General features: G+C 39.1%; 4 protein-coding genes and 1 long non-coding RNA gene across 5 annotated transcripts; 1 reads left to right on the forward strand and 4 right to left on the reverse strand.

Moving 5' to 3' along the window:
• Positions 1-8,795: 8,795 nt before the first annotated feature.
• Positions 8,796-30,141, reverse strand: tpcn2 (two pore segment channel 2). Its single transcript, XM_063012616.1, has 25 exons — positions 29,915-30,141; positions 23,131-23,186; positions 22,893-22,969; positions 22,511-22,688; positions 22,116-22,232; positions 21,810-21,916; positions 21,629-21,701; positions 20,402-20,501; positions 19,876-19,941; positions 19,713-19,777; positions 19,521-19,627; positions 18,413-18,494; positions 18,242-18,328; positions 18,028-18,147; positions 16,903-16,962; positions 16,528-16,656; positions 15,976-16,025; positions 15,756-15,855; positions 14,130-14,201; positions 13,961-14,031; positions 13,244-13,337; positions 12,493-12,575; positions 12,313-12,394; positions 11,161-11,252; positions 8,796-10,454 (listed from the first exon to the last, which is right to left on the reverse strand). The coding sequence occupies exons 1-25, from the start codon at positions 30,054-30,056 to the stop codon at positions 10,355-10,357; spliced, it is 2,310 nt and encodes a 769-aa protein (XP_062868686.1). The 5' UTR covers positions 30,057-30,141; the 3' UTR covers positions 8,796-10,354.
• Positions 30,142-32,621: 2,480 nt separating this feature from the next.
• nadsyn1 (NAD synthetase 1) lies at positions 32,622-49,463 on the reverse strand. The gene is made up of 21 exons (XM_063013396.1): positions 49,403-49,463; positions 48,012-48,108; positions 47,350-47,466; positions 47,055-47,108; positions 46,802-46,891; positions 46,659-46,710; positions 45,944-46,032; positions 45,199-45,316; positions 43,919-44,050; positions 42,189-42,260; positions 41,966-42,090; positions 40,754-40,802; positions 40,363-40,465; positions 39,331-39,499; positions 39,000-39,135; positions 36,394-36,500; positions 36,183-36,314; positions 35,136-35,205; positions 34,335-34,463; positions 34,002-34,178; positions 32,622-32,845 (listed from the first exon to the last, which is right to left on the reverse strand). The coding sequence occupies exons 1-21, from the start codon at positions 49,461-49,463 to the stop codon at positions 32,807-32,809; spliced, it is 2,118 nt and encodes a 705-aa protein (XP_062869466.1). The 3' UTR covers positions 32,622-32,806.
• A 4,610-nt stretch (positions 49,464-54,073) lies between these two features.
• On the forward strand, positions 54,074-63,190 carry dhcr7 (7-dehydrocholesterol reductase). Its single transcript, XM_063013035.1, has 8 exons — positions 54,074-54,122; positions 55,249-55,359; positions 56,006-56,228; positions 57,521-57,611; positions 57,912-58,125; positions 59,894-60,098; positions 60,357-60,488; positions 61,388-63,190. Exons 2-8 carry the CDS (start codon positions 55,253-55,255, stop codon positions 61,850-61,852), a joined length of 1,437 nt encoding a protein of 478 aa, XP_062869105.1. The 5' UTR covers positions 54,074-54,122; positions 55,249-55,252; the 3' UTR covers positions 61,853-63,190.
• On the reverse strand, positions 55,894-57,468 carry LOC134331566 (uncharacterized). The gene is made up of 2 exons (XR_010015134.1): positions 57,207-57,468; positions 55,894-56,221 (listed from the first exon to the last, which is right to left on the reverse strand). It is a non-coding gene; the product is annotated as an uncharacterized LOC134331566 (long non-coding RNA).
• Positions 63,191-111,216: 48,026 nt separating the features above from the next.
• Positions 111,217-139,661, reverse strand: mmp15b (matrix metallopeptidase 15b). Its single transcript, XM_063012380.1, has 10 exons — positions 139,539-139,661; positions 127,335-127,483; positions 126,305-126,427; positions 125,830-126,137; positions 122,162-122,323; positions 120,396-120,598; positions 115,590-115,728; positions 114,264-114,414; positions 113,312-113,430; positions 111,217-112,231 (listed from the first exon to the last, which is right to left on the reverse strand). The coding sequence occupies exons 1-10, from the start codon at positions 139,659-139,661 to the stop codon at positions 111,714-111,716; spliced, it is 1,995 nt and encodes a 664-aa protein (XP_062868450.1). The 3' UTR covers positions 111,217-111,713.
• Between the last annotated feature and the right edge of the window lie 4,518 nt (positions 139,662-144,179).

A 144,179-nucleotide genomic window follows, 5' to 3' on the forward strand; every position in this document is an offset into this window, starting at 1 on the left:
GCTGAGATTCAAAGTATCATTGATCATTTTGCACAAATTCACGTCCTATTAGGACTTTTTCTCTGTATTAGAAAAAATATTAAGTGTACATGTTGTGCATTTGTACCTTCAGTTAAAGATACACATGCACAACACTAATGGGTCAAAGGATCAAGGTCCTTATTTAATTTCTTTGAATCTGTTAACAGTTGTAGTCTGGTTTTCAGATGAAGCAGTATGAAGCTCAGGTGGTGCAGCAATCTAATACGCTGGGCCTCAGTGGTGCTAGCTGCCTGGTCAGGTGCTCAACAGACAGTCATGTCTGATCTAGGGAAGGTTGGATAGGTTTTCTCCTCTTGCAGTTGCACCAACTACTCTTTGGTCGAGGTGCCAGCACGAGTACTGAAAGTCTGTTCGAAAACCTACACAAACAGCAGAAGAATATGAAAAGAGAAGTGTAGTCACCCAGATGTGCTGAGAAACAGTAAGAATCAGCCAGCGGCTGGTGTAAACATGCGTTTGGCGGCTTCATGTATTGAAGATGTGTGCTAGCCTAGGGCCATTCTCAGCCAGTGAGGATGTCATGCAACAACTAGGGCGTTGAGGTGCCTGAGAATGTGTGTGGGGGGGTAAATACATTAGTATGCATTTTACATGATTGCCTGACACATCTGTAGTGAAGTAGCAGCTGGAGGTGTTTGTTTATTTGTTTTATAGGATTTTAACGTCGTTTTACACTTTGGTTACATTCACGACAGGAACGGTAGTTACTCATTACACAAGCTTCATCAGTTCACAAGGTTATATCGAACACAGTTATGGACAATTTTGTATCTCCAATTTACCTCACTTGCATGTCTTTGGACTGTGGGAGGAAACCGGATCACCCGGAGTACACCCACGCAGACACACTGGAGGTGTTTCGCTGAAAAAGTGGACGTTTTCTGATCACAAGACACTGTGAGGCTACAGTCAGTAATTATATACCCAAAACTGCAGTTTAAAATAATTAACAAATGTACATACCAGATATGTGTACCTAATAAAGTGCTCAGTGAGTGTAGTTCATGGTTCACAGTCAGTTTAGGGCAGGTGAGAAGTTTCTGCTGAGGGAAGGAAGTCCTAATAAGGACATGCAGCTTCGCAGATAAGCAGCTGCAAGGAGCAGGTGAGGCTCAGGAATGTCAACCCATTCACCTGTCAGGTAGGATTTCATAACTGTAGCCTCAAATCATTAACCAACCCAGATACACAGTTCAGTTTAAGTTGCAAACATCTGTCGCCACGGTGGCAGAGAAAGTTTTCCCGGCCGGGGAATCAAACCCCTGTGAGGCTACCATGCTGCCCCATCCCACTCCACTCCTTTGGGAAGTCTTTAGACATGAATTTGTATTGCGTCTGTGGAAATTTGCTCTCACTTACTCAAAAGACCATTTGTGAAGTCAGTGATGTTGGGTCAGAAGGTCTGGCGTGAAATCAACGTCTTAATTTATGCCAAAGATGTTCAAGGCAGAGGTCAGGGCCTGGTGCAGTTCACATGTCTTTATGGTCCACATTAAACTAAACAGAAAAGGGCCTTCCCTAAACTGTTGCCACAAGGTTGGAAATAGAAAACATATTACTCATGTTTGATTATTAATTTCATACACCTGTTTTCAACAGATGAGGCTAAAACACAGGAACTCATTTAGTAAAAAAGGGTGTCCACATACTCAGTATAAAAAAAAAAACTACATTTTTGAACTATAGTACCAGCCATGAATCTGAAGAGGCAGATCTTTTGCTTGTGACATCAACAAATGGAGTGGTAGACAAGGTCTGACTGGCTCTGAATTACACGGGCGAACAGCTGAAGTAGCTGAGGTAGCGATGGGAAACACCTCAAGTCATCAAAACAAAGTACAAAATGAAGATAAGCATGAGACAACCAACCACCATGCAAATAGCCGACATATCACAAGGGCTTCACATCGTCCAGGTTTCTGTCAGCACATGCTAACAGCACATTCCAGTTCGGCGGAGGAAAGCCACATTAATTTAGCTGATAGGCACACTGAGAAACCTGGACGGCCTCATAATTTACTGTGATCATGAACTAACCTTGGTACATAACAGATCTCAGGATCTCGACTCCTGAAGCATTAAGAGTAATGTGATCTGACTTGATGAGTTGGCCTAAAGGTGTCAGACTGAATTGATCAATGCTGAGAAATTTGTTTTGGAATTTTAGACAAAACGCATTAAGACATAAAAAGCTTCATTTACATGAGTAGCGGCTGAGGAACATATGCTGTGATAATCCACTGCTGGCTGGCATAAAGAAGCAATCAGGCTTCAGGCCTGTTAGTATTTCTATGGTTATTATGGTTCTTCCTGTTGAACAAAACGGGAATACCTGGAGAACACAAAACAGATTTGTTAAAGCAAAAAATAAAATTGTTACATTACTTTCTGACACTCACAAAACACTACAGTATATTACTACAGTGGTAGCTTGAAACTCGGCATCAGTTGGTACTGGGAGTGGCGTCGAATTTTAAAGGCATTGAGTTTCAAGGTATTTTCTCTCATAAGGATGTATGGGAAACCTGTTAATGCATTCCATGGTCCTGTGGAACTGCATATATTTCAGGCTACTGTAAAATAATGGGGATGTTTGAGACACTTATACACTGAAAATAACACAAAGATAATATAAAAACACTGAAATACAAATGAAAATCGGTTAAAAGCAATACAAAAATACAAGAAAACCTGCATTTTTTACTTGTTTTGTTTCCTTTTGCTTCTTAATCATGGAGATGCTTGATCTTGGAGTACTGTATTCCGTTCAGTAAAGGCACATTCACATGAGAAGTGACAAAACCGCTTTTGCGTTGACTGTGCCGTTATTTTCTATGAAGTGTCTCGGTGCACAAAGCTTAATGTGACTTACTGTACTGAAACAACGAGCAAGGAATTTCATTAGTGGAGTTTTATGTTTTCATTAAAGCTCTTGCTCGGTCAACTTAAAGCAGATGGATTTGATTTAGTAATCAGAAGCTTTTTATCTTTAATAAATATAAACATACCAGTTACTGAAACTCAGAAACGTAAAGATACAGGTTTTCATTCAAGTTATGCTGAATATAAAATTCACTTCTGTAATTAATCAAAAATTACACCAGGTCTAGATGCCATGTCTGTCATGTCAGTCAACCTAGCAGTTTGATTCTAGGGTGCCTTCACACAATACCAGGTAAATTTTAACCTAAGTATGCATGTGTGAAAGGAGTTTCTAATCTACAGACTACGGACTAATCTAATATTACAGACTGTTCATTCAGAAAATGAAACAAAAATGACAAAGTGAGGCATGAAGACAATATCACATTTTATCAAAAATGAAATGCATGTTGATGCCACCATAGATACAGAAACAACAATTCCCAGATGTTACCAATAATCATCAATAGCTTTAAATAACATGCAATAAAATCTTATTTACAAATCAGTCAAAGTAACAAAAATGGCACCCTTGTAATAACAGTTAGCAAAAGTTGAGACACCCCTGGATTTTCTAAGGAGTACATGAGTTTAGAAGAACAATCATTACTCATTTCATTAAGCAGATGCTTTTCTCCCAATTTAGACAACTTTACTGAATATAATGCAAGCAGTTGAGGGTTAGGGGCCTTGTTCAAGGGCCAAATGGTGGAAACTGGGCACATTCTCTATGGGAAGCAAACTCTTGCAAATATCAATGCACAAATACTGATTACTTGCTGAAATCGACATGAAGTGTGGAATTATATACTGTTGTTTTTGAAATCGTAAATGAGCAAATACATTGAAATTGTGTATTAACGTTTGCAGGAAAATCATATCTAGATCTAAACCTCTGCATCAGGCTGTATAGTCTCCCTTTTTATAAACTTAATGCCTAGTACATCGCTGAAAATAATCTGTACGATAGGGCCGTTGTTTAGCTTTATTGCTAGATTTGCTCATTATTGGGATATTTTTGTTAATAATTTCAGACATACAGTGTATCACAAAAGTGAGTACACCCCTCAAATTTCTGCAAATATTTCATTATATCTTTTCATGGGACAACACTATAGACATGAAACTTGGATATAACTTAGAGTAGTCAGTGTACAGCTTGTATAGCAGTGTAGATTTACTGTCTTCTGAAAATAACTCAACACACAGCCATTAATGTCTAAATAGCTGGCAACATAAGTGAGTACACCCCACAGTGAACATGTCCAAATTGTGCCCAAATGTGTCGTTGTCCCTCCCTGGTGTCATGTGTCAAGGTCCCAGGTGTAAATGGGGAGCAGGGCTGGTAAATTTGGTGTTTTGGGTACAATTCTCTCATACTGGCCACTGGATATTCAACATGGCACCTCATGGCAAAGAACTCTCTGAGGATGTGAGAAATAGAATTGTTGCTCTCCACAAAGATGGCCTGGGCTATAAGAAGATTGCTAACACCCTGAAACTGAGCTACAGCATGGTGGCCAAGGTCATACAGCGGTTTTCCAGGACAGGTTCCACTCGGAACAGGCTTCGCCAGGGTCGACCAAAGAAGTTGAGTCCATGTGTTCGGCGTCATATCCAGAGGTTGGCTTTAAAAAATAGACACATGAGTGCTGCCAGCATTGCTGCAGAGGTTGAAGACGTGGGAGGTCAGCCTGTCAGTGCTCAGACCATACGCCGCACACTGCATCAACTCGGTCTGCATGGTCGTCATCCCAGAAGGAAGCTGACGCACAAGAAAGCCAGCAAACAGTTTGCTGAAGACAAGCAGTCCAAGAACATGGATTACTGGAATGCCCTGTGGTCTGACGAGACCAAGATAAACTTGTTTGGCTCAGATGGTGTCCAGCATGTGTGGCGGCGCCCTGGTGAGAAGTACCAAGACAACTGTATCTTGCCTACAGTCAAGCATGGTGGTGGTAGCATCATGGTCTTGGGCTGCATGAGTGCTGCCGGCACTGGGGAGCTGCAGTTCATTGAGGAAAACATGAATTTCAACATGTACTGTGACATTCTGAAACAGAGCATGATCCCCTCCCTTCGAAAACTGGGCCTCATGGCAGTTTTCCAACACGATAACGACCCCAAACACAACCTCCAAGATGACAACTGCCTTGCTGAGGAAGCTGAAGGTAAAGGTGATGGACTAAACCCAATTGAGCACCTGTGGCGCATCCTCAAGTGGAAGGTGGAGGAGTTCAAGGTGTCTAACATCCACCAGCTCCGTGATGTCATCATGGAGGAGTGGAAGAGGATTCCAGTAGCAACCTGTGCAGCTCTGGTGAATTCCATGCCCAGGAGGGTTAAGGCAGTGCTGGATAATAATGGTGGTCACACAAAATATTGACACTTTGGGCACAATTTGGACATGTTCACTGTGGGGTGTACTCACTTATGTTGCCAGCCATTTAGACATTAATGGCTGTGTGTTGAGTTATTTTCAGAAGACAGTAAATCTACACTGCTATACAAGTTGTACACTGACTACTCTAAGTTATATCCAAGTTTCATGTCTATAGTGTTGTCCCACGAAAAGATATAATGAAATATTTGCAGAAATGTGAGGGGTGTACTCACTTTTGTGATACACTGTATATACAGGTCCTTCTCAAAAAATTAGCATATTGTGATAAAGTTCATTATTTTCCATAATGTAATGATAAAAATTAAACTTTCATATATTTTAGATTCATTGCACACCAACTGAAATATTTCAGGTCTTTTATTGTTTTAATACTGATGATTTTGGCATACAGCTCATGAAAACCCAAAATTCCTATCTCAAAAAATTAGCATATTTCATCCGACCAATAAAAGAAAAGTGTTTTTAATACAAAAAAAGTCAACCTTCAAATAATTATGTTCAGTTATGCACTCAATACTTGGTCGGGAATCCTTTTGCAGAAATGACTGCTTCAATGCGGCGTGGCATGGAGGCAATCAGCCTGTGGCACTGCTGAGGTGTTATGGAGGCCCAGGATGCTTCGATAGCGGCCTTAAGCTCATCCAGAGTGTTGGGTCTTGTGTCTCTCAACTTTCTCTTCACAATATCCCACAGATTCTCTATGGGGTTCAGGTCAGGAGAGTTGGCAGGCCAATTGAGCACAGTAATACCATGGTCAGTAAACCATTCACCAGTGGTTTTGGCACTGTGAGCAGGTGCCAGGTCGTGCTGAAAAATGAAATCTTCATCTCCATAAAGCTTTTCAGCAGATGGAAGCATGAAGTGCTCCAAAATCTCCTGATAGCTAGCTGCATTGACCCTGCCCTTGATAAAACACAGTGGACCAACACCAGCAGCTGACATGGCACCCCAGACCATCACTGACTGTGGGTACTTGACACTGGACTTCAGGCATTTTGGCATTTTCTTCTCCCCAGTCTTCCTCCAGACTCTGGCACCTTGATTTCCGAATGACATGCAAAATTTGCTTTCATCCGAAAACAGTACTTTGGACCACTGAGCAACAGTCCAGTGCTGCTGTTTCTGGTTCAAAAGTGGCTTGACCTGGGGAATGCGGCACCTGTAGCCCATTTCCTGCACACGCCTGTGCACGGTGGCTCTGGATGTTTCTACTCCAGACTCAGTCCACTGCTTCCGCAGGTCCCCCAAGGTCTGGAATCGGCCCTTCTCCACAATCTTCCTCAGGGTCCGGTCACCTCTTCTCGTCGTGCAGCGTTTTCTGCCACACTTTTTCCTTCCCACAGACTTCCCACTGAGGTGCCTTGATACAGCACTCTGGGAACAGCCTATTCGTTCAGAAATTTCTTTCTGTGTCTTACCCTCTTGCTTGAGGGTGTCAATGATGGCCTTCTGGACAGCAGTCAGGTCGGCAGTCTTACCCATGATTGCAGTTTTGAGTAATGAACCAGGCTGGGAGTTTTTAAAAGCCTCAGGAATCTTTTGCAGGTGTTTAGAGTTAATTCGTTGATTTAGATGATTAGGTTAATAGCTCGTTTAGAGAACCTTTTCATGATATGCTAATTTTTTGAGATAGGAATTTTGGGTTTTCATGAGCTGTATGCCAAAATCATCAGTATTAAAACAATAAAAGACCTGAAATATTTCAGTTGGTGTGCAATGAATCTAAAATATATGAAAGTTTAATTTTTATCATTACATTATGGAAAATAATGAACTTTATCACAATATGCTAATTTTTTGAGAAGGACCTGTAGAAGTGTTTACCACCAAAACCAGTTTGAAAGTAGCATTCAAAAGGCTTAAGCAATGTATTTTGTTTACTGTTTTGAGCAACTGCAGTAATACTGACGTTCAGTCCTGATTATAAACCAAGGTTAAACTAAAATACAATGAACAACACACACTAACACACAAAACACCATGTGAGGGTCACTGCGGTGCTCTGAATGATCCACCACCCAAATAATACCTGCTCTGTAGTGGTCCTGGGAGAGTCCTGACTTTCGAAGAACAGCATGAAAGGGGGCTAACAAAGCATGAAGAGAAACAGATGGACTACAGTCAGTAATTGTAGAACTACAAAGTGCTTCTATACCTTGAGTGTAGACAGTGAGTGTAGAAACAAGGAGGTGGTTTTAATGTTATGGCTGATCGGTGTGTACAGCAATTCTGTAAATTTGTATTTACTAAAACATTTCCCCAGAGCATCAGAGTGTCTTTATAAATTTGCCATTTGAGAATATTTGTGGATTTGCTCATTTACTGCATTCTTTAAGGTCTGAGAAGCAAAATAAAAGCTAACTGCTAGTGCAGTGATCCCCAACCACCAGACCTCGGACAGGTCCCGGTTTGTGCTTCATTTATTACCGGGCTGAACAGAAATAATAAATAATTAGAGATGCTACAAAAGCAATGAAAACACTGCTTCAATTTCCAACACACTTTGAGTGTTATTGTTTCCTATCACTTCTAGGTGGGGGTATTTCGTGGCAGCAAAAAAAGCTCAGAGTTTCCACTGATTTTCCATCATTTGTGAGTAGTATTGGTATTATTTTAAATCCTTCCGCCTCCGCCGGTCCGTGGAATTATATCTTATATAAAACCGGTCTGTAGTCCATAAAGGTTGGGGATCGCTGTGCTAGTGTATTAAATAATCGCCAATGATTGTAATTACACAGGGGTTTTATCAGTTAGACCTACTGTAGCTGACTGCACGTTGACAGCTGCTCAGTGTGGCCTACCTGGTGCTATTCTCTGTTCACCAATTACAAAAAAACAGACTGAAGCTTGCAGAGCTACTATCATCTGGCTGATAAAGCCTTCTCAGAAGAGCAGTGACCCTGTGACCCTGACATGGTAGTGGCGTGACAGGAGTGTGGTTCTATCAGGATTGTATCAGGCTCAGCAGTGTTGCTGATAGTTTTAACACGTCAGTGTCACTGAAGGTTTACCAACAATCCACCAACCACCGACATTAAGCCAAAAGCCTCCAGAGATAAGACAGCAACAGTAATAAAGAGCTAGAGAATGACTATCCCAAATTGTGGAAAAGCTCAAACTTTGATGACATGGTAAATATGCAAAAAAACTCCCATAAAAACCACATGCATTGATACATGTGCATTGAATAGGAATTTGAGCACAAACATAAAATCAGATCACACAAATTTTAACTACTGGCGCAAAGAACCAGGTTTGAGGCTAAATAAGTAAGTAATTTAATATTTGAATTCATGATGCTATTCTGTGTTCTAAAAGTAATTACAAGTCCCAAAACATCATTATAATACGGATAGTTGCGGTCCTAAAATCTGATTGGCTGAGCCACGTTCGAAGCCGTTGTAAAATCCCCGATATACGCACACCTATGACCACCTCACATCATTCCATATTAATACGCCACTGAAAAGAAAAAGTGAATGTTATGTTCGCCCTCATGTTGCATAGCAACACTGTTAACGGACTACCTGATTTCGTGGAAGAATGCTTTTTGTAAGTGTTTTTGTAAATAAAAACATTTATAAATTGAACATCGTTGTATTTTATTATATTTTACGGTCTCTCGTGGCTTATTGCTTTAGTAACACACACCTGCAAATGTTATAATTGACATCAGGTGTTTGTGTGTGCATGTTTGTGTTTATAATATGGCATACATTTTCCCCAAACATGGTAGTAGACAGTATTCATGACCAAAAATCATGCAAAAGCCACAAAAAAACAGATTTTATAGCTTGCTTTCAGCTCATTTTGGACATGGTATCAAACAGCTCGTTTTGTAACTTGACAGGAGTTTCTGGAACCTAAGAGAAGTTACAGCAAACTTTACACCTCTATACGTCTCTATAATCAAAAACAGCCAATTTAAATTAATGTGTTCTGGAAAACTTTACTTTTCCTTCAGTAATATAACCATGCTTATGATTTAAAGCTATTTCCTTGAAAAAAAAAAAAAAAGTGAAGCCATAATAAAATGTAAATGTTAATTTATTTAACGCTTAGTACATGCTTGCTTTAATGTTTGGTTTGTAAGCTCTATAATTCCTAACTAAAGTGTCTAATAATAAAAAAAAAACAGCAACAACAACAAACAGTAAATCTGCTTTGCTGGATAGACTTGCATCAGCGTAACACATAATGCCGTATCACTACCATGTCAGTGCTACAGCTGAAAACAGTCCACCACCCCAAAAAAACCTTCCCACAGTGTTTCTGTGTTTGCATAGCAAGACAGATAGCAAGTTCATAATTCTATACTATTATATACATTCTCACTCAATGTCGGTGTATCTAATAAACCATAATTGTGAAAATATAATAATAAACAGGCATCCCAACTAAATCACCAGTGGCTGAGTGGTATTAAAATCCGAACAAGAACTCAGCATGGAAGACTGAATAGTTTCAGTAACAGCGGTCGGGCATCGTGACGTGCTGTCTGTCTGTGATCTGGCAGTTTGATGCCAGCAGTATTTGGCTTGACTAAGTGAGAGGTAGAACCGAAAGAGTGTGGAGAGAGTAAAGTGATAAATAACAGGATATCTTACAGTGTAATTCCCTTATAAAAACATGAAGGCTCTGAAAAGCCTGTGTTTAGCTTGAGCTTCTCGACCAAGCATGGCTAAAGACTTTTAGTCATTTGGCAAACAATATTAAGTTAAAGGATTCTGTTAAAAACAAACCTGAAACCTGATCTGGCACTAGACTAATAAGATGGCTTAAATGGCTCTGTAATAAAAACTAGACAAATAAATAGTAGTAAAAAATGAAAATATGACTTTGACATTGCTTTTTAAAAAGTGCTGGCAAATGTGCAGCAAAAAAAAAAAACAAGACACCTTAAAACCCAGCAGCAAATGGCAGTGTCTTTAGACTGTGAAACATGCCTGACGGTAGTAGTCCTTAACCGCAACAGTCCAAGCATAGTCATTGTAAATGAGACCGAGAGCTGGAGAGCAGGTGGAGATGACGATGATGCTGTAGTTGGTTCAGTACGTCCTCCATCGATGGCTCTTGGATGTGCGCACTGGGGAGGAAGCGGTGCACGCTGGTTAAAGGTGTTTTTTCACAGAATGTGTTATATGTTAAACAGTATGTGATAGATAGGGCCCTAATACATTCACGGAAATATGTGCTCAATTTCACGGAACCTTGTTTTACAAAAATCACAGATTTCACAAATTTATAAAGAAAAGTGCCACAATACATGACAGTAATTAAATTACACTCATTAATTAAATTATAGAACGAATAGAAGCTACAATACACAGCACAGCCCAGTCGTTAATTAGGTCAGGCCTTAGTGACAGAGGATGGGAGATTTTTCCTCTATCTTTTAAATTAAAGATGGCTGCTGACAGCAGGTGAGTGAACTGATGAAAGCGCATGTCTGTGAAAAAGGTAAAGCATATTTAACTTCATTTCATTTTCATCATCTCTTTATCCTGGTCAGAGTCACGATGGGTACGGTTTAACCGGGAAACCCTGGGCACAAGGCAGGGAAACCCTGGACAGGGTGCCAATTCATTGCAGGGTTTCAGCCACCCCCCATACATAGCCAATCATGTCAGGGTAGACACACAGCCATCTGATAGCACAGCTGAGATTTAAACCAGACAGGATTCAGCATTTCCACAGGAAAGGAAATGTCAGTCATTACCCAAATCTTTTCCAGTAAACACGCTAAAACTAAAGCATAAGCACTAAGCAGACCTCACATCCCAGGAACTCACCGGAACATGTGCTGTACAGTGGCCTCTTGGCGTGTTCTTTCCACGTCGGACACACTCAGAGCATAACTTTTATCCCATTTGTAGGTAAAGTTCTAGAGCATAAAACATATTATGCAATGAATTATTACTCAGTATATCCATAAATACTGTCCATAATACAAAGACATGTAGGCTTTCAAAAAGCATATTACAGACTTATCTAACAAACAGATGTTTTATTGTTTGTTTGTTTTTATAACGCCATGTTGTCACATTAATGATATTCATAAATCTGTGTCTTATGCTAGTTTTAATCACCTTGTATCATATATAAGTTGATAGTCTTATATTATTAAGGAACATGAGGATTATTTCTGTTATCTTGTGTGAGAGTTTCTTTTAATGTACAGGGCATATGTAGTCTTTGTCTTTCACTGTTGTACTTTGGGCTTTCGTTCAGGATGTCAAACGGAAGTTTTATAAATGGAATCCACAGCAGTGCTAAACTGTATTAATAGAATAAAAAGACCTAGTTCCTATTTTTATGTCTTATTATTTATTTAGCATTTATTTTTATTTTATTGAGTTTACACAGCTGCTAACTTCCAGTTGTTTCTTTAAAAAATTAAATTCACATACTGATGCTTCTTCACTTATGCTTCTTTGTTTAGCATTAATGAATGTGGTCACAAGTGTCAAGGTATTTCGACGGCTTTTCCAAATTAACCATGTGGCACTCGCTGGCACAGCGGGTTATTTAGCAAGATATTATCGGCTGGCCGGGCACCTACACAGACATGATGGCCAAAAGTAGGTATATCTAAATATGAGCTTCCTGAGCATCCCATGCTAAAAGATAAGATAAATAAGATAAGATAACACTTTATTGATCCCGAAGGAAATTGCAGAAAAAAAACAAAAAGTACAGACAATCATTTTATTCCATGCTCATGCATGTTTTAGGACCGCTTTATTCTGGTCAGGGTGGTGGTGGATCTATTTTTTTCAGGAAACGCAGGGTACAGGGCAGTAACACCACCCCCTTCCTTAGAGTTAGCCAATCATGTCAGTATGCAAATGCCCACATCGATATTAATATGACATTTAAATCAAGACCTTAGAAGGATGCACAGACACCCTGAATAAAGTTCATATCATCCTTTATTGTCTTACCTCCAGAATAAGTGCCACAAACAGGTTGACCCACATGACAGAAGAGGTGAGCCACCAGGACACAAAGTAAACTTTCGACCACCTGAACACAAGCAGGGTTACAGTTATACAAGTTGTGCAGAAACAGATTTAGGGGATGCTGAAGCCAAAATGATAACGATTCTAGAGCTTGGTACTTACTCTGAGGTGTATCTAGTGAAAGCATCCATGAAGACCTGCCAGTTATTCACCACCATTACATTATAGAGCAGCACAAGAGATGACTGAAAGAGGAACGAAGCTTTTAATAAGTGCTAATAACCTTATTGTGTATACAAATATGTTTAATAATAAGTAATATAGAGGGATGTCCAATTCTCACACAATGCACAGTCAACATAGATTTAATGCAGGGCATTTAACAACAAGTAGCTTCTTGAGTGTCCAGCATAAGTAAAAAAATGGGAATTGAGTAAACTCTGGCTACATTGACTGACAATATATGGGCATTTATATCCACACAAAATCAAATCCACAACACAAAGTGTACACAAAGTCAACATTCTGAGCCCACAATACAGGGACTCTATAAAGAACCAGACAGGAATTCTAATCTGACATAATTTACAAGAGAATCAAACTGGTTGTGTTTGGACACAGTCCAGAAATTTAAAAAAAAAGTTCAGTTCTGCAAGTAATCGACAATGAATCATTTGGATCGCATGTAGAGCTGGTAGCCTAGTGGGTAGAGCTTTGGGCTATCTGAAACAGTGCAGCCACTGTTGGGTCCTTGAGCAAGGCCCTTAAACCTCTCGGCTTCAGGGGTGCCGTACGATGGCTGACCCTGCACTCTGACCCCAGCTTCCAAACAAGCAGGCATATGCAAAGAAAAAATTTCGTTGTACTATATGTCTGTATATGTATATATGACATATAAAAGCATTCTACTTACAGCAAAGTCATCAAAGTTGTTGGGCCAGTAGTTTAGTTGTTCAAAAGATCCACACTCCATGGTGACATTAGATGTACTGTTGTCAGAACTTGAACTGGACAGCACATGGAAATGAGCACAGACTTAATGCATACAGTAATGTTGAGAACTTTTACACCATATGTAAAAAGATTAAGATCTTTATCAGGAAAGCAACACCTGAAATAACAGCTTTCTGCATAAAGTGTATACTCTGCATATAATCAATGCTTTAAAATGTTTGGCTTCTTTTCACCAGCCAGCAGTGCATTCTTACAGAGAGCCACATCACATACAGAAAATGCTATGCCTGGCAGCAATTCCCTCAACAGGGTGCCATACCCTCAAGAGGGCGCTACTTGTGTGTTGAATATGATAAGAAATGAGCAGTGGTAGCTCAGCAGTTACAGCAATGGACTAGTAATCAGAAGGTTTCTGGTTTAAGCCCCACCATTGCCAAGTTGCCACTGTTGGGCTCCTTAACCCTCAAAGGTCCTTAATCCTCAAATGCCAGAATAAAAGCATCTTCTAAATGATGAAAATGTAAACGTAAGCAATAAAGAGTTGAGTGGCCGCTCGAGATATTCCCAGTTTTCCACATAAGGTCTAGCACCCTTGATGACTTCAAAGTCCATGCATCACACTCCATATTTCTGCCTTTCCAAAATGTAATATTTAGTATTTCATACTACATTGTACCTTTGGGTTGGAGGATATATAACACCACGGAACAGCCAGATCCCAATAACAGCATACACATAGTACACTACCTAAAACAGGGAGCAGAAGGAAAAAACACATGAAAACTGGAACATAAAAACATCACTGCTGACACTGAAATCTGATTATATTGACAGAGTGCACTCACCACCAAAACCCCAGCAAAAGCCCGCAGATTTTTCACAAGGTCCACAAGAGTGCTAGCCACTAATGCCATCAACTACAGAGAGGGAATAAAAAAAAATACATAACAAACATTATATATGACCAGTCCAGTACCTTAACCACTGAGCTTCCACTACCTGCAACTAGAGTTTTAACTAAGACGAAGAGAACGAAGAAGAAGAGAACTGAGCACATCACTCCAGTTCTAAAATCTCTACACTGGCTTCCAGTTAGTTACAGAATAGAATTTAAAGTGCTGCTACTGGTCTATAAATCACTGAATTTTTGGCCATTACCCTCATTTTACCATATTTCTTTTAGTTTTTCATGCTCTTCTAAATTGTAGTGTATATTTTGCTATATTTTCTTTTAGTTTTCATGTTCTTAATTTTTTATCTCTTGTTTTAATTTCATATTCCCTAAATTGTAGGTTATACTTTACAATAATTTCTTTTAATTTTTCATGTCCTTAATTTTTTTTTTATCTCTCTTGTTTGAATTTCATGTTCTTAATTGTAACTAAATGTTTGCAAGAAGTCTTTCTGAGGTTTTAGATCTCAGGAATGTTTTAATGCTTTTAATTAATTTTTTTTTCCTTATGTAAAGCACTTTGAATTGCCACTGTGTATGAAAGGTGCTATACAAATAAACTTGCCTTACAACAAAAAAAAAACTCTCTGACAAGGTATAAGACTTGAAAGACCGGCTAAAAAGTTGAACCCATACTCGTCTGGGTGGTAGCAGATTGTAAAAGGCTGATGAATTAAAGTTGACAATATACAAAGTTCACCACCAGATGGTGCCAAAACTCCATGTAGAAACCAATAGAGAACAGCGTTAAATCCTGTTCAGTGTTGGTCATACTTCCATCTTTATTCTGTTTGTCTGGACGTGTATATGAGCAGCTATAATGCCCAGGTGCACAGTTGAGTACCGATCACTATTTGGCAAATTCATATGGCAATGAGGGCTCAAACCGTGCCAGTGAGTCGTTCCAGAGTCCAGGAATAATCTCAATTGATTAAATATGTCAAGTTTTACACCGGTGGGATCTGATAAATGCATTATATCACACTCTGACAAAAGTAACTATGCCCAAAAACACACACAAACATAAATAAATTATTTTTATATACAACTGCCCACCATCAAATGAAATGTTTTACCTGGACAACTGAATAATAGCTGGGAAAAGTGAAAAAGCACATAATAATATGCAACATTTAATGTTGCATATTAAGACTGGGGTTTAAACAAACCTGCTAAGATAACACCCTACTAATACTAGCTCAGAATTAATAGTGAACCATAGGAGGAAAAAAATTACACACAAACCATGAAATTTGTCACAAGTCACCTATTCACCAATTTAGAGCAGCCAATTCTCAGAATGGCATTATTTGGAGTATCAGGAGAAAACCTGTGCAAATGTAAGGTGTATACTGTACTTACAGTACTTATCAATAACAGAAAATTCACTCTTTTAATTTATTTACAATTAGAAATGTATTTTCTACTCACAAACCTTTTTAAGGACTTTTAGAAAAGTGCTCATTTAAAAAAGAATAATAAAATTAAACTCAAGTTGGGTTTTTTTTTTGGTCCTGACCTTGATTTCTGGAATGATCCTAAGGAAGCGAAAAACAATCAGCATGTTCACCAGTCGCACCATCTCCCATAAAGGCATGGGTCCCCGCTGAGTCGGCGTCCTGAGAAGAACAATATTCATCATTTCAAAATAAACAATAACAAGTGTTCAGAGTTATTTGAAGCTGTCATTGTTATTATTAGTCATTTACATTTTGTGTAAGTATAAACCATAGACTTACGTTTTCTGACATGGAATCCAGTATGTGATTAAAATTAAAATCTGCAGAACCTATTAAAAAAAGAAAAATTTATGATTTTTATTTTAGTTCTGCGATCGATCCAACTAGTTATTAGCAAAACTAAAGATGTTTAAATTAAACTTTAAGTAAGTTAGATTGAATTTTAGTTTAAGTTGAACTTCCTCTCATTTTTTATTTGGACATTATGGAAAAATTCCTGCAAAATTTCTTCCGCTTAAATGGTCACTAAAATACTCATTTAAAAAAATTCCTTGTAACTCTGGCCGCACAGCGATCTAATGTGCTAGCACACCACTGCAGAGTGTTTGAACTCATGAGTCTGAATATCAAGAGAGCCATCGACCTGGCAGAGCATCCACACAAATGTTTGTGGAAGGGAAGGTCTTTTCACATAACCTGCTACTGTACCCAACGAAAAGGTCACAGTGTGGTGATCTGGCTCTCCATTATCAGATTGGAAATGGTTGTGAATTCACTATCAGGAATTAGAAATGACTTAATGACTGAAATAAATTGCAAAACAATTCCTACCAGCAGAAGGACTGTGAAGAAGCCATCAAAGATGTTGTTTTTGTAAGAGACGTAACCTCTCCAACCAAAGGCAGCAACCTTCAGAACCATCTCTATTAGGTAGTAGAGAATGAAAAGCCAATTGATCACCTGGAAAAAATAAACAGAATAATCAACTATGTGAAAATAAACAGTAAAGCAAAATTAAACCTCCTTTCACATAATCTCTCACAATCCACAGGCCCACCAGGAAAATTATTCCACATAAACACAAGGTCACATATACTGGTCGTTTGAAAATATGCAAAACACTGAATGTACCGATAGTGATTTTTATTCTCTCAAGACAAAGCATAAAACTGAGGTAGATCAATCTATTATGTCAAATACACTTACCTCCATGTAGCAGCCATCCCTCTCAGATGCAGTCTTGTCTGAGTCCATCACCAATATGGTCTGCAGTTAACATAACAAGTCATAAAAGAACTATCCTTCCTCATCAATACATAGGAATTTGTGCCTATGTAGTAAAAAAAAAAAGTGCTGGAAGAGAAGATCTGGCTCACAATTAATGTTCCAATTTAGTTTGGGTTGAATTGTGGTCAGGGGTTTGAAGGCAACTGTAAATTCCTGCCATTCCATATTCTCTATATATGAAAACCAAGGTCCACAATTATACTGGAGCAGAAAAGGGTCATACCCAAACTGTCATTACTTTGATATACCTTAAAACGTTAAAAAACACTGAAACTCAATCATTTGGAAGTGTGTCTGCCAAATAGTGCACTTAGTATTTATTAAATAAATAAGTATTTATTTTAATAAATTAAATCTATATTTTGTCTGTTAGATGCGTCGTTTTGAATATGTTGAAAGGGGATAGAATTGTATACCGGTTGTAGTATTGACCGATAACCACAAGATGTCACTAGAGGCCATTCAGTCATTAATTGTCTAGTTCTACCGTCACAGTATCTGGACAAGGTTGTGGTGTGTCCGATTCACTGGATGAAACACAGGAAGCACCCCGGACAGGTCGCCAGTCCATCACAGGGCAGACGGGCAGACGCACGCACACACACGCACACACACTTAGGGCAATTTTTAGTAGCTCCAATTGCCCTGACTGCATTGGACTTCTAAGGACCCAGAAATCTAAGCACCCAGTAGAAACCCACAGACACAGAAAGAACATGCAAACTCCACAAAGAAAAAACTCTGGTCACCCAGCCGGGGAATTAAACCCAGACCCTTCTTGCTAAGACAATAGCAGTACCCACTGCACTAGAGTCCATTATAAAATCATTCCGGTTTTTCAGAGGTCACATTTGACCAGATGTTTATTTGTTCAAATTACAGACATTACAGATGTTTTGATCCATACCAACTTAGAACTGAGACAGGATACAATCCACACACTGAGGTGTAGCTGATTAGCAATTCAGTACCTTCAGTACCCGACCCCCGGACCCACTGTTTTCATTCATTCAATTTTACTGTAAACACAAAACCGCTACTCACACAAATGCATATCACGTTGGCCAGAGCTACCACATTTCCAACCACAGTGAGGTAGTAATGACTGCCCATCTTCTGGACCCGCTGTAGAAAGAGGGAGCTATATCCAGGCATTGGTGGGTGCTGGTGGACAAAGAACACATCTATTAATTTCTGTAAGCTTATTTGACCAACTGTGGCTGTATGTTTCCATAACATGTCCAGAACAGATCCAAACCTCTTTAATATACTCCTTATCAAGTTCGTCAAACAGCTTCTGAAATTCCTCGCCAGTAATAAAGCCATCTGAGAACCGCTGAGCAGCCTGAGGTACGAGATGTTCAGTTTAACTACAGCTAAAGAAAAGACTGGAGGCTTTAGCAATTTCTTAGCAAACAACTGTGCTCACCTTGATGACATTTTCTTTATAGTATGATTTCATCTGCACTTTTCTCATGACCTGCAGCACCATGTCCACACGTACCCTTTCTCTAAAAACAGGACATGTGGACATGTGAGTTGACAACTTACATTGTTGATGACTGCAACACACTCAAAAAAGTTGGGACAGAGGAATGTTTACCACTGTGTTCCATCACGTTTCCTATTAATATGACTTTTTAATGGTTTGTTACAATTTTGCAAGTTGAATTTTTGCCCATCCTTGCTTGACACAAAGAGAACACGCAAACTCCACGCTCCACCTGGGAATTGAACCCAGGACCTTCTTGCTGTAAGGCAACAGAACCACCATGTCGCCATGCTGAAACTCAATCATTTGGAGGACTGGCTGCATATAGTGCACTTAATAATTATTAAATAAATAAGTATTTATTTTATTAAATTACATTGATATTTTCTTGTATGTAAGACCCGTTGTTTTGAATATGTTCAAAGGGGATAGAATTGTATACCGGTTGTAGTATTGACAGATAACCACAAGATGTCACTAGAGGCCATTCAGTCATTGATTGTCTAGTTCTACCACCGCAGTATGTGGACAAGGTTGTGGTGTGTCTGATTCGCTCCACCTGGGAGTTGAACCCAGGACCTTCTTGCTGTGAGGTGACAGAAACACCATGCCGCCCAGATACAGCAGTCTAGATACACAGCCAAGACCCAGGTTTGAGTCTTCGAAGGTACAACGGGCCGTGTATAACCTTGTTGAGAAGTATGAAATACTTAGGGTGTAGCGTGTATCTCATTCCGTTAAGACTAGAGTCTCCCACTGGCTAGTGCAGAGGAGAGACTGAGGGTTTCATATATGTTCCAGGTGGTGTGTGCTAGTCTGTGGTCCTTCCTAACCATCATTAATGTTGTGCAGAAGCCAGAGGTTGGCAGCACAATGTAAAGGTAGTAAAACTTCCAATTTATAGTGTTCTATCATTTAAACATAATAATTGCACATGCTGATGACATGTTCTTATTTAAATTTTTAAAGTAGTAAATGTAATAAGTATATGTAGTATGTTAAGAAGTTTACATACAAACTTTACATAGAGAAAGGTGGAACTTACACATGATCATCAGAAAAATTGCTGTGATCTAAACCCTGGCAGCACAGCACCTCAAATGCAGCCCAGATACCCAAACGTCTCCTTAGTATGGAGGCCTGCACTGACATCTACAAAAAAGCCAAGAAAGAGGAACATTTTATTTTTAAGGTCCATGAAAATATACTCATGAAAAAAGTGAAATTAGTTCCTCACCAGCAGATAGCCCCGAAACTGGTTGTAAATAATAGCAGTAAGTAAATTCATCAAGATGTAAGTTCCTAATGAAAAGAGGCATTAGTATCTTTCCCTTCCATTTTCAATAAACACTAAATGAAATCTTAGTTATGTAATATTACATAGGTATCATAAAACTTACCACATACGCTGAAAAGTATGAAAAATATCGAATAAGCTCGATTCACAGAGTACGCTGGTACCATCACTGATGACAAAGTAAAAGAAAATAGGTTAGAAGTGGTACATCACCAGGGATTATTCACTTCTGTTATTTTTGTTATTTATTCATTTCTGATTTAGCACACTGGGTGTGAAATATGTTAGTTGTGAATCCTTCATCAATTCTTCATCTTCAGTAGGAGCTTGGGTGCAGTGAGTGCAGTAAGAATCAGTTTCTCTACACCATGTCAGTGCTTCACTACTGACTAGGTCACATACAGGGTTTGTCTTGTTGGTGGCACAAAGGTCAGAGGCAAACTGGGTCAAGTTCAATCAGATCAAACATCTAGAGAAGTGCCAAGCTGTAATTTAAAAAAGTCAAAAGTGTGTGTGTGTGTGTGGAGGGGGGGTGGGAGTGGAGGGGGGGGTTGTTACTTTAAATAAATTCATATTCACATGACATCCAGTAAATGCATTTCTAATATTCGACATGTAATTCAAATTACCGTCTGGATTGTTTGCAGTTGTCAGCAACACTAGCAGAGAGGACAAGGCTGTAGGCAGGTTTGTGAAGTAGGCCTCCCATTCTCCATTCTTATCTTTGTCCTTTTAACAAAAGATGAACCCATATAAAAATACAATATATTTGTGGACATAGTATTGTTTAAAAAAAAAAAAAAAACACTGCAAATTCAATCCTTCAAGCTAAAGCATCTTTCTTATGTGTACATTTACCTGGACATTAACCAGCAATTAAGGGGTTGGAATCAAGATCTAGTATAATTTCCAGGTAAATCAGCCAGTTGAATTCATGTGTAAACAAAAGCCGAGACTACAAGCAAAGAGAAATTCTGAGGACAATAATACGAAAATGGCAGTAATGAAACAGCAGTATGAAACATTGAAATGAACTGTTGGGATAAGCAAGTTTTTCTGACATATGTCTGTAATCACTCTAACACTGCATAATAGATGTACACAAATTGAGTGTTAAAAGTTACCCGTGTAGCAGCACAGTATCCCCGTCTCTGACCAGAGATTTTTTTCACTCGTCCAGGTTTGGTTTGTGGGGAAGCAGTACAAACAAACAGTGCTTCAAATACAAGTGTCTTTAAACTTAAAACCCCCAAACTAGTCCATATGGCACGACATTCAGAATGTATTTTAAATGTAAGTTCTACAGCCTATTTCATAAATAAATAAAAATCACTGTAATTTTATTAATTGCATGCAAGAAGCAGGCAGTTTGAAAATCTGAATGTGTACAGTTTTGTGTTATTTATTTATTAGGATTTTAACGTCATGTTTTATGTCATTGGTTACACAAGAATCACCAATTCAAGTCTTTGATGTCAAACACAGGACAATTTTGTATCTACAATTAACCTGACTTCATGTGTTTCGACTGTGGAGGAAACCAGAGCACCTGGAGGAAAACCACGCAGACAGGGGAGAACATGCAAACTTCACACAGGGAATCGAACCCAGGACCTTCTTGCTGTGAGGCGACAATGCTACCCACCGAGCGACCATGTAGCCCCATACAGTTTTGTGTACCCGTAGCATTCGGACGCATTTATGACATTTGTCAAAGTGGAATGAATTTTCAGATTTCAATCCTGACCATGCCCACTTAGCAAAGCATGGTGAAGGGGTGTACACGAAAAGGTTTAATGCTTTCAGGGAGTACTGGAATGGAAAATGCTCTGGAAGGCCTGATTATTTGTCCTTACCTCAGATTTGGGGAAGATCAGCATACCAATCATGGTAAATAAGCACAGGTGGAGCGCCAGCAGCAGGATCACACTATAAAAAGAAAGCATGAAAACGAAAGTAAATTTCAGGCTGGTCTTGTTATTTGTTTTCAGCAACGGTATTTTGACTCAGTTGAGTTTTGGGAAGTAATGTTCTTACCTTGCAATCTCTGGAAGAGTTCTCTTTATACATTTCAGAGTCTTCTTCATCAAAGAAGAGTTTTGCAAAAGGAAAAACGGCCGAATCAATCTTCTGACTCGAATGGTCTGCAAGTTGAAACGAAAAAAAAAAAAACGACATTAGTAGAGCTGCATGAAGTTACAATGTCCTACTCCAATACACCTGAGTGTTAAACATGCATTTAGAGGAAAGGAACTTCAGAAAGGAAGCAACCAAAAAAAAAACAGGATAAAGCAGTGGCATAAACATGAAATGAAACAAAAAATGAAAATCTGATGAACGCACCTCATTACAGAGCATCGCAACAGATATCATGCAGTCGATCACTGACGCTGCTATTACCACCACATAGCAAATCAGCCATTTATTCATCTGGAACTCCTCCCATCCAATCAGATAACCCTATAAATACAAAAATACATCCAAAACGTAACCGCTAAGTGATGCTAAATACATGTACAGTGCCACAGAATCATGCACATCTGTCACAATCAATGAATCCTCATACAAAATATAACCCTGTAATGTTACTAAAGGAAATACAACACATTTTTTGGGAACTATTTCAATTGCAGTTGGAAAAAGGTTATGCAACACCAATATTACCACTGTAAAAGAGTACTCTGCTACCAAATGTTATTTTTGAACTGTAATCATCATTAATTATTTTGCAACTGTACCTTGACAACAACATCTGTGATGAATATGCAGAGGCACACCAACTCTATAGCCTCGGTCATGCCACATGGTGCCTCCCAGGGTTTAGGCCTGAAGCGAAGGTCTGATGTGTAGGTGATAGAGGAAGGTTTCTCTATGAAGGCCAAAGCCAGCACTACACCGATGGCAAAGCCAAGACCCCTTAATCACACACACACACAAATACATTCTTTTAAGTTTTACAATAATCACTGATTAAAAATCTTTATTAAGGTCATGATACACATTCTGTCAAAAAAAAAAAAAAAAACATAAATAACTGTATTCCTTATGTATGTATTTATTAACTGCAACCTCTGCTGATCTGTCTGGTCGAGGTACCTGCACTCTCTTTTGCTTGCTTACCACTGACATATCCTGGAGTAGTACCATCGGTAAAGGCGCAAAGACTGGGAATCCACCTTGTGGTTAATGGACCGATACTGAAAAGCAAAATACAATACAATGACACGAAAAATAATATATATGTATAAATAGATGAATATATAACACATAATATATTTGAAGCACTAGTCTGTATGACCTAAAGTTGGGTTTCAACATGATGAAACCATTTGAAACTCAGTAACATATATGTAATTACCTGGATGGCATCCTCAATGAATACAACTGCTTGCTGGATATACAAGTCTTCATCACCTTATCGAGAAAAAACAAGCAAAATTCATAAGAAAAAACATTAAGGAACAATTTAAAAACAGAATTGATACCACAAATAGCTTCCACAAACAAAATCTAGTTTCAGTTTTCTTACAAGTCATAGAAACATCAATATTGCACAATTAAACCCAAAAGTCACTTATTAATACAGGCTGGTTACAAAACTCAGCTAGACTAATAGTTTTTTTTTTTATTTCACTTTTAGAAATACCAATATGTGTCAAGTAAAGGGGTTTTCAGCTAAATTACAATAGCCTACTACCGATTTTCCTGCCAATGTTTTATTAAGGCAATTCTGATCATGTGTGTTTCTGTTGTTTTGATAAACCATGACGTTAACATTTCACTCGGCAAGTTTATTTGTATAGCACCTTTTATACAATGCCAATTCAGAGTGCTTCACACAAACCTGTGATATTTAAAAACATTTAAAAAATAAAGCTTTGACAATCTGAGATCTAGTATCTCAGAAATGCATTTGTATTTTGGTAATATGACACAGCACTAATAAATTGGACTAGCATCTAAGAAATGTGCCGTCCGGCTATTTTTAATATCACCAAGAGGTAGTAAGTAAGTAGTAGTAGTAGTATAATGCAGACATTGTAAGAAGTTGTAAGAATTCCACCTCCAATCTTTCATATTTGAGCGGTCTGTGGATGAGAAAGGCACAACTTACACTTTATGCCAGCTAATGATAAAGAAATACTGACCCCAAATTTTGCAAGAAATCAGCCAATTCCTATCTATAACTCTCATAAAAAGAACATTTCCACACACACTGTGTAGCTAAATTAGTTGAAAGAGATCTAATGTCAGTTACATCATGCATTTACTCAATTTGACAGGCTTTAATAATTCTGTATCATATTCTGTAACTAAAGACTTAGTCATTCTGTAACAATCATACTGATGGTAAAATCATACACTACGTAGCCAAAATGTTTGTTGACGCCCCTCCTAACACAGGCTTGATGCTGTTCCAGCATGAATGTAGCCGTGTGCACAAAGCAAGGTCCTTGAAGGTATGGTTAAATAAGTGTGGTGTAAAGAAACTCTAGTGGCCTGCACTTTCCTGACCTCACCACCATTAAAACTTTCAGTTTGAACTGCAAGCTCAGTTGCAAACTAGTTCTTCTTAGCCAACACCAGTACCTCCCCTTACAAATGCTTTTTTGACTGAATGGGGCACAACCTTCCACAGACTCAATATAAAGTCTTATATAAAGCCTTCCCAGAAAAAGGAAAGCTGTTGAAGTCATAACAGGGAATAGGATTACTCTATATTAAAGTACTGTATATGGTTTTGCAATAGCATGTCAAAGAGGCTTATGATCAGGTGTCCACATACTTTTGGCCATATGAGTCATGACATCTCAACCCTTAACTACTCAGACAAAAGGCACCAAACCTGATTGAAACTGAAACTGAGTTTAACACACTGACAAAAAGTGTGACTAAAAGGTAGATGCTAGAAATGAAAGGATTTTAATGTATGGAGGACAATAACCTATCAAAAAAACAAAATATTTACTCATAGACATACACTCAAAAACAGGGAAATCTCTGATAACTACACACTGAAACTTCCCTGCCCTTAGAAAACATGTATCATATATGGACAAAGGTATTGGGACACCCCTTTTTGAATTCATGTGTTCTTTACTTTGAAACCTTGTGAGAAATGGCTTAACATCACAACAGCAGTCACTCTATTTTAATCCCTTTTCTTCTTGAAATGGGGTTTCCAACAAGATCCAAATCCAAATATTTATTGCAGCCCTAGCAAACGCAGTATTTCATTACACATGAACACGCCCGAGTGTTACTGAACATGATTTAAGAGTCTAATGATGGATTAATGATGGAATGTTTTTACGTCACTTTACAGTATAAGAGTAGCTCAGCCAGGCTGAATCATTAGGTCATTGCACAATCAGCTGTTCTGTCTGTTACGCAACATATAAAGTCACAGTAACATTTTCACTTCTGAGACATGAGGCCTTATGCACTGTAATAATAATAAATCCTTTATGGCTCTCTTTGTGAATCGTTCTGTTCACTTATTTTTCTCTTTTCTACGTTTAAACACTGTCTAATGTCTGTGTTATAACCAGAAATTGAGTTTTTAAATACCGTGTCCACTCACTGTCCACTCTATTAGACACTCCTACCTAGTTGGTCCACCTTGTAGATGTAAAATCATCTATTGCTGCTGTTTGAGTTGGTCATCTTCTAGACCTTCATCAGTGGTCACAGGACGCTGCACACAAGGAGCTGTTGGCTGGTTATTTTTGGTTGGTGGACTATTCTGTCCAGCAGTGACAGTGAGGTGTTTAAAAACTCAATCAGCGCTACTGTGTCTTATCCACTCATACCAGCACAACACACACTAACATACCACCACCATGTCAGTGTCACTGCAGTGCTGAGAATGACCCACCACCCAAATAATACCTACTCTGGTGGTCCTGGGAGATTCCTGACCATCGAAGAACAGCATGAAAGGGGGATAACAAAGCAAGAGAAACAGACGGACTACAGTCAGTAATTGTAGAACTACAAAGTGCTCCTATATGGTAAGTGGAGCTGATAAAATGGGACAGTGAGTGTAGAAACAAGGAGGTGGTTTTTATGACTAATAAATGACTAGTGATTTAATGAATAAACCTTCCAGGTTGCAAAAAACTAAAGTTATACAGCTCTGGCAAACGTTTCTACAAAGATTAACAATTCTTTAAAAGCAAACCATTTTTTAAAATGACCAGTGCTAGAGGAAGCCACAGATCTGTTTTTAAATGTCACAGTAAATGTTCTATTGTTGTTTTATGGATCACTGCAGCTGTTTGTAAGAAAATATTATGTATTCTTTTAATAGAACATTTTTAATTCAACCCAGTTTTCGCCTTTATAAGCTTTTTGCCTACAGGCAACTAAAATTGCATGGTAATTAAATCCAGTACTGTTCCTGAGTCTTTGCTTCACACTTCATTACAGATCATAACATCAAAATCAAGCCCACCATTATTTGTATCTTATCTTGAGTTGAATGTGAGCCAAGAAAAGGTCAAATTGCAAGTGCAGTGGGCTTAAAAAACCACAAGTAACAAGCCCTCCGCTAGAAAAGTTACTTTGACGCATGCAATGAAAACTGTCAAAACAACTTACCTAAGCGAGTGTGGCTCCCCCTGCAAGAACACAAATGTACCTCTGCGTGGTGTGACCTAGTCTGAATGTTCAAAATGCACGACCAGAGTCTCAGTGTCGCTGCTACAAGGTTCATAACAGCCAAGTGCTAATTTTGACTGGGATCCGGCACTAATTCTGTTTGGAGACACCACTAAGTCACCTTACGTGGACGCTTCAATACTCTCTCCCACTCTTACTGGTTTAATAAAGCTGTCACCAGTGTCAAAGCAAGGTCATCAAGTCTGCATACTTATAAGTTTACTGGTGGTTTTAACAGACAGACCGCATGCTACACATGGCTTACTGAGTGTGTTAGTGCTGATGAAATACTTGTGTGTAGAAGAGGGGTTTACTGGACATTTCTCAATGCAACATATACTGGTACCTGTTTTTCACCATGCATATTCAACGTCTTAAGTAAGAATGTCAGTTAACCTCAGAAAGTACCTGCGAAATGCAGAAGCAAGCACCTCTCACCATCATTTCGGGGGGAAATTGTCTCAGTAAAGCCATGGTGTCTTATGACACAGGAGGATGATTTACTCCCTAGAAACACTTTAGTGACATGAATAAGGATATGGAGGATTTGTTAGATCCTCCACTGCTTGGTAGACACAATGTCATTTATGGCCATCATGGCAGAACTGTTTTTTGGGATAGTTTGGATTTTTTTTTTCCAGACCTTTGGCAAAAACCCACAATTTCATGTACTTTCTAAGGTTCCTTCTAGGTTCAGTCCATACCCGTATTAATATGAGCATAGAGAAGTCACCAACTGTATTGAATCATAATTACCAACAGGGAACTAGAAGGCCATGCCACAGACTAACATGACATTAAAGAACTCTATATCACTAAACAAATAACCTTTGTATATTTTCACCCAGCAGAAAACTCACAATTAACACATAAAACTACAATGTACACCGACCAGGCATAACATTATGACCACTGACAGGTGAAGTGAATAACACTGATTATCTCTTCATCACGGCACCTGTTAGTGGGTGGGATATATTAGGCAGCAAGTAAACATTTTATCCTCAAAGTTGATGTGTTAAATGGGCAAGCGTAAGGATTTAGTTTGACAAGGGCCAAATTGTGACGGTTAGATGACTGGATCAGAGCATCTCCAAAACTGCAGCTCTTGTGGGGTGTTCCTGGTATGCAGTGGTCAGTATTAGAGATGCATGAGTACCGATACTGGTATCGGGTATTTGCCCGATACCGCGCTCATTAACTTGTACTCGTACTCGCAAACGAGGCTCCGATACTAAACATCCGATACCGTGTGCCTAGTGCACGTTGCTGCGTTATGCCTGGTTCACACTACACGATCTTTGCCCTGATTTTCGCTCGGCGACTGGTCGGTGCTAGATTTGCCGGCTCGGGAGCAACTCTGCGTTCACTCGGCGATCAAAACTCGGCTCTCAATCGCTAAGTGTGAACTATCCAACAACTCGATCCGACCGGGTTGAGTTTTCTAGCACGTCAGATATCTGATCTGGTATCTGATGCGACTGGCAGTGAGTGACATGTCGAACAGCCAATGAGAACGCAGGATACGGTGTGAGGGGAAACGCAGGAGAGGAGTGTAAACAGGTGGGACAGTGGGATAATATAGTTTAATACACCGGCACACACACGTCTCACAGTATTTCTGACCTGATCGTTCTCTACAAAACATAACAACAAAACACCAACATTGCAAAAATATTTATTAACCTCCAACTAACTACAGAACAATCCATTTTATTCGTGTTGCCAAATCCACTCAGATTTATTTTTCCTCCTTGATTTCATCACATCAGCGCACAAACACTTTGATCGCTACATGTTGACGTGGTATCATTAAACTTCTCGTCACTTCTCACATGCGTTTTTTTTTTTTTTTAAATGGTATTCTAAATAGGTATTGGTATCGGTATCGGCAAGTACAAAAATACATGTACTTGTACTCGGTTGGGAAAAAATGGTATTGATGCATCCCTAGTCAGTATCTATCAAAAGTGATCCAAGGAAGGAACAGTGGTAAACCGGCGACAGGGTCATGGGCGACCAAGGCACACTGAAGCAAGTGGGGAGCGAAGGCTGGCCCGTGTGGTCCAATCCAACAGACGAGCTACTGTAGCTCAGATTGCTGAAGAAGTTAATGCTGGTTCTGATAGAAAGGTGTTAGAATACACAGTGCATGCGTGTGTGTGTGTGTGTGTGTGTATGTTTGTGGTACAGTAGCCTAGTACTGTATGCAAACTGTGGATAATAATAAAGTACTGATTAACCGATAGGAACCGATAACTGACAGTCATTGTTTAATTAATGCAGTCAGTAAAACAAGTCATTCTAATCCAAAATGAAAGAAAAACTTTTTAAATGCATTTATATTATTTAAACCATTAACGATGGAACTATTAAACTGTATTGTTAAAAGTGAAGTGGTTAATATTTAATTGTTCTTAAAAATACGAACACGATGTGTGATCTAAGCATGTGTATCCTAGAACTGAGACTAGAACATTTGGAAAAACACAGAGCAAGACTGGCTTGTTTGAGTCATTATATAGAAATTCCTCCATGAGTCTTTTTTTTTTTTTCCTTTCAGCTGTTCCCATATTCAGGAATCATTCTGGTCTGTGTATCTGACTTGGCACAGTTTTTTACACAGGATCCTCTTTCTGACTTACATCTAGGCTTGGGACTGGCAATGAGAGTGCATGGACAAGTGCACATCCCAATGGCTTAGCTGTATGGTCATTCCCTCAGACATAGCTAATCATGTCTGTGTAGATGCCTAACCAGCTGATAGCACTGCTGAGATTCCAACCCCGGATCTCAGCTGTAGAGGGCTAGCAAGATTTACCGCTGCGAAACATGAGCACCTGCCTCCAAGAGGCACTGACAATGCCTAAATCTTTCCTGGTCACAAATACAAACATGGCAGACTAGCTTGCTGAACTACAAGTTTGAATGATACTGTGGTTTGGGGAAATCAGCCCTGTAGTACTTGTGTTTTTCTGAACAATTTTTTGTCCTTATTTTAAGGGCTTTTATTTTCTGTGACCCCACCACAACCTCCTCATCCCATGAGCCATTTTCAGAACAGTACTGTGCAAAGCGGCTTTTAACTGAGACAAGATACATTCCCTGCGAGTGTTGGTTAAGGACCTTGCTCAGGGGTCCAACAGCGACAGTTTAGTGCTGGTGGGGCTTAAGTATTTATGGTCCAGTACCTTAACCGTTGAGCCACCTCTGTTCAAGTCATGTATCTTGTTTTTTTATGAACCTGGGATGACTTGTACATGAATTTAATAGAGCAATGATGGCATGCTTAGCCTTATCTTATTTAAAATACTTATTGGGTTTGGTGAATCAGCAGAGAAAGATAAAAGAAAATAAAAAATACAATACAGTAAAACCCTGAGTGATCACATCCCAGGTGACCCAACGTGTGCTCCTGACCCCACATAAACCTACATACTGCAGCTTTAGCCTTGTAAACTGAGTAGAAGCAGACTTACTTTGCTCAACACGCACTGAGTCCTCAGCTACATTAGAGAGTGATCTGGTCCTCGGTGAATCCGGTTCTGATTGACTATCATGTCGAGATCCATAATCCACCGACTCCCTACTTTTGTCCGATATCAGCGGTTCCGATTCCATTCGGTCCTAATTAAAACTTTGGTCAACCTCAACAACTCACTTATATGATGTATTAGGACGAACTATCAGACGCTGTACAGATCCATGTGTGTAGTTTGTGCGGCAGTGAGTATTAAGTGTCTGTTAGACCTCAGGACTGCCTGAAGAGTTCACCGCTACCTACCTACCGCTTTGACCACTGGCTTTCCGCTAACGACAACAAGAAGGCTGTTTCTAAGCAGCTCCGCCCATGTTCTCGTCTCACGTGTTAAAGTTAATACGCTTTTATGTTTACTTTCAGTTTTTGGTTAATAATGGACCCGAGTTTCTCATCAGCTAATTTTGGGGGGAAAACTTGTCGCTCGTTGAAGTCTCGTGACTGAATGTCATTAGCGCGAGCAGTTTCTAACGCGAGCCAATATCACAGCTGGCGCTGCGCCTTAGATTACAAATTATCGCGATAAAAAACGTGAACAGTTGTTTACCTCACAGGTAACGTCCACATTACAGGTAAAATGCAGTGGCCGAAGTATTTACTGCAAAGGTTTACCAGACATCCCAAGTTGCAAAAACTCATTTCAGGGAGGTGTATTAGATAACGCATTCATGTTCACTACATAGTGCACTAGAAAGTATAACTAGATGATGATTTGTGTTCCTTACATAGTGCACTAGAAAGTGTATAACATGATTAATTATGTTCCCTACATAGTGCACTAAATTGTATATCAGATAACGGATTTATGTTCCCTACTTAGTGCACGAGACAGTATATTAGACAATTGATTTATGTGCCCTACACAGTGCACTAGATTGTATATCAGATAACGGAGTTAATACTTGTGTCTGTGTCGCCTGCGTGCGCGCTCTTGGCCGCTCGTTCTAGATTCCGGGATTTTATCTGACTTGCGGGCATCAGGGAGCCGCTCTGTATATGCGGGAGACTCCCGGAACTTCCGGGAGACTTGGGATGTCTGGTTTACTGTGGAGAATCAGACAATTGTAATGTAATATTTTATTATAGACGTCACACAGTAAAGTCAAGAAAACTCCCAAATAAAGCAATCCATATGCTGGCCATAAAGGCAACGTCAAACCTCCATTTAACGGCAGTGTGGTGTATATTAAAACACTTTTTGAAATCACACAGCATACGTTCAAAAACTTGGGGTCAGGGCAGCATGGTGGCTAAGTGGGTAGCACTGTCACCTCACAGCAAGAAAGTCCTGGGTTTGATCCCCGGGGGGGTGGGGCGGTCCGGGTCCTTTCTGTGTGGAGTTTGCATGTTTTCCCCGTGTCTGCGTGGGTTTCCTCCGGGTGCTCCGGTTTCCTCCCACAGTCCAAAGGCATGCAAGTGAGGTGAATTGAAGACACTAAATTGTCCATGACTGTGTTCGATATAACTTTGAGAAGTGATGAACCTTGCGTAATGAGTGACTACCGTACCTGTCATGAATGTAACGAAAATGTGTAAGACATTAAAATCCTAATAAACAAACTAAAACCTGGGGTCAATACCCCACTTAATGTCACCCAAGATGCAAATTGGGGTCCCAGTATGGACAACACAGAAATACATAGCTGATAAACAGACAAATCCAGTTTATGGAATATATTTTTTTTTTAACATGCCATAATGAGCTTATGCGATTTATTTAGTTTATTTAGCCATGAAATACCAACCATTTTAACAGTGCTAATGGGTCACTTTTAATAAAATCACTTATCTAACATTGTGTATAATATGCACATATTCATAGTACTGTTTTAGAAAAATAACCCACAAGATGGGAAGTGAGGCACTTACTGAGTTGCGAAAATCTTGAGACCTTAAAATTGAGTCACTGTGGGTAAAGCTGGCTGAAGTCCATCCTTAACCCCATCCATCAACGGAAAGGGACCCCATAAACCCCTCAGTGACAAGATATATTGAGTGAAGGACCATTCTTAGCACTGCACTAACACTAGCATGATAGTGTGTGTTGTACTAGTATACTGTAGACACAGCACTGTGTATGGTTTTTAAAAACTGTTCATGCTTCCTGGCATGTTTTTTTTAAAGCACAGACCTTTTAGCACTTATTGTAAATGTACAGAGCTATATTTCTTTTTTTATCAGTGGAAAGTTTTGCTTTATCTTTTGCACCACTGTTCGCCCATCATCTACATTAAGATGTTTAATCAGTACTGTAATAATAACAAGATATTGTTTTACACTAGTATCAGTGTATCAGGCGCAGCGGTGTTGTTGGAATTGTAATGTGTATTACCTTAATGTAATTGCAGTTCTGAGCATGGTCCACAACCCAAATAATATCTGGTCATTGGGGGGGTCGAGTGAAGGTCCCTTTTCATTGATTGATGGTATAGTAAAGAGTGAAAGAGCAAGTGTGCAGAGCAACAGCTGGTCTACAGTCAGTAATTGTATACAACAAGGTGCACCCACATGGTAGTTGTAGCTCATAAAATGACCAATAAAGGCAAAGCATTACAAAGATTGTGTACATAGATACCCTGTCCTACAAGATATTGATTGGATGATTGGCTGATACAGTGGATTTAGAAAAAGTTACAAAGTGGTCACTATTAAGAAATTCCAGACACTTCCTGTTTATTTATTAATTTTTTGGTATCTTAAAAATATGAAGTACATGCAGACTACAGTAATACATACTGATAAATTCAGCACAAAGAAATAAAAGCTACTACACTGTACAGGATATTTGCCATAAGTATTGGTATATGCCAAAATGACCAAGTAGACAATGCCATTAGATAGTGTCTGTAGAATCACCCTCCATTAGAGAAACCTGTAAAATAAACAAATACATAAAAAAAAATATGCACTCCTAGTTAAGATGTGTAAACAAGATAGGACTGAAAAAGTATTTGGGTTTAAGGAGCTTAATTACATGCAGAAATCATTTTACATATCCAACCAATGTTGGAATTTAAATATTTAAAGCAAATAACAAATTGGTTTGTTACAATATTTGGCAACCCTGTGTTTGTGGATTCTTCCTTTTCAAACATATAAACACTGAGACTTCTTTAATGCTTGATGAGAATAAATATATAGAGCAAGGACTCCAAGAGTACTTCTAAATACGCTCACACAGCTTTTATCTGAAATATGTATTTTTTATTTTTAACTTTTTTTTTTTTTAGCCAAGAGAATGTGTCCTTTGTGTCATCCCATATTTATACCCTAGTAAAAAATAAAATCCTAATTGACTTCCTATAAATTGGGTGACATGATTGGCTATGTCTGAGGATGGGAGGAAGTGGCCAGGGGATTCCTCATTGCTGCTGCAATTATGGCCTCTGCTAGCTGGTTGAAGGCACTTGCATAGAATGGGAATAGAATTGAGATTAGTGTTGGAGGGTGCGTGCGTTAGGCCGAGCACTTCTCGGTCAGGGTTGGGGTCTGCAACAGTAGAGGAAAGATACAACTGGGTAGTTGAAAATTACAGGACTGGGGGAAAAAAAAAATGCAGGAATAGAATAAAAAAGGAATATATATTGTGGGACTGAGCAAACTTATAACAAAATCTTTTATCACTCTTTACCAAGAGTGCCAATAATTCTGTTCTAAATTATTATGTTCTAAATAAAATATTTACATATAACAATATATATAAAATGGTCTGAAATCCTCGTTTTATTCAATGTTTTAAGATTTTTGGGAACTACAGTAAGCTTATATATTGCTTAAATATTGCATATTTGTAGATATTTGCTTACTTTTGCATATTGACCAAAAAGGATTAAAGGTGCCATAACTTTTGCACATGCCAAAATTTGCTGTTTAATTTTTCCGATAATTCAGCAGATAAGTTTGTTCCCTGTAAAATGTTGAATTATTCCTACTTAAAAAAATTAACAAAAGCATGAAATTTGATCAGCGTTTTCCAAACGTTTGCATTGGAGTTACAGTAAAAGTAGAAAAATACTGATATGCAAAACCTCATGGTCGATGCAACGGAACTGCCAGGACCAGCGTGTGTTGTAGAGAAAAGGACGGAGGTCAAACCGGTTATCATCCGGACCGTAGCTCTCAGCATGGTAAGACGGTGTCACTGTGGTCATCTTGTGCCTGTTGACCGAGTACATCCTGAAGAAGTGCTTCACTTTCACAGCCACCTGATTAGACAGAATCCAACAAGCAAACTGGTAAAGCAAAGTTGTACCACCATCAGTAGTGACACAAATCCAAATCACTCTGCAAAACCCCATCAGTAATTTCATTTAAAGAATGGGAATGATGAAGTCTGAATCAATAATCGGGGCAGATTTGACCTGTGAAGGGGAGAAGCTCTCCTTCCATGAGTGAATGAGCTTGCAGAACATGCTGTACGGGCCGCACTTGGAGAGCTTCCTAAGCTTGCCGATCACAGACAGCTCTGAGTAGGTCATTCCCATATCGGCCTGAAAGACGGAAAGAGACAATGAATTGGTGTCAGCGATGAAGTTACAACATAACAATCTACGCTCAGTGAGCGATTTATTAGGTATACCTGCCTGGTACTTAAGTTCATTAACACCGTCACCCCCTTGTACTGGATTTATTGATCAAAAGGGAAGGGGGGTTGGACCCTTCTGAGCACTGAAATGACACTTGCATGTTAACGGCAATGTGGTGTGTCCTGTTCTGGTACGAGTGTATCAGGTGCAGCAGTGTTGTTGGGATTTTTTAAGTTCTGTTCAAACTCACTCGCCTTTTAACACTTAGGGTACAAATGTTCAGTGTGGGTTAATCTTCCTCTAGTCTTTCATCTGTGCACACTTTTGGATCACAGGACACTGTAGGTGTTTTATTTTTGGTTGGAGAACTATTGTTCTCCCAGCATTGACACTTGAGGTATTTAGACATCCCAACAACAGTGGTAAACTCATATGTCATTGCAGTGCTGAGAATGGTCCACCACACAAACAATATCCGAGAGTCCGTTTTTGATTGATAAATAGGATTTTCAGAGTGCGCTACATTCAGTAAATATATAAACCCATACTTATCCAAATATACTGTAGTATTTTTCTTAGACCCTTATAATTATCTGAATTCTCCTGTGTTTTTCTTTCTTAGTGACTCATCAGTACCTCGTCAGTCTGAGACACCTGGCCGTCAGTCAGTGGCTCGAGTTCTGCAGTGGGAGGAGCAGCCATGATGCTGCAGGACACAGAGGACAAAGAACACAGGACAGGATTTGACCAAGAGAAAATATCACAAACACGCTACAGCTTCCAGTACACTGAGCTGAGTTAGCATTATTGACGCAACAATACCTCTCTGAAAACTGAGCATTAGAAAGCATTATATACTGGCCAAAAGTATGTAGACACCTGACTATGAGTTTGCTGGCAAAATCAATTTAAACTCAAGGTCATTTTTATGAAACAATCTCTCTCAACAAGCTTTACTCTTCTGGGAAGGCTGTTGGTGGGGATTTGCCCATTCAGTCAAAAGAGCGTGTGAAGTCAGGCACTAATGTTGCCAGTGGTAAGGACTGGCTAGCAATCAATGATCAAATTAATTCCAAACTTGTTCAGTTGATGATTTCAGGGCTTTGTGCAGGCCACTGGAGTTTCTCCACACCACAGTCATCAGCATTTATTTATGGACCATGCTCCGTCTTGCTGGAACAGAAAGCCACATTTTCCTCAGTAGATGAAACAAGTTTAGATCAGAAGTCAGGAATACTGACTCGTCATTGTGTGACATTTAAGTCCCAAGGAACACAGCCCTAAACCAGTCCCCTAAACCAGTCCCCTAAACCAAAGGTGGCAGCATCCGGGAGCCACACTCAATTTACTACCATGTATAGCCAATTTTGAAAAGACTTTCAACAGATGTTAATACTCATTAACAGAGCTTCATCTGGATGTTCAGGTGGCGGAGCAGCCTGGGTCTTATTGGTATTACTAAACTGGGTAGTCTGAAATGTCTGAAGGAAAGAGGGTTATTACTACAGTGCCACTGCAAAAGTGACTCTTGTTTTTAGGTCACACATGTTACATGTGCTAGTTTGTGGCCCTTCTTTACCAGCATAAACATCATGAATGAAGTGGTTGAAAGTGCATTTGGGGGGTGGGAAGTACTGGAAAAAAAAACAGAAATGACTATACCTTTGACAGATGTTTACTCACCTCTTAAGAGCGGTAAGATGAAAGTGTTCTGCACAGTAAAGCAGGAAGCGCTTCAGGTCCATCTTACTGACTCCTCCGATAGGGTTAATATCAGCACTGGAGCAGTCATACTTAGTAAAATAGCCAGTCAAACTGAGAAAATAGAGAGTTTTCATTAATCTGCTTTTCATTAAATATGCTTTGCAGCTGATATGAGTTTTACTGTACAAACCTTTCATCCACATTTGCTGAACCAAGTACCAGAAGTCCACCAGGTTTCCCATTAGCCCACAGACAGAGCTGAGCAAAAAGGTAGGCCAAAACCATCCTGACTCGAGCCTGAAAGTAAAAAAAAAAGCAAGCTTCTTTTGTTATTTGGTTACCATTATTAAACGAATTAGTGTGAAATAACGAACACTGCACTGAAACGTGTACAGCTGAGGAGAAAAGTGTACATACATTTGTTTAAGCCCAAACATTAGGACCTCCCTACAAAAAAGTGCAAGGCAATGTCTAGTGATGGTCATGGATGTTTTACATTCTGGGCTGATGGTAGCTACACATAGTCCATGTGCTATGATCAGGTTTAAAGACCTCTAATGCTGTAATGCTGATAAGGTTTAAATCGTTATTTCCAGTCAACGGGGTAAACGTATCTCGAAAACAGGAAAGGGGGCTTACAGACAGCTGTGGTGAGTACCAACTGACAGTGAACCAAGAAGGGTTAAACCACAAGCTGTTAGGTGTTCAAGTGGTGGCCACCTCGTTGACTGGTGATGAGATGAACGAGTTACAACAAACAGTGCATCAAAACCTTCTGTGTGTGGGGCTGCGTAGTTGAAGGCCAGTCATGCCCATGCTAACAGGATGCACTGTAAGACCTTGCAACTTACAGAAGTTGACGGACCTGCTGGTAATGTCCTGGTACCAGATACCACAGGACTCCTATAGATGTCTTGTTGAGTCCATGCTCTAATAAGTCAGAGCTGTTTTGACAGCAGATCAGGCAGGTAGACCTAATGTTTTGGTTCATCGTATGTAATTGCAGTTCTGGATTTTTCAGTAGAGAAATATTAAAATATAAAAAATGTTTACTGTGGTTTTTTAACAATGTTTCCTGTTGCGTTTAAAATATACATACAGCTTATAAAATAATAATTTGATAGTGTAAAATTCTGTTATTTCAAGCTACACCAATTTGGCATGCATTCCTAATTCATCGTCAATGGTAACGATTGACACCTGGTGACACATGGTCCAACTAGTCCTATTCAGAAGTCACGCTACAACACTGAGTATTATAACATGCTCAGAAATCCCAAGATATCTTACCACTGTATGTAAATTTTTTTATTTCAACTGTGTGTAGCTGCACAGTTTGCTTTGTCAGTAAAATAGAAGACACTCAGCCAGGAAACCCAAATCTGAGTGTTAAACGGTTGAGTGTATGCGTGAACATTGTGGTGAGGTTGTGTTACACTGCAAGCAAATCTTCTTAAGAGAAATATATAGTCTGCACAATTTGCGCGGGCTTTTTTAAACCAAAAATAATACATTAAATGTATGTTAAATAATATAGATTTTGACATTAACTTAACAATTAATTAAAGTTTAATTTAGTAAAGTTTTTGCGTTATGGTGGGAAGTAGTTTAATGTCTAAGTAGTTTTTAATTAACTTAAATTCATACACTAAAATATTTGATAAATTCATATCTCAGTGATTCAAGACGGTGCAGAAAAAAAATTATTTTTAACAATAATAATATCTATATAATATTATCCCCATTTTTTAGTTGTGAACAGGCTGGTTGATTGGTTAAAAAATTGGATTCCGACTGTATGTTCATGCATGTGGAAACCGTTGCTTAATTGTTCCAGAATAACCCCCCTTCAGTGGTATGTCAAACTGACCCACTGAATACCTTTGGGATAAATTGAAATGTGAATTACAAACCAGGCCTTCTCATCCAATGTCAGTGTGACAGTATGTATGACAGGTTTCTGATTAAGAATAAGTCTCAAATATGTGATTCTGTACACATTCTCATGAGAGCCATGAGAGGAAGTTAACAAGCGTTAGTCACTCGCTCTTAGGAAAACCTTAATGAATGTTTAATTTAGACTGCATAAGACTGCATTTACGTTTTGCAACTCAATGCCGCCTGCACCATCCTGTTCATCAACTGTCATTTACATTTACATTTGTGGCATTTAACAGATGCTTTTACACTTATCACTGAATACAGTTCAAGCAATTCGAGCAATTGTGGATAAAGGACCTTGCTCAGGGGCCCGACAGTGACAACTTGGCTATGGTGTGGCTTGAACTTGCAACCTTATGATTATTAGTCCAGTACCTTAACGCTCAGCTACCATTGCCCTGTCATGTGCCTCCTTGTGCACATGCACATTAGTAGCCTGCTGCTACTTTTTCCCACCATGGGTGAGGCCTCACACCAATTGCTTAGCTGGCTCCTCAGTCAGTGATGGAGAAAGCATATAGCAGCAGCAGAGAGCAGAAACTCAGTCAACCTTCCCACCCTTAAGCAAGGCCAGTTGTGCTTGTTGGACGTTGAGATTCAAACTCGGATCTGAATCTCAACGTGCTAGCACATTAGACCACTGCACCACCCGAGCACCGTACATACATATAGAGTTGCATTTAGACTTCAGGATTATTTTTCTTTGTTTTAATTTAGTTTTTCTTTGTTTCTTTCTTTTAATAAAATCATAGCCAAGTATAGAAATTCAAATCGAATCATAATCTGAGTGGATCATTACATTCATGTATTCTACCTATGATGTTTACAGTTTCTGGGAGAAAAGCAGATACCAACCTGCACATTCTGCAGAGCCAGGTTTTCCCTGTTGCACCCTCCATTTGCACGAAACTTGGGCCACTTTCCCATCACCACAGAGAAAATTCCCAGAATGCCTTTCACTGCCATGTCAATGTTGATGTTAAGATGATTACTATCAGGAGACAGAAATAAGTAAAAGTAAAACGTTAGGAAACGATCATTCAATTATTTCACGAGTCTAACCAATTATATATGTGGTGTCCTTTTAGAATTTCTTAACCTTTAAATATAATATAAAATGACTTTTAGAGCAGTATTGCTCTAAAGCAAATCCTTTTAGCAAAGTCCTTTAAGTGTTCTGTCTGACCTGCCGATCTGGGCTGCCAGGTCTTTAGCTCGGTCACGGGTACCCTCAGAGGAGTTTTCACTGGCCATATAGCAGGTGGTAAAGAGGCGTCCACAGAGCTCCCGTGGGTCTTCAGGCCTGTATGATGGGTCACTCACCACCCGTTGAACATCCTTCAACACTTGAACATCTGGAAAAGATGCAGGAGTGAGATTAGGAGAAGTGAGATTTAAAAAAAATGTGTTTTTGTAAAACATGTCATTAAAAAAACAAAACACTAGGCAAGGTGCACCGTTATCTGAAAGAAGGTTAGACGGGTAAAGTTACTGAATGCTTCTTTACACCAGCCAGCAGTGGATGGTCACAGACAGCTGTGCCATGTACAGAGATATAGGGTATGCACCGAGTGCTCATTCACCACTCATGATGGTGTCTCAACTAGGCAGCAGGAGTCACTGTTACAGTGGCAATAAGAAGTACACCTATCCAGCTTTTCCTCTCTAAAACACAATCAACTGTGTCTGTGTGGTGCCCAACCAGGCCAGTAGCACTGCTGAGTCCACCACAGCTTTTTTAAAGAATTGTCTACATTTTTTACCTTATTTGCAAGAGTAGAACAATTACATATGCAAATGTATTCGTATAGTGCTTCTGAAATTGACATTGTCTTAAAGCAACTTCATAGATTCTAGGACGAAAAACCCTTATTGAGCAAGCCGAGGGCAAGATTGGCAACAAAAAAACTCCCTACATAAGGAAGGAATCAAACTTAACAGGGAGCCATCCTTCTTGGGTGGCCTAGAGTAAATTTGGAGGAAAACATGAACCAGTGTGTTTTTAAGACCAATTCCAGAGTAAAACAGCACACTGAGTGACAATAGACAATCTAGCAAATACTCTACATATGATAGTGAATACTACTGTACATTAATTTGTGTAATCATTTATCATTTTTTAATCCATCACATGAAAAGTTTTATTACTTGTTGCACTTATTCAGTCACAGACCTCTGCAACTGTGGGTTTGTAAATGCTACCATGTGTAGTACTTACTGCCATCTTTTATCGCCTGGCACACCAGTGTGCACATGGAGTAGACGATGCAGGCAGATGAGGCGCTGTCTACCCCCCCACTGAGAGGAAGCAGGAAACCAGCCTGAAACCACAGACTTCATGAAGCATCCAGCTGAGGCTTATTCATCAAAACGAGACACAGACACACAAACACCAACATACAGAGTGGGAAACAAGTATTAAACCACTGTATGTATTAACGTACTAATGGAATTAAATTGTGAGGGATAATACTTTGCTCTACTTATTTGCTTTGTCTTTGTTTATTCACACATATAAATATGATTTTTAATTGCAGTCAAAGCATAGTATGTGTAAACTTAACAGTGGTTAAATACAGGTTTCTTCTGCTGTAAAACAAAACTCTTACCTGACCACTCCGAGTTAAATAGTCCCACAACCAGCAGGCTGGACCAAGACTATGGAAAAAATACAGGTACTATAAATTGACAGACATAACACATTACACCTAGTAATGCAATGATTATAGATATAATTAGCAACTTAATAAAAAAAATATTCTATAATTCTTATGACAATTCTATACTAAATACAATATACTATCAGCACTGGTGGTGCAGTGGACTATTACGCTAGTCCATCACAACAGAGATCCACATTTAAATCTCAGCAGTGCTATCTGCCAGCCGAGCGTCTACAAAGACATGATCCAGGCATTGTCTGGGATACAAATTGGAGAATGCCATGCTCAGTGTTTCCAGTTTGAACCGGACATGCCACAGGGGCAGACAGGTAAGTCAAGCACAAGCACTCAGTGTCTATGAGGCCAGTTTGTTGCAGCATGTTCAGAATGAGGGCTGGTATTGTCTTGCTGAAATAATCATGGACCTAAAATCCCAATATACACCTTCATATCAATGATAAATTCACATATATGCAGTTTACCTATGCCATGGCTACTGGTGCACCCCCATACCTTGACAAGTTGGCTATTACTTTAATAATAATAAGTACTCCAGATGTTGAAAGATGTTTATTTATTTATATGTTATTTGCAGTCATGCATTGATAAATGTTCCCTTTTGACTGATTGCAAACAAAGTTGGCTTAAGTCTGAGCCTTCGGTATACCCAATCATGATACCCTTACCTGATACCTATTTACCTGCTTATTGTGGAATTATTGTGGACTAGAATATTCTATGAACTTTTTACTCTAATTTTGCCTCTGTCGCAACTTTATGTGTTGCAGGCATTGAATTCAAAGTGTGTTTATATTTCCAAAGCACAATCAATTTGGTCAGCCAAGATATTACAAGTCATTTTGTCAGTCTAATAAGGGTTCAAGTGAACTAATAAATAGTAAAATGTCCCAACATTTCTGGAAACGTGGGTAGAATATAGTACAACTAATGACAATGTATTATGTTTGTACTTTGTATAAAATGTTCTTGGCTTAAGAATCCTGCCTGTTATCAGCAGGTGCCATGTTAAGTGTGTGTTGTTTTGCATAATCGTTAGTTGCAGCCCTAGTTTACCATCTCAGTCTTGAACTCTAGAAGTTGCCATTTTTGCCTTTTTTGACTGAGCACTTGTATCTTAACACATATGATGTAAATTACCTAATCTCCTCCTCGGGAGTGTGAAAGACCCAGTCGACCGGCTGATGTGTGGGTAAGAAGACGTTGTTGCAGTCCGACAATGAGAAATCGACCTTAATTCTCTGATAAGGTTTGTGTTCATACTCCTGCAGAACGACCAACAGTCGGACAAAGAGAAAAAGCAGGGATGAGTTCTGGGACTTAAACATTTGACAAAACTGTGTGAAGTGGGAGGTCATCTCACCATGTGCGGGTGACATCTTTCTCCTCGGTAGCTGCGCACATCCTCTAGATCAAGAGTGGCTGTAAGGACCTCCTGTAAAGTGAATAACAAGTTATTAAGAAATGTCTTCATGAATATTTTCACATAAAATTTTACACTACAATTACTACCTGTTATGACTCAACATCGACCACACTGGGGGCAAGACAGGAATACCCTGGATGGGGTGCCAAAACATCACGGGGTTTTAGCCAGGCGCCCCCCTTAGACAAATCCAATCATGCATAGCAGCGTTTTTCAAACTTTTTTTTTAAGTGACCCACCCACAATCTGTTGTTATGATTTTTACCTTGAGCCAGTCAACATAAACAATGTATCAAAACAAAACACAAAAGAAAATATACTTAATTAATCAAATTGGTGGCAATCTGGTCCCACTGTGGTTTAGAAGATGTTATGTAAAGCCTTCACAAGGGGCGTTCATGTACAAGTTCATTTTGTGTTACGTGCTTGGTAAAATTTGTTTATTTAATTATTATTATTTTTCTAAATTGTATTATTTTTTTGGCTTGCGACCCTTGCCCCAGGGTTTTAAACAAAAAACCTTATGTATAGCACTGCTAAGATTCGAACACAGATCTTTTCAGTGGTGGGCTAGCGTGGTGATCTCTGCGCCACCTGAGCACCTTAATCAAGACCAATTCAAGCAAAGTGCTTGCAAAAGAAGGGAATCAGGAAAAGAGGCTCATCCAGAGCACAGTCCTAGAACTGCTTTTAAGCATCACCCCTAAGTGCAGCAAGTGACGTTTGATGAGAGGCAAAAAATGCTTTGAAGTGTACGTAGATCAAAGAGAACTACATTTTGTCAACCTGCACCTGCCCACTTTGGTTATGGCCAGTTAAGATGTTACAGTAAATGTTCCTTATTTGCAAAAGTAGAAAGACTCAAGTGCACTTTTAAGTTTTATACTGTCATGTCCATCTTTCTGCTTTCGTCTGTCTATAAACTCCATCCTCTATGATCAGTGCTTCAGTTGAACACCACTTCTCAGTCTGCATTGTTGCAGGCTTTAAAAGAAGAGCATCCAAAGTAGGTAAAGCAAACTAATGAGCCCCCTTTAGAATGCCATATTTAGAAATGAGACCCCCATGACCTTCAGACTTCACAGCTATGTGCAAATTACGACTACAAGCGAATAATTGAATATTTAAGGATCTGAATATATTAAAAGGTACACTGGTCAATATTTAACAGTTTTTATCACTGCAAAGTAGGTAGAATAACCCAGGGAATCCAAAATCAAAGCAATCAAATGTTATTCAACCAAGAAAACAGAAGCTGAAAAAAGTCTGGCTGGCATGCTTGCTTTTCTTTTGTTAATACGGTGTATACACGCCCCAGTGTCCTCACAAATAAAAACAAGGCAAGAATTTAGCTGCTCATGATTTGATGGTTGCAGGAAAAACATGATCTGCTGCTGTAATTCAGCTTTTAACCACTAGAGCCAAAATTCTACCCTATGTGGATTTAATTTGTTGACAATTTATTATTTAGCATCGTCTACAGACACATTCCAAAAGCTTGTAGAACGTCCAGAGGAGCAGAAACTGGTATACAGCTCTTATAGCCAAAAAGTGGGAGGAACTCCAATAATGTGAGATCAAAGTTTTGGAATGGGATGTTCAACAAGCTCATTGCAATATGTCCACATACTTTTGGCCATACAGTGTGAGTTTGATACAGCTCTTACCACGTCATCAAGAGAGAACTGGGCTCCTTGGGCTACAATGTCTCCATTGATGGCGATCATAGAGCACCCGTCATAGTACAGTCGATCTCCGTCACAACCTTTCTGATTAGCAAACAGATAGATCCCTCCACTCTGTAACACACATACAGGTTCAAAAACAAACTGTTTGCTATCAATGGCTAAAATGTGATCAAAATGCAACATTTTACTACATCACACAGGAAACTGACATGTCAGTGGGTGTAAAGCTAATACAGGTAATTTCAAGACGTTTTTAGGGCTTAGATGGTGGGTGGCTTTGACATGATGGGTCAGGGCTCCTACAGTATTTACTTACTTATTTATTAGGCCTTTTAACGTCATGTTTTACACACTTTGACTACATTAATGACAATAAAGGTAATAACTGGTTACACAAGATTCATCAGTTCAAGTTTTTAATGTCAAACACAGTCATGGACAACTTTGTATCTCTAATTCATCTCACTTGAATGTCTTTGTACTGTGGAAAGAAAACTGGAGTTCCCGGAGGAAACCCACACAGACATGAGAAGAACATGCAAACTCCACAGAGAAAGGACCCAAACCACTCCACCTAGGAATTCAGCCCAGGACCTTCTTCCTGTGTGGCAACAGTGCTACCCACCGAGCAACCGTGCCGTCCCCAGGGCTCCTACAGAAGGGAGTGGGGTGTATATATAGCACATATAAGCCTTGGCACAGTTTTTACTTCGGATGCCCTTCCTGATTCAGCCCTCTTTTTTTTATCCGGGCTTGGGACCAGCACTGACAGTGCACTGCCAAGTGCTCCACCCAATGTCTTGGCTGTTTCGGCCATCCCCGCCTCCACCAAACACTAGCCAATTATATCCGTTCAGACACCCAGCCAGCTGTAGGCTATAAAGTGGTAATAAAGATAAAAACTGGGGAGATCAGGTGGCACAAAAGATTTAATATGCTAGCCTGCGCTCACAGCATTCACTCTGGCAAGTTGAAGTGCGGTTTTAGGTAGATATGATGTGGATGTTTTATATAATAAAGAGTTTTTAAAACATTTATAATTATTATTATTTATTTGCACTTTTCATGCTAATCAGCGATGTGAAATGCAATCTTTCTACCCAATGGGTGACATGTTGTGGTGCGGCCAAAACCTTACAAACGAAATGATTTCTCGTTCTAGCAGAGCCAGCTAGTGGTGGACAGCAAAACAGCTTCTGGTTATAACTGGGCGCACAAATGCGTCTCAGTACTGTGAGAAAAATGTGTATGTAACTGACCTTTGTGGTGGCTGACTTCACTAAGTTGACCCTGTGGTCAGCCTTGCGTAGCTCGTGGTAGCTGGCAGAGGAATTTGTAAAAATCTCGACACCGTCCAAACCCATGTCAACATGAGGGCTGAAAAACAATCACCACAAAAGCACAGGATGCAGTTTAAGAAGAAAAGTACAGTTTGTTTAGAATGTTGACCTACATTCTGCACATACGCATTTGCAAAAAACATCTGGGCACAATGTAAATGGAATCGTGTCCTTGTTTGATGGTAAGAGTGGAAGATGATGGTCAGCAGCAAGATGGATGAATACATTCATTCATTGTCTTTTTTTTAGCACCGCTTCATCATATTCAGGGTCACTCTGGCTCTGATTCATTGGGCGAAAGGTAGGAAACACCCTGGACAGGTCATCAATCCATCACAGGGTAATGGATACAATAGGTGGAGTAATTAACAACAATGTTCTGATCGTCAAGAATTGGAATTGACTTGACGGCACTTAATAACAAGTTTAACAGTGTAAGTCCCTATGTCTGAATTTACGGTAGACATTACGCATTCACTCCGTTAATAGTCCAAAACACTATCTGTAGTTGGGCACCCAAGTCAAAACCCTACCCACGACCTCAGATTTGTGGCAAGTGGCTAAGCCTTGACACATGCTTGCTCACTAAGAACTACTCTTTGTCTAGATGTTTTTAATAACAGAATAACAGCTGTATGTACAGTTTGGACGTTTGGTGCCGTACCTCCTGGGGTTCCACAGCTCAGCACAGATCTCACTTCCTATACATGTGTCCACAGTTGAGAGAACTGCATCCCCAAACGGTACTGTCACCTGAAAAAAATGTACATTTCAAAACAGGTGCTCAAACTTTTATAAAATATATATTATTTCTTATGTACAGTCAGCTCCAGAAATTTTGCCATATTTAGTAAAGATTTCAAAAGAGCTTCGATGTAAATTAGTCATTTTTGATTTATTTTGCAAAATCACATAATAATTACTAAACATTTTCCAAATATCTATTTATATTTAAAATATCTAAGAGACTACACAACTGTATTTTGTCTTTATGTACAGCGAGGAGGGTGGTAAGAGAGGCAAAAAAGACAGTAGCATTGTGGAGCCACCAAGTCTCCTAAAACAACTATTAATCTTCCTCTATAGTAACAAACTATACAAACATACCAGAAGAAAATCCTTTTTTTACTTAACCAAATAAAGACGCTTCCATTTTATTAAATATTATTAAGATTGTAATGGATTTATATTCTTTACTTTATTAAAGAGGATAAACTATAGGGTAAACAACCACTGATTACAGAAACCCATTGGTTGTCTGTTAACCCTGCATAAAAGCAGAAAAGTCATGATTCTGGCATGTCAGTACTCCAAGGGTTTTTGTGTGTGTTTTTGGCACCAAGGTGTGAATAAAAGACTTTTCCAGTGTTGTCCTTTACCTGTCCAGTCACATCCTGAATCATTCTGGGCAAAAAGTACTCCTCAGTGTGTCTGTAAAAAATATAGCATACTCCTATTATTCACGCTGGTTAATTATGCATGACTGATATTAAATGCACTCTGTTATTTGCACTGTTTGTACCTGGGTTGACTCCAAGGAGAAAACCAACGAAATTCCCTGTTGTTGCCATAATTGGCCAAAAGCATTTTGGGTCTGATCAGTAATATCTTTCTATCATGGGGAGAAAAAAAAGCAAAATCCACAATAAGCTTTATTTGTAAAATCTTACCAGGATTAGCTAACGGTCATGTCACCGATGATCAGAAATATCTGTCACTTAAAAGGAAATACAGTAACTGATTATACTTATTTAGTGACGATACCAAAGACTGACTTGTTCAGGAACAGGACTCTGCAGTTATAGCGAACATTGTGATGCATAACGGGCCTGTGAAAAGAAGAGAAAATACCTAATGAGTCTCAAAACACATGCAGTGTTGGTCATATCTGCTGGTTTTTGTTGCCAGTTTAAAAATGTCAAGACATAAACCATTCCTAAACCATCATGGTCGCGGCTGTGCACAGTGGATCCACCAGGAAACACTGGGCACAGGGCAGGAATACACTGAATCCATGACAGGGCTTCGTCTATCCCATCCCCGTCCACGTCCCATCATTTTAACACTCACATGCCGACATCGCAGATAATGTCCTGGGTCTCTGGTGCCTCCAGCAGCTGCTTGAGCACTTGGAAGCAGTGCAGAAGTGTGTCCGATTCGTAGAAGTGATCTGCACATCCATACCCACTGTAAATGGAAAGGTTGGTTATAATAAGCAGGGTCTTTGATTGTCACTGCTGATTATACACATATACGTATACATGCACAGTGTTTATTTGTAAGAGACCTAATATTGGGTTTCTGACTTGTCCAATAGCAAAGCGTTGCACATAGTGGAACTGTGTATAGCAACATGATGTAGTTTACATTTACATTTTCTGCATTTAGCAGATGCTCTTATCCAGAGCGACTTACAGAAGTGCTTCCATAGTAAACATTTCATTTCTCAAGTTTTAGTAAACAACATTCGAATAACACAAATCTGCTGAAACCTGTTAGAACCAAAGTGTTGGGGTTTTTTTGGAAATGGAAAAAAAAATGTTAGTAAATAAGTACAAGTCAGCTTAGTAAAAAGGTGGGTTTTTAATCGTTTTTTTAGACAGCAAGAGACTCAGATGTTCGGACAGACAGAGGAAGTTCATTCCACCACTTGGGTGCTAGGTGCTAGTTGTTGTGCCTAATTATTATAATGAAGTTATATAATGTATAGCTTTATATTAAAAAACACTTACCAGATTTCCAGTTCTGGTCCCAGTCTGTACTTGGCTCCTTTAGATTTGGCTATTTCTATACCTGTATAAAAACAATGTTTGTTAATATTGACTTGAGCTATTTTCACCTAGATCAGATGCTTCTGACAGCCATTAACAGGCATCCTGCATGCTAATTACATTTAGTAATGAAATTTTAGTTGCTAATGCTGATTACATTTTTGCCCACTCTGTCTGGCAGAAATGATCAAGTTACACCAAACCAAAGCCGTCCTAAAACAGAATCAATGTATGTCTTGACAGTTAGATTCAAGATTTGACACAACAAAACAGCTCCAGAACACAATACTACCACCACTAAGCTTGACCACAGGTACAGTGCTGCTGGGTTTAAAGGACTTAACCCTTTATCTTCAAACATACTTCTGGTAATTGTGACCATATAATTGCTATTTCATTTAACATAATCAGCAACAAACTTCCTTCAGGGAAGTTTGGGTGCTATTTTTTTATTATAATGTTTAGCCTCTGTAAACAGTAACACCTGTGTTTTGGCATCTTCTACTACATGGCAGACCAGGCACGGTGGCTAAGCGGGTAGCACTGTCGCCTTACAGCAAGAAGGTCCTGGGTTCGATCCCCAGGTGTGGCGGTCCGGGTCCTTTCTGTGTGGAGTTTGCATGTTCTCCCCATGTCTGCGTGGGTTTACTCCGGGTGCTCCGGTTTCCTCATACAATCCAAAGACATGCAAGAGGGGTGAATTGGAGATACTAAATTGGCCATGTCTGTGTTCGATGTAACCTTGTGAGCTGATGAACCTTGTGTAATGAGTAACTACAGTTCCTGTCATGAATGTAACCAGTGCAAAACATGACGTTAAAATTCTAATAAACAAACAAACAAACAAACAAACATGTCAGACCACTTTTCTGAGAGTTCTTGGATTACATTTGATCCCAACCTTGGCAAATAGACCACTGTTCCATGTACTTGATAGTTATTGATATTTTTGGTTCATATCCTCATGGAATCTAAAGTTGCACAGATGTAGTTGCCACATCTATGACTTACTTGGAAATCTCAGTGCTTTCCTATTGTAATAATTGTGTTTTAGTATAAATGGTGCAGGTAAAGTCCTCATTATATGGGCACAAATAAGACACCAGCTATATTCAATTGAAATCAATAGCAAGAAATCAGGTCATTCCACAAAGTCAAAAGATAAAACTGTTTAAGCTTAAGCTTTAAGCTTGGTGTTCAGTGACAGAAATATGTTCAGTCACAATAAAGATTAGTTGCAGTAATAATAAAATGTAAAGACTGCGATGCCATACATGTTATTTACAAGAACAAGTGAACGTTTTACTAACTCAAAATGCAGAGCTTACTTTTCAGTATTCTTTGCAAATTACCGTCGAAATCTAAAGCCCACTGATTAAGAGAACAAGTCGCTACTGTGACTTTCCGACCCATCCTGTCGAATATTCAAGTTCATTCAACTAAACTCACACCGTGCAGAACTCACGTTACATGCAGCAATTTCTGCATATAGACTTCCGGTTTGCAGAATTACAGTAAATCTCACCCTGGAGTGTAAAATTACTTTAGTTCATGCTAAATAATTGGCGAAATCTACACACAATCTACCGTAACAAACAATAGTGACATTTTAAACTATTTGCCGTAAGATATAAATAAATCAAAAGACTTTTACCGTAATAATAAAAGTAAATCTACAGACTATTTACCGTAATTACAGAAGTAAATCTACAGACTATTTACCGTAATTACAGAAGTAAATCTACAGACTATTTACCGTAATTACAGAAGTAAAGCTACAGACTATTTACCGTAATTACAGAAGTAAAGCTACAGACTATTTACCGTAATTACAGAAGTAAATCGACAGACTAATTAACGTAATAGATGAAGTAAATCTAAAGACTATTTACTAGCGGTGTGTGAATCAAAGAACGAGCCGAAATTCCCATCACTACTCCTCATGCTCTGCCGTGTTTTGTTGTCGTACCGTCGTACTTGCGGCCTTTATTTAAAAATGATACATCAGAATTGCTTGATATTAACTGAGTAACATCTACAGATGGTGTACTATTATTATGAAGTGGAATTTTTTTGTGAAAACAAGAGAATTCCTTTTAATAACAGTCTAGAGTTAAAATAATAGAACTATAACAATATAAAAGGCCTTTATTTAGAAATGATACATCATAATGGTTTGATATTAACTGAGTGTAAACTACAGATGGTGTACTATCATTATGAAGTGGAATTATTCTGTGGAAACTAGAGAATTCTTTTTAATAACAGTCTAGATTGAAAATAATAGAAATGTGGCAATATAAAGGCCTTTATTTAAAAATGACACATCAGAATTGCTTGATATTAACTGAGTGACATCTACAGATGGTGCACTATCATTATGAAGTGGAATTGTTGTGTGGAAACTAGAGAATTCTTTTTAATAACAGTCTAGATTGAAAATAATAGAAATATAACAATATAAAAGCCTTTATTTAAAAATTATACATCAGAATTGCTTGATATTGACTGAGTGACATCTACAGATGGTGCACTATCATTATGAAGTGGAATTGTTGTGTGGAAACTAGAGAATTCTTTTTAATAACAGTCTAGAGTTAAAATAATACAAATATTACAATATAAAAGTCCTTAATACAGAAATGATACATCAGAATTGCTTGATATTAACTGGGTGACATCTACAGATGGTGTACTATCATTATGAAGTTGAATTGTTCTGTGGAACTAGAGAATTCTTTTTAATAACAGTCTATATTTAAAATAATAGAAAAATAACAATATAAAGGCCTTTAATTAGAAATGATACATCAGAATTTCTTGATATTTACTGAGTGTAATCTACAGGTGGTGTACTATCATTATGAAGATGAATTATTCTGTGGAAACTAGAGAATTCTTTTTAATAACAGTCTAGAGTTAAATTAATAGAAATGTGACAATATAAAGGTCTTAATTTAAAAATTATACATCAGAATTGCTTGATATTAACTGAGTGACATCTACAGATGGTGTTCTGTTATTATGAAGTGGAATTATTGTGTGGAAACTAGAGAATTCTTTTTAATAACAGTCTAGAGTTAAATTAATAGAAATGTGACAATATAAAGGTCTTAATTTAAAAATTATACATCAGAATTGCTTGATATTAACTGAGTGACATCTACAGATGGTGTTCTGTTATTATGAAGTGGAATTATTGTGTGGAAACTAGAGAATTCTTTTTAATAACAGTCTAGAGTTAAAATAATAGACATGTGGCAATACAAAGGCCTTTATTTAGAAATGATACATCAGAATTGCTTGATATAAACTGAGTGTAAACTACAGATGGTGTACTATCATTACAAAGTGAAATTGTTGTGTGGAAACAAGTAGATTCCTTTTAATAACAATAAAAATTAAAGAGCTAAGATTACATTTTAGTTGACTTTAAATTTAAAGTAAAATCATAAAGTCAGGTTATTAGCAACTCTTTTTTTCAAAGCTTGAAATTGTATCCCAAATACAGTTTGCAGGAAGAAATTGGTTTATTTAATTATTCAATTTTTAACTGATATATTTATATATATTTTTTAACTGATATATTTACATATTTTTTAACTGATATATTTATATATTTTTAACTGATATATTTATATATTTTTAACTGTTATATTTATACATATTTTTTATATGTAAAACCAAAGTGTCAACCAAAGTGCTGTACATTAAAATCAAGTATAAATACCACTCAACTATGCATATAACATTTAACAAATCATTAACATACATACAGGTCGTCAGTGACTTTTTTTATCAGTTTTACCAGACGCTATTACCGTAATGTTAAGTATACGCACATCCTTAGAAACAACGTGGGGGCTGATTTGACTGAGCATTTCGAAGTGGAGGCTGGCTTGACCGCAGTGACTACAACCCCTGGCAAAAATTATGGAATCACCACTCTTGGAAGATGTTCTGTCAATTGTTTAATTTTGTAGAAAAAAAATAAATCACAGACATGACACAAAACTATCATTTTTCAAAATGTCAACCTTCTGGCATTAAGAAACAATAAAAAAAAGAAACAAATATAATAGTTGTGGTCAGTCACAATTGCTTTTTTTAGATCAAGTAGAGGAAAAAAATATGGAATCACTCAAATCTGAGGAAAAAATTATGGAATCACTCTGTAATTTGCAGTTTAAAAACAAAACATCTGCAGCAGATTAGATTTGCTAATTATTCTTCAGTTTAAAAAGAGTGCTCACACCTCGGAGAGCTGTTGCACAAAGCAGATTGTCATGAATCATGGTTCCAACACAAGATATGTCAGTTGAAACAAATGAGAGGATTATAAAACTCCTTCAAGAAGATAAATCATTGTGGAATGTCGCAAAAGATGTTGGTTGTTCCAAGTAAGCTGTGTTTAAAATCTGGACCAAGTACAAACAAAATGGGAAGGTTGTAAAAGGGAAGCATACTGGTAGACCAAGTAAGACATCAAAGCATCAAGATAGAAAACAAAGCAATATGTCTTGAAAACAGAAAATGCACAACAAAACAAATGAGAAACAAGTGGCCGGAAAGTGGAGTCAACGTCTGTGACTGAACTGTAAGAAATCACCTAAAAGAAATGGGATTTACATACAGAAAAGCCAAACAAAAGCCACCATTAACACCTAAAAAGAAAAGAACAAGGTTAAAGTAGGCTAAAGAAAAGCAATCGTGGACTGTGGGTGACTGGATAAAAGTGATCTTCAGTGATGAATCGCGAATCTGCATTGGGCAAGGTGATGATGCTGGAACTTTTGTTTGGTGTCTGTCCAATGAAATTTATGAAGATAACTGCCTAAAGAAAACATGTTAATTTCCACAGTTGTTGATGATATGGGCCTGCATGTCGGGTAAAGGCACAGGGGAGATGGTCTTCAATAAATGCCAAAGTCCACATTGAAATTTTGGACGCTTTTCTTATTCCATCAGTTGAAAGGATGTTTGGTGATGATGACTTCATTTTTCAAGATGATAATGCATCTTGCCATAGGGCAAAGGACGTGAAAACTTTCCTTCAAGAAAACATATAATGTCAATGGCATGGCCTGCAAATAGTCCGGATCTCAATCCATTTGAAAATCTCTGGTGGAAATTGAAGAAAATGGTCAATGACAAGGTTCCAACCTGCAAAGCTGATCTGGCAACAGCAATAAGAGACAGTTGAAGGCAGATTGATGAAGAATACTGTTTGTCATTAGTTAACTCCATGCCTCAGAGAGTTTAAACCATTATAAAAGCCAGAGGTGGTGCAACAAAGTAATAATGGTGCAGTGTTTTCTAATGATTCCATAATTTTTTCCTCAGATTTGAGTGATTCCATATTTTTTTCCTCTACTTGATCTAAAAAAAAAGCAATTGTGACTGACCACAACTATTATATTTGTTTCTTTTTTTATTGTTTCTTAATGCCAGAGGGTTGACAGTTTGAGAAATGATAGTTTTGTGGCATGTCTGTGATTTCTTTTTTTTCTACAAAATTAAACAATTGAAAGAACATCTTCCAAGAGTGGTGATTCCATAATTTTTGCCAGGGGTTGTACCTTAATAAACACAGGTAAAGCTACAGACTACCATGTTAAACAGAAGTAAAAGCACCTTAACTTTACTAACAAATGTAAAATAGCAAAATAACATAGTAACCATGCCTTAATAATTTAGTTACTTTTGCTTTCCACCGCGTCTTTAAAAATAAATTACGTTACATTACGCTTTTTAATCAAAATTAGATTCATGTAACTTAAGCCGGTTTATGCAAATGTAAGCGGCAGGCTGATGTTTATGCGTAAATCTAGCGCACAAGCGCAGTGAAACGTTCTCAAGACAACGCGTCGTCTTCTGCCTGATCAGGTGTTTATGGTTTCAGGACTACGCTGTCCAATCAAACAGACAGATTTCTTCTTTACTCTATTGTGATTGGATAAAAAATCTTACGCAATGTGGAAAGGGGTGGAACTAATGCAGAGTCCAATTTTAACCGTACACCGTTAACATCTGCACAGCTGCAGCGTCGACCCTTGGTATCACTACAGCTAGGTAAACTCTATACTGTTATACGTTATATATCTAACATTGTTTTGTAGTCAATTTATTCACTACTTGTAGGTAAATGCTTTACTGTTATATAACATGTAACCATTGTTATAAAGTCCGTTATTCACTACGGATAGGTCATTCACTGCAGCGCTATAAGGACAAAAGTATTAGGACACTTTTCCTAATTATTAAGTTGAGATATTTCAAACATACCCATTCGTATCAGATGTACAAAATCAATTTTGTAAAATAAATATGCCTCCAAATATGTGGCAACAGTTGGGGAAATACCTTTGACGTGGTTTGACAAGTTTGGTGTGGAGAAACTATTGTAAGGTGTCTGGATACTTTTGGCCATATAGTGTATATGTTAAACATCATGTAATACTGTTTATAGTCCGTTATACAGATAGACATTTTTTTTATTACTGTTCTATGTTATATTTCAACTTTTTGAATCAAACTAGAGCACCTAACTTGGCTTAAGTTTGCTGATTTATCCAACTTATAACCAACTCATTATTAAGCCAAGTGGCAGAAGAGCAGCCCAAATCTTGATGCACCCTCCACCATGCATCACAGATTTGGTATTGATGTACACTGTCTTTTCTACTTCAAAGTCAGTTTTGGGTATTTCCCACAAAAAGTTCTAGTTTTGTCTTATCCATCCACAAAACACTGTTTCTAAACCTGAACATCCAGTTGGTATTTTGCAAACTAATAACTTCTGGGAAGCATTTATTTTCTTAATGTTAAGACGGTACATTTTGTCATTAAGTTATACAGGTGTGATAGAGTGCAGTAAGCAATAAACAGTGCAATGTTCAAGGCACATTTGACCAGCACAAATTGTTACTTATAAGTGGCCAATTAAAATATGTGCAAATGTAACACTGATGTCTACTTTTTATTATGTTCAGGTGTTTAATTCTGAATATACTTTTGCAATCTCTTTTATATCTACATTACAGTCATTACTGAATTATATAGAGGTTGTTATCTTTGTGTCTCAAGTCCATTCAGTACCTTGACCTTGATCTCCCACCACCCTTGGGTGTGTTATAAAAATAACCTCTATACAGACACCAGAACTGACTCTGTGTCTCTGTCATTTTCTTTGTTACAGACTCATGGGCTCAGCAGAGGGAGTCAGAAAGCGCCATACAGCTCGGCCCAGCGGCACCGATACCGGGCCGAAAGCACAGAATGGGCAGCTGGGCAATTGGGGGAGAGCATGGTGAGTACATGGTGAATGTTTTGGTAAAAGTGGAAACGAAAAGATGACGTGAGGTAAAATTCTATCCGAAGAAGACAATGTTGTAAAATAATATACACACAGCACATCTAATATTTGAATATATACTCTGTGTCCAAAAGTATGTGGACACCTGAACATGAGCTTTGAACATTTGTTATGTTGCACATAACAAAACCATAGGCATTAATTTGGAGTTGCCTTCCCTTTGTGGCTATAACAGCTTTTTTCAGTAACAATGTAATACAGTGCAATGCTGTTTTAAAGTGATGAACTGTGTATTGATTTGTGTATTGAGCACAGTGATTGAGGTACTGGCCTTCAGATCAGAAGGTTGCTGGTTCAAGCCTTACCCATGACAAGTTGCCAACTGATAGCTCTTAACCCTCAATTGCTTGCACTGTATTCTGTCAAAATGGGAAGTCACTTCTGAAAAAAATCTGAACTGTATCTAACATATTATTGTCAGTCAGGTCAATAGAAATACATTGTTGTGGTGTGAAGTAATGTTGCAACTTTACAAGGTTTAGTTCACAGTTTTATAATAAAAGAACAGCATCAATCATTTACAGTAAACTACAGATTGATTTTTGGACGTTCTAATTTCTCATTCCATCATCTGTACCAGGGAGGTGGACTGGTTTTCACTGGCTGGAGTCGTTCTGCTGCTGTGCACAGCCCCGTTCATAGTCTTCTTCTTCGTCATGGCTTGTGATCAGTACCAGTGCTCTGTCAGCTTGGTTCTGCTGGACATCTACAATGGCAATGCCTCCCCACTGAGTATCTGGAACCAAGCTCCTTCACTCACATGGACTGCTGCCAAGATCTATGCCTCTTGGGTTACCTTTCAGGTAAACATGTACTAATAATACATTTTCACAACAAACACAAAAATTAGACTGGTGCACAAGCAGCCTATCATAAACTAGCCCAACACACAAAGTTTTTAATACAAAGGGTGTAGAGTGCTCCTCTTTGTGCAGTTCTCTGTACAAATTTGGCAGTTTGCCATACCTAAAATGTTATTACAATATTGGTGGGTGGCACGATGACTGCTGGTAGAGGGTGCCACACAGCAGTCTGAGTAGTATGGCATGTTTTCCCTGTGTCTTTAAGGTTTTTTTTTAAGTGCTTTGGTTTTCTCACAAACCCCGAACAAAATGCAGATTGTCTCAAAGTTGGGTTGCCCTGCAATGGACTGGCGCCTCATCCAGGTTGTAATAGTCAATGCAGTGAAAACTTGCTCACAATTATTTGGGATTGGTTTTACTGAGCAAGACAGATGCAAGGCAACCAATAAATCTGGCCAAAAGAAGACTCTTTACATAGAGCACAATTTTGTGAACTAATATGAAGACTACTATTTACATTTTCCTTTACATTTTCATGCTCATTTTTGGCATTTAGCAAATGCTTTTATCCAAAGCGACTTATAGTACTGTGACAGTATATTGTCTAAACAATTGAGGGTTAAGGGGCTTGCTCAAGGGCTCAACAGTGGCAGCCTGGCAGTGGTGGGGCTTGAACCGGTGACCTTTCAATTACTAGTCCAGTACCTAAACTACTAAGCTACAACTGCCTATTCTACTATTATACACCTATCAGCTAAAACATTAGAACCACCCTAACAATGTGTGTTATAATGCCTTTACTCATAACAATTGTGCATGTCATGTTCAGGGACATTCAGTGTTGGGCTGATGCTAGTTACCTGTTGTCCATGTGTTGATCGCAGCAGATATGATTAGGCATAAAGACCTGACTGACTTTCACAAGGGCGAAATCATAACTGCCAAACAACTGGGTTAAATTATCTGAATTTTCTATACCTGGCAGCCGTGGTGAGCACCAACCAACAGTGGTCCGAAAACAGACAAGCTAGGCTAGTCAAAGTGCCCTTGCTAACTCCTGTCCACGAGCACAAAAGCATCTACAATGTGCACACAAGCATCTGAACTGGACATCAGAGCATTCTGAAGTTGAAGGACTGGTTGGTAATATAATCGGATACATCAAGATTCCTCATGTGGAGTCCATGTGTTGCTGTGAGAGCTGTTTGGACATCATTCTAGGAAGATGGAATGTTGTGGCTTATCAGTGCACAGTCATGATTTAGACTTTGGACTTTGTATCTTTTCACTAGGTGGTGCTGTATATGTGCATTCCAGATATTACCCACAAGTTCCTGCCAGGCTACGTCGGAGGGGTTCAAGAGGGAGCACGTACACCAGCAGGTAATGGGTTCCAGTGCCATGCATGACACACTGCGGAAACAAACTGTGATTAGTAAATTATGCAGCTAGATTTTTACTTTACACAAAGCATTTATTTTGAAAATGTATTAATGGAGAAAATGTGTCCCACGTTTTTCAAGGCTTTAGACCTTCCAAAAATCTGTTATTCATTATTAACTTTAGAGTTTCAGTAGAACAGTAAGGAATCAAACCTGGGACACCAAGCATGTTATTGGCTGGGTTTGAAGTATGAAAATAAATTTCTAACATGTTACTTATAACACATTTTGTTTTCTACAGGACTGATTAATAAGTATGAGATCAATGGGCTGCAGTGCTGGATTATTACTCATGTGTTATGGGCTGCCAATGCTTACTACTTTCACTGGTTTTCTCCCACCATCATCTTTGATAACTGGATCCCTCTGCTATGGTGCACCAACATCCTGGGCTACTCTGTGTCCACATTCGCTTTTATCAAGGCCTACTTGTTCCCAACCAATCCGGAGGACTGGTGAGAACTGCTTTTACGATATACTATATATCATATATACAGTGTATCACAAAAGTGAGTACACCCCTCACATTTCTGCAGATATTTAAGTATATCTTTTCATGGGACAACACTGACAAAATGACACTTTGACACAATGAAAAGTAGTCTGTGTGCAGCTTATATAACAGTGTAAATTTATTCTTCCCTCAAAATAACTCAATATACAGCCATTAATGTCTAAACCACCGGCAACAAAAGTGAGTACACCCCTAAGAGACTACACCCCTCAATGTCCAAATTGAGCACTGCTTGTCATTTTCCCTCCAAAATGTCATGTGATTTGTTAGTTTTACTAGGTCTCAGGTGTGCATAGGGAGCAGGTGTGTAGTACAGCTCTCACACTCTCTCATACTGGTCACTGAAAGTTCCAACATGACACCTCATGGCAAAGAACTCTCTGAGGATCTTAAAAGACGAATTGTTGCGCTACATGAAGATGGCCAAGGCTACAAGAAGATTGCCAACACCCTGAAACTGAGCTGCAGCACAGTGGCCAAGATCATCCAGCGTTTTAAAAGAGCAGGGTCCACTCAGAACAGACCTCGCGTTGGTCGTCCAAAGAAGCTGAGTGCACGTGCTCAGCGTCACATCCAACTGGTGTCTCTGAAAGATAGGCGCAGGAGTGCTGTCAGCATTGCTGCAGAGATTGAAAAGGTGGGGGGTCAGCCTGTCAGTGCTCAGACCATACGCCGCACACTACATCAAATTGGTCTGCATGGCTGTCACCCCAGAAGGAAGCCTCTTCTGAGGTCTCTACACAAGAAAGCCCGCAAACAGTTTGCTGAAGACATGTCAACAAAGGACATGGATTACTGGAACCATGTCCTATGGTCTGATGAGACCAAGATTAATTTCTTTGGTTCAGATGGTCTCAAGCATGTGTGGCGGCAATCAGGTGAGGAGTACAAAGATAAGTGTGTCATGCCTACAGTCAAGCATGGAGGTGGGAATGCCATGGTCTGGGGCTGCATGAGTGCAGCAGGTGTTGGGGAGTTACATTTCATTGAGGGACACATGAACTCCAATATGTACTGTGAAATACTGAAGCAGAGCATGATCCCCTCCCTCCGGAAACTAGGTCGCAGGGCAGTGTTCCAGCATGATAATGACCCCAAACACACCTCTAAGACGACCACTGCTTTATTGAAGAGGCTGAGGGTAAAGGTGATGGACTGGCCAAGCATGTCTCCAGACCTAAACCCAATAGAACATCTTTGGGGCATCCTCAAGCGGAAGGTGGAGGAGCACAAAGTCTCGAATATCCGCCAGCTCCGTGATGTCGTCATGGAGGAGTGGAAAAGCATTCCAGTGGCAACCTGTGAAGCTCTGGTAAACTCCATGCCCAGGAGAGTTAAGGCAGTTCTGGGAAATAATGGTAGCCACACAAAATATTGACACTTTAGGAACTTTCACTAAGGGGTGTACTCACTTTTGTTGCCGGTGGTTTAGACATTAATGGCTGTATATTGAGTTATTTTGAGGGAAGAATAAATTTACACTGTTATATAAGCTGCACACAGACTACTTTTCATTGTGTCAAAGTGTCATTTTGTCAGTGTTGTCCCATGAAAAGATATACTTAAATATCTGCAGAAATGTGAGGGGTGTACTCACTTTTGTGATACACTGTATATCACACATACACACACACATATATATATATAGTTTTGTCATTTTTAGTTATTTTTGAAAGAAAACAAATCAATAACAAATCCATGTCATGCAGCAAATTCACAAGAAACATCTTTTATGACTACATGATGGGCATCGAGTTTAATCCACGCATTGGAAAGTGGTTTGACTTCAAGCTGTTCTTTAACGGCCGGCCTGGGATTGTAGCCTGGACTTTAATTAATCTGTCCTACGCTGCCAAACAACAGGAGCTCTACGGTCATGTGACCAACTCCATGATCCTGGTCAATGTGCTGCAGGTAAGTCTTCCTGTCACTAGGTGAAAATGACAAAAATACTCTTTTTTTCCAGCTGCTCCCATATTTAGGTTTGCATATCTGATTTGGCTCTGATTTAAAGATGGACGCCCTTCCGGACACAACCCTACTTATTTTACCCAGGCTTGAGACCAGAACTGACCTCCTCCCACCTCCCATTGGATTCACTGCTGCCCTGACCCAGATAAAATGGTGATTAATGATAAATAAGTCTCATTAATATTTGTTTTTTGTACTTAGGCTATCTACGTGTTGGATTTCTTCTGGAACGAAGCCTGGTACTTGAAGACTATTGATATCTGCCATGATCACTTTGGCTGGTACCTGGGCTGGGGCGACTGTGTCTGGCTGCCTTTCCTTTACACACTACAGGTATTATTTACTTAACACTACTTTATTTAACCTTCACCCTTACATTATGCTAGTGTCTTATAAAAATATGTGCAGATCCTTTGCAGGTGTGTTGCCAGATTCATGTGAATCCCACAGATTTGCTTTTTTATTTGACTTTGACATTTTAAATAAAAGCATCAAGCAATAAAACCTGATAAAAGCATCATTAACTCGCTTTTATTTGGAAGTTTGGTGTTTGACTTATTTCAATCAATACAGTCTGAATGTACACTTTAATGTAAAGGTTTTAATACCCCTGGGCAAACTCCATTTTTTACTAAATTGTAAAATGAGCTTGCATTTCGCAAATTTTACAAATTGTGTTTATGCAAAAAAAAATTTTATTTGCAGAAAGAAATGTAATAAATTTTACAACAGAAAACAAGCATAAAATCTGAAATGTGTCAAAATTCTTGCATGTGCCAAATTTTGTTACTGATTTTCACAGTATGTTTGGTTCAGCAAATCAACAGTTATTGTCATGGGGCCTGTTGTGCCTGGCAACACAGGAGTCAAATGAAGCCTTACACTCTTGAGATTATAGGAAATAAACCTAATTGTCTGGATGCTTAACCAAGGCAGAACAATAATGTGGCTGAAGTGCCTTAATAGAAAATAACTCTTAACAAAATAGCCAAAGAGTTGTATACAGTAGGAGGAGTTTTTTTTTTTTTGCCTTTCTGTTGGAACTTGTTATGAAGTTTTGTAGGCTGTAACACTAGGAAAGTAAGTCTGAAAGGGCCAAAGTATCTAATTAATCAGCTAAAATCTTAAAGCATGGGTCAATAAGACTTCCGTGGCTGAGTACTGGACAGCAAACGAGAGTCAAAAACATTTAGCCAGTTCATCTCATTCTATCATCTGATGTGTTGTTTCAGGGCCTGTACTTGGTCTACAACCCCATTCAGCTCTCCACCCCGAATGCCTGGGCAGTCCTTGTCCTCGGCCTGGTGGGCTACTACATCTTCCGCTCGGCCAACCATCAAAAAGACCTGTTCCGCCGCACCCAGGGCAAGTGCACCATCTGGGGCCGCAAGCCCACCTTTATCGAGTGCTCGTACCGCTCGGCCGACGGTGCCGTTCACAAGAGCAAGCTGCTCACTTCAGGCTTCTGGGGTGCAGCGCGACATCTTAACTACACGGGTGACCTGCTGGGCGCATTGGCGTACTGTGTAGCATGCGGTGCCGGCCACCTCCTGCCTTACTTCTACATTGTGTACATGACGATACTACTGCTGCACCGCTGCATCCGGGATGAGCACCGATGCAGCAACAAGTATGGCGAGGACTGGAAGCGCTACACCGCTGCTGTGCCCTACCGCCTGCTGCCCAGAATCTTTTAGAAACACTAAGAATACATGAATACGGAAAGGAAGGGGAAAGTGTGAATTGGATACCAAGGAGTGAAGATTTATGATTAGTTTGCTCAGGCGCTGTTTTCATTTGGGTCTTTCCACATGGTTGATGACCAGAAGAATTTATTTTAAGATTTTTGATTTCATTATAGGTTTATATAAACGTGTCTACCTCGTTGAACATCATTTTATCTGGCTCTTAAAGATTTTTTGTAGGATGAGATGTATCTAGGAGTTATATCTGACCAATTTGTAATATGGGGGCATTATTATTAACAGGAAGGGCACTTATTGTAAGGCACTTGGAGAAGCATAGTAGTCAGAAAGACCTTTTTATATTTGGTTAACTTCTCCAACATTCTGAAAGCTAATAATAAAATAAACTTAAAAAATGTGGAGAAAAGAAACATAAGGCATAGGAAATCAGCACTTTGCCATTGCAACAGTGACTCCTACTGACTGGTTGAGGTGTCAACATAAGCGGTGAAGAAATACAGAGAAAAATTGTAAAGATGCAGCCTTCAGGATCATGTGTCAAAAGGGGAATGTGCTAGTCCTCAACCACCATTGGTGTTGTGTGTTTTAAAGAAAATCCCCCAAACATCTATCCAGGTTTATCTACTAAAAATATTTTAGCCAGAACAGTTTCTATTGGTGGCAACTTTATGGAATACACTGAGAAGAACCTTACATTGCTCACAGAACAGCTCTAATTCTTTGCAGCACGGATTCCACAGTGCATTGGAAACATTCCTTCAAGATTTAGGTTCATGTTTACATGATCACATCACGTAACTGCTCACAGCTTCAAAGCTGCTTATTACTGTGGTGAATCCCCTGTTCTACCACATCTCAAGGGTGGCATATTATATTCAGATCTAGTGACTGGAAAGGCATTTAGGTATACTAAACACTACAACACTTGGATTCCCGTAAAGCAATGGTCATCACCAATACAGAACATTGCAAGAACATTCCCCACACCATTACCACCACCAGTTTCTGTGACTTTTGTGAATGTTACTTGCAGAACTGCCATTTATTGGATGTCTTTGTTTTTCTTCATGATTTCAGGCACTATGCTGCACCCACATGACTGGCTAATTGGATGCTTACATGACTGAACATAAAGTGGCTGCTAAGTGTAGATTAAAATAGACAACAATAATAGAAGAGAAAACAAGTTTTAAAAGTGATTTTTAAGCAACATGTTTTGTAATATTTGGTTACTACTTACAATTTAGCAGAAAATTGAAATAAAAAATCTCATCAGTGTCTGTGCCTGATAAATAAACAAATCTTGTTTCATTGACAGTGAAAATCCAACCATCTTGCACTCTCATTTAGAAGTAGTGTATCATTTTCTGTGTGTTTGGGGGACATTACTTTGCAGGTAACATCATTTGTGGGATACAGATGAGCTAATTGGGAGGGCACTCGGATGGTGCAATAGTGAATTAAGCAAACCCACTACTGCTAGTATCGAGGGTTTGAATCCTCAGCAGTGCTGGTGGCCGATCACATAGCGTCTACATACAGACATGACTGGCTATGTTCGAGCAGGGTGTTTCAGGCCCCGCAATGGATTCCTATCCTGTCTGGGATGTGTTACTGCATTGTGCCCAGTCATTCTGGGGAAACCAGAGCTACCACACACCCTACCACACACCCTGACTAGGATAAAAAAATAAATAAAAATAATGGTGAGACAAGCTGAAGACAAGCTTAAACAGAAGCCAAAGTACCAACAGCTGCATACGTCAGTGTCACCATGGAGGAAGAAACTGGAAAATACTTTACTATGCTTTTGTTTTGGGTAGCATGGTGTCATAGCTGGTAAAGTGGGTGCTTTGCTGGAATAGCAACTAGGACCTTCTACCTTCAATTAGTAATTGTATGTAAAAACTTTATGTTCTTTCTGTGCATGGGTTTCCTCTCATTTCCCTAAAACATGCCAGTGGCTGCTGTAAATACCCCCTAGTTGTTAGTAAGTAAAGGTGTGACTGTGTTAAGTGGAAATGGACTGTGTTCCAGCAACTTTAATTCATGACAGCTCTGATTGTGGTGGTCTTTGTCAGCATAGAATGACAGTTGTGTGTTTTACCTCTGACCTTGGCAAGAGACTTTTACATACTGTTCCACATACTTTGTGACAGATGGAAGCACAGTGGCTTGGTGGGTAGCACTGCTGCCTCACAATGAGAGAGTCCTGGGTTTGATTCCTAGATGGAGTGTCAGAGTCCTTTCTGTGTGGAGTTTGTATGTTCTCCCCACTTTGCATGACGTTCCTCTGCAAGCTCCAATGTCCTTCCACAGTTCAAAGACATGCAAGTTAGGTGAACTGGAGAGACAACATTTTTATAATGTTATAATACTGTAATAATAATAACACTTCTGATGAGTTCAGTTAAATGAGTTCAGTTGTTCATATGGGGACAAAGAAGTTATGTGTTCAAACCAGGTAGTCGATGAAGATGAACAGCAAAACCCCAAAGATTCCATAGTATAAATATTATATATCTTACAAGTGTATGCACATTTTTGACTTTAACTGTAAATTGTTTACGTCTGACAATGTTACCTCAACATTTTGTCTTAAGACTCTTTTAACACTTCATGCGTTGTATTGGCCGACATTGCCAGTAGGTGGCATAGAAGTAATGCGTTTGAGACGCCACCAGCCTGTCATGCTAAAAGAACCCAAGAACTCGCAACTCTTCAGCTCATCTGTATTTATCTGGAACCGAGAGAAACCAATGAAACATGGAGCAAATAACAATGAAAAACATAGAAAAATGATTTTAAGAGCCACGGGAGCCAACTATGTTAAATATATATATTTATTCCAAGATGAGATACTACCTCAAAGAATAAATTGCAGACATCCCAAGTTGCAAAAACTCATTTCAGGGAGGTACCCCCGGACCTCGACCCCGACCCACCAAGCCCAAAAAAAAAAAAGCTAAAAATCCTCTCGCACACACCAAAGGATATGGATGATAAGAGAACTTTTAGGAGCTGCTAACTGAGCTACTAAGCTAACTGTTCGCGTCACAAACACATTAATGTGTACTACATAGTGCACTAGATAGTGTGAAAGATAATAGATTTATGTTCCCTACATAGTGCACTAGATTGTATATTAGAAAATAATTTATGTTCATTACTTACTGCACTAGATAGTGTACTAGATAATAGACTTATGTTTCTTACATGCTTTAAGTAGCGTATTAGTTAACGGATTTAGGTTCCCTACATAGTGCACTAAATTGTATATAGATAACGGATTTATGTTACCTACATAGTGCACTAGATAATATTTTAGATATGAATTTATGTTCCCTACGTTGTGCACTAGATAGTGAATTAGACAATTGGTTTATGTTCCCTACACAGTGCACTAGATTGTATATCAGATCACGGATTTATGTTCCCTACATAGTGCACTAGATAGTGTATTAGATAACGCATTCATGTTCAATACATAGTGCACTAGAAAGTATAACTAGATGATGATTTGTGTTCCTTACATAGTGCACTAGATAGTGTATTACATAATTAATTATGTTCCCTACATAGTGCACTAAATTGTATATCAGATAACGGATTTATGTTCCCTACATAGTGCACTAGACAGTATATTAGACAATTAATTTATGTTCCCTACACAGTGAGCTAGATTGTATATCAGATAATGGATTTAATACGCGATCGGGGAAAAAAGTCTGTTTCGCCTGCGTGCGCGTTTGTGTCGCTCTTGGCCGCTCGTTCTAGATTCCGGGAGATTTTATCTGACTTGCGGGCATTAGGGAGCCACTATGTATATACGGGAGACTCCAGGAACTTCCGGGAGACTTGGGATGTCTGAAATTGGCTGGTAGCTAGCCGCCAGCTAATTCATTTATTTGAAAAAACAAGCGTGTGTTGGCTACAGATATCATTTACTGGATTTTAGTGTCTCAATTTAAATCGTTAAACTATTAGCAACTTATTTAATAGTAGCTAAACATTATGTTATACCACAGTCTTCAGTTTTATTAGGTAATGGTAGCACATAGCTAACAGGCTAAGTCCCTAAGTGTCAGTCTGAAAGTTTTGAAGAAACTTGTCCAAGATTTAATATAAGGTGTGATTGGCTCAAAGTTATAACTCTAAAGAGTGACAATACTATTAAATCTACATAAGTATCTTCAGCTCTCCATATTTAAATATTACCAATTCCCATGTTCTGTCTGGGTCTCTACTATCACAATACATCCACCCCTTTGAGATGGTAAGGGCTAGCATATGCTTCCTCAGTGGCATGTGAGGTTAGTCAACTGCATATTTACAAGCTGTGACTTTTCCATTGTTACTGTGCATGTCAACAAGCTCAGAGTAAGGTGCTTCTCATCCATCTTCAGCTCTGTGAACTCAGATTGACTGGTACAACATGACTGATTGGGAGACCATGATTTCCTTTCAGCTTTCAGCTTCACGTCACAAATATTTTGTGTCATATTTAGGGCTGAATTGGAATTATGTACATACATGACAGTGGTGCTAACTGTAACACACATACATACACACACCCTTTTCTCCCACTTTACACAAACACACACTCGAGAACACACTCACACAGCTCCCACCCCTCTTCTCACAAATAAACACATGTGGGCTCAGTACAAAGCATGACCGATTGGATCATAAATCAGCCTGCTCACTTTCATGGTGGCTACTCCATATCGGACAATGTGGAAGTACTTTTTGTAGATCATGCAGAGCTCCGACTGACGGACACCATTAAACTAGATATACTGCAAATCACTGGGACTGGTCCTAAATCACAGATGAAACATAGACAATAATGTGAAATAAGACGTTCTGACAACCATGTGAAACCAAGAGGTGTGGTTGCTATCTAACACTGCATTTTCCCCTCTAGTTCTAACCCGTCTCAGATACACAAAAGATTCTGCAGACACTATAATGGAAGTAAGTAGGTTATGGTAATAGAATAGAAATCGATTCAAGTCCTTACTGAAAAAAAATACTTTAGGTGTAACAAATTCACTTCAGTGTACTAAATTAAACGAAATCACTGGATTGTGCTAGATAAAGGAGACAATCAAATAAACAAATGTGTTTTATTAATTGTACATTGTTGATATGAACCAAAGTATAATTGTTTTTTTAACAGTTGTCAAAACGCATACTGCATATCAATACATTTAATCTGAATAACCCAAAATAGAATGTAATGCAATTTGTTTGCTAGATTATTTCACTTTTTTCACACACAATAGGTGTAGCAGAAACACCTGAACGCAATTTTGTTTACAAGTAAAAGTGAAATGCATGTAAATGTAAACAAAGTGTTTACTGAATCAGGATGTAATTATAACCTTGTTTTATTAGCATAGCTGGAACTAGATACCTGGCAGCAGTTGTTTTAGGTCCAAGTGTAAGTAACTTATTAACTGATACACTGCACCAAAGTACACGACAAAGTGTACAGAGGTCATTGTTGTTTTTCTTTCTATTCTTCCTTGTTTTTCATTGGATCTGATTTTTCTACAGCAAACATGATACTAAATGTTTTGTGTGTGAGTGAGTATGGAAAAAAAAGACAGGCACCTTTGCCAGGTTTTGTTTGATAATGACTGAAAAAAAAGATTAGCAAATGCCCTTTCAGCAGGCTATCTGAATGTTTTCCCTTGGGACCAGTGAGTATGAGGAAGCACTACTCAGGTGGGGGTTGTCAGATGGCCTTTGTATGTCAACATTCAAGAGTTTCCCCTCACATGCTCAACCACATTTTTTACAGAATGTATAAGTGACTGATGCGTCATTCTTCCTTTTTTTATCTTTGCTGTCACTTCCATCTTGTCACCAATATTTTTTGTGTGACATCACTGTGGGCGCACTAAGCTCTTCCTCTCTCCCTTGCTTCGCTTTCCTGTTGAGGTGTTAGAAGGTGACGGAAGGAACAAAATAAGACAGACTAAACACCCCTGACAGTGGGACCCTAAAGGTTATTAAATCATGCCATCATGAACCCATAGTCAATGAATCACTACCACAAATACACACTGAAGACATTTCGACATGGGTGGACATCAGAAGGCTGATGAAGCTGAGGTCAGGCGGTAACTAGTGGTATCTGGCAGAAGTTGTAAAGTGTGGGGGGGAAAGTGAAGTACTTGAAGTCTGTGCCTGGTACAGAAAATGACTGTGTTAAAGGTATACTCATGCATGCAGATGCTGTAGAATCTGGTACAAGAACGTTACATTACATTTCTCATTCAATCTTCACTAAACACTTATTCCTGGTCAGGTTTGCAGCGAGTCCCTGTGTGACACCCACCTGAACTGCTACAGCACTGTGCCATCAGCATTTCAATGAAAAGGAGAATAATAAAAGCAGTGGTAGCTCAGTGGTGAAATTACTGGACTAGTGATCAGAAGGTCCCCCACCTAAAGATTGCCACTGTTTGACTCCTGAGCAAGACCTGTAACTCTAAATTACTTGCATTGCACGCTGTCACAAATGTAAATAGCTTTGGATAAAAAAAAGCACTGGTGGTTGATGTCAGCCGCATATAAAACGCTTGTCTGCTAGGTAAATCACCCTGGCTAGTGATTTCTCCGCCCGTGTGTACAGAATTTGTATAAAACTATAAGGTGACTAGTTATGCCCTGGTGTAAAGGAGTCAGAAACATCACATAGAAATGTTAATGACGCACAACGTCAGATTTCCGTTCATTTATTTTGGTCTCCCCCAGAGTATTAACTGCATACAATTCCAAACACGCACCTACACTGCGCATACTATCCTGTACATGAGTTCACACATAATACCTAATGCATCACTGAGCACTGTCAGCTGTCTCTACATTTTTATCCACATGTCTCTGCATGGGTGGGTATATGGAGGTATTTGTGGGTGGATGGAGAGCTCATTTCAGTGTTGCAAGTGGTCACATTTAGGCTATGCTCACATGCTAGGCCCAATTATTCCTGCTTTTTCCATCCCTCCCTCTTTATCACTTCATATCTATCGCTCTTTACCTCTTTCAATACGGAACAGGTGTAGAGGTCCCGGGGGAGGCAGGGCATCCACACATGCCTGCCAGTTGCCCCAGTGACTGACGGACATGTTTGTCCCAGAATGGGAGGGGAGCGTGCAGGGTGTGTGAAGCCGATAGCCAGCTGTCCACACAGAGCTGGCGAGAGAAAACGAAGCCCAAAATCGGGCACTAAGTTGGCAAATGATGTGGGTAGAAAGGTCAGCAAGGCCTGTGCCAGTACACCCCTCGGCCTGGAATAGCAAGTGCTCTGGCATGGTCCTGACACACACTGCTAGGCATATACAAAGAAGCTTTGATGGGTTACTGCTTGGTAGTGTTTCAACTTAATTACTAACCACTACATCTGCAGCAGCCATGCAGTTCGTATGGTTGGTTATTTATGTTTCCTTGTATCGAGAAAATCAAAATCTAAGAAAAAACTTTTTTGATCTATTTGTTAGAACACATTTTTAATTGTCCAAATTAATCTTTTAGGATTGTGATTTTTCATAAAAGGTTTGCCAAAAAATATGCCAAATATGACCAAATGCACAGCATGGCATTTCCAAACCTGCAGACCTAACAACCTACCCACATTTATGTATATTTTTTAAAACAATGATGTCAAACCTTAGTTGCCTAAGCTAATTCCAACAACAGTACTCCCTTCTGATTTCCTACTTAAACTTTAATTGCCTTTACAACATTCCCCATGCATCTAGTGGTGAGATTTGTAACCATTATTCCTACATAAAAAACAGCTAAATACAGTTAGTACTAATGTATTAGTTACTGCTTATCTGAACTATTTCATAGTCGTCTGAATGGTGAGGAAAAGTATAATTATGTGGTTTTGGATGATCATATGTTTTTATCTGATCAGGTCATTTAAGGTAATGCTTACATTTGCAAATGACAAGGAAATAAATTCTAATTAATTCGATTTCAAGTTTTAGATTTCTATGTTTGCATGAAGGTTAAACTCTCTAACCATAGGTCTGTCCTTAAGTACCCAACACGATGTTAGAATATCTGAACTCACTGCAAAGGAATCTCAGCAGAGAACTGGAAGCAAAGCTGCCACTTTTGCTTTATGGGCATGCTAGGCTTGCACCATGCTGTAGACCCTTTGAAGGACAAGCACAGCCTGCCTTTGCCAACAATTTATTTAACGCAGGACAGAAATAAAACATCAGCGTGTCTGCTGATGGTCTGGCGGTCCATCGATCAGCATTGAGTGGGTCTGCCAACCCAGCCAGTGCTGCGTGAGGTCCATTCTTAAACACACTGAATCAGACACGCCACTGCTTGCATACTTTACAGTTTTAACTGGCATTAGTGCCAGGAATATGATTGCCAGCACAGGGTCACAGGGCTTTTCGGAGCCTTCAATAACAATAAAACAATACATTGGTATTTGCCAGGTCTATGTACAGAAAGTTTATTAGTTTGGCATACGTTTGGCATTGTATACCATATTTAGTCATGTATGAGTGCATTTATAGAAGTTTGATAATTGGTTTACCAAGTGTTACAAAAGTAAGGAGTAATGGCAGTTCTGAGGCAGTTCCATCCATGCCTCAATTGCTCAATTTGTGTACATAATTGTAAGTCACGTTGAATAAAAGCATCTGCTAAATGCTGTAAATATTACTGGTTAACAATCTGATTGTTTGTTAATAATACACCTCTCTGGAAGCATCAGCACTTGTTATATTTTCCTGATTTTTTCCTTTAAACTGTCATCAGGTTGTATCATAAAAAGTTCACATGAACACTGTATAATGAATAATTAGTGTAAAGTTAACTGTAAAATAGAAGTAGATATTTAAACCACAGTGAAACCATGACTGTGATTTCAAATAGTTTTTTATTACTGTTTTACAACCATTGGCATGCTCCTATAAAAATATTTAGGTGGTAGCAGACCTTTTCTTTGCTGAGTCAGCTGCAAGCAGGTTGTCTCAGGCCCTCAGACCCTCCAGGGGTATAAACGGACACTCTCAGTTCTTCCTCTTCCTTCTCCTATAGCACAGACTGCCCATCTGCTGCATTGTTTCCCATTACACATCACTTTTTTTCCGCCATATCCTACAAAAATGATACAGCAAGCTTTAAAATGTACAGCTAAAGTCCATTAGTTTCATAGACCTATAAGAGACATCTACAAGATAGCTGAAGGTGTCCATAGGATTCAATGTTTGTATGATGAGAGGTGGATCATCGTACTATGCATTCTGATGCCATCACTTCTGCTGGTAAATGATCCCGAGACCACATGAATTTGAAGAAAACATGATTGACAACCTTCAGTAAACCTTTTTCCATTGTTTTAATGACAAGTTCTGATGTCTGTATGCACACTGTAGGTGCTTTTAATGGTGTATAAGAGTTAGCAAGGGCACTTTGACCTGTGGCCACATAGCCTCACACACAAACCGGCTCAATGTAACGTGTTGACACATTGGCCTCATTACCAGTATTAAAATTATCTGCAATTTGACTTACAGTAGCCCTTCTGTTAGTCGATACCAGATGTCTTAGGCTTTATGTTCTTTGGCATCAAATGAGTCTTGGCCACCTTACCACTTGTCAGCTTGTGTCTCCTTGGTACCGTCATGGTACTTTAACTCAATTATCGGGTCATGATGATTTTGATTTTACCACTGTCGCCTGGGTTCGATCCGCAGGCGGGGCGGTTTGGGTCCTTTCTGTGCGGAGTTTGCATGTTCTCCCCGTGTCTGCGTGGGTTTCCTCCAGGTGCTCTGGTTTCCTCCCACAATCCAAAAACATGCAGTCAGGTTAATTGGAGACACTGAGTTGCCCTGTAGGTGAATGGGTGTGTGATTGTGTGTGTGTGTGTATTTGTGTCTGCCCTGCAATGGACTGGCGCCCCATCCAGGGTATTACTGTGTGCCTTGCGCCCATTGAAAAGTTGGGATAGACTCCAGCACCCCCCTGCGACCCTGATTGAAAAGACAGTGAGTGAGTAAGTGAGTGAGAAGTTTGACAAAATTAGATAACACTGATAGCACAAGTAAAGACAAAGCAGGAGGAGGTAAAGAATACAAAGAAAGTGGTGGCGATTACAGTTCCCACCACAATTATTGAGTAAAACAGGTTATAAGAAATTAATCTCACAGTGCAAAATTAAAAAATCCAACCTTTAATTACAATAAATGTAAACATCCAAACACAAACATGTCTGGAGTTTGCTACACGCTACTGGGACTTTGAACCATGTCCTTTGGCAAAAAACACTCTGGGTTTGGTGTAAAAAGAAGGATGACACTAAAAATGCCTACTATCAGGTACGGTAAAATAGTCTGTGATGTTGTGAGGCTGTTTTTGCTCTGTCAGGGTACAAGGCGTCATGGACTCCATGAAATACCAAACTGGAGCAAATGGATAATTAGTGAAACTTGGACAACCCAAAACATATGATCATATCAACACAAATGGTTTACTGAACACAAAATCAAGCTACTGCTTGACATCTCAGTCCCCTAAATTAAACCCTTAGAAAACATGTAAGGTGAGCTAAAGAGAGGAGTGCATGAGAGAGGACTTAAGGCCCTGGACGATCTGGAGAGTTTCTGTGAAGACGAATGCTCTCAAATTCCCTGATTTGTATTCTCCAACCTTATAAAACGTTATGGGAGAAGACTAAGTGCTTTTTATTGGCAAATTAAGGTTGTACAAAGTATTAAATGTAGGGATGCACATTTTTTAAAGTCTGAGATTAATCGATTTCACCAAAAGATGAGCTTCTTGTTTTACTCGTCTTTGCCAGCCGTGCCAGTAATTGTGGAGGGTCTTTCCAACAATCAAAAAACAATCAAAAGATCGGTCTTTTACAGTCTGCACACTCTGTAGAACAGGGGTGGGCAATTTTATTTTCCAAGGGGCCACATAAGAAACTTGTTACTGTTGTGAAGTATTCTGCTTAATATTAATAAGATTTATTTTTATTGCCTAAACTTTACAGTTCTGATAAGCTGTTACTGCTAAAAGTAAATGTTACAATCAGAAAATGAAAAGCAGGCAGAGTAAAAACATCAACATTATTTTACTATTTAATCAACTTTCTTGAAAACAAATGTGAACAAAATGTGCATTAACTTTACACAAAGTGCTGTTGCTATTTGGATATCACAAAGCTGATCTTAACTGCTCCAGTCCTGGATGTGTAAAAAGTTCTTGTATTTCTCAGCTTTATACCTGACTTTTGAAGTTCATGTCTTGTTAAGAACTCTATCGTGTCTGTCAGTCGCGCTCAGTTCTGTTCGCCAACACGTTGCGGTGAAGCTGGATACACTCGTCTCGCACACACGTAAATCCAAACTTGCGGAAATGTAAAGAAATATGGCATGTGTGATGTACATTTATTTACATCTGATTTTTAATTGATACTGTCCTCATGCGGGCCGGTTGGGGATGGCTCACGGGCCGGATGTGGCCCGCGGGCCGTACAATGCCCAGGTCTGCTGTAGAACATTCTATTAGTTTAATGAGGTTTAAATGATGTATATATAAGAGGTTTATTATCCTGTAATATGAAAACATAATCAGAAAAGAATGTTTGTGCCTCAGGTGTACCTAGTCCTGAATTTATTTTCATATGCTAAAATATGACACTGGAACACAATACTGATGTCACTCCAAAGCTAAAATCACCCAAATCCACCAGAAGTACCCTCATTTTTATTGTTTGTTTGTTTGTTTTTTATTGTTTTTTTATCAAAAGTACTTGTTAAGTCTCTGTTTTAATGGAAAAGTGTGAGCTGAAATGGCTAATTTATACATTTATATGTAATTTATGTATTATAATTTATAGGTTATTTATGAAACGATCAATCAACAACCAGTTATGTTATAAACTTCTGATGAACTCCTAATGAGCAGATGCTAAAACACTGTTCAGATTTGTATCTATGTACACTATATGGCCAAAAGTATGTGGACAGCCATCCTTATTATTGACCATTTGTGCTAGTCACATCCATTACTATTGGAAGAGTTACATGCTTCCAACTTTACAGCAACAGTTAGTGACTAGCCTCGTCATCCAACATCAGTGCCTGACCTCACAAATGCTCTTTTGGTTGAATATTTCCAACCTCTCACAGACATACTGCAAAACCTTGTGGAAAGTCCTGTGGAGTGGGGGCTGTCAAAGCCACAAACGGGAGGATGGGTAGTACTAATGCATAGTTTTGGAATAAATGTGCAGCATAGAGTGTGTATTGGGGTGTTATTCATGTATTAATGAGAAGTGAGAGTGCTGACAGAGAAAGGGGAAGATCTGATGGTCTTCAGACATGCACATGTCTGGCGTTCCCGTTGAAGATTGACCAACAAGTCAGACGTCTGTTTTATTTTCACTATGACGGTGCTTTTATGTATTACACAACATCACAACATATACAGTACATTGTAAACATTCCTGAAGAGTCAGGCATGTGGGTCTGCTTCCAATCACAAGCACCATATATTATAGAGAGAAGCCGCGCTAATGTAGACACTGGGCAATTTATCACACTACACCCAAGAGATAGTTAAATGCCATGGTGACTCATGGGAAATAGGGCCAACCAAGCTGGGACTGGAAGATTGGTGTGGTTAGTGTTTAAGCCATAAATTAGTATTTTTTCAAACTTGTTAAAACTAGAAAAAGGTGTAAAGTGAAACCATATTCCACTTTTTTCCTAATTAATGTGGAATTTGTGATGCTTAAGGGAGAAAATTTAATTTAAAATATCATATGTATGGTCTATAATGAAGAACACCAAAAAAGTAACAAAAAGAATAATAATATTAAAAACATACATATGAACTTGATACATACATAAAATTGAATACAAAACTGATAAAAATCAGCAGTGATTTATCAAGCCTAAAGGTAATTTTAAGACTGCTTATTCTAATGCATAATAATTAGTATTAATTTTTTAGTAATTTATTATCATTCTTAAAAGAGAATATTATTAGATTTTCTATTTCTTTACCACTGTGCTCTTGCAGAAACTTTAAAAAACGCTATTTTGATCCCAGGTGGCGCATCGGGATATTTTGCTAGCACACCAGCGCCGAGATTCTAAACTCCTTGGTTCAAAACTCGGCGTTGCCACCGGTCGGTTGGGCGCCATCTAGCGGGCATAACTGGCAGTGCCTGCAGGGAGGGATGACCGGAATATGTGGGCGGAATCTTCAAACACTGTGTAAGGACCCTGATTGGCGGATGGAGGCGCCTGTGCAGAGTTCATGGGTGGAAAAGGGTTCCATTGGGGGCTGAGCATGGGTCAGAGAAGGCGTGAGCAGCAATATAACCTCCTCAACTGCAAAAAATCTGGATCTCCAGCAGCGGAAGACAAATTGACTATGCTAAAATGGGAGAAAATGCATAAAATATATTTAAAAAAAGCTATTTTGGAATCATCGGGTCCATACAGAATCTTGGTCTTGTTTTAATCTTGCGCAGGGGTGTGGTGGAACTTGGTCTCATGGGTAGATGCTGATGACATCTTTTTTCTGTCTCCAACTTTTGTCCTTTGCGTAAAAGAAGTCTAACCTCCCTGAAGCTCTTGAGTTCTTGAGTAAATGAGTGACTTCTGTAGAGCTGCCAGCAATGGTGTTAATTTAGGGAGGCTTATGAAATTCCAATATTAAAGATATTTTATTGCTTCCAAATGTGTTGGTATCTAAATAACTCAACTTGTTTGTTTATAAGTCATAGTTGTCATAGTTAATGACGGTAATAACAGACGACCCCCTCATGTGTACAGCTGTGATAAACTTGCTCAGAAGAGCATTGCAGAGTGACTTGTAATAAATTTTGAAGTCCAGGAGCTTTTATAGATAATTAGATCAGTAAGAGATTTAAAGCAGGTAATCAAAAAAGTGGATGGGCAGTTTAATTAAATTTTATTGTTTCTAAGTACTGTGTCACTGCACTGGTTAGGTGGTTAGGTTACCTTCATTAAGCTTCTTAAATCCTAATGGAAGAAAACATTTGGACAGTAGGAAAAATAAATAAATAAATAAACACATATATATGCATATACAAATATTTGTTTATATAAATATATATATATATATATATATATATATATATATATATATATATATATATACCTAAATAATTATCAGCATTTCCTCATTCTAATTGGCAATTTGTTTAAAAAACAAAAAAGGTGGCATGTTTTACCACTTTTTATATTTTGTTTAATAATGCACCAATCAGGGACAGGTCTGGACTGCAGACAGGCCAGTCTGGCATTTGACCTCTTAATATGACATTGTCATAATGTGCAAAATGCAGCTTTGCAGAAAAAGTATTGCTAAAATAAGCAGGAACATCTCTGCATCTTGCTGTCCACATACTTTTGCCCATATTTCATTGAATTCATATTTAATAAAAAAATACATATTCTGTATACATCTATTCTGTCCTGACTATTATATACAGGCGAGGTAAAAAACAAAGGTGTAACAGGCCATAGAAATGTGTAAACAGAATTACAGTATCCAGGAAGGATGTCGGTAAGAGGTTCATTCAGACCTATATCTGTCCAAGAAGGAAGACAGGAATGAATACGAAGCAAGGATGATAGGTGTGGAAACGAGGGGAAGGACACGTACTACTCTAGTGCTGGAAGTGCATTCAGGCTGTAAAGCATTCAAAAGGAACGGTGGTTTGTAAGCTGGTGGCAGCCGTCCAAGAAGTTGTGTCCCTCTGCAGGGTTTAGTTTGACCGGCAGCTGGGGACATGGAGACGCAGAAGCATGTTGATCTGTCAATCTCTCATTTGGCAATTTTTGCGCTGATTAGTTTGGTTTGCAGGTGGGGTATGAAGTCCAGTTGCACGTTAGCTATCAATCCCTCTAGACCAGGGTTTTTAAACTTTTTTTCAGGCGACCCATATTTTGTCCATGATTTTTTTACATGACCCAGGCAACACAAACAATGCATCTTACTTTCTCTGTACAATCTGGTCCCACTGTGGTTTACAAGATGTAACATAAAGCCTTCACAATTGGGCGTTCACCAATGAGTTTATTAAATTATTATTATTTTTCTTTGCCACCCATTTTTTTCGGCTTGCGACCCACCTAAGTGTTGCGACCCAGGGTTGAAAAAACCCTGCTGTAGACTGACAGACTCCTGTGCCTCATAAGCATTGATTTGCTCCATGTGGAGGGTTTCCTTTATATCACAGCTTCTCACTGTCCTCTTTGCCAGCTCCTTGGTTGGCATATGCATTCCTCTGAAGCTCTGATGCCGGATCGCTTAATCCGCTCCAGTTTTGCGCTGACTGAGGGTTCTGTCATTTCTGGGAACTTGCCTCGGTTTCTTGGTGGGTTTGGGCCTCATGTGATGCATGTCCTGGGAGAGCAAAATGCCCCAGTAGTGGTGCAACTTCGCAGTTTTCTGGGGTAAGACACACCCGTAAATCCACAACAGGCTGGAACTGGTGGGAGCAGAAAGTGTGCTTACTGCTCCTTTCCAAAAGCTTGGTTTGTCAGGAATGACTGGGAAAGAGTCATATCGCAAGTTCTCGTTCTCATTTCTGCACTATCCCTTTTGTATCCACTTTCTCCAGTGCGGGTTGAGAATGTAATGAGTCTTTAATTTGTTACTTTGTTTATATTAATTTGGCATCTTATTTGCAATTTCCCCCATTAATTAGTGTTTTTACCCACAGTAATATTCTATCTTGATTAAATATCTACAAATGGGTGCTATTTCCTATCTTGCAGGATTCTCTGTGAGGATCGTGCTTCATTCTCTCTTTAGCGAGACGCTTCCAGCCCAGTATTTATCCTTTTATTTCATTGAACAGCACTGCTTCTTCTCTTAATACCCTCCCATATCAGAGTATTTTCCCATCCCTCTATCCCTCTGGTCATTCTTCCTGGGCAATTGGCACTTTGAGCAAGCAAGCAGTGGTCACATGCTAATGAATTTCAATAGGTTCCCATGGTAGTCCGGAAGAGCAGATTGGAGAGGAGGGATGGGGGAAGGGCCTCGGATGCCTGGTCAGTCCACATGCGCTTGCTCCATTAGGCTGATGGGGTTTTTATTAAATCAGCCTGGGTAGTCTATGGATGACTCCTCCTTCACCAGGAAGAGATAGATAGAGACAGCGAGGCAGACTCAATCACATTTGTCCTTATCTCATTTGTAAAGGCAGGGTGGAAGGGTGGAAGAAGCACTATTCTTTATTGACGGGAACAGACAAAGGCTCATAAATTGGCAGGTATAGAATGTAGCTTAATGGGCAGCTCAAGCTGGGGAGGTGATTGGGTAACAAGAGTGGCAATTTGTTGCCATGTGCTTGAGTGAGAGCATGCTATGGTTAACTCACTGCCAAAAGGAATTTCTAAATTGGTTGCATGCTTTCCTAACCCAGAGTACTTGTCAGCAAGGGAGTGTTAAATGGACACGGGGGGGGGGGGGGGGGGGGTAATGGTCAGTCATTCGGGCAGCATGCTTAGCTCTTGTAGTGCTGGAGCTCTATAAAAAGATGTCCAGCTGGGAGAGCTGAACTAATAAAACCCGAGGAACCAAAAGAGACAGAAAGAATGCATGTACTATATATTTAGGCTCTCTTCGTATTATTCCACCGCTCGTGCCAGCTCCCTGACCAGACAGGAGTCGCTGTTGCAGCTGCACGGAAGCAATGCCGCATTTGGCCTTTACTCCTACAGACATGACCAGTCGTCCTTAGTCCCAATCAGGCCAGTGAACTTGTGAATTAGGCTGCTGCACCACACGACAGCCAAATTCATATTTATTACACTTTAGTAGGCTCTTCCTCTAACTGTGGGTAACAATCCTGCCTTGTACCTAGTGCTTCGGCATTGGCTACAGACTCACCGCCACCTTAATCACACTAATGTATTAAGAGAGTTCCACATTTCTTATCACTGTCATTCTGATCAATAGCCACAGGAAAAGTATTTTCTGCTAAGGCAGGTTACTTTTCTACCAAATATTTACAGAACTAGCTAGGCTGTGAATGATTAACATAGCCAGTGATCAAACAAAATGAACATTGGAGGCAAGGCAGAAATACATTCCAAAGGGTGCCAGTCACAAAAATGTGTAGTGGAAGGACACTGTTAAACACTAGTGCTGTGGAAACTAAAGTATTTGCTTATTTAACTTTTTGAAAACATCACAACACTGTTCAGACGCAAACAATAACACCTATTCCCAAATGTAAAGCATGGCGGAGGAAGCATCATGCTTTGTGGCTGCTCAAATGCCTTCTGATCTGTAGAAACTGCAAAATTGTATTAAGTTCCACTGAAGGGTGGAACAGAAGCTTAATCAAGCTTAATAGAGATTAAATGATGCAAGAAGACATTTGCCAAAAGTGTTTATTGAATGAATAAATGTCGTTATGGACAATACTGTGTGTACATGGGCAAAGTCGTGCTGGGACAGGTAAGGGCCTTTCCTAAAGCACATTACTTATTTTATACACCTATTTACAATGGGTATAAATAAAACACCTGGACTTAATAATTAGTATGGGTGCCCATCAACTTTTGGCAATACAATGTATCTAATTTTTAATTGTCATGTGTTGGCTATTCTGATAAATGCAGAAATTAAATAAGACACTTCTTAATTGTCTTCAGTGTGGCAAAGTAAATGATATAAATGATGAATAAACGTTCTACATTTAGATTTTGGAAAAATTTACAGAGAATCATGAAAAACAGTCAGTAATGTTTGACAGGTCACTGGTTCAAGCCACACCACTGCCGGGTTGCCACTGTTGGGACCTTTGTAGACCCATTTGTAGACCCATTTGTAGATATTTAATTAAGATAGAATAATACTGTGGCTAAAAACATTAATTAAAGGATGAAAATGCAAATAAGATGCCAAATTATTAGAAACAAAAGAAAAAATTAAAGACTCGTTACTTTCGCAACCCGCACTGGAGAAAGTGGATACAAAAGGGATAGTGCAGAAATGAGAACGAGATCTTGCGATATGACTATATCCCAGTCGTCCCAGACAAACCAAGCTCTTGGAAATGAGCAGTAAGCTTGCACAATATACTGTCAAAGTACTGTTTAACATCATGTTTTACACACTTTAGTTACATTCATGACAGGACAGGTAGTTACTCGTATTTAATGTCAAACACAGTCATGGACAATTTTGTATCTCCAATTAACCTGACTGCATGTCTTTGGGGAGACACGGGAAGAACATGCAAACTCTACACGGAAAGGACCCAGACCGCTCCACCTGGGAATCAAACCCAAGACCTTCTTACTGTGAGGCAACAGTGCTATTTAATGAGCCACCGTGTTGCCCTGACAGTACTGTAAGTGCTAAATGCTGAGATTGTATATAAATGAACGATTCTTTGTTTTCAATTCCATAATTGTCTTTAAAAATTGATATACTATATTTGACCAACTGTGTATTTCATTTTTGTGCAGTGGCCCTAATGTGGCTCATTGCTGAATAATATGTATTATTTGTGGTTAATTTTGTTATTTCGAACATGTTTTGTTACTAATTTCTAATATCTTAGTTTGGCGGCACAATGGCGAAAAGCAGACACTAGCATAATTCAGAGTTTGAGCAGTGTTGCAGAGTTGCACAGCGCGACTGGAATGTATCATTATCAGCGCAGACAATGGCGGCACGTGTCATTTTCAGAAGGATGCCTGCATCATTCAGCTTCAGTGAATGATGCTGCCATGCTCAATTAAGCCGGGAACAAGCAACAGAACAACAGCAGAGAGGGTTATGAAGAGGCCAGTAATGACAGCCTTGTTGCAAAACAGAGTCTTTCTGGCGTCTGTGGTGTGCAACAAGTACGGGGGGACTCGTCTGAGTCCTGCATTCCTCCTCAGAGGGGTGACAAGGCGGTGATGCTTTACTTAGTTCACTTAGCTCAGAACAAATTATACACAGAACAAACTAAACACAGGAAACAACAGGAGTAAGTGTGAGTGAGTGCATGGTGAGTTAGTGGTGTCCTGAAATGCTTCGGCGTCCAGGGTTTGTTCCTGACCTGCATACAGTAGTTCTGTGTTGGGCAGTGGAGAGTTCTAAATCCACCTGCTGGTATGTTTTTGGGAAGAATGAGGGAAACTAATTACCCTAAGAAAACCCATGCAGATGTAGACGAACAATGCCAATACTGGCGAAGTACCTGGACTTAAGTACCAAACTGAGGTTTAAGTCTTAACTAAAATTACAATGCATTTGTTTCATAACATGACAAATATTGATGCATGATGGGGTGGAGGGGGGGACAAAAAACATGCAACTGTATCTTTGGAGTTGTTCGCTGAACTGTGCCGGGCTCAAATCTCAGCTGTGCTATCGACCAGCCTAGCACCTACACTGACATGATTGGCTATGTCTGGGGGAGGGTGAAGGCCAAAGCCTCCCCATGGATTGGCCCCCTGTCAAGGGTTTTCCTGCCTTGTGCCAAATGTTTCCCGGTGGAATAGGACCTGCTGTGACCCCTGACCAGGATAACGTGCTTAATGAAAAGAAAAGGAAATTAAACTATAAATGTATTATTGGATAATAAGCGTATGTCACCCATGCATTTATGATGTCATAGTGAAAATAAGAAATACAAAGAGAGTGGCAAATGTATTCACATAAAAAAACATTATAAAGGTTTTTTTATTCTTATAAATTATAGAAATATTAACAGGGATATCATTTTATAGAGGTCAGCTGTAATTTGTTATTACTTTAGTTCTAACTTGCCTTCAGCGTCCTTTCCCATCCATTCAATCTCTTTTACATTTGCTCATCACACAAAACACAAAGCCCGACCTTCCTCACTGTCCACAAGGTAGCCCAAAGTTCAAAGCAGTGTACACAACATAAGAGATGAGAAGCTGCTCCGTGTAAATAGCACAGGGCATCGTGGGAAGATACTCCTGGGTTGATAATGGAATGGCGGCAGGATTTTGCAATTTGGCACGCTTTCTGTTCATTTGTCTTTTTATGACAGGTCAGGCAGGGCCTTTGCTTTGAAGGCAGGATCAGACAGAGGTAGACTCCGTGGGTTTGAGTAACGGTGGTAGGATCCATTACGCCGGCCGTGACCTCACAGCCGAAGCATGGCATCTGTGTTATCGCACCATTAGTGAGAGCCGGACTTACGTACAGGCTGTTACTGAGAGAGGGGCAGGGGTCGAACCCTTATCACTCCTGTCTTTACTCATCATGGCCTTGCCCTTGAGTGAGATGAGTAGGAGCGAGTGTGTTTGTATTAGAAAGTCAGACAGGATAAATTACATTTCTGTAACTAATTGAAACTTATTTTGTCCTAAAATATATTTATTTATTTAATAGAATTTTAACGTCATGTTTACACACCTTTACACATTAATGACAGAAACGGTAGTTACTGGTTACACAGGAGTCATAATTTCACAAGTTTAATGTCAAACACAGTCATGGACAATTTTGTATCTCCAATTCACCTCACTTGCATGTCTTTGGACTGTGGGAGGAAACCGAAGCTCCTGGAGGAAACCCACACAGACACAGGGAGAACATGCCAACTCCACACAGAGAGGACCTGGACCTTCTTGTACTAGTGAACTTTGTGTAACCCGTAACTACCGATTCTGTCATGAATGTAACCAAAGTGTGTAATAAATGACATTAAAATCCTAATAGAATAAATAAATAAAAAGTTTATGTGTGTCAGCCACACCCAGTGATAACAGGTGTTATAAACCAATGATTTAAAAAAAACAACTAAATATTATGCTACCAACATTGTGGCAACACTAAATGAATAGGCACAAAATCCTACAAGATCAAGGTCACATGACAAGATCTTATGAAAAGACTGTTCAGAAGAGTGGAGGCCGTTATAGGTGCAAAGGCTGTTATATTATACTGCTGTTGCTTTAAAATCAGATTTGCTGGGATAAACTGGGGTGACACTGGTATAGCTGCAGTAGGTGCTGGGAACTATGTTTGATCCTTGATGCTGGTCATCATGTTTGAAAGTTCCAAGTAATTTGGTTTTCTCCCACCTCTCAAAGCATGCATTAGGTGGACTATCTACTCTTATTTGCTCCTAAGTGTATGCTGTGTACAATGGATTGGTATGCTGCCCAATGTCTGATCCTGCCTTACGCCTAGTGTTTCTGGGTGGTTGAATGAATCAGTGGGGTTGACTAGCATCACATCTTGATAGGTTGTTCATGACTACTGTTCCCTGGATGAATGCATAATAAACAAATTTTTTATAAGGGCTTGACTGATATTGTCCTATTCTTTATTAGGTAGAAAGCTAGGCTAACAGGAAAAGCATGGATATGATTCAGTGTGCTCATCACATTTACTGGATCCTACGTCCATCCTCACATTCATACTCATGCACTCAAGCGTGCAATTTTTTTAATAAAGTCAAAGGCACACCTTTACACCCAAAAGCCCTCTATCAACCTGGCCTACTGCCACACGTGAAGTCACCCAAGACTCTTCCGACAGGAAAGGCAGACCTGATGAGTGGGACCCTCCCCCTGCCCACTTCCCTGCTTTCCTTGGGAGGAATGAAAGAAGAGGTTGCTGGAAACATGAACAGGAAGCCCATTGTTCTGGGTGCTTTGGTGCAGTGCTGATCCTGCTTCACACAGCCCAGTCGCCATCCTGCTAACCAGAGTGCTGATGTAAGCGTGCCAGCATTAACCATGACAAGCGTCATATTCATTCATCACCAGACATCCGGCCTTTAGAGGATCTGCCACACACGTCATGAGAAACGTTATGTGTAGTGTAGGAGATTTGCTCTGCTAACTCCTTAAAGGTTTACAAGAAATGTTGTTAATAATATCTTCAAAATGTGTCCCATATTAAGTCATTCACACCAGCAGTGTCTGTTCACGCCACATTGCCTAAATTACTATTCTTTGACCATCTGTGGTTATTTCTAACTTGAGTGGATCATTGGTTGTACAGATCTATAGTGTATATTTGACACCGTTCTAAAAAAAAACAAAAAAAACCAACAAACATTTTGGACAGTCAAGTATTTGGTCACCACAACTGATTTAAATATGTAGTCCTCAAAAGTTAGCCAACGTTCAGAAATCAGGTGGGGAAAAAGAACATGCTTCCTACTTTTGCAATTATTACGAATGCAATTTGCAGACAATTGTTCCTAAGACATACAAAAATTAACTCCACTTTAATATTTAATATAAGAATTAGGGCTGTTGTTAATTGCATCAATTAACACGATTAACACGTTAACATTTTAATTGTGATTTAAAAAATTAATCGAGAATAAAATTTTTAATTAACCGATTTTTATTGGGCTTTTTGTGCCTCTTTAAACAAATGTCACTGTGGTCATTTGTGCTGCTTTAACACAGCAACATTGTGTTTATACTGTATAACGAAAACACCGGTCTTTTTCCTGTTTGCGGTCGTTACAAATAACTCGAGCTGCTGCTGCTACATATTGTGAAATGTAGGGGTGTTTCAAATAATAATTTTTGTTTTCAAAAAGCGTGAGAAATCATCACTGGACAAAATTACAGTTATTAAATGACGCTTCAATATCATCTTTGATCAGAGCACACCTTTGTCATTTTGGCAAAATAAGCTCAGACTCAGTGTAACTTTATTTTAGAGAAATTTGGATGGAAAGCCCATGAACTGTACATGTCGTTGGAACATTACAAACACTGGTGTTAAATGGATAACAATGGATTGTAGACGCTTTAACATAGTTAACAATGTGGGTCAACATGACGTTATACGTGTTGCATCTAAAAATGGTTCATTTTAGTACCCTGAGTGCCTGTTTTCAGTGGCAGGGTTATAAACATGAAAAGATCCTCACTTTTGCCAGATAATGTCATTTTAAATAACTGGCTGAAAAATGGGTAGCTGTTAACAACTCTATATAGGCATTGGCTGGCTTTCTAAAAATAATTTGGATTTAATAATTTTATCATAATTTGATTTTTTTTTTTATTGGTTAACATTTTCTTGCAATAAAAATGTGCATAAATGTTCAAATTTTACTTAGTTATTTTTGCAGGTGATTAATCATGATTAATTTGGTTCTTTAATCGCGATTAATCTCGATTAAAAATTTTAATCACGTGACAGCCCTAATAAGAAACATTTTTAGACAAATGTGAGACCATTTGTTGAATCAACAGGACAATGATTCCACACCAGACCTCTACTGTACATAGCTATTATTATTTAGAGTCAAGTTGATTCTGTTGATTCCTGGCAACCATATGGATACTGATTCTCCAGAACACCTGGTCATCTGGTTGGGTCTTCAGTCTTCTTAATGGCTAATCCATTGTTACACTGATTGTATCCATCCATCTTGTTCCTGGCTGTCTTTTTCCTCTTTCAACTTCAACGAGTTAAAGTTTTTTTCCCAGTGACTTATTGTGGCTTAATAAATAAAAAGATGATAAAAATGAATGAGGGTGTACTTTCTTTTTCCCATGACTGTACAGGCCCCTCTCAAAAGTGTGGACATTTTTGACTTTTCAAACTGATTAAAAGAAAGAGAATCAAATGCAGCATAGCATTCTACAACACAGCTGAAATGTTTAACAGTAGCCCCTCTGGACCACCCACCAGAGTAGCTTGAATGATCAGATCTCAGAGGTGATTTTGACTCACTTTGTAACTGTATTTAGTGCAGACCACTTTTGATCGGATCACTCAAGACGGATTGGAAAAGGAGCCTTCAGTTCCCCTGCTCTGCTTAGCTCTGCCAAATCCTTGCATGGAGAAATGTGCACCACACTCATGCACATGTACACAAAGTTCTTACTTTAAGCACAAGGTTTCTTACTCTGGTCTGTTCTGAATTATCATTCAATTAATTTCTTCCAGTACTGTGTACAATACTGTAGGCTGCTCAGCCCTGGCATGCCCTCGTTGACCGCTCTGCATCAGGAATTACTTGGAAGTACTGCGCAATTATTTAGGGTTGCCAAGCCGGAAAATCCCTCCACAGTTTAGCTAAAATAGGCCACCAAAAACATAACCTCAGGGGGAATTCTGTGACAGAGGGGGAAGTAAGTGCCCATAGTGGTTCAACAGACTGAACAAAAGACACTGGCGTCATTCACTTAGAGTCGTTTAGTTCAAGGGACGTGGACAAAGAAATCAGTACGAGGAGAGAAAAACAAAGCCTCATCATGGACAGAGGGTTCTTATTGTCCTTAAAGCATTCAGATATTGAATCATCCATGTCTGCTGCTCAAGTACATCTTGGTCTCTAACGCTGTGCATGTTTTGTGGCCAAGTTTTCTATTATATAATAAATACAAACCATGGGCATTAATATGACATGCCTTTCTGGAAAGGCTTCCCACAAGATTTTGGAGTGTCTGTGGGAATTTGTGCATTCATTCAAAAGAGCACTTGTGAAGTCAGTCAGGTTATTAGAGCAAGAAGGCCTGGCTTGCAATTCGGTCGGACTTCTGTGTTTGTCCACAGCAACTATACCATGTCTTTATGAACTTTGTTTTGTGCAGAGGTGCACAGTCCTGCTGGAACAAGAAAAGGCCTTCCCTGAACTGTTGCCACAAAGTTAGAAGCATATTAACTTTTTTATATATCTGATTTTACACATCTTTCAGAAGGGCAAAAATGTCACAGATGTACAGTATCTGTCCTTTGCATTACAACAGAATAGATGTACAATAAAGAAAGCGCTAACTTGAGCATAAGGTTTTATGTAATATTTAACATAACAGTACATTATGTTTTATTAAAAAATAATACTTATAAAACTTTCCTCACGGATGCTGAAAATGTTCCTTAATTTATGTTTTTACAGTTTGTGGTTGCTGACATTCACTGATCAGCCATAACATTAAAACCACCTTTATCAGCTCCACTTACCATATAGAAGCACTTTGTAGTTCTACAATTACTGACTGTAGTCCATCTGTTTCTCTACATACTTTATTAGCCTGCTTTCACTCTGTTCTTCAATGGTCAGGACCCCCACAAGAGGTGGTGGATGATTCTCAGCACTGCAGTGACACTGACATGGTGGTGGTGTGTTAGTGTGTGTTGTGCTGGTATGAGTGGATCAGACACAGCAGCGCTGCTGGAGTTTTTAAATACCGTGTCCACTCACTGTCCACTCTATTAGACACTCCTACCTAGTTGGTCCACATTGTAGATGTAAAGTCAGAGATGATCGCTCATCTATTGCTGCTGTTTGAGTTGGTCATCTTCTAGACCTTCATCAGTGGCCATAGGACGCTGCCCACAGGGCGCTGTTGGCTGGATATTTTTGGTTGGTGGACTATTCTCAGTCCAGCAGGGACAGTGAGGTGTTTATGAACTCCAGCAGCACTGCTGTGTCTGATCCACTCATACCAGCACAACATACACTAACACATTACCACCATGTCAGTGTCACTGCAGTGCTGAGAATGATCCACCTCCCAAATAATACCTGCTCTGTAGTGGTCCTGAGAGAGTCCTAACCATTGAAGAACAGCATGAAAGGGGGCTAACAAAGCATGCAGAGAAACAGATGGACTACAGTCAGTAATTGTACAACTGCAAAGTGCTTCTATATGGTAAGTGAAGCCGATAAAATGGACAATGTGTGTAGAAACAACGATGTTATTTAATGTTATGGCTGATCAGTGTATATGCCCATGCAAACATACTAACTTTCATTATAGTAAGATGGCATGGACATTTTGCAGAGCTAAAAACGGCCAAGTGATTCCAAATTCATGATTTAATGGAAAGCATCAGGATAGCATCAGTTTGACACAGGATGTGGAGCCAGAGTCTTTTGTCTTCTGTCTGTCCTTAGTTTAGCATCTTTAAAAGGTTAAAGATGAGGGCAGCAGCTATGACAAGGTCAATTATGTCCCATTGACTCTGAGACCTAATTAAATTTCCCTGGACGTCACAGGAGCAAATCATAGGTGACAGTTTCAGACAGCTTCGTATGCCAGTCGTGATGATATGTAAATTGACAGAAGACAGAAACCATGAGCTATGACAGAATATAAAAGATGGTACATAGAATGAAAGTGATTGTGACCTTCGAATGAACCGAAGCTCCTTCCCCACTGGCATCTCAGGCTGGCGTCTTATCTGCAACGTGTTGCTGTTAGCTCATTCATGTTGTGTAGAGCAGAATGTGACAGCAAAATTACACTCTGGTTTGCCGTGGTTGCAGTCGAAGCCTTAAAAATGCCTGTGCGTTCCCTCTCATTACGAATGTTAGTCATTTTCAAGATTGGTGGGATTCAGGTCGAATATGAGAGGCTTGGCTTGTGTCTTGTGTCTTGTGTCAGAGGAACTCTTAGATATTATCAAGGATAATTGGAGGAAGCCCACCCTAGAGTTCAGATGACAGTAATAATAAGCGGGGGCAAGGAAGTCCCTATATGTCTGTTGATGCTGAAAAGGATCTTAGTTTCCTCAGTACCAGTATCAGTGTTATATGATTTAGCCGAGATTTAGTATATTAAAAATGAAAACCTAATGACTGAACCTTGTGGGATTCCTTGTCTGACAGTAGCAGTGATGGGTTTTAGACTTCGTACCATATTACAATAGCCAAAAATATATAAAAATACAAAAAATTATACACACAACAACCACATACACCAAGGTGGGAAAGTGTTTGTACAAATATGACCAAGGGTGTGCATGACATGCCTGACTTGTTGCCGAGTTGGCCCAGCATAAGTCACATATAATTTGCCTGAAAGACTGTATGGTACATAGTGCTTGAAAAGCACTGAGCCAAGCACTGAGCCTTGTGGGATTCCTTTAGTGAGTAAAGCAGTGATGGGGATATAAATTGAGACATATAATGAGCAACAAACATATGTACCCAAATAGGGTACATGTCTTTTACCACAACATTAGCATGAGCGTACATTAACTAAAGTGTTCCTGGCACAGATGTGCTACAACTGTTGCCAGCTCTTTGACTTTTACTAATCCAGTTTAATAGACCCCTGAGCTTTACCACCCTGACGTGGTGTTCTCATTAGTGGGCTTAAATCCCAGCTCACTCTGCTTCGGTGTGTATGCCTAACTGCACAAGAGCCACGTGTTCCAAAACTGGCTCTTACTTCCTAGTTCTGGAAAACCAATCCAACTGGTAACTATAATGATGATGAGGGTGATGACGATAATAGGCTATTACAGACAGACTGTGTAATTTACCGTCCCCATCTTGTTACCACCAACAGTGTGTGAGAGAAAGTACATGTGTTAAGATTATACAAATTCAGCACTCATTACTGACACTAGAACCCTGGGGTCACATCAGCTTTTCTTTTTTGCTGAAATATAAACCGGTGCTCCACACAGGAGCACAGATCTCCATGGGAATCTTGACTGGGAAAACGAATCTTCAGAGACAGCCAGCTGTAACTTTAATATTCAAAACGCTTCTACAGATCCGGGTCCCGGAATCATAATCTGCGTGAGGTTACATGGGTGCCAGGTCTGTAAACTCGTCTTAATATTGTCCTGGTGCCCTGTATTTGGTGATATCATCCATATTCACTCTCCACCCACGTCAACCTAAAAAGTTCTCTGCAAAAAGCACACAGCCTATATGGAGTGAGTTAAACATGACCTAACTTCCACTGGGATTTTCCCCCTTCACAATACATTACGCTCAGCACGCATATGCATATGTGCGTTTGGCGTATTATTATTTTTTTCCTCACCATGTGTGTATGATTTGTGTCCCTGCACGAACTCGAAACTTTGTAGTCATTGTTGTAATTAATGTATGACTGTGTCTGCGGATGTCATGTAATATGTATAAATTTGGGCCAGTGATAGCTCAGTGGTTAAGGTACTGGACTAGTAAACAGAAGGTTCCCGGTTCAAGCCCTGCCACCACCAAGTTGCCACTGTTGGGTCCTTGAGCAAGGCCCTTAACCCTCAATTGCTCATTGTGTAAGTCGCTTTGGATAAAAGCGTCTGCTAAATGCTGAAAATGTAAATGTAAATGTAAATATAAATCTTATGCGTCTTTTGACAGCTGTGCATTAAATATAGTGCTGTTTTGCTATGTAATGAAGACAGATGGAACATTTGATGCTACCTCCATGACTACATCCTGTCTGTCTTTGTTGGCACTTATAGTACTTTACCAGGGTGAAAACAGAGAAAAACATTGTAATATAACTCTTTAATAATAAGATGAAAAACAATACAGGTAAAAACAAACTTTTTGGTTGAGAGGGTTAATGAGCTTTGGCCAGTAAACACACTTTTTCAGTTGCATTTTTTAAAACACCCTTTACAAACCTACAACTGGTGACATGGTAGCCTAGTGGGTAGAGCTTTGGGCTATTAATTGGAAGACTGTCGGTTCAAATCCAGGCTCTGCTATGGCTCTGCCCTGTCCCACCTTTTTACAACTCCCCTGCATTTCCCCTTACACCGTATTTTGCGTTTTTCACTGGCTGTTCGACATAGCACTCACTGCCAGTTGGGCAATTCATATCCAGATATTTAACATGGTAGATATATTTCTTTAGTCGCAGAGCGTTGTTGAGTAGTTCACACATAGCGATTCAGAGCCGAGTTCCGATCGCCGAGCAAACGCCGAGTTGCTCCTGAGCTGGCAAATCTAGCGCCGACCAGTCGGCGAGCAAAAATCAGGGCAGAGATCGTGTAGTGTGAACTAGGCATTAGACAAGCTGTGAGCTGAGTAAGCTAATATCAGATGCTGGTTCATAAAAATGACAGACCTGATATCTGATTAGCTACCTGGCCTGCATGCGTACATTAAAATCATATTTAGTATCTAATATTTAAGAATCTTGGTGAATATTGAATAATTGACCAAACAGTTATTGATGTACAGTATATCAGTGCTCTGAAACTAAAAACCAATGTGAGAACTAAAGATACATTACCAAATCAGTCTGGTATCTATGCAGTAATATAACATACATAAAGTTATATATTTATTATAGATTTTAAATATTTGCCTAATTTTATAAGCAATAAGCACACACATGCACGCACACACACCTACACTCACACATCAAAACCCTGACAAATTAATTGCCTGACTGTTCCTGGATAATGGCTGTCTAATGGAAGGTTTTCTAAAGTATCCTCTACATTTACGTGTCTGTATGAGAGTATGCAGTAAACACACTCTATTGTTTCCTGTCCTCACTGTCTCCTAACATCCATTCCTGTCTCTTGTTACCATGAACTGGCTGAATCAGCAGTAAAAAATGCTTTTCAAAGGAACTCGGTTCCAAATCCGCCTTGACAGAATGAGGTTCAGGGTTAACAAGGGCTTTAAGTTTCTGTTGCTGAAGCGTGACTTCTGTGTTTTTATATGACAGACGTGGAAAAAAAAACAAGATAGAGCAAGCCTCAGAGAAGCTCCTACATCTTTGTTTAGATGACATGGCTCAGCAGCACTGACATAACCTGAGGGGCGGTCAGGTCAGCAGATGTGCATATGTATGCGGTCAGGGACGGAGCTAATGCAGCCCCTCCAGGTATTATGGGTCAGATATCACCGTGGATTAACACATAAAAGCTCAAACATGTTCTTCAGGACATTCAAGCAAGCCGAATTTCCATTTTACTGCAACAGTGATGGATTCCTGTGATTACGAGAGAATCTTTTGATGTCAGCACCTGCTGATAATTCTTCCATGCGAAGGAAAGAGCAAAACAGCAACATGTGTCTGCCTGAGGTTCAACAAAGCTGCGTAGTCAGCTGGGAAAACCTGGGATGAGTGTATTATTGTCTTTGGTATCGTGGATATGCATGCTGCAGCTTGCTCTTCATTTTTGCTAACCACGAAAGCTTGAAAAACAAAAAGAGAATGTATGATGCCCCAATACATGAGTTGCTTTTTCAATATAAGGTAAAACTAAAAGCTTTAAAAAGAGTAAATGCCTCACCTACTTCAGAACATGTATATTAACATACTGTACTTCCTCATTAACTCGCTCACAACAAGTGGAAATTTAAAACAGCCAATTCACCTACTGCAGTTTTTGAAAGTTGGGAGGAAACTAGATTACCCAAATAAAACCTACCTGAAAACTGAACAAACAAACGGAGTTTAAAGTTATTAGACACTATATTAGGAACACATACCTTGTTAGCACTCAGGTATACATTTAGAGACTAGAGCTATGAGTCTGTTATTGTATACCCACAAAGTTCATCTTTATGGTATGTGCAGCTTATAAAAGAATCACTGAATGTACATACCAGATAGGTATACCTAATAAAGTGCTAATGAGTGTATTACTGAAAACATTTAGGACAGTGCGTTCAGTAATCAGACATTTTTAAGGCAAAAGTTGGTACATATGGGCATGTTTCCTTCCAAATAAATACATTGTGTGGGGTGTGTGCATGAGCAAACATGTTAAGGCTTCATTCCTAGAGGTTCAGAAGTTCATTCCAACACTATGCAGAAAACAGATAAGACCTTCCATTTCCACTCATTTTGGTACCTACATAAAGAAAGATAACTAAGCTGGATGAGCAGAAAGCTGAGCCCTTGTGATCTGTGTGGTCTGAACACAACACGGGCCACATCTGGGCTATCTGGGGTCAGAACCGACCTGTCTGTGACATACTACAGAGCTCTACGTGGAAACATTACACTGATAGCACTGACTCGCTTGCCTGTTCTTAATAAAGATGGATCATCTAAAGGGTAACGTCTGGCTGGGTAAGACAAAAGCACTTAACGTCCACATGACCACCACAGAAATGCAACAAAGCACTTATACCTCTGCACTGTGATTTTCCCAGCAATCCCCATCACAGTCTTGCTGTATGATTAATATCGCTAAGTATGTCTGTGTTCACACTATGTGGCCAAAAGATGTGGACACCTACCTAATAATTGGGTATAGATGTCTCAGCCACACCTATTGCTGTATTAGGGTATAAAAGTAACTAAATTAAGTGAATTGTATTCTTCCAGCTTTGTGGCAGCACTTCTGGAAAGGTTCTTTCCTTTTACTGCATGTGTGCCTGTGGACAAAGCCAGGTCCATTAAGACACAAAGTAAGACCATTAAGGCCTTCACATCCAACATCAGTGTCTGACCAGATCAAGTGTGAATGGGTACGTTTGTGGTGCGCTTATATTAATAATGCCTGTCTCAGGCACTGCTGACCCACAGCAGTGCTGTTTAAGATTAATAAGCTATTGAACATTAATAAATACAAGACAGGATTTCTTAAAGCATGAATATTGCATGATCGCCCTATATAGCTGGTTTCCTTAGGACACTTTGATCAAAACATCATTTGCATAAAAAGTCACACACTATAAATTTGTTATATAACAACCGGGCATACGTTCACCTACACTGTGCATGACAAGAGTTCATTAGCAAGCTGGATGAAAACAAACAGGTCTATAAAACATGGAGGGAATTCAGTCGGTGGGATATGTGCCGGAAAGAAGGCGTCTCAGGTCTTACTAGTGGAGGTATGTCTGTATGGGTATTTGTTGACTGAAGAGGTGTTTTTGTGTACTTATCTGCATTCCTGAGTGGCACAAACAGCAAACTGACAACCAAATAACACTGTATGCTAGGTGTGACCTTGCTGGTCTGTAAGAATGGCTTTGTGCATGTGTATGTCCACTATTACTAATACATCTGATGTGTTTTTTGTCATTTGTATTTTATAATATTTTAAGATTTTCTTTTTTCCTTTTTCTCCCAAGCTCTGCAGACTAGCACCCGCCCTCTCAGAGACATGTGCATTTGCTGGCTGCTTCTTTACACCAACCAGTAGTGAAGAGCCTACCAAAGTCAGAGGGTCAAGCTTTTCACTGTGGGTTCCCACCAGCGCTTATGCCAACACCTTGACAAAACAGAAGAAGTCCCTATTACAGTGGCAATGATGCTAAACCACATCCAATCTTTCTGTCCTCAGATAGGGCTAGTTGTGTTTGTTGAGAGCCCAGTTAGGCTGGTAGTATTGCTTAGATTTAGACCTAAAAGCTCAAACCCTCTGCAGTGGCAAGCTAGTGCATTAGACCTCAGCAACAACAGAGTGCCTATTATTATTTTTAAAAAACAGGAAATACTTTGCATGCTGACATTATGTAAACTGATGCTCGTGCTATTTAGACGCATTATCAAAGCAGATCTACAGCTAGAATATCTTATGATTTGCGTATATATCAGTGGCGGCTGCTGGTCTTTCAAAAAGGGGAAGCTCATTGTCGGCTTACATCATAAAATTTGTCAATTTATTTATATATGAATGTATAAATTCTCCCCTTTGTTAGTTTTCAAGAAAATGGCCTGAAATGGGTTGCAGTTTGTCATCCGACTTCACTCGCAAAATCCGCGATGGTACTGAAGCTCTCAGCGACAGCTGTCAATCAAAACGGGATTCAGCCTTTCGACTGATCCTCCAATCATCTTGCAGAAGCTCAGCGTCCAGACCCGCCCACAGCCCCATTCACCCCCAGAGACGCTCAGCGCCCATGCAGCCCCATAGAAGCAAAGAGACGCTCAGCGCCCATGCAGCCCCATAGAAGCAAAGAGACGCTCAGCGTCTGCGGGTAAATGCATTGACGCTCCGGGAATGTATGAGATAAGTTAACAAAATCGAGTCGATTTGTGATAAGTAGCTGATTCTGAACGAACTCGTCTTCAAGATGAACGTGTTCTAACGCATTTGTAGTCAATGAAATGTTAACACAACTGTACATATTTGACCATTTAATTTTTGACATTTTAGGGGAAGCTGAGCTTCCCTTGCAGTCTTAGAGAAATCGCCACTGATATACTGTATATATATATATATATATATATATATATATATATATATATATATATACTATATATAGTTAAATAAGGACTTTGTACATTTTATTCGATTGAAAATGTAGAAATGGTTTTTCATTCTATTTTTGCATTTTCCCCTTATCTTTGGTAATATTCAGCCCCATACAAATATGACTTTGTATTGATGTTTAGCACTTGCTATTTTTAATAATGTAAACTCAGGTAATCATTTCTGACTAGTAATACTTAAAAATACTGTACAATTATTTTACTGCATATGAAAATTGGTGCACACCACCAATGTACAGTATGTATGTATTGGTGTCAAGTGAATGTAAAAAAATGTGTATTACTTAAAGCAACACAATGTAGCCAAATTAAACATCCTGAGACAACATACACACCAGCGCAAATACACTCATCCACACACGCTCAGGGACTAAATTAAAGATTTACCTTAAATTTTCGGGCATCAAATGAGGCATTGCGTCCTGCTGGGTTGCTAATGTTGCTGAGGAGACATGATGTATCCTGTCTGTCGGTGTTTACTGTATACTTCAAACGCTGCTATATCTAAAAACATCCGGGTCATTGTGCTTCACAATTAAGCGTTTAATCACCATTTGAATCTTCTTAAGCATGTAAAGCACAAAAGTCCTTAAATGGTTGGTTTACTTCCTTAAGAAATGTTATTTTATAAATATTTAACATATTACTACCAAATAAAAAAAAATAAAAAAAAACGTAACAACGTAAGACGAAACTCGTGTTTGGAAAACACAGGAGTTACAAAAGAATGCTAATGGCTACAAATTAAAAATAATAAAATTTCAATAATTGTACACGAGCTGTTTAGTATAATATCCAAAACGGAGCAGAAGCTGATTTAAATGCTTTAGCCGTTAAATTGGAGGGCTGTGTCTCAACCCACAAGAAGTTTGTGCTTAAAGTAGTAACTTCACATTTGGAAATAAAGTAATTAAGCACACTTTTTAGTTGTTACTGGGGTATTTGGAACACCGTAGATTTGTGCCCTGATTGAGTGAGAGAACGTGTTTCATTTTGGAAAACTTACTTTTACTCTTTGCTGTGAATTTTTTTAAAGATTTTTTTTTACATTTTTTAAAATGTAAAATATTAATATACATTTTACAGTTTCAGTATATTAAAGTCTATGCAATTTTGAAAGGTCTTTTGTTATTTAGGAAAGGACAGAACAAAAACATAAGTAACACAAAACACATGAGGTAAAAAAAGTTGGTGGACAGTTCAAAATGCCAGAGTTTTCAGTAACAATACATTTACATTTACGGCATTTAGCAGACGCCTTTATCCAAAGTGACTTACATTACAGTATACAGTCTGAGCAACTGAGGGTTAAGGGCCTTGCTCAAGGGTCCAACAGCAGCAACCTAGCAGTGGTGGGGCTTGAACCAGCAACCTTTGGATTACTAGTCCTGTGCCTTAACCACTAGGCTACGGCTTGCCCCAATACTTACAATACAGTACAAAAGACAGCGTTGACTAAATGGCCAGCAACAGTTGTGACTAATTACTCTTTAAATAAGAACAACAACAAAGAACAGCAGACCATATAAAAAGCCTGTATGTCACACATATAATGTTTAAAATTAATCTTATCACAGTTCTCACAGTTAATGGTGTGCTGCACACAACACCAACACTGCATATTCTGTCATCAGCTTAATGACAGTATACAATCTCTTAAATCTTTTAAAATTTATTTTATTGTGCTGCTCTTCTTCCCCCTATGTAAATAAAGTACTTATTACTAGATACTAGATATTATACTAGATATTGCTCACATGTTCTATGCAAAGCAGTAGCTTAGCTAGCTTGATCTGGATACAAACAAATAGATCTGAACTGTTTTTGGGCCATGATTTTGTGACAAGCAGTACAGATTATTGATGATTTAGTAGCTATGGGGCCATTTAATTTTTAACATGGTAGGGCTGAACAGCATTTTCATTCAATAAATAAAATGATCATCTAAAACCATTTTGTGTTTACTTGGGTTATCTTTGTATAATGTTAAAAGTAGTTTAATCTGAAACATATCAATGTGACATTTGCAAAAAATAAAAGAAATTGATATGGGAATACTTTTCACAGCACTGTAATTATTACTATTATTTTTTTACAGTAGATTATACATTTTGAATTCTGCAAATTCATAGCGCAAAATATGTGTTTTTGTATGCTAATTTTAGTCATGCGTAAAAGTTCTTGGGTTGTAATTCAATTTATGCAAAAGTGCAAATGGAGGAAATAAGCAGACTACAATCGTACTCACTCATCACAGTCCTCGTCCTGTTTCGGTACAATGATGCCATTCAGGCTTAATGGCTTGTATGGAATGCCTGTTGGGATGAAAATTGGACTAGAATGTGCACATGATGGCTTTGTAATTCAAAGCTAACAAACTAAGTGCCAAGTATTGAACAAAAAAAATCTGAAAATGGCACAGCGGACTGACTGAAACACATGCAATCTTAATCCATGCATGAGTGCTTGTGTATAAACTACATACAACTAACTAAAAAAAGTCCACAAAAGCCCATGTTAGTATACATGGTGTGGAATGGTTGTGAATGGGTATGGCTGAGACAGGAAGGGTGAGGCACATTAGGATGGAACATCAGCTAGCCATGAAATGTCCATGAAAGGGTGGAGTAAGACTGGCCATTTGGTGCACTGGTGGAAAAAAACTATGCTAGATGATCATTTTTTGTTCATACTTCGATGTCTTTATTTCCCATCTGCTCTTTAGCATTTAGTTACAACCAAAGTAAAAAATGTTAATAGGGCTCAAAGGCTTTCTGCAACTCTGTCTGGTCTATTCTTCTAAAAAACTGTGACATGGTGGCCAGATGCTGGGCTTTGTGGTCAGTATTTTTGCTAGCCTTCAACTGTAGAACCAGAATACATCAAGGCTGGGAAAGATCCATGTTATTACCTCAAAGACATGAACAGATGGTTAGAGTTCATAAAGGCAGCCTGAATCCTAAGATTCTGACCAGCTTACTTGACCTCTGACTCCATCAGATTCATATTATGGACATCTAGCTTTCACTTTTCAAACAAATACATCTCTTACAACCCAATCTGTCACACATACAGGCATCATCCACTTTTTTTGCTCAAGCTACGTCTCAAAACAAATTTTTTATGGCATACAAACCATGATGTCAATAACTGTGCTGTAGTTATTTCAATTATGACCTGCTATTTTACAACATTCTTTAATTATTTTAATGTCCTTAGCATTGACAGGTTCAGTCTCACTCTTGTGGCTCATGAGGACACCTGCACTATTTACGGGCAGCCTAAGGCTTCCAGCTCACTCGAATCCACATACATAAACAAAACATCCTGTGGAGCACTTAGAGTGCTTACAGATGTGAATACTTCCCCAAACAAACATCTAAACAAGTCTGATTTAACTAATGATTGCACAGAGTCAGACAACGCCACAATGATAAATAAGTGTTGCTTGACTTGTTAATATGAACTGACCTTATGGTTTCCATTAGTATTTAATGACTCTCACAGTTTCAGAAGGTCCAACTCCAGCTGGATCTGAGATCCAACATAGAGTCTACTAAAAAAAAAAAATACACTACATGGCCAAAAATATCTGTACACTTGACCATGGCCTTGTTGGAAATCCTGTATCAAAAACAACTGGTATTAAGATATAGGGACTTATTGTGATCTTTTCAGCTGTAACAAAAAGCATTGTTCTGAGAAGGCTTTGCACAAGTATGTGGGAATTTGTGCTCATTCAGTCAAATGAGCATTTGTATGACTGGGCAGTAATGTTGGTCAAGAAAACCTCAATTGATGTTCCAGTTCATTCCAAAGTGGCTGAGGTCAGGGCTCTGTGCAAGCCACTGGAGTTTCTTTCTGTCTTTATAGACATTGGTTTGTGCACAGAGGCACAGTCATGCTGGAATAGGAAAGGACCTTTTCTAAACTGTAGCTGCAAAGTGGGAAATTCCTTTATATAATTGATTTAATACACCTGTCAGCAACTGTTGTGGCTGAAACATAGGAATTCAATATTAGAACGGGTGCCCCAGTACTTTTGTTCATATAGTGTACATCAGTCTAAAGCATGTTGACATCTTTCCTTATTGTTGGGTTTAGGTGAGGTCCAGGTTAAGTTTTAACCACATCCACTGCTAACAGATGTATTAAATAAGTAATTTTCTTGTTTGATGAGTTCTGCAAGGAGGAACTCCAGAGGCCTGCCGAGAGTCCTGACATCAGTCAAGCTAAACACATTTGGAATGTCAAAAAGAAGCAGCAACGTCCTATTAAGTAATAAGGTTTTGGAAAAGAATGCCAGACAAGCTCATGGTCAGGTGTCCACATACTGCTGGCCTTTTACACATTATATAGCGTACCATTACCAACCCTTAACAATCAATACAAAACAAGATAGCAAAAAACCCTGGAAAACTGAATGTATCCTGTTCAGAAAAAGTGTTGTAAACCACCGGCTTTTGAGTCGACATTTATGTGTCACATCTCTCTCGCAGCTTTGTGTGTGTGGTGTTTTACAATGGCAGGGTGGTCCATTACTTTAAACAAAAGCAGAGACCCTCAAAGTCCTTTCAGGAATATTGTTCCATATGGAGCCGAGTACTTACACTTCTGACCCTTCAGCATAATTTAGACAATATGGAGGTCTATAGAACAACAGAGAAGTCTGCTAAAGCCATTGATGGTTATATTCTCTGTGCTGAAAATGTCTCATAAAAAAAAAAAAGGATTTTCATCTGCTCTATTTCATGGTCGTAAAGAGCCGTCAAATAAATCAGAGCTAAGATGACCACAGGTCGCTCTGCATGTCTATCATGAGGATAAGATTCTATATCTGTATCTCATTGTGAGAGTATGTACTTGAAAAGAGAAAGTCTGAACAGAAAAACTATAGTATAGAATTAGGGCAAACACTAAAGAATAAATTTTGTTTATTTAATCTCAGTGTAACATATTAAAGTAGACAAGATACCCAATACAATCAAAGTCTAAGAGCAGTGTTGGGAAGATTTGACACAACTAGTAAAAATTATGTTGAAGAAACTTCTTAATTTTTAACAAAAACAAAATTATTAAGAAACACTTTTATTAAGAAACCAATTATTATTGTTGTTAGTTTTTTGTTATTAATAATAAGACTAGCCGCTCAGGTGGCGCAGCGGTAAAAACACACACTGTTCACCAGAGCTGAGATCTCAAATACATCGTATCGAATCTCGGCTCTGCCTGCAGTCTGAGGCTGAGCGGCCACATGAACAACAATTGGCCTGTTGTTCAGATAGGGGCGGGATTAAGCCGGATGGGGACTCTCTCTCAGACTAGTGCGATTATGACCTCTGCTGGCTGGTTGGTGGCGCCTGCACGGAGATGGGAAAGGAGTGCGGTAGAGGGTGTGGCTCTCCGTACACAGCGCTGTACTGCACTGCACTCGTCAAGTGTGGGTGATAAGATGTTCGATTGCTGTGCACGTGTCGGAGGGGGTGTGGAGCAGCCTCGTCCTCCCCAATCAGGAGCGGGGACCAGCATTAGTGAGATAATGATTGATGGGCAGAAATTGGATGCGCTAAAAGTGGGAGAAAAAGAAAAAAAAAGACTAATAATAATAATAATGGGGCTGCACAATGGCCTGGTGGGTGGCACTATCGCCTCGCAGCAAGAAGATCCTGGATTTGATGGAGTGATCCGGGTCCTTTCTGTGTGGAGTTTGCATGTTCTCCCTGTGTCCAAGTATGTTTTCTTTTGGGAGCTCTGGTTTCCACTCACAGTCCAAAGACATGCAGTCAGGTTAATTGGAGGTACTAAAATTGCCCTTGGTGTGAATTTGTGGGTCTGGCAGCCTGTCCAAAGCGGTGGTAAAATAGAAAATAAATGAATTAATAATAATATGTGATGGTGGATGAAACATGGGATTACTCTGGGATACCTGGGTTGTTTTAATACCAAAAGAAACATATACGTTTGGATGCTGATGTCACGTTTAAGATAAGGATTAGCAGTAAATTACTAGCTACATTATTACAAAAATCTGCTCAAAATGCAGTAACAAGACCTGTCTGGAACTCAGCATTTTTTTAAATCATAATCAACTGAATTTACAGCACTGTGATGTTCTATAGACAGTAAAGCCTGTAATTATGGAATGCATTTTCATTGTAATTATGGTCAACTAGACCATAACACAGGAAAAACAATCCTACAGGAAATGCCATTTCCTTCTTATACTACAGTGGTCGTATTATTCTAGATGGGCTGTCTAATTTACATTCTTTTGTTCTATGGGTCTGTCATTAAGTAAGACTATAAGGATTTCAATATAGCAAACAAGCATTTGGAGCAAAAGACTTATCTTTTGGCTGGCTAATGAATGCTAGTTCCAGGAGAGTAGGAATCAAAAGAAGTTCTTGTCAAGGTCAGGTGGCGTGTCCGGGTCACTCTGTTTCCTGAGAGAAAGTCTTATCCTTTCTTCAGCAGTTATTTATCCAGTTCCCACAACCTCCATGAGCACCCTTAAATACTTGAGGGTGGATACACAAGAACTCACAATGCAACCACTTCCAACATCACTGCCTAACCCCACAAACACTCAGTGGAGACAGATTCCCACAAACACACTTCAGAATCTTGCAGCAAGCTTTCCTAGAAGAGTAGAGGCTGTTATAGCCTGTTATAGTCAGACTATAACAGGCAGATGTAGTCTAGGCAGTTGTAGCCTAGTGGCTAGTAATAAAGAGGTTGCTGGTTTAAGCCCCACCACTGCCAGGTTGCCACTGTTAGGCCCTTGAGCAAGGCCCTTAACCCTCAATTGCTTAGACAATACACTGTCACAGTTATGTTAATGTAAGGAGTAGCTAGCTATTGCTTTCTAAGTTTCTGAACTAGATTGTGTTAACTGCATATTTTTTTTATGAATTTTCTCCCCATTTTTAGCGCGTCCAATTTTACCCGATAGCGTCATGCTTCCTCTCTACTGGTGCTGACCCCTTCCTCTGATTGAGGAGAGCAAACTGACACATGCCCCCTCCGACACGTGAGCATCTTTTAACCTGACTGCATCTTTTAACCTGCATGAGGCGAGTTCTCATGCCAATCAGCCTTGTTCACGGAGAGCCACACCCTGATCAGCATTATTTCTTTACTCTGTGCAGACGCCATCAATCAGCCAGCAGAGGTCGTAATTGCATCAGTTATGAGGTCCCTATCCGGCTCCCTACCTGGATGAACGTTGTTCATATTGCCCAGCCAGTTGGCAGAGCTGAGATTCGATACGATGTATTCGAAATCCCAGCTCTTGTGTGCTAGGGTATTTTACCACTGCCCACCTGAGCGGCATGTTAACTGCATAATGATGAATGCTAACATTAGCTAGTTTCTAAGTTTTGCCTGTTACATTGTTGGTAACTAATGACCCCCCTACCCCCCACCCCCGAAATGCTGTTTTTACCTCTTTATAGGGGGTCCGAATAATAATTAGGAGGGTCAGACTAGACAATCCCCCGTAATTCAAAACCATGTTTACAAGCTGTCTGCTTTTGCACTCTGCAGTTCTATTTTGTGACCCTGTGTGGCTTGCTGCTTTCTGTCTGGCCTATTGTTGCATAATAGCCATCCAGACACTTCCACTTCATAATAACAGCACTTACAGCTGGCCATGGCTGCTCCAGCCGGGCAGATATGTGACCTAATGATTGATAAAAAGGTGGCATCCTATACGGTACCAAAACACTGAAATTGTTATTTCGATTCATCGTTCTGACTTAATGTGTTCTATGGAATACATGACTGTACGCATCTGGGATTTTACGCACCCACACAAATTTACGTGAATTATGTTTAAATTAGATTGAATCACATCCTTCCTGTGATTGCTGACTGCTTAATAAATAATACTGCTGAATTTTTGTAGAATCCTCAGCCACGGTGGTTTTCAATTTTGAGTAACATGTTTATTTCGAAGCATCTTGAAGTCCTCTTACTGCAATTGCTGACTAAGCGTTTTCCTTTTTCAGGATCTGTGCTGGTGTTGATCTTTGTGTGTGTGTGAGCTCATGTGGGACCTGTGCCAGGATACATGGGTTAGTTCAGCTGCTATACTCCAGCCAGAGAATGAAAAACACAGGCATGCTCTCAGGGGAACTGTTTCAAAGGTAACACCTTCAAGGTTCAGGATGAGGTTGTGCAGATGTAGACACTGTTGTATGTTGCCTTTGTGACAATTTACAAAAGGTACTGACAACTAGGCGGCCAAGTCAACAAAATGATGAAAAAAATCAAGCACTCATTTCCAAATGAAAATACATTTTGCTATCGCAGATTATTAATTATGTAATTCCTCATACAAAAGGGATGATATTCTGTTTTGTATTGCAACTTTTTTTTTTTTTTTTTTTAGTGTGTGTTGTGCTGGTATGAGTGGATAGGACACAGCAGCGCTGATGGAGTTCTTAAACACCTCACTGTAACTGCTTGACTGAGAATACTTTACCAACCAAAAATATATCCAGCCAACAGCACCCTATTGGCAGCGTCCTGTGACCACTGATGAAGGTCTAGAAAATGACCAACTCAAACAGCAGCAATAGATGAGCGATCGTCTCTGTTTTTACATCTACAAGGTGGACTAACCATGTAGGAGTGAATAATAGAGTAGACAGTGAGTGGAGCAGTGCTGCTGTGTCTTATCCACTCATACCAGCACAACACACATTAGCACACCACCACCATGTCAGTGTCACTGCAGGGCTGAGAATGATCCACAACCCAAATAATACCTGCTCTGTGGTGGTCCTGTGGGGGGTCCTGACCATTGAAGAACAGTGTGAAAGCAGGCTAAAAAAGTATGTAGAGAAACTGATGGACTACAGTCAGTAACTGTAGAACTACAAAGTGCTTCTACTGTATATGGTAAGTGGAGCTGATGAAATGGACAGTGAGTGTAGGAACAAGGAGGTGGTTTTAATGTTATGGCTGATCAGTGTATGTTATTATTCTTCTCAAAGATTTTCAGCAGGGTTGGGGTCAGTAGAGTATCCTGCTGGAAAGTTTATTGGCCTTCCTTGAACTGTTGCCACAAAGTTGGAAGCATATCATTTATTGTATATAAATAATTATTTTTACTTCAGTAATGGGTATTGCTAAACAACATGTGTGGTGTACACATACTTTTGGACATTTTGGGGTGTAAGTCCCATTAGAGTTTACATAAACGTTTCACTTTAACTGCATACTTACTCCAGCCTGCCTCAGTAGAGGCTTAACCCAAGTTTAACCCGAGTTTTAAAATGTGCTGTGCCCAGACTTGTTGCAAGTTAGACGCTAGCGTTAGCAATTTCTGTAAAAACAAGCATTCATATACTAACAAAGAATGTTTTCATTCTGTTTTGTTAAAACATTATTCTTTTTATGGAGTGGGCTAACAGTGTGTTAGCAATGGGTGGGTCACAACATGTCCAGAGTTCCAGCCCTCCCTGCTCGCACTGTCCTCCTTTAATACCCAAATAAACACTACAAACCACATGTTTTACACTTTACATGATGACCTTATTCTTCTGAGGAAAATAAAAAAGAGAAAAATCAACTCAATAAGAAATGGCGTGAGGAGAAATACTGGGACATGCCAGTGAGGGTGCCAGGACATGCAGGTGTTTTCCCAGCTGTGGTTAGTTTGTAGCAGTTAGCCACCTCCCTGGGGGTGGGCAGGTGCTAAGTGGGTTTATTTAACAGTGACCAGGTGGAGATCGAAGGTATGATTAAGTCTGAGAGGTGTTTATAGCAATGAGCCTGATGACTGACTGGCATGAAGCCTAAACAGACACCAAGTGCAGGCTCTTGTGTCCACATCACACCAAGAAAAGTGGTTTATGCAACTTTGGGCTAGATGTTGATGTAAGGTTACGATGCATAAAATCTGAAGTCTTGCATATTTGTTTGGATTTGTACAGTCGATTGCACCTGCTGTTTCTGACTGTACTGCAGGCTTCCTCTCCTCTCAGCTCCTTTGTGTTTCATTGGGGCTTTATAAATATCTTGCCCAGTCTCCCATAGCCCGTCAGGCCCTGCTCTTTCCTGAGGGAGCGGAAGTTCAGCCCGGAGCAGAAACCCAGCTGGTTTGAGGGAAAAAAGAGCTTTAGGACAGGGGGATGGGAATCATGTTGTTGTTGATGAGGTTCTTGTTACAGTAAGGGCATTAAGGTTAGTAGGGATATCAGTGTAATGGGAGAGCAAGACTGTGCTTACTCATACAATATTGATCGCCACTTAATACAAAGGGCAAATCGACATGTATGTACGAAGGATCTTCAAAAAGTTTCAGCACTTTCATATTTTGGTTGGAAACAGTGAGGGTGGGAAGAGCAGTAATTGGTCGTGTCTGAGAGCTTATAGTCTGGATTTAGCACCATCTGATTTCCACCTTTTTGGATGCTCAAAGAAGCTTCAAGGAGAAAAAGATTTTCATGTGATCATGATGTGAAAGCAGTGGCTATGCAGTGACTATATACAAGGGATCTTCAAAAAGTTTCCGCACTTTTATATTTTTGTTGAAACCGGTGATGGTGGGAGGAGTAGTAATTGGTCGTGTCCGAGAGACTAAGAGAGAGCTTATAGTCCGGATTTAGCACCATCTGATTTCCACCGTTTTGGACCTCTCAAAGAAGCTTTACGGGGAAGAAGATTTTCATGTGGTGATTATGTGAAAGCAGCGGTGCATCTGGGGCTATGTGCTCAACCAAAACATTTTTGCTGATGGCATTAAAAAGTTGGTACATGCTGAGAAAAATGCATCAATGTAGAAAAGTAACTTTTTTGACAAACCCTCGTAAATGTTTTTTTTTCTTAATTCAAATAAATAAAATAGTATTTTAGCATACAGCTATGCAACTAATGTGCTTTCACTCCCACCGAGGCTCGAGTTTGCACATGCTGATCTTAGGCTATTGTCTGACATGCCATTCAAAGGTGTGCAGCCCTTTACTTTATGACTTAACTGTTGTTGCTTCTAGATGTTATAACGAGGGCCCTATTAAATTCATGGGAAAATGTGCTTAATTTCACAGACCTCATTTTTCAAAAATCACAGATTACACAAATTTTTAAAGAAAGGTGACACATTTCACTGTTGTAATAAAATAACACTCTACCTTAATACCTAAACTACTGCAGTAGGTCACCCGGGTACTTTTTGCGTACTATGTATTCATATCCAACTCACTTGCTGGAAAGATGTCATTACATGTCAGTGTCAACTAAACTTCTCAGTTTGATCCATTCGTATAAGTGCAGCTAAATTAATTCATTTATCTTTTAAAATAAATAAAAATAGCATCACACGGTATGTCATGTTGAGAGCATTTATTTATTACTGTTTACATGTCCAGCATGGATCATTAACGCTCAACAGAGGCGATCAACCAACACAAATGTATAAAATCTTAATTTTCTACCTCAGAAAACAAACAACAAAGCCCCCACAAAACGGAATGTTATTAACAAAGTCAAAATCTAAAAAAAAAGAAAACTTAGTAACATTTTAAAAAAAAGAACCAAATGAATAAAAAAAATAAGAAAATCAATCGAACTTAAACCACAAAAATAGAATTATACATTTAATCATTACTAATAATGATGAGGTTTTAACAACAATTGCAGCACAAAGTTGGCATGACATTGCCTTAATATTACTGATACTTTACCTGATTTTGTTACTACTTAGTCTGTGCATGGATTGTTTTGTTAGAAAGCATGGATCTGGCTTATGGGTAAAGTGAGATGCTCACTAAGACAAAAATGCAAAGCCAGACATAGTGTTAATCTAAAATCGCACTTAGTTCTGACACAGATTGGCATATCCTGCCAGAAATCCTCTATCTAGGCATTCAATGCCACAAATCACAATATGTTTTAGTCACTATGAGATCCTTTGTATTTTTTTTCTGTTACAGTTGTGGAGTGGGTGGATGATGAGAAAGAAAGATGTATTAGAGATCTACTCTTGTTTCAGGCATAAATAAAAACAATAATTAAAACGATGGTGCATTACACATTCATGGGGTGTATATACACCTTGAACAATTACAATGTGCTAAATTCAATGTACAATGGAAGCATATCACTGAGCTGCAACTCTAAATAACATTTCACTAAAATCCCCCAGTCACCCACAATGCTTTTAAGATTGCTATGCTAGAAAGAGATTGTAGGAGGCCTCTTCCTGGCCTTGGCCGAAAGCCCAGCCTTTTTCTTCCTGTTGGCCAAAAGATGAAGTATGCAGGACAATAATGCCCAAAATGAGAGAGGCCATTGTTAGCCAGTCCAGAATCAAAGTACGGGAGTGGGATTAACAAGGGAAAATCAAGCATGGATAGAAAAGAAGCTTTATCTTTGATCAACACAGCAAGTTGAGCTTGGCTGCTTTATCTTTGCAACGAAGAAATCGGACTTGGATAGGAGTTGGAATTTACGTCATACACAGTGAATGTACAGAACTGAATAGATTTTGGCAATAATTCAACCAGAAGGTTTACAAACATGTAGTAAACGGATGATAGGAGAGGTATGATGTTTTACACAGTTATAGGATTAAAGCTGTTAGTTTATTTTTAAGTATAGGTGGTGGCAACTGTGTAGCACTGATGAATTCCCCTATCTTGTGTATTTTCCGTCATTTAGTTAGAAGCACAAGTGAACAATGGAACTTACCCTAGTACCATTTCCCGTTTTTTATTTACCAATTTAGTAGTTCCACCTACTAATGAAATCATCCCTATCTTATGACAGTTACCAAACTAAACGGTAAGCACTAGCATGTGAGGTGCTAAAACCAACCACTTCCATTTTCAAGCTCTATCTGATGTAACATCTGAGAGCAGATCAATGTGGTTAGAGGGAGCTGGATACCCAAGATTGGCTAACATCATTCTGGTTGATGAGAGGGTACAGGAATGCCATTCCTCCCACCCAGACTACAAAGCAAAGTATGCTCTCAATTTCTGTGTCCCAAACCACATAGACCAGACTAATATAACACAAATGGTATGATGGTATGCGGTTTAAATGGGCCAATTAAAAAACCTGATTCACAGTAGGCATGCATGAAAGTGTCCAAATAGTGGATGGAAATGCAGTTGACTATCAGATTTAGGATATTTAAGGACCCTGTTCATATAAGCATTTAAAAGTAATTATTAGCATGCTTGTAAACTCTCCTAATGAGGTCTTGCCAGATACTAGTCATAGTCCTTCAGAAAAGATATTGTACAGTTATTGTAGACAAGTTCTAAATAGTCTTGACTAAGCATTAGGTTTTGATTGGCTAAGCAATAAAAATCAATAAACTTGTACACCGAAACAGCCACATGGTCTCCAAAAGCAAGGCCACCAAAGGTATGTTGCAGCTAGTAAACGTCAGCACACATGGGGATATAGACTGAGCTGTTTGTGTATTCTTCATTGATCTGGGCGGGAGAGAAGGAAGGGCTTTTATCTCTGATTAGCTCTCCTCATCACAGCGGATGGTGGGAGCAGGGCGAGACAGGGTAGGGGGAAGGGGGCTGCCTGGCAAGCCAGCCAAACGGCCTCTGTCAGCAATGGCATGCAAGTCATGACTGTCCTTCGTCTCCTCTACTCTCTCCATAATATTTATGAAAGTGGTTTCGACTCAACCTTGCCTGACAAGGCAATATTTATAGTACCACGCTTTCATTCTCTTCTCCTTGATGTCCTCTCTGCCTTTGCAAAGAGAGCAACTTTCCGTGCCTGGGAGGGTAAATAAGATTTCCAGCTGGATAGGCTTCCAAGTTTCTTGATGCTGGCTTTTAAACGTGTAATGTCACCAAAAGAGAAAGAGAATAGTAATGTACTAAAGTAATGCTTTGACATACTACTTATTACAGTAGTACAAGGTTTGGGATGCAGTCCTAGTCAGTTTCTCTGCCACAGCAGCGTCTCTGAGCGCTATATTTGCTTCACCATAACGCAGTAAGTCTTGAAACATCTGCGATTGATCGTCTAGTGTGCGCATCGTGACGTCAAAGGACAACAGTAGGCAGGCGATAAATGCAGCGTAGGATGTCAAATCCAGCTGAAAACTGCTGAATGGAAGGAGTATGGTTGCCAGGCACAGATCCCGTTTCCTATTCAAAGAATGTAGTTCTAAAATAGCCCATGGCAGTGTGGATGCCAGGAGCGAGTGCCAACATACTCCCAAATGGGGTCTAGACCTCAGAAGGATCTGCTCTATTCTCATGAGGATTCTCAGGCAAGTCAGCACCCTTTGCATCTTCCCCACCCCTTCAAATCAGGCTCATCTGTGGGAAGTAACCCAGCCCAGGTTCTGGAATAACACTTTAAAGTTTTATCCAGAGGACTCGGCAGAAAAGGTTTCTGCAGCTCAACCTCCTCCCTTAACCACCACCCTTTGAACTTGCACAGATGTCTCTATATCTCTTTTTCTGATAACTTGCTGATGATTCTTGCTTTATGTTTTACTCTCCCCCTTCTGAAGAGTAGCTGATTAAGTATAGAGGAGCTTGTTTTGGAGTTGCGGGAGGTTAGCAGTGCTTTCGCCCACCTGCTGTTTTTAAAATGAGAGGATTATCTAACAGGGGAGAGAGGTCCAGAACGGGCTTTAATTATGACTGTAACTGAAGTTTCAAGCTCAAATGCATTTTTATTGGTGTGTATATAATAGTGGTATGTACTAGTGGTATACTTTTACAAGCTATGCATTTGATTACTTTTGTTTTAAGCAAACCGATACTCGGCTAATGGTTCCCACATCAACCATTTGCAAGAAACAGCATTCAGTACCTCAAATTTTCCCTCAAACGTTCCCATTCCCACCCATCCCCTGCAGTGTGGTTTCACAGTACGCTGCTTTTTGTCCTAAAGGAAAAGCACCACGTGAGCTACACTTCTCTGACAATAAAAGATTACAGTCAACACGGTATCACAGGACCATAGGGAGAAAGCAACACACGAGGAAGGTCAGAGGGCTCCTCTTATAGGAGTAAAACCACAGGAAGGCTTGGCTAGCAACAACAAGGCACCGTTGTTAAAACAATAGCGTGAATAGCGAGTCTTTCGACTAAGGCAATAAAATGCATATGATTTTGTTTCTCATAACTGGCAACTTAGCAAAGAAGTCCAGAATGGCACGTTGGGTTGCAAATGTTTTGTTGGGTTCTGTACTTTCTACTTGACCCGTCTAGGCAAAAGCTACATCCTGAGTAAAAGGAGCGATTGTTGAGCTCAACAGTGAGGTTCTGGGAGTAAAGTTTTCACAGATTTTAAACAAATTAACTTATCATTTCAATTTTTAAACCTGACAAGTATGAATTTGCGGTAGAGTACCACACTTCTCACAATTTTAAAGTCAAAACCAACCAATCAGAGTTTGTTTTCATGCAAAACTGACTTGAACAAATCTACATAACTAGATTAAAAAGGACAGTCTGTGATTTTCAGTCAGAAAAAAGTGGTTAGTCACATAAAGCAGTACATAAAGCAGTGAGGCAAAATTCAACCCATCAGTAAAGGAGGTGTATTACTTCCCTGCATATTAAATTTAAATACATTAAAGCAGTTGTGTTTGGTGCCTCCTTGAAGGTTTGTTTGTTTATTAGGATTTTAACGTCATGTTTTACACTCTTGGTTACATTCATGACAGGAACCGATAGTTACTCATCACACAATGTTCATCAGTTCACAAGGTTATACCAAACACTGTCATGGACAATTTAGTGTCTCCAGTTCACCTCACTTGCATGTCTTTGGACTGTGGGAGGAAACCGGAGCACCTGGAGTAAACCCACGCAGACACAGGGAGAACATGCAAACTCCACACAGAAAGGACCCAGACCGCCCCACCTGGGGATCAAACCCAGGACCTTCTTGCTGTGAGGCGACAGTGTTACCCACTTAGCCACCGTGCCGCCCCTGCTTGAAGGTAATATCGAAGAAAATGTTGAATTTGATTGACTGTTAGGAATCAAAACAATTAGCTAAGTAAATGAAAAACACAGACTTTCCCTTATACGTCTGAAACCCTTCTGGCATCATATGTGTCATTCATTATACGTTTAGGAAACATATCTGTGGGTGGCCCAAGATCTGTCAAAATTTAACCAATGAACACACAAAACAATAGTTTCACCTGCCCAAGAATAATGGAATGTGGCTTCAGAGAAAACGCCTAAACAGGGTACATTTGTTGGCTTGTTTAAAGATTATTAGCTATGGCTAAAAGTCACTGATGTTTATTTTAATACTGGCTGAACCATATTATATAAAATATAAACTAACATATATCTATATAAACTACACTATATGCCATTTTTCTTCTTTCTTTTGCATTAAAATACTTATAAGATCCAAAGGTTTGTTGGTTTTGTTTAATGCTTTTAATTCTTACGCAAGATATTTCTAAAATGTCAACAGAATAAATAAAATAAATAGGAAATTTACTTCCAGAAAGAAAGTAGCTGAAAAGTGGATGGTCACTGTTGAGCTCTATTAAGCAATCACTCGATAATAGACTGACTTTTGTACGGTGCATACTTTTGATTTCTCTCCTCCTCTTCCAGACATGAGTGCTAAGCCAGATGGCAGATCTGAGTTTAGCATGGCACAAAGAAACGTCCTTATTTATAGAAATGTGCACACAGTGTGAACCGAGGGGGTAAAAAACAAACCAATACCATGTAAAGTAAGGAAAACAAAACAAAATGTGCAAACTCTCTTATAAATAGACTACAGTCAACTCATTAGGTAAGCACCATGGGTAACAGAAAATAAGTAGTGTGTGTGTGTGTGTGTGTGTGTGTGTGTGCGCAATGTAAGTATATCACCGAGATGAAAATGAACGACTGATATGGAGGTCAAGGGTTTGGAGGTCAGAGTTGAAGCGTCCTAATTCACACCCAGTCCTGCATGGAGCGTTTGCAGCGCACCAAGTATTTGGGTGCCCCCTTCCTCTGCAGTGTATTGATGATAGCGTAGATGAGTGCCAGGATGCACAGCACCAAGACCAGGGGTACAGTCACCATAATGATGTTCATGGTGCGCTCCGTCTCATCGATCTTCACCACCACGTCCACCTCGTTTGTTTCCTCTTCTTTCGTCTCTTTGTAGTCCACATCATTGGTACGGTCCCTGTCCTTGTCCTTCTCCTTGTCTTTGTCCTTCTCCTTGTCTTTGTCCTTCTCCTTGTCTTTGTCCTTCTCCTTGTCTTTGTCTCGTCCAGCATCAGGGTTAAAAGGTGGTCGGTCAGGCCATTTGCGGCCCGGGTCCACATCTGTGTCTCTGTCCAGATCCAGGTCCACGCTGCAGCCCATGAAGTCTTTCAGGATGGATTTGGGGTAGCCAGGCTCGCTCTTCATTCGGTGGTTGTCGAATTTCCAGTACTTTGAGCCTTTGTAGAAGACTGTGTATGCTACAGAAATGATACAGTACATTTAACTTAGCCAAGTTAAAGAATGCTTTACAAGTTTAACTTAACTATAATCTATAATTAAATGATTGCAAGTATTTTATCTGACCCTAATCATATTTTGGTTATATATTAAAATCCTAATCCTAAGTATTCAGGAAGCATATATACATCCATCTTTTTTCTTGTAATGTTAGATATGCTAGACACAATAGTTTTTCACAACTAAGCTATTTAAAATAAATTGATCTGCAGCATCATAATGTCTGTTTCAGTGGTTTGCACTTATATGCACTTATGTAATGCATTTGATTCTTTTATTATTTTAGGAACTAAAAAGAGTGAAAAATATTTATTGTATTTATATTTTGTTAATTAAATAATTTAATAATGAATATTTTATAATAATAATAATTTGTAATGTATTTATTCATTGTCATGAATAATCTGTAAATGTGTTTACTACTACTACTATTATTATTATTTATTTATTTATTTTTATTATAAAACGTATTATTTCAATCAGATTTTTATTTGAAAGATAACATGAATTGTCTGATGAGTCTAATCACTTGTCTAATGCCATCCGGTACTGTGAGGACCTGGATGCCAAAATGAGATATGGGAGTCAGTTGGGGCCACTGGCAAAACCATTAACATATTAAACAGTGTTATGCATGGTTTGGGCACCACTGGTCAAATTCCATGTTGGGTTAATTTTCTAAATAGTAAAATAACAAACACAAAACCAAAAACTAAAATATCAGGGAAAAATATTTGCCATGTACAAACGTTATGGCACCTTAACCTTTTTTATATGTAAAATTTAGCAAATGAATAGCTGAATCAACGGTTCTGGCTAATCAGTCCTACCTAGGTTAATTGTGTCAGGTCTTCTCTGGATTAGGCTGCACTTATAATGCAAAAGAGATCAGCACAGGAAATAGGAAGAAAGAAACCTCTTTTTTTAAAGTGATGTCATTCTTCCCCTGCTCTTAAATAAATTTCCTGATCACATTTCTCCCCCCACCTCGGTCTCCTCCAGCTTTAAAGCAGTTTCCTTCCACCCCTGCCCCTACTCACCTCCATCATCGCTGAGAAAGGCTCCCTTGGGAGAAACGGGCACTGATGTATCCCACACGCTGATTGGTTTAGGGTATTCTGGGTCCACAGATCGCGAATGTTCATTAAATCGCCAGTACCTGCAAAGGAGGAATGGATCAATACACTAAGTACTTAAGAGAAGCATACAGTTGTAGGGTATGTGTACGTAAAGCATTTTGTGGTTCTTAAATTCTGCAACTGTTCTTTTTCTGTGATTATGATTGGAACACAGTGTCAAAAAACATATAGCATCAGTGTTAAAATGTGCATATAGCATCTTAGAGTGGGTCACGACCCTTGGGTGGGTTGCGAGCCAAATAAAAAATAGGTAGCAAAGAAAAATAATAATAATAATTAACAGGCACATAAACACAAAATTAACTTGTACATAAACATTCCTTGAGAAGGCTTTACGTTACATCTTGTAAACCACAGTGGGACCAGATTGCCACCATTGTTATTAATTAAGTATATTTAGTTTTGTGTTTTGATGCACTGTTTGTGTTTCCTGGGTCGCGGTAAAAATCATGGACAAAATGTGGGTTGCTTAAAAAAACCCTGTCTTATAGAATCAATTAAGTTGTGCAGAATGTTCATAAATTATAATGTTATTTAACTTTGTTACATGACCTCCTAATCATTTATTAATGATTATGTGTATGACAACAGCTGGTGACTTCTCTGTGCTCACATGAATAGGGGTCATTTTTACTGCCCCCCTTAAAAGTACATTAATGTACGTATTTCAGGAAATAACCCAAATGGTTACCTTAAAAAATTGTCAGAATGGTCAGATGATATCCCACAACCACCAAAAACAGATGTGTCATGAATTACAAGATGCTGAAATGTTGCCAAATATTTTCCAAAGCACAAACTAAGCCTTATTTTAAATGGATTGCCAAAGATCCAGTAAAGGCATTTTACTCACCTGTCTCCTTTAAAGAAATAGGTGTAGCCTGATGGTTCCCACCAGATAGCTGTTTCTATCTTGTCATAAGGAATGTTCCTGCCATATTCCACCAGGTCCTGAGGGTAGCCTGGCTCCATGTTGGCCTCCCGGAAGATCCAGTACCGATTTCCTGCACAGATTCAGGAATGAAAGAAGAAGAAAAGATAAACAATAAGGCAAGACTCCAGAACGGCTTGAAAACAATAGGAATTTCCCTACATCAAGCATATAGCATGACCAAAGATGACAACACTGCAAGCATTGCAGCACCAGTTTGCCATTGGTTTGAATCCCACTTTGTTGTGGTCTGATGTGATAATAAACACTATACTGCACAGATTATCAGATCGAGCTGTGGGCGTTTTGTTATTACTATACAGTATGGCAGACAGGGTGGCACCATCCACATTGTCACTGCGTGAACCCGCTGGTGCACATCGTCATTTCAGAAAAAGTGCAAGCTCTGCACTCAGTATCTAAGGGGGAACACTGGCTGATGCAACAGGCCTCGCCTTAAATATAACACTCGTTGCCGTCCAAGATTTCAGGTCCCCTGGTTTCTTTCTGATGGCGGCCATCCAAGCTTAAGAAGACTTTGCCAATGACATCACTAGCCTTACAGATGTTTTCCAAATTTCCTTGCAGAAAAAGTTTAACGCTTGCATGCTTGCTTGCTTTCTCTCCTACAATTCTCTCAGTTTATCAGAACCTTTTAGCTCAGTCTTTATCTCAGGAACTGTAACCAGAATGTAAGAGGAAGATGGAAGGACATCAGATATTCCGGAAGTCTGTCTACAAATGGAAGATGGCTGAGGGAAAATTAGCCAGGACGCAGCTTGTGTGTCGATTTCAGAGTAACAAAGTAATAAAAGACACAATGAAAGCGTAAGCTGAACCTTTCACTGTTTATGGACACATGGTTTGCTACCCAGGCAACTGTAAGTGTCACAGAAAGGTAAAGAGCAATAGCTAAAGCAGCAGGATGTTAGTACCAACCTAAAAGTTAAACCAGCAATGCAAATCTGTCCAACCTAAGGGTTTCACATTTTAAAAATGTGTACCTCTGGCTACTTTTACCTGTAAAATACATCATTCCTAAATACATAGCTCCCCAATGTAAATAAAAAATGATCCAAATCAATAAAACAGTAAGGTTACCCCAGTTACCCCAACGGTAAACTGACGTAAATCTGAACTGGTAATGGTTGTAATGTAATGGTCCCTGCTGAGCTTTTTACAGCATGTACTAAAACACATACATCTAGTTATGACTGGCATTTATATAGAATGAACATAAATGGGCACCTTTAAAAAACACAAATCTGCCGTCGTGCCTTTCGTAGGCTGCATCAATGTCTCCTGGCAGGCCCCTCCAGAAGTGGCTAATGGGCATGGGGTAGTTATCCAGCACCCGGTTTCTCCTCACCCTCCAGAACCAGCGACCCTGCAGGGACAAAAAAAAGAAGAAGAAAAAAACGAGATGCTATTAAAGTCCTCCTAAAATCTTTATCAAAAAGCTGTAAGTCTGTAAGGTGTCAACCAGCCAGCTATTTCTGTTTCTCTGCTAATTTACCAAGGAGGTTTTTAGGCTTAGAGATGATGGCTCAAACACATATCTGGTTTGTGTTAAATTGTGTGTGCCAGATACATGCATAGGTTACAGTTGTTTTTCATGTATTAAAGAATTCAATCAAATCATCATCAACTCTGAACAGTAAAGACTTCAAAACTGCTGATTATTAATGAATACAGCAAGACAGTTGTGTAGCAGGTACTGTTAGTACTGCACAGCTCCACGTTCCCCAACCATTGGCTCTAGTTACTGTTTTAATGGATAGTGACGTTCTGAATATATCTACATGGGTTTCGCTCAGGTACTCTGGTTTTCTTCCACTTACAAAAACATGTCAGCAGGAGGACTGGTTACTCTAAATTGGCCTTAGATGTGACAGGTGGCCTGTGTACAGACAGTTTTCTACATACTTGTTTATTCAGAAATGTACTAGTAATTTAATGAATAAAGGGTTAAGTTTAAACACGCCCCATTGTTGAAATCCCAGATAGATGGTCCTAACAATTTCCAGGTTACAACCTAATACAATTCCTAGGCACTGTGCTCATTTTTATATTCAATAATTCATTCAGTGATTCCTTGTGTCTTGTAGTTTGGACATTTATTATGCACTTATTATGTTCTATTGCTTATAGGCAGTCATGTCTGTGTAGACACCTGGCTGGCCAACAGCACCACATAGATTTAACCTGGCAGAAAAGTGTTATTGTGGGCAAAACATCTGTATTAATACATGTATGGCATTTAGCACCTTACAGTTGTGATTGTAATTCAGCACAAATAATTGAGGGTTAAGGACCTTGCTCAGGGGTCCAACAGTGGCAAACTGGAGGTCATGAGATCTGAACCAGCAACCTTCTGATTAACAATCCATTACCTTAATCAATAAACAAACACTATTATATGTGCTGTGGTACAGGTTCCACCACTAAATAATACTTCTTACACTTTTACCACCCAAATTGATCTACTGGTGCTTTAAGTTATTATTTATCAAAACACACACAAGAAAAAATCTATCTTGAAGTGTGTGACTACACGACACAATAAAACCAAAGTGCAATATCAGTAATGCTATCGCCAATGTTGTAATAAAGAATAGCTGCCATGTTGTGCAGTCCTACTGCATATTCACAACAAATACAGCTGTACTCCACTGCACTCAGCCTGATAAATTAGATCACCAACGAGCCAGTCCATTCTCTTGTTTCTTGGGGAAAGAAGCCAAGACCTTGAGGTTGCTCCACACCTGACCTGAATTAAAGAGAAAGCCAAGCCTGCAGCCAACAAGCTCTAAATCTAACCAATCTGCTCCAGCAATCCAGAGCCAATATTGTTTCCTAACAGGACACATTGTAGCCTTGAAATCAGGAGGAGTGAGTGCAGTGAGTTTTAAACCTTGCAAAAGGCCAGGATTAATTTTTCTGGTTAGAATGTGGAGGATGACTGACTTGTTAATCAAACAGGGTCAACACAGTCAGCTGATCAAACTTATGATCTCATGTAAACCACGGCAGGCAGTAAAGTTAAAAGGCAAATCTGTTGTTAATATCCTCTCATGGATAACACAACAATATTGCGTGTTAAACTAGTTTTGGGTTTGGCTTACCACATGTTTCATTTACATTACTGCCATTATAAAACGCTGATTATGCTATTCGTGTAACCCAGGAAACTTGTAAGCAGCTGGCCCACAGGAAATCGCCCAAATTTTTATAGGGGGATTTTTTCTCCGATTTCTTCACACTGTATGAACCAGTAAATAGATGTGGTCATGCTGGAACCCAGACTCTCAAAGATCAGGCTCTAACATGTCAATCCTCTGGGGCCAGAACATATGATGTTTTGACTTGTGCCAGCTGTGGACTGTGAGAGTTTTGGAGTCTTTCATGATTACTACATGTCACACATGAAGCCAATAAAATCTTGGCCAATTTTAATTGCCGGCTGTGCAATATCCTGTGGTATGCATGTTAAATTGTACAATGAAATTTCTTGTGATTGGTACAAGGTGGGAGACAATTACATTTTGCTTGTGTTATCAATCAGTGCATTCTGGTCTCATGGGAAAAATTAAGCAGCGTAAGCAAAAGTGAGGTCTTGGTATATTAGTGGGAATGGATAAAAGTGGACAATATAAATATTCCCATCGTCCATATTAAGCCTAAGGAAAAAAAAAACACTTTATTGTTTATAACTGATTTGTTAGATATGCAATTTTAACTCACTGTGAGTGAATAAATGGCACACTATATGGCTACAAGTATTTTGACACCTGACATTGTACTCGTTGAACATTCTTTTGTAAAATGACCGACATAAATATGGAGTTGGTTCAGAATAGATGTCCCAATTCATCCCAAAAGTGGTCACTGGGGTTGAGGTCACAGCTCTGCAAAGACCACTGAAATTCATCTATACCTCATCTTTATGGACCCTCACTCATTTAAAGTACTTTTCTACTCATATACTTTATACAGAGTACTGAAGTACTTACTCTCTTCCTCTGCTATTTACTCAAGTACTTGAGTAATCAATCTTTCTCTGCCAATGAAGTATTCAAGTTATATATTAATCTCAAGTATTACTTCTGTATTGACAGTTTTTTTTAACAGCTGCAACCTACCCTGCCTTAACATGGAAATCAAAAAGCAAGTTTATAAGATGCAACCTAAAATGACTTCTAATACATGATTTTCATTTAATCTATGTTATTAAAGCAACTACATAATTTCTGCTATTTATTTAAGTACTTAAGTAAATCACTCTTTCTCTGCTGATTAAGTACTTGCTATTTTTATCTGATGATTATTTGAGTACGCTTGTTTTTGCTCAGGTACTCACTCGATACGCAGAACATTTAAGTACTTGTTCTGTTTTTCTTCCAATTTCCAAGTACCCTCTTCCTTCTTTGCTGAGTACTCGAATACTAACTTTTTTTTCTCTGCCAAGTACTCTAACACTTCACTTTCCCTGCAGAGGACTGGAGTACTTACTCACTTTCTCTACAAAATAATAAAATAACTTTTAACTATCAGTTTATATATAATTCTTATGGTTTATACTAAGCCCTGGGTAGGCAGGTAAAAGTTCCCATTTTATATATTTTAACATTCAATATCCTGATAAATATAATGCATCAGAGGAGAATGTCGTCAAGCATTGCAAAATGAAATTTCCTTATGATTCTTATTTCATACTGCTTTATGCACTCCCTGTAACGTAGTATGACAGGAAAGATGACAAAAAGGCAGAAAGAACACTAAATTTTTTTAATGAAAAGAGATCATATGACTTGATCCATTATTCCAAAAGGGACAAAAAAGCAGCTTTTCATTTTTCTCAGAAAGGAAATCACATACTGTTATGATGTTATCAGGAACATCTAAAGCAGCAAATAAAAGCCTTGGCTAAAACCCAAAGCAGCTCAGCTTTACTGCGGTGTTAAGTTGGGGCCATAACCTGACTGTGGGTCATGTGGATCTCCTGATGAACTCCAGAGTCTGAGGATATAACCTTAATTTTTAAAGACCATAACAGAGCTCTGGACTGGGGTTTTAAAGACCCTCTGAAGGCTGATTGAAAGCAGGTCTGAAGAACAAGCCTGAAACATCTGCCCAGCTCTCAGGTGCAACAGCTGGAACTCTGCATTACTTCAGTGCTTTTACTGTAGTTTGGTCACAGTGGAGCATGATAATAAATCAGTCCCATGCAGAGCACAGGGCTTGGCTATTTACCCAATTTTCTACCAGTTTGACCAGTTAAAGGCTGACTGAATGCCTGTCAGATTCTATTGCTCCCTAGATCAACATGAAAGGACCTATCGTTGGTGTTCATAAACACACCTACACAAACAAACACAGGCACTTCCACATGGACTAGCCCTGTTTTTGATCCAGAGGTACTGTTTAGACTTGGGACTCCAGACAGCAACATTCACAGCTGGCAACTGAGTCTTGAAATCATCTCCAGTGATTATTTATGCATGAACTCTGACTGCTGTGGTTGCAAAGTCTTGACCAAAGTGCCCCAACAAGATTAGTTAACACCCTTAAACACTGTGCTTTTGAAGTTTTAAGCTCATAGTTTATGATTAATGATTGGCTATATAGCATTAATTAGAGATTAATGATAATCAGTACTTCTACATTAACAGTTTTATTAGCAGCTGCAATCTAACCTGCCCTAAAATGGGAAAAAAGCAAAGATAAAAGAGGCAAACAAAAATGACTGCGAATGCTTGATTGTGATTTAATCTATATGATTACAGCCAACTGCAACCCACGAACAAACGTACAAGTATTTCACACAACCTGCAGGTAAAACGTACACCCAGCAATGATGGTCACTAGTTTATCCAGGGACATAAATACATTAACATTTACAGTACAAATGTAATTTGGCTTGTATTCCTGTAATCTGATTTAGGAAGCTTTGGAAGCTTTCGGACGATTTGACACAATGCAAACAGGGCTAATAACCTATGATCAGATTACCAGAAACGCCTTTAAGCCAAGTGCAAACTGGGTCTAACTTACCTTAAAAACAAACATTTCTCCACGGAGCATGGTGACCGTATCAAAGTTGCCCTCACAGATGTTGGGCCCATACTGATCCGGGCGATCGGTGGTGCGTGGCCGGTCTGGGCGGCGTGGAGGAGCTACCGGTGGGTTTTTCGGTGCATTGGGACGGCGAGGGGTCACCGTAGGTAGAGCCTTAGTTGGAGAGCTGTTAGGAGGACCTACAAAAAACATCAAATGCTTTTCAGCAATACCACTGACAGGAGGAATGTTTACTCACAGTTAAAATAACTCTCCTGCTTACTTAAAAATAATACAAATAAAATCTTAGTGGCACAGAAGACAGGCGTGTATAACATGCAGAGGTTGGTAATATATCACATTTACTGATTTTTTTTATGAATTGCATTTTATGACTAGTTTATAAGGTTGTTTTTACTCCTAATTGAGACAATTTGTAAGGGGAGAAATGCTTTATTACATAAACGCTGAATTTCAAATGGCATTTGAAGTATAATACGTACTACACAGTATCTACAACATCAGTGTATGAGCCTATGTTTCAAGAGTAGTTTAGCCATACTGTATAAATAAAGATACAAATAAAGTTTAAAATAAAATTATAATTTTATCCCTTTGACTACATGGTCACACTGTTCTGGACTTCTATTTTATCATTGACCTTTATATCAATTATATCCAGGCCAATACAACAAATAAAACATCACTGCATACGCTAACATATCCCTTTACTTCATCCCTGACCACATAAAAAGCAACACACATAATTTGCTCCATGTGCCTTCAGTAAATATCCAACTAACTATGTCTGTTTCAGCTTTAAAACGGCAAACTGGCCTTTTAAGCTGTCAGGTCAATGTACGAAAAAATGTACTACACAGTAATAAACTTTATTTCATGTACATAATGTAATTCTGACCACAGTCATAACTGATTCACATAGCAATGAGTGTCAGTCAGTGAGTGTTGGTTTTCATTTTTAATTTGACCGGTCCAACGTCACTGATCCATCTGCTGTTATGACAGTAATGTAAAATGTATTCACAGCCTGATTCAAGTGCACTGTGACCTTATGCTAGCTTTCTAACTAAGTACTATATATGACCAAAAGTGTAAATGAGTATAAGAAATCCAATATATCAAATTAATAATGCTTCCAACATTATGGTGACGGTTCATTCATGTCGTAATTCTTTTGAAGTTTCAAGCTCGTAATTAATTTGTTTAGTGATTTATGACTAAAGTATCTTTACGCCTTTTATAGCTTTAATTATAGATGAATAATTATCAAAACTTCTTTAATAACAGTTTTAAACTTTACTCTCCCTGCACAACATGTTTTGAATGTTGCTGTGGAGAAACTCTGATGATCTGCACAGACCTGACCTGTACTCTACTGAACATTTGGGATGAATTGGAATATTCATTGCAAACCAGTCCTTCTTATGGTGCCTGATGTAGTTGCAAAGCAATTGGGGGATACTTTATATCAATGTCGATGGCTTTAGAATAGAATCTCCAACTAGCTCATGGTCAGGTGTCCACATATTTCGCCATATGGTTTACTTCTTTATCATATTTAAATATTTCCATAGTCAAAATGTTGTTAAAGGTTGTCGGATTATCTACCCACCGCTGGTAACATGACATGCAGTGTCTAATGTAACAAACCATTTGCTTATCATTACACTTACATCCTCTCCACTACTGTAATTACTATAGACATATGTAACATATTCAAAACATTACATTATCTAGATTACCATAGATCTGTTGGATCCCCTTGAGATCGTCCTCCGGAAGCTGAAAGTTTTCCGTATCCATCCACTGATAGAATGGAGCCATAATAGCCAAGGGATTATTAGAGTGCTCCAGGCCCAGAGCATGACCCAGCTCGTGCACTGCTACCAGAAACAGATCATTCCCTGCAAAGGAAGAGATAAAAGAAGAAAATTAAACAATGGACCAAATTAAATTAGAAATTGACTGGTAATTCAGTTGTAGATAACAGGGTATTAGCTGATTAAGGTGACACTTAGTAACCACCACGCAATTGCTCCTAATGGACACATTATCTCATTCCTGCCTTTTTTGTCTCCACCCACTCAGCATGAACTTCTCTACATTCGGGTTTACCAAACATAATAGTGCTGAGCGAATTCTATTCTCCAGAAGAAGCCTGATATTACAAAAGGATGAAAATAATATGTGGACACCAATTCTAATAGGTGTATTAGGCTATTGTAGCCATAGCCATTGCTAACAGGTGCATAAAATCAAGCATACGGTCATTTCATTTCTGTAAACAAACACTTGAAACAGAACTGGTTATTAAAGAGCTTACAAGTTTTAAATATGCCCCCCCCCCCCCCAACCCCCCATCTAGTCATATTACCCTGGTTATATCTCTCTATACTTAACAGTGACGTTTACTAAAGACCCTTTCCTGATAGTGTAGCAGAGGACATTAAGCAAGATATATAAAGAAATGGTTTGCAAAGTTGCATATAAAAAGCCTGGAACACCAATTGTCCAGCGTCAGTCCCAAAATTTACAACTGATCTTAAGGCTAAACAGAAGTGAAATCTCCAGTAATGCTTGACTGCAACAAAGAATCTTTAGGAAGACTAAATGCTGTTCACATAAATCAACTAAGTCACACTGCAGCAATATTTGCACTATGTTACAAAAGCCAACAGCAAAGACGCATGATAAATCCAATTCCCAATGCGCCTCATTGTAGCTATGGCAATATGAAAGAATGGAGAGATTGCAAGTGGACAAGAAAGCTAGATTTGTAGCTGGTTTGGGACAAAGGTTTAGTTCCAGACTGGTTTTGAAAATGGGCAGACTCTCAAATCGCTCTTTGTTTGGTAGCTCAGTTATGTTCATGACCTCAGGTCAACAAGCACACTGCTAAGGTGAAGTGAGGATGGAGAAGTAATGGATTGGTACGGAGCGGATTCTGGTTTCTTATTCAGGCATGTCACCATGTTTGAGGAGGGGGGTGAGGGTGAGGGTGTATTACATGTGGCCATTTGTATATGAACATATCCTGAGGACTCCTTAAAAAGCAGCGACAGATTTAAATCTTATTTATATTGTATAGCTTTGAGGTTGATGTGGATTTAATTTATTTCAAATCGCTCTGTCATTCTATGATATCAGCCAAAGTGATGACTGATTGCTTGCTCCATTGTCTGCCTATTGCTTGGAATGTACCTAATCTCTTGTCTTCATTGTTGACTTTATATTAACTCTCACAAAAGCCTAATGGTACAGAGCTTAACCTGCATCCCAAGAAAAACCTTCGTTCAATACCACATGCAAGTGTGGCCTGTACTTTAGTTAATCAATTACTGCCTTACTAAAAAGGTCAGTAAACCACTAGAATTTGATGTCATAATTGCAATCCAAGAATGAAAGATGTGCTCTGTAGTGCAGTAGTATGTGGTTTGGGATACAGCATGATGGATTAAACTTATAATCCTATATAATGGTCTTGAGTTTACTGCAGTTTATTGGTGTTCTCTCATATTATGAAACCTTAAAATCCAAACTGTAAAGTAATTTATTAGCTCTTTGGTATCTGCAGTTTTTTTCTTTCTACTCATAATGTGTGAACTGTATATTCAGTTTTGCCTTCTTTATTTCCTACATTCCTTAAACGGTCTACATGTCTGCTCTTGTTCAAGTTAATTAATCTCACCCAATGCTTGTTACTTTTTTTAGTTGATTCATCTAAACCCCATGTTTTTACCATGTTCATTATATGTGAACTACAATGCTTGTACCTGGAGCATTTCTTTAAAACAAACTGATATATCTACATCTTACCCTGTTGCTTAGTGAAAATACTGTTTTAAACTGTATTGCTGTTTACATTGCTAGCTTTTTTAGTATTCAACCATCATTTGGCCTACAGGTAAAACTAGTGATACGGAATACATTTACCTAAAAGATTTATGACCAATAACCACCTGATTGCCTGTAATTTACTGTAAACTTGCATGAAAGTTTTAGAATGTGTAGGACAGAAACTTTAATTAAAGTCAATAATAGTAAATCTAATAGTTCTATAAAAATACACAGATCACTATGGAACACATTAACAGTTACATATAAAAATTCATGGCAGCTTCTAACAGTACATTCTGTGTCCCAATAAGATCTGAATTTTACCATCTTAGCAGGACGATCACAAATGCTTCTTGTTCAGGCTTTTCCAGAGGCAGCATAATATTACAGCTAAATACTCCCAACAGACACAAGACACTCTAAATGGTTGTTCTGATGGCCTCAACCAGCTAAATTAATAATGCTTTTGACATGCCAAAACCGAATGAGCATAGATGTACGGTGACCACTTGCCACAAAAAGATGCCTCTTGTCTGGGAGGGCATAAATGATATCGACAGCAGTATGGCATGCAGCTGTGACATAATGACTGTGACTTCCACCGCCGGCCACATAAAAACCCTGTGTCTGCTTGGACAAAGACACAGGAAACTGACCTTGCTTTTATAGTACATCTTTTCTAAAGCTGTAAATGCTACATTGTACCAGTTCCTCCTCTTGATAAGATCTTGCTGGGATATTTACTGCACTTGACGTCATGGTATACCGTCTAATTACCAAACATTCAGCGTTTTCAACTTGCTTAGTACGAAGCAGAAATGCAACACCATAATGAACTACATAGTGAACTCCATTCACAGTTTTTAAGACTTCCCTATCAGTTATTCCAAAGCCTGCCTTGACTATGTGAATCCAAATAAAGAAAATGGGGTGAGGGGGTACAATTAAGAAAGTGTTTATGGTAAGGTTTTATGGGCTGTAAACAAGACAAAAAATTTAGTCTGCCATTTAGATGTCATGTAGTAATATATCAAGGTGCTTAAAGGTCTGACAAAGTTTGTGACCCCTGATGAACAACCTGGATTTTTGTATTAATAAATCATTATTTTAGGCTAAACGTGTCATAAAATTGTAGTTTAAAAGTATTTATTAATCACATTAAAATAGCATGTAAAGCATGGTGGAGGAAGCATGATATTTCTGAGCAGTTTTGTAGCCAAAAGACTGGAACATCTTGCAGTCATTGATCGGACAATGAATTTAAAAGTAAATAAAAAGTAAATTTTGTCATGTTTATCATGTTTATTAATTGGCATATTTAATTGGCTATTAAGTATAAAAAAAGCTTTAAGTTCTAAAAAACGTTTAAAGAAAAGCCACTCAATGACTACTGTGATGTGTTTGAAGTCATAAAATGGGCAGAATCATACATGAGCGCATTATTTTACTCCAGACTGGGCCACTGTTGAGCTGGTAAATGGGGATTTTAAAAGGTCATTGGCGTATTGTAAAAGCTTGTATTGTAAAGTCAACACCACTTGAAATTCTTTGGAAACTGATTGTTCTGACTCACCTTGCAAATTCTCATCACGGATTGTCCACGGCTCGTCTGAGTCAAAGTGCGTATCACCACCCATTCCGGGACCAGGGAAGTAAGCGTGCGCCAAGAAGCCACCTTCTCCATCAAATGGTGAACTGTCGCCGTGAAAACCAGAGGCAAAGTAGATCATGATGTCAGGTTCCTTTCGCCGCCCGTATTTAACCTCCAAATAGGGGATTTCTTCGAAGGTCAACGGCGCTACCTTCTGCCAGACGTTAAAGGCCATACGAATTGCTTCATATGAGTTGTACTCCCCGATCTTTGGAGTGTAGTTTTGTATACTGTCAATATAAAGCATAAAACAAATATGTATACATTTCTCCACCAAATTCTAACAGAAACAGATTACTAAAGAGCACTTCAGTAAAAGATTTCAGTATTTAAGCGTCTTTGAGTATCTTGAAAAGCGCTATATAAATAAAATGTATTATTATTATTATTTATTCACCTGAAAGTCAAATGTGTTTTGTTCCACTTGTGGCCGGTCAGAGCATAGCGTTTCCTGCGAACGTTTGCCTTAATTTGACCCCCAAACTTATCTGGAACTCCACAGCGGGGTTTCTTCATGGCTCTGAAAAAGGAAAAAAGAAAAGAAGTTAACATTTACAAGGAGCTTTACAAGCATGCTATGAATCGAGATTATAGGCTGCATAAATTAGGTTTGTATGTATACAGTTACTGACAGTACTCCATTTATCTGCAGGACTTGTTTTATAGGTAAAAAGGGGAAACAAGAGGACCACCACCAACCAGATATAATTTGACTTGTGAACCATTTTCAGTTCTGGTGTATTAATAGCATTCTAGTGTGGCCACTTTATTCTAACATCCTACTTTGCTTGTACACGTAGGTGTACAGTTCATCACTATAGCTCATATTTTCCAGGGCACAATCAGTATTAAATGCCCTATAGCCCAAAGCTAGAATAACGATGTGGTTAGCTTGCTATTACTGGTTGTTGCACTATTTTTAATATAGCAGTGCCATTTAAAAACCCAGAAAACACTACTGTTTCCAATACAGTTGTACCAACACCACACCCACCGCCATGCTACTTGCACCGGTTATGTGTAGAAATTAGTGGTTTCAGAACCTGACTTAATTTATATCAACTTCATTCAATAATAGACAAATATTTCTAAATACTTTATATAAATTGCAATATTACATTTAACACAAGCTAGCTAGCCAGCTCTAGGAATGCTGCATAGGGAGTACTGCTTGGAGGAAGCAGAATGGCAGGATGCTGACAACCTGCCAATACATTTCTGATACTTTATAAATATAAACAAGTGGGATTTCATAACTGGAATCTACATTTTTATTCCTAACAATGTATTTAAAGTCCACATTTTAAATGGAAAAATTTAACTTTTGATGTGATGGTAATAAAAAACAAAAGGCTGAATCAATAATAAATCAACAATTAAAAAACCACAATGTTTAAAGTAACACACAATAAAAATAAAAATCCTACTTAATAGTTGCTGGGTCCATTTCTCCTGTGATCTCCAGACCGTAAAATCTCTGCATGTCACTGATGGCGTTGGACAGGATTTGAGCCGATCGCATGGTGGACATCTGCCTGCTGGCCTGGGGGAGGTAGCCGTATGTCCGGAGCCAGGACTGAAAAAGACAGACAGTGAAATTCAACACCACAAAGATTAGGTGGATTGAGAGCCAGTGGCTTTTACAGCAGTGGATGGTGCATGACTGGATTCTATTAGGGAGTCAAAATGTCACACCTGTTACACTGAGATATTTAATACAGCTCCAGATTGGATGATAAAGTCATGGCAGAAGACGCTACAGATTGAGGGCAGACACCACTAGCTGGGGAGGTCAAATTACTGGCCTTAAGTAAAAAAAAAAAAAAAAACAGTCTGGAGTTTTTGTACAGTGCTGTACCAACAAAGCATCTGCACGTGTGTTTATTGATCAAGAGGGGGTTTGACCTGATGGTTGACTTGACCTTCAAACCGACCTCTAGCCTTTCAAGTCCTTTATTACAGCCAGATACAGGGTCTTGTTGGGTGGGTACTGGGGACTCAGGGTGGTCAGAATGGGATTGGCACTAGCATGCTGCAATGACAGCCAAATGTAGTGTGGTAATTAATGTTCTTCTTAGTTTTATTTACAGTATTATTATTATTATTATCCGCATAAACTTGATAACTAACTGGTTACCTTACCTGCATTGGAATATGTAATTTTCCATACCATACAAAAGAGCAAATGTGTGATCTTTAGACTTAATGCATTAATAAGGAACCTATGCATAAATAAAGACGCTATGTTATGTAACATAGTTGCAACTTAGCCACAAGAGAGAACAGGATATCCATGCTGTCTTACCTAACCTGTGATGTCTGCTTATTTTGTAAAACTGACCTAGTTACTGAAAGTAAGACAACTATTATGGGATGCTGAATACTATGATGATAAAGGGAATTTGTATAGCATAGAATGCCAAAATATGAATGGGCAAATTGTATGCTGATGTTTTATGCTTATTCTAGAGATGTGTTGTAGCACTTTGGGGTAATGTATGGTTTAAGAGGGTACCCAGGCCAGCCCTCCACAGTAGTCTTATAGGATTCAGTCAGATAAATGCTTTTCTGAGGTGGGTATGCAATGAGAGTGGACAGTTTTGTATTGAGGAGTACCATCTGCATGGACCAATGACAAATGGCCATAGCCAGCCATAGCCAGCTAAAAATAGCCAGATATAGGACTTACTTGGGTTGTTAATGAACATTACAGTAGTCAGTTTATATACAAGGAGTCTGGAAGAAGCACAGCTTAACCACAACTAAATGTAGCCTGCCGGGATTCTTAATTCAGTCAGATAAATGGTGCAGCAACAGTCGAATGTAACCAGCTGCCCATGTGGGAGGTGGCTTGTGATCCCACTGGGACTTGTGATCAGAGCAAAAAAAAAAAAAAAAAAAAAAAAACCTCAGGGGGGTATTAAAAGTTTAAGTTGACTCTGTAGTGCTGCATATGTAGCTGTTACTTCCTCTTACCATCTTTAATTAGTCAATTATTACAATTGAGCAAATTACACAATTACACTCTCATGTCCTGTGTTTACAGTAATCAGATCTTCCAAATCTGCCCCCATACACTGCTCAGATACATCATAGAGGCTGGCGATCACAAGCAAATATACCAACAAGCTACATACAGGATCTGGATTTCATTACTTCTATTTTAGCAGGCACCTCGTTGACAACATTCTATATACAAGTGACATTAAAGCAAGACAAGAACAAAGTTTAAACCACAGAAATATATTTATACTTGAGAGAATTAAACAAAAGGCATTTCCTTTTCTATTGAGTCTCTGGGATATTCCAGTATTTTAACTAATATTCATAAAAACAACTGTTTTAATAAAAACAATACTAAAGTAATACAACTGTACAGCGAGAAACAGAGTACATCTCACAATATTTACCTTTTACACCATATTGCCTAGTTCTGCTTAACATTTAGACTGGCCACTAAAAGGTAGCATCCATCAAAACTAGTTCCAATCAGAGCAGCCAAGTGCAGCAACAAAGGTGCATTGCTTCAAGGTTTACAGGGATTTTACAGAGCTTCACCCAACTTTACCCCTGAGCTGGCCTTAATTACCACAGGGTTAATTGAGATGTCCCACTGGACTCTGGAAGTTTTCAGGGTCACAGCCTTTATAAAGGCCCTCTCTTTTCCTGCACTGGGAGCAGAGTTGCTTCATGGTTGTCTAGCCTTCTTTCAGCCTGGCTGCAGAAGAGACAGGCCTTTGTACCCCAAAACTGCATGCTGTTGAGACAGCTGAATAGATGGCCCTGTTAGTGAGTATGGCGAGCAGGGAAACCCCGCGTAGCTACCATGTGAAGCAGGGCGCCCCCCAGGTGCATCCTCCTGCTGCCCTGTAGAGTGGTGGCTAGCCTGTTGTTCCACCCAGATGTTTTGCTCTCACTTAAATTTTGTTCTAAATGGACTGACTTGTTGAAAATATGTATTCAACTTTACTAACAACTTTACTTTACTACTTAAATATTGAGCTGATGCTACTAATATATCACCATTTGCTACATGGTGCATTCATATGGAACCTGTAAATTGGAGCTCGACATGGAAAGAAAACACTACTCTGACTGATGATTAAAGTTGTGACAACAGAGTTGCTAAGCATTGGTAAACATTTGCTTTAAATTTAGATGAGTTATATGTAATGTGATAGCACATAATATCCACCATGGTTACTACAAAAAGTCCCAACCATCAGTAAATATAGTCAAACAAAAAAAAAACTAGTTAGCATGGCAAATCGTATGGTGTATAAGTTACTATAGGTAGGTAGGTAAATGAATAAGTACATAGGAACAGATAGAGAGGAAGAAAGACTCACTGTTAATCTGTTAGTGATTTAATGCCTGTTTAACTGTTTTTAAGACCTAAAGTTTTGGCACTAGATGCCTCTCCCTACTCATGGGACTGATCTTGTATGGGTGGAAATAACTACTCAGGGACTAAAGATTGAATAAATAGATTTTTTAATACAAGGACTTTGACACCTGACTGAAGCTAATGATTAGGCTAGCTAAACCGTGTGTAGTGACAACAGACAATAAACTGTATATGAACCATAAATATTAAAATGTTCCTTATATGCTGGTAGAATACCAAAGACACAGTTGAATTATGCTCCATATGCTCACTCATTGTGTGCAAACTACTGCTAAGAGGCTGGGTAAATACTGTAAATACTGATACAGGGAAGTAATGACTCCTGCCACTGTTGGGACTAAGAGCAAGGCCTTAATTCTCAACTGCTTTATACACAGGGCTACCTTAAGTTCAAATAGTGTGACAAGAAAAGAAAAGAAATCACAGAACAAAACACAGCTATGCTGTTTCAGTAAGCATTTTGCCACAATACAAGCAACAAAAGCCTTAAGATGTAACATTTTAGGAATTATTTATGAGATGCAATAATTGTAATCTTGTTTAAAATGTTGACCCATTTTGCAAAGGGTGCTAATAATTCTGGATCTGGCTAAAATAAGCAGCTTTAGTTATGTAAAATCACACCACAATAACCGAATTAATACAGATGATTACCTGTACAGTACATGATACAGTACACTACAAATTCAAAGCAGCATTGGAAGGCCTTTGTCCTCTCCTGCTGTGCCCTCTGAGTGTGGGTTGGAAGTGGGGGATTGATGAATAGCCACCCTGTGTAGGTCATACCTTGCTTTATGGATAAGCTCTGTGTTTCTTTGAGTGCTAAAGGCCTTGGGCGGGATAGGGGTGTGAGGCTCCTGCCAACTCAATAGCAAGCCAAAGATATTAAGTTAGAGTTTAATGCAGAAGTGGTGTTATTCAGCGCACATCCCGCTCCGACTCTCCCAAGGGTCCTGATATGGAATTTATTGTGGAACGAAGGCAGCGTTCCAGCTCTGTGCAGGAGATGTATAAAGGTGCGCTTTTTAAAACGAGAAAGCACGCCAATGTTCACTTCGCTAGAGCTGCATCATCGGCCATGCATACAAAGCAAGTACCGGCTGGTCCTTCAAAAGGACCTTAGGAGTCACTACCGTCACTGAGCCAATGAGTCACTGGAAGCTGTAAAAGGACTTTAAGTCAATGTGTGTTAGCGTGTATGTGTGTGTGTGTCCAGGACAATGTCAGCCAAGATTCTTACGACTGGAGAAAGCTTTTATTCCTGGAGCTTGGGCGCATGCCATCATTCTGGTCATTAAAGCAGAAGGGGGGGGGCAATCAAGATCAAGTGAGAAAGCAAGTGGAAGATGGAAAAATAGTGCAAGGCAGTAAGAGAAAAGAAAGGAGTTCAGAATTCACACTTGGTGGGCACTGATTGCAGTGTCAATCAATATGGTCACTTGGCTCTGTTCAAAATCAGGGACTCGCATTTAAAACCTTGCTTTCAGCGCTGCTAAATGTCATCCCCAGAAAACTGGGCCAGGAAGAGAGAGTTCCTTGAACCAAAACACTGTACTTGGACTCTCATGCCTTTATCAGGAGATATAAGGCAGCTGCTTTTTGAAAGAATACTCAAGGGTTTCGGAACTGTATCTCTGGCCATTGCATCTGTGGACAGTGAGTGAAATTTGCAGACAATAATGTAAACGTTTTCTTGTGTTAAGCAAATTAGCTTACATAAAACTTGTCTACAACTAAAGGTTAAGCTGTAAATAAATGGTTAAAATTAGAGATGGGACGATCGATCGGCTACGAATCGGTATCGGCCGATTTTTAATCAAAATATGCTATCGGCGATCGGCCGATATTTCCTAAAAGTAGCCGATCCGATCGTGTGATATATAAAGACCATGTTAAGTTAACAGCTCAGTGGATTGATCCAGACTTTGAGCTACGAAGCGCCAACCATCACATCACCATTCATCAACCATCGTACAGAAACCACAGTGAAAGCTCTTCATGACCTAAAATAACATCATTAACGTTGTGCATCATACATACGATGTAATTTTGCTGATTGTAATATTTACTTTAAAAAGATAATTCAACCCGGTCACATCTGAGTCGATTCTATTAGCACGTTATATAAACTCGTGTTTCACTTTGGTAAATCGTAAGCGGTTCTTACTTGTGATGTAGATGAGAACAGAAGACGTTACAGAGCCAATCAGAGGCAAAAGTTTATTCATTAGCAAATTCGTTAGTTCAGGATCATCTGCTGAACTTTTAGTATCAGAAAACTTTTAGCTCCTTAGACGGAACGAGTCTGACTCGGTTACAGATATGTGGTAATAGCAGTTTAATTAAGCTTTTTAATTAAGCTTTTTAATGTAAGAGAGTCACACAAAATGTTCTGTAGTAGCTGGTGTTTATTTAAAACCACGACATTTAATTAATAACAGTAAACACGGAGAGATAACTGAGAAGAGAAACTTACGCTTCGCATAAAACGAATCAACTCATGAATCAATGAATCACTTATAGCGATACTGTGAACAAAGCTTCTCTTCTAAAGGCACAAACACACACACACACACGCACACGCGCGCGCGCGCTGCTCTGGTTTATCTTCACTGTGAGGCTCTTTTTAAGTTTATTGATTTTATTTACTGCTAAACCCCCCCACCCCCCCCGATCGGAATCGGCTATCGGCCGATGTCCCTGAAAGGAGATCGGAATCGGTGCCAAAAACCCCGATCGGTACATCTCTAGTTAAAATAAGCAACCAAGGGGTGCTCAGGTGGCTCGGCAACCTAATGCACTACCCCACCACCACAACCTGCCAGGCTGATTGTCGAGCAAGGATTCCTCATAGCAGCTGCATTCACAACCTCTGTTGGCTGGTCAAAGCAAATGCACAAGGGGTGGTTGATCGCGGATGGCAGTGCGTGACTCTCCATAAACGATATTGCGGTCTTTAAGGCACCACATCTAGCACAGTGCATTCCAACATGTGTTTGTTGTAGGATTCAGTTCATACAGGAGATATTTAGTGAAACACATGTAATCTAATAAGGTAAATGCTAATGCTAATTCTACAGTTCCACCTCATTTGATGATGCAATAAAAATAATTTACTGACTGAGATCTAGATCCATGACTTTTTAGAGCCCTGCCGCTCTAAAATCTGTATACACCAAGCTTCCTCGGTACAAATACACTTCAACCCAAATGTCAACACGTATTTTTAGAAGATATACTTTATTTGTCATATATACATATACAGGTGTACAGTACAATGAAATTCTTTCTTCGCATATCCCAGCTTGTTTTGGGAGCTGGGGTCAGAGCTGGGGTCAGCCACCTTACAGCGCCCCTGGAGCAGACAGGGTTAAGGGTCTTGCTCAAGGACCCAACAGTGGCTGCTTAGCAGAGCCTGGATTTGAACCGCCAATCTTCCAGTTGATAGCCCAAAGCTCTACCCACTAGGCTACCACTGTCCCTAATTTGCAGATTGGAGTCAAGACAAGCAGGCATCCAGCCTAGACACTTCAAAAACATTTGATTCAGTCAATGTAAATGACTTTGGGACTTATATTCACAGTAGGGACACAAGACAGACCCCAATGGAAATTGAAGGAATTTCCTGTTTCCATTCCTTGTTATCTGTCAGAGTAGCCATGAAGATTACCAGGCCCAATACACAGAAAACTTCAGGATGGGATGCACCAGGGATACCCAGGCTGAGCAGAACTGTGAGAATAAAGTAGATGGCAGAGTCAAACCAGCACAGCAAGTGTTAAAGCTAAATAAGGACAGAGACCGGCCATGAGGAAGTAATACAGTCGACTCCCTGTGCACTACAGTCTTTATAAACTCTTCCCACCACCTTCAGAGTTCTCTACACTGAAGATACAGTCGACTAAAGACAAAACGTGTCATTGTTGCTCCTCGACTGCCTGGGATCCCTGCAGCCCAAATCACCTCCTTGTTTCTGTTTGTGGAGTTGGAAAACAGCTGTTGCATTTACTAATCACATGCAGCAGGAACAAGCAAGCCTGCAGCTCTCAAACTATATTGTACTTCACTTCTATCAGACTGGACGGTGCCAAGACATGAAGCTCCTCAGCTTAGCAAACTTTTAAACAGCATAGCTCAAGATAGCATTAAAGAGTTGCTATGTCTTTTCTTCTAGTGAAATTCAGTGACCTAAAACTATCTGAAACACATGGACTGTGACCAGTCAACATGCCAATGAGAGCACAGCCACAACTTTGAAGAGATTTTTTTGTATCTTTTGTTTGTTTTACTATGCATTTGTGTCATTTTATATCTTTATGTGATGAAACCTTGGCACTATATAAATAACAAATTACTAGAATTACCCCCTACCCGCAACACAACAGATTAAGATAATTAAGTACTAGGGTTAAGCGCTATGGTTTCAGCCAAATGTAGTCATGGCATTGTTAAAGCTAGAATTTGTGATATCAAAATGGCCAGATTAATGCTTTTCTGTTGGTGCCAATTTTTTTTACGATTGTTATTATTGTACAATTGTGAACAATCTATTATAATGTTTGTTATATTTTGCAATGTGAAATTGTAATAATAGTTTTCTATTTGTTTTGTATTTTACTATTTCTATTTTTTCCCCCTGTTTACAGTATTTACTTCCAAGTTCAATAGTGATGAATTGCTTTTTTTCAAAAAGTGTTTGCTAAGTCAAAAGTATGTGGACACCCCTCGTATTTATCATGTTCATGTCTTTCACCAATTGCTATTTGTATAAAATCAGTGTATAAATTCAAATACGTGCTTCTAACTTCACGCCATAAATCTGGGAAACGACTTTTCCAGTTCCAGAATGACTGTGCCACTGTGCACAATGCAAGGTCCATAAAGCCATGGCTTCATGATGGGTCTGAAAGAACTCCAGTGGCTTGCAAAAAGCCTTGACCTCAACCCCAATAAACAATAATGGGATGAATCAGAACATTCATTGCAAACCAGGCCTTGTAGTCTGCTCTTTTGACTGAAAAGGCACAAATTTCCACAGACACAAAATATTATGGAAAGCCTTCTAGGAAAGTGGACATTTTCATATTAATTAAAATGGTTTTGGAATGTCCAACAAATTTCAAGTCAGGTGTTTACACACTATTGGCCATATAATGTCATCACTTTTGTACTACTACTAATTCAGCTTGAAAATGTCAAAAGGAAATATTTGTCTAACAATTAATCATCAGATTAAATCCTAAAACTTAACAGGCCTAACAGGTAACAATAGCAATAAGCTTCAGGAATTCAGTAATACTCTGGGAGCCAAGTAGGAGTAGAAAGGAACAGAATGGAAATGTCTTCAGTTCCAAAAAATCTTTTCCTCCCACATTTTTTATTTCTCTGATCCACAGCTTAGTGCAAAGCAGACACGGCTGAAGAGACACCCAGCTGGAGATGTAAACACAGACTGTAAACCTGACCTGTCTGGTATTGAATGAAGAACTAATCAGGCATTGCATGTTTGTTTAGTAAGCAGAGTCAAATGGACATTAATGGATGGCTTTACTAAACAGGTACTCCTTTAAGACCCCCTGTCAGGGGAAGATAATCCTCCACTCCCTAAAACATAATGGTCTCGGGTTGGGTAAGTTTGTTTCTACAATGTGATGGACATGCTCCACTGCTGCTAAAAGCAAACTGCACCTTTTTAAGACCCTAATTACTTACATCTACAATTGTGCTCTAAACTGTTTTTGACTTCTAAAAGGGACATAAAGGAACAGCTATCATTTAAACAATGGAACATGCACAAAACAAACAGTAGTAAGAATTAATAAACAAATTAGCTCTGTTTAAATAAAATGTCAATCACTTCAAATGGAGAGTTTAAGGCTGCATTCCAAACTAAATCCTACATAATTAATGAAGTTTATAATGGTGTTTAGCATGTAGACACCACCACTCGTGTTCTACTTATCTTACATTCTATTTTATGCAGTAGTATGAGGTTTGGAACACAACCCTAGCTGAAATCCTTCACATTATCAGAAAAGCAGAATTAGGGCACCTGCCAACCTTTTTAACCACATCTTCCCTCACCAGTTACTGTAGAGGTGGTCTATGAGGTTTGGGACACAGTCCTAGCTAAAATGTCATAACACCTTCACGTCATAACAAAAGCAGAATTAGGGCACCTGCCAACCTTTTTAACCACATCTTCTCTCAACAGTTACTGTAGAGGTGGTCTATGGGTGCAAATGCTTTGTTTTACAAAGTGACTACTCTCATGTACCCGTGCAAAGGCTTTAGAAGCCTGTTCACAATCCAGGAGGTGTAGACCAACTGTCAATCTAGCACATCATTTTGGTAAAATATTGCAGGAGGCTATATAGGTAAAACAATTAAAATGGTAACTATGTGCTACTAAGTCCTGTACAACTGGAGGATCACATACTACTGTTAGCAGGCACTATCAGTTCAAGCAAAAAGTGACAAGATTTTTTTCTTTACAAACACTTTAACATAGCTAAAGATGACCATATATTGTAAACTTATATTACAGACCCACCACTTTGAAGATTTTAGACAGAGGTGTATTGCTGGAGGCCACGCCATACAAAGCTTTTAGGGGAAACAACTAATGTCAAAGATGAAAAGGACTCAAACTACTCAATTTATTAAAAACAAATCATATAAAATTCCCACTAATATTCAAAAGGTTCATTTGTGAACTGTAATGATGTAAATTAAGAAAAAAAAAACAGTTCACATCTAAAATGTCACATGTAAAAGAAACATCACAGTATATGGAAGTTATGTGACTTTTTAAAAGGGTAAAGAAACAAAAGGGCAGCACTCAAGCCCTGATGTCTGGACCTTTGTGGGAGTTTGGAGAGACATTGCATGTTCATGACGGCTGAAGTGCCAATGTGCCAGGCCACTAATGACAGGGAGAGAACCAAAGAAGTCCTACTATGCACAGGGTGGTAGACCAGAAACAAGCCCACACTTCACACACCAGAAAATAAAAATCAAACACTAAAACTGTTAGGCATTCTTTTCTTAGCACCTGGAAGAATATGCCTATCTACATTAATATTGTAATGCAAGGTCCAGTCAGTAACATAATACTTCACTAGAATTTGTATATGGCATATACCGTGCAAAGTACTCGCCCTCTCTGTGATTGCCTGTTACTGCATACGTCATGAAGAAATAAATTAAGATCATAAAGAAAACAGGACAAAACGTAAGACCTTGAGTATAACACAACAGATCAGGTTTAATTTAATTCCTGCCCATATCACTCCAGTGCAAAAGTCCCTATTAGGTGCATATTGAACCAGTTCACCAAATTCAACTGGTATGCCAATTTAGCTAACCAAACACACACAGGCTTTATGTCAACCATCAATCCTGTAAAATATAAATCTCACTCAGATTAAACCTCACCATCAAAGACTACCATCAAAAGTGATTCCAGTAGAGTTAAAAAGCTGGTTCGAAATAGATTACGAAGCCATGTTTAAGGCTGTAGAACTTCACTGAACAAGAGTAGTAAGAGTGGCCGGCCTGCAGAAATTTCTCCAATTTCTCCAAAGGCAAAGAATTTACCAAAAGATGACCAATAAAATGAGACAAAAAAACATATATTAGCAATTCAATTAAAAATTCAGCAATTCAAAACAGAAAATGAGATCAATAAAGGGGCAACAAGGAGAAAACCTAGTCGTAGCCTAGTGGTTGAAGTACTGAACAAGTAATCAGATATATAAGATTTGGTCACAATTATATCACTTTAAAAACACAGCTAAACAAGATAAAATAAGTGCTTGTTTAAGCCTTGCAAAAAAGTGCCTGGATGATCTAATTATGTCAGTCAAAAACATAACAGCATTTGATAGTATAAACATTACACCAATAGTCCAAAATAGTAGTGTTAGTGTGATGGTGTGGGTGTGCTTTGCTACATGTTTTAAGAGTTTTGGATAATGTGTGTTTTGGACAGTGTTACTGACATTGGTTATTGATCTGAACTTATTTAATGTCCCAAATGTGCAATAAAAAAGGAAATCAGAAATAGGGAAACTGTTTTTTTAAAAATCACTGTACATGGTAGTGTTTATACTCTTAAGACAAGCAAATCTGAACACACATGGAGAGGGGCGGCACGGTGGCTTAGTGGGTAGCACTGTCGCCTCACAGCAAGAAGGTCCTGGGTTCGAGGTCCTTTCTGTGTGGAGTTTGTTCTCCCCGTGTCTGCGTGGGTTTACTCCGGGAGCTCCGGTTTCCTCCCACAGTCCAAAGACATGCAAGTGAGGTGAATTGAAGATACTAAATTGTCCAAGACTGTGTTTGATATAACCTTGTGAATCGAATAAACTTGTGTAATGAATAACTACTGTTCCTGTCATGAATGTAACCAAAGTGTAAAAACATGACGTTAAAATCCCAATAAAACAAACAAACAAACACATGGAGAGCTGGAGCAGCCAGAACATGCCTGACCCCTTCATAAATCCTAAACTAAACTAAACTAAACTGGTGAAAAGCATGGTGTTCAACAAAGTAAATTCAAGTGGTGCAGCTGAGGACAAAGTCCATTCATTATCACTCACGCAGTCACACACATTCAGACACACCAACTTTAATTATTGTAGCCTTCCAATTCATACCTTATAGTCACTTCCTGCCTACTTTTATTGTATTGTGAAAACACAAAATGAGTTATATGATTTGGTTAGAACAGAATGGGTCAAAATGAGCAGTCAGGAAAACACTGACAGGGTCAAAGTCTTGTACTTTCAAAGAAACAACTACAGTCTTTTCTCAATCCTGCACAATAGAAACAAAATTTTGCAATATCAGAATTTTGGCATTAATTACAGTAAAAACATTTCAAACTTTGCTCCCCTCACAAAAATACACCAAGAGCAAAGCATGCACTGTTGAAGGATGTGAAAAAATGCATCTTATGGTAGATGCAAGCTGGATGTAGCAAAAAATACTCAAAACCAAAACCATGTGAATAAAATTAAATCTGAATCTAAGCAGTTACAGGAAATGCTTTATTAAAACTGTAAAAGAATAAATACTAAAGATGTTTCATTGAAGGTATCACCCCAGTGACAATTGTTCACTTAAAAACAATAGGAAACATCTAAACATTGCACAGAATTGTTTAGACAAATGTTTGACAGCTAGATGTTTGAGAGAATAAAGATTCATGGACAATTACCTCTGCAATGAAGCCATCATCATCTCCGAGAGTATGTGTCCAGCTAAGACACAGCACAAGTAATGAGGGCACCAGTGTCCATCTCCAGAGTACCATAAGTGGGTCATGCCATGCAGATGCCATCTTCACTGTGGCAACTTTACCAGCACCTTGTAGAAAGCAAGGTCCTTACAAAAAAAACAGTGAAAAACAGTGCAACGAATGTGAAACAGCAGACAAACCAACTTCAAAGTTCAAGTGGGATTGGCATTGCCCACCGCCTAGAGTCCTCCTCTGAAAGGCAAAGTATCAAATGCTTGACTGCTCCTTGTGTGCCATCTGTCAGTGAATGTTTCAGTGACTGGAGGCAATAGATGTAGTCGAGTTTTGAGGGGTTGGACCCAAACTCAGAGGGGTCCACTTCTTTGGCACAAGTTTGTTGGGGATCATATCCCGCGGGTGTGCCCAAGCTGTGTACTCCCTCCACACCCACCGAACGCACAACCTACTGATAGTACTTTACGGAATTGTCAGTTGTGTTGACGCACCGGCAATACACAAACTATTCCAGCTTCTACCCACATGTGACCAAAACGCGCACCAGCGCTCACTGGAAACATGAATTACAAGCGCCGGTTTGTGCCTGACGTCAGATCCGATCACTTTGAAAACAGAAGAGATAGGACAGCAGGATTTCAGCTCGAAACAACGCTTATATCGAATGCACAGGATGCAGTGTTTACAACCGGCCAGGCTATTAAAAATACAACTTTACAGAAGCGCGACGTGCGTAGATGATCAGCGCGGCTCCGGCTCCTCCGTGTATGCGCGTGTTTGTGCGCGCTCGCCTATCTGGGGAGGGTGAAGGACGAGAGGGAAGGAGGGGCGGGGAACGTGGAAGAGCGGATGTCGGTGGGAAATGAAGCCCCAAACCGCCCCCCCTTTCCCTCCTCCCCTCACACCCATCTACTATTATTCACTATTGACATTTCCTCTATTTGGAACTGAACTGACCTAGTTACTCAAGCACACTCACAGCTACTCAGCACAGTGAAGCAAATAGTTTTGCATGTTCTTCTAGTGTCTGGCAATGCAATAAGTGCAATGACAACTGTAAACTGCAACTGGCGTGAATGAGTGAATGGATGGATGGGGTTTTTTTGCAATGACCTCAAAAACATTGCTCACCAATGTTTTTTAGTAATCCCACAGCGACCCTGACCTGAATAAAGCGCTTCTAGCTGTTGCATTTGTGAACAGCTGTATTTGCAGATGATTATAGTCAGTTTTAAAGTTTATTGCTGGTCTCAGATGTTTTGTTCTCACAAGTACTGATATTTAACTTGTTTAAGATGGTTACCACAAAAATACTATAACCATGTTAAAACATAATCAGCGGTGGCCAACACCAGCATTGCTGGCTAATGCTGTTTTATTAGTGTTATGAATTGAACACATAACCTAAATTATTTGTTTTTAAAGACCTTACTAACTTTGCTTGTACCAGTACTAAACTACAAACTAATCCAGTATGAAACCAGGCCTATATCTGAAACCAGCAACCAATCAGTGTTGGGCAGAAGCATCCAACTGAGGCACATATCTGTTAATAAGTTTTCCCAAACTTAATGTTGCAATGTGTGTTTATTTGTGCATGATCATGAAAAATCTAAACAAATTTTTTTAATGAAAACTTTAATTAAAAAAATTTATTACCGTGCCGTACAGAAAGAATAAATAATGAGAGATCACTACAGAGCAATTAAATTTCCAATACTCTTCGGGTGTTATTGTCCCCAATCACCACTAGGTGGGAGCAGCGTCTCGTTGCAGCGAAAAAACCTCATGATTCACACTGATTTTCCATTCTATAGTTATTCTATTTTAAATCCCCCCCATCGGTCTGTGAAATTATATCTTATATGAAACCGGTCCATGGTACAAAAAAGGTTGGGGACCACTGATTTACATTAAAGACACGTTATGTGTGAACAATAACCACAATCACATGAACAAGTTTCCTTGATTGAAAAAGAAGAGAAAACCTATTAACTTGTATGAAACTATGTAAATGCCTAATATGGAGCTAATATGAAGGTAGGTAGCATTGACACGTGAGAATCAAATAATAGAGGCTTGATTGGCCTCAGAATTTATAATTAGCATAGACTTTAAAATGAAATAAAAGTATTTCAAAAGGTCTGTCAATGTTTAAGATTGTCTTATTCCTGATAAACAAAATAAACAGCTTTTTCTATTTTATTTTTCTATGTGTCTAGTGTGTTGCATGTCAGATATGGCCACAAAATTCAAGTTATCTCAATATATTTTTTCTGTATTGAAAATTTCAAATCAAAACGTATTTAATTGTGTCAATATTTTAAGCAAGAACCTGATACAGAGTCGTGATTCAAGCAACACCAGCATGTGGCATTTATCTTACAGAGCTGAGGCTGGACCCAACACAATTGCTGCCCTAGGTGATATTTACCAAGACAATGCCTCCTCTAACACTCCACCTTCTATTAAACTTTACCTCACGGTGGCTCAGTGGGTAGCACTGTCGCCTTACAGCAAGAAGGTTCTGGGTTTGATTCTTCAGGTGGGGCGGTCCAGGTTCTTTCTGTGTGGAGTTTGCATGTTCTCCCTGTGGGTTTCCTCCAGGAGCTCCGGTTTCATCCCAGAGTCCAAAGATGTGCAAGTGAGCAGTTGTAGCCTAGTATGGCAGTTGTAGCCTAGCGGTTAAGGTACTGGACTAGTAATCGGTCGCTGGTTCAAACCCCACCACTGACAGGTTGCCACTGTTAGGCCCTTGAGCAAGGCCCTTAACCCTCAATTGCTCAGACTCTATACTGTATACTGCTTTATACTCTATACTGCTTTGGATAAAAGCATCTGCTAAATGCCAAAAATGTAAATGTAAATGTATGGCTGGGCACTGAAGTCTCAGTTCATGTTCCGGTTTATTCGAGCTGTTCAGCGGGGCTGAGGTCAGAACTCTTTATTTACGGCAGTTGTAACCTAGTGGTTAGGGTACTGGACTAGTAATCGAAAGGTCGCTGGTTCAAGCCCCACCACTGACAGGTTGCCACTGTTGGGCCCTTGAGCAAGGCCCTTAACCCTCAATTGCTTAGATAATATACTGTCACAGTACTGTAAGTCGTTCTGGATAAAAAGCGTCTGCTAAATGCCGAAAATGTAAATGTAAATGTAAGTGAGGTGAATTGGAGATACAAAATTGTCCATGACTGTGTTTGACATTAAACTTGTAAACTAATGAATCTTGTGTAAGGAGTAACTACCAACTCTGTCATGAATGTTACCAAAGAGTGTAAAACATGACATTAAAATCCTAATAAATACATAAATAAACTTTACCTGGCCAGAACTGGACTACCAAATTAAGAAACCAGCATGTGCTAAAATGCCTGACTATTTAAAAATAATGCTTTACATATACATTTGTCGTCTTCCATGACTGCTCCTGAAATGCTGGGCACTATCAGGAAAACAAAACACACAAACACACACACTTACATTCTCACTGACTTGTTGGGTCACACCTAGAGGAAATTTAGAGCAGCCAATCCACCCTTTGCATACCTACGGAGGTGGAAGGTTCCCCTAAAAACAGAGGCAGAATATCTCTTTACAGACAAATCCCTGATCTTAAGAATCCTGTTGCTGGCACTTATTGGCTGCCCCAATTATTCCTCCTATTCTGTTGTAGAGGCAATCACACATTATACAAACGTAGTGAATGAACAAAAGGGCTACATTACATTAAAAGATTTGTTTCAGATTTATTCAAGACAATGCAAAAGAAAAAACAGATTTAAGATACTATTTAACAATGCATTAACAATGCAGTGTATTATCTGCTTCAAAAAGGACAAATGATGAAGGTGATGGCAAGTGCATTATCCTCAGAAAGCTAATGACAAGAATGCTGTGGACACAGGAGACAAGTGTTTTGGGAGAATAAAATAACTTAACTGTCTGTCAGCACAAACACATTAAGTCCTTTTACAAATACAGACGCAAACACACACAGGCTTTCATCTAGAAGACTGCTAGCTGGAGCTGTACATACCTGCAGGGGAAGAGTAGGAAGTCATCTCAGGAAGGTACTCAACAGTTCACTGAACATTAGAAAACAAATACACACAGCACATACAACCATGCCCTCCAGTCACTAAACCTCATATAATCAAAAGTGACAATAAATAAACTGTTTCAGTGATCAAACAAGCTATGTTGTGTTATCTCAGTCATTTATTTACTCAAACCTGCTCTGAAAAAAAATGTGAATGTTCTTTCAGCCACACTAATAGCTCACAAAAGAGAAAACACTTTATTACAACACGAAATCTTAGTTTGGGCCTGTTAAAAAAAATTTAGTTGAAAAAAAAATAGTTAAGTGAAGAGTAAATACACAATGCATCCCATAATGCACTTTACATAGTGGCTGCTTAGAATGTTTTGTTTATTTAATACATTGCAGTTTTGTGCCCACATAGTGTTTAAGATGATGATGCGTTGATGTTGTAGCATTTGCATTGTTTCAGCATATGCAAACTCAAAAGCAAATATGCAAATTCACAAGCTATCATGCAATTTGATGCCTAAATGAAAGAGCTTTTTTTTAAATAGTGTGTAGGA

The sequence above is a fragment of the Trichomycterus rosablanca genome, chromosome 17, assembly GCF_030014385.1.
Source record: "Trichomycterus rosablanca isolate fTriRos1 chromosome 17, fTriRos1.hap1, whole genome shotgun sequence".
NCBI classification, from domain to species: Eukaryota; Metazoa; Chordata; class Actinopteri; order Siluriformes; family Trichomycteridae; genus Trichomycterus; species Trichomycterus rosablanca.

What these genes read in the sequence shown, in the direction of transcription:
- nadsyn1 (XM_063013396.1), bottom strand. Translation starts at nt 49,463, where the DNA reads ATGGGTCGGAAAGTCACAGTAGCGACTTGTTCTCTTAATCAGTGGGCT. An exon ending in AGAGTCCTGTTCCTGAACAA is followed by an intron (nt 46,892 to 47,054) that starts GTCAGTCTTTGG and finishes TCCCCATGATAG; the next exon opens with AAAGATATTACTGATCAGAC. An exon ending in ACTCCCGAGGAGGAGATTAG is followed by an intron (nt 40,803 to 41,965) that starts GTAATTTACATC and finishes TTTTTTCCATAG; the next exon opens with TCTTGGTCCAGCCTGCTGGT.
- tpcn2 (XM_063012616.1), bottom strand. Translation starts at nt 30,056, where the DNA reads ATGGAATCGGAACCGCTGATATCGGACAAAAGTAGGGAGTCGGTGGAT. An exon ending in TCATTGAGGATGCCATCCAG is followed by an intron (nt 22,970 to 23,130) that starts GTAATTACATAT and finishes TTTGCTTTTCAG; the next exon opens with TATCGGTCCATTAACCACAA. An exon ending in TACTCCAGGATATGTCAGTG is followed by an intron (nt 22,689 to 22,892) that starts GTAAGCAAGCAA and finishes TGTGTGATTAAG; the next exon opens with GGGTCTTGGCTTTGCCATCG.
- dhcr7 (XM_063013035.1), top strand. Translation starts at nt 55,253, where the DNA reads ATGGGCTCAGCAGAGGGAGTCAGAAAGCGCCATACAGCTCGGCCCAGC. An exon ending in GGGAGCACGTACACCAGCAG is followed by an intron (nt 57,612 to 57,911) that starts GTAATGGGTTCC and finishes TGTTTTCTACAG; the next exon opens with GACTGATTAATAAGTATGAG. An exon ending in TCCTGGTCAATGTGCTGCAG is followed by an intron (nt 60,099 to 60,356) that starts GTAAGTCTTCCT and finishes TTTTGTACTTAG; the next exon opens with GCTATCTACGTGTTGGATTT.
- mmp15b (XM_063012380.1), bottom strand. Translation starts at nt 139,661, where the DNA reads ATGGCATCTGCATGGCATGACCCACTTATGGTACTCTGGAGATGGACA. An exon ending in ATGATGGCTTCATTGCAGAG is followed by an intron (nt 127,484 to 139,538) that starts GTAATTGTCCAT and finishes TGTCTTTTTCAG; the next exon opens with TCCTGGCTCCGGACATACGG. An exon ending in TATTTCTTTAAAGGAGACAG is followed by an intron (nt 113,431 to 114,263) that starts GTGAGTAAAATG and finishes CCTCCTTTGCAG; the next exon opens with GTACTGGCGATTTAATGAAC.